This window comes from Furipterus horrens, unplaced genomic scaffold (assembly GCF_987537825.1).
Source record: "Furipterus horrens unplaced genomic scaffold, mFurHor1.1.pri manual_scaffold_1, whole genome shotgun sequence".
Lineage (NCBI taxonomy): Eukaryota > Metazoa > Chordata > Mammalia > Chiroptera > Furipteridae > Furipterus > Furipterus horrens.
In genome coordinates, this window is record NW_028327171.1 from 160,761,726 (window position 1) to 160,905,904 (window position 144,179).

At 37.2% G+C, this 144,179-nt stretch overlaps 1 protein-coding gene and 1 pseudogene across 3 annotated transcripts; one reads left to right on the forward strand and one right to left on the reverse strand.

Annotated features, from left to right (window-relative positions):
* Window positions 1-4,691: 4,691 nt before the first annotated feature.
* On the reverse strand, window positions 4,692-56,556 carry SLC38A11 (solute carrier family 38 member 11). Of its 3 annotated transcripts, none has more exons than XM_090280377.1 (12): window positions 56,090-56,552; window positions 55,444-55,561; window positions 53,467-53,541; window positions 47,598-47,732; window positions 46,366-46,431; window positions 42,117-42,223; window positions 39,022-39,101; window positions 21,072-21,142; window positions 20,231-20,392; window positions 16,917-17,029; window positions 13,551-13,682; window positions 4,692-6,947 (listed from the first exon to the last, which is right to left on the reverse strand). In XM_090280377.1, the coding sequence occupies exons 1-12, from the start codon at window positions 56,126-56,128 to the stop codon at window positions 6,699-6,701; spliced, it is 1,347 nt and encodes a 448-aa protein (XP_090136503.1). In that variant the 5' UTR covers window positions 56,129-56,552; the 3' UTR covers window positions 4,692-6,698. The 3 variants fall into 3 exon arrangements, with proteins under 3 accessions (XP_090136503.1, XP_090136508.1, XP_090136516.1); XM_090280382.1 differs by having other exon boundaries at window positions 6,881-6,947; window positions 13,551-13,603; window positions 56,090-56,556; XM_090280390.1 differs by lacking the exon at window positions 4,692-6,947 and adding an exon at window positions 9,553-9,596 and having other exon boundaries at window positions 13,551-13,603; window positions 56,090-56,556.
* Window positions 56,557-132,159: 75,603 nt separating this feature from the next.
* LOC150022143 (eukaryotic translation initiation factor 3 subunit L pseudogene) lies at window positions 132,160-134,023 on the forward strand (annotated as a pseudogene).
* Window positions 134,024-144,179: the final 10,156 nt, after the last annotated feature.

Sequence of the window (144,179 nt, forward strand, 5' to 3'; positions counted from 1 at the left end):
AAGAAACTGAAACCTTACTCAAAAAAATAATGAAAGAAAAATTCCCTAATTTGGTGAAGGGAATAGACATGCAAGTCCAGGAGGAACAGACAGTCCCAAACAAGATGGATACAAAGAGGCTCACTCCAAGACACATCATCATTAAAATCCCAAAGGCTAAAGACAAAGAGAAAACCTTAAAAACAGCAAGAGAAAAGAAGTTAGTTACCTAGAGGCAAGTAACCATAAGTTCCTACTTGTAGGTACCAGAATCCAGAGTTGTTATTGATTTCCAGCAGCTGTCTCTCTTCTGGGGCCAGACAGTCGTGCAGGGAAGCTCTATTCATGGGGCCCGGGTGCCCAAGGCTGCAGTTGTTCTGGGCCAGTGCGAATTTTCAGCCCATGCCTTTGTGTACTGTTGTCCAGGCAAGACAATGGAAGCAGTCCAGGACCCATGTGCAGAGGGTCATAGTGTCCCAGGACTGGTGCCTAGGGATGCTCACATTCCAGCGTGGCACTCTGTCTCTGTGAGCTTGCTTCTGCCCATGTGAGGCCTAAACCGCAAGCAGACCTGGGTGTGCAGGTCCCCTGTGTGCCCTACTCCAACTGGGATGTGGGAAAGCCAAAAGACCATGAGAGCGAGCTTCTGCATGTGTTCTATTTTGAAAGCCAGTGCCCCAAACTCCCTGCATGATGGAAGTGTCCGGGATTTCAACCAGTGTGGGCCAGTGCTGGCCTTATTTGTCTTTGCCCCTCTTCTGGCCGCCATGTTCCTCAAGGGGCAAGGTCTCCCGTCTTGCAAAGGAGCACCGAGTCTCTTCCCTGGGCACAGTGTTGTGTGCTCTCCTGTGGTGTACTGATCTCCACCATACACATTTTTGGCCCTGCGCAGCCTCAGTACAATCTCCCTCCAGCTGGGGCCATGCACGCTATTTACTGTTGCCTCAGGCAGCAGCCTCCTTCCTCAGCCCCTCCCCTCCCCAGGAAGGCACAGGCTCTGTCAGGCTGCTGCTGCTGCTTTAATCCATAGACCTGGGCACTTCCCAGCTCCCCGCCACCTTGGAGTTCCCTCCAGGGAAGTGCAGTTTCTTTTGTTAATTTGGGATTCCTTCCCCTGCTCCCCAGTGATCTGGCCTGACCACCCTGTTACAGAGTGACTATTAAAATGTCCTATAAAAGATAGCTACATGAATTCTTTATCTGCGTGATGTTACTATGAGTATAAGCCAGTTTATTTACATTCCCTGTGTAATTTTCCAATTAAGACATTTAGTCCTAGACCAATTAGTCCTAGGAAAACCCAGTATACTTTCTAGGAATGGGTGTATTTTCTTTCTGCTCATAATTAAGAGCTAAGAAGCACAGGCCATCTTCCATAAATGCATGTAGGTTCTCAACCAGGCTTTTGGTGTAACCACTGCAGCTGTGTTGACTTTAGACCATAATCTCTGTTTTCTTCTTTGTTAACCCTCTTACTCTTTCCAAATGATTTTTCAAAGATACAAAGAATAAGTACATTTAACATGTGCCTACAGCTCTCCCTCCTGTCTCCTGCCTATGCCTTCCCTGAGCCCCAGTGGCATTTTTACGTCTTGCTTGTATTTTGCTCAGCTTCTAAACAGATGGTCCCAGCTAGCACTTCTCTTTTGGCCAACCTCCTACCTTATGCAAATGTGATCTTTGAACCAACAGCAGCACCATCACATGGGAACTTTTCAGAAATGCTAATATTTGGGTCTCACCCCAAGGAACTGCACCAGAAATTCTAAAGATGGGGCCCACCGATGTGTGTTTAAACCAGCCCTCCAGGTGATCCAGACACACTGCTTTAGAGAATGAGTGTACTCTTGTCTTCTTTCCTAGTCTGTGGTCTCTAGCTCATGGTGTCTCTCATCCACTCAGCATGCTTGCTCTGTTATCCAGGCAAATCCTTTATATACTTTTTAGAATAATTATGAATTATATTTTAAAACTGATTTGAGAGAGAGAGAGAGAAACACTGATTTGCATTGATTATGCATTTATTGGGATAGAACCCACAACCGTGGTATATCAGAACAACAGTCTAACCAATTGAGTGACTTGGCCAGGGTGAAGATAATCATAAGTCCTTAAGGAAGCCTATCTGATTGGTGTAATTATCACCCCTCCATAGCCAGTGAAGCACTTATGAGTACCCTACCTCACGGTCACTAGCTGGTCCATGCTTGAGCCACTAGGAATACCAGGCAACCTGGGTCCCACCAGGGGCCAGCTCTACTGAAAAACAGACCAGCACTGCTTCCCTGAGAAGAATGCAGCAGACAGAGCGAAGGGAGGCCTGCTCCTGTCCAATACGGGGGTGCCCAAAACCCAACATTTATTTATAAAAATTTGTTTCTTTATTCTTACATGTTTAAACTTCAGTCATATTCAAAGTACTCTCCTATTGAGATGTTTTTTCCACTGCTCAAAACAATTTTTGAATTTGATTTTGATGCCTTTTAGTTCTCGTGCCATTTTTTGTTTCACCTCTTCCACATTGGCAAAAAAGTTTCCCTTTGAATACTTTTTTCATCCGGGGAAACAAACAAACAAACAGAAGTTGTTCAGGGTGAAATTAGGTGAATGGGGCAGGTGAGGCATGGGGGTCATGCCGTTTTGGTCAAAAACTGCTAAACACTCAGAGTAGTGTGGGCAGGTGCACTTGTAAATCACCCATCATGAAATGGGCAAACACATTGAAAGAGTCTTCAAAAAAATTTACTGAAGCTGATTGCAACCTCACACAACAACATCAGCTGGTGCACTGATACAGATGGGTTCCTAGAATGCTCACCTACCAGAACAAGACTGTACTACAAGGGGCCCGCCCTCCAGAAGATAATTCTAGGTTCTTTTTTAGGTCCTCTCTCATAAATTATTCTTTAATTGAGTAGCTGTGTGCAATAATGACTCCAGGAGAGGCGTAATCAAAATTTTCTTTGTTGGATAACTTGGATTTTAGAGACTTTTAAGGAGGACAAAAGGCAACAATTAATGCTTGACAGTGTTGGAAACAGTCAGGGCAAGGCAGTTTACCTGTTCTGATATTTAAAGATGGTTCAAGTTAGGATTAAGATTAAAAATCCTATTATAAGTGACATAAGGATCAAATATATGTTATACAGACACCATTCAACCTATATCATTAAAGGAACTGTATTATTAGGTGTTTGCATTAGTGTGTAAAGGTATTATTCCTTTCCCTCTTTTTAAAATTAAGAAGCACTATATAAATCCAAGTGTAGTGACAACTTCAAAATATGGTTTAAAAACTTCAAGTTGCTTTGTTAAGGACAAGAATTAGTAGGGAGGGAATGAATTTCAGTGGAAATCTCATAAAACTGAAGAAAATAAATTGAGGAGGTTTTCTTGAACTTCTGAGTGGTGGCAAAATAAAGAAACAGACAAGTATTCTTACAAAACAGATGTGAGTTTCTAAGATTTATTCCATTGTAATTTAAAAGATGTCAGTAATTCATGCAGCTAATAACTACATCCAAAGTAGTCTTGTCCTACAGTTGGTTTGGGGGGAAAAATCCAAAACAAAAACAAAGCATGAAAACAGAACAAATATTTATTAGACATTAATGTAGCACTCATTTTCTCCCAGGAGCTTTTGACTTACTTGAAGAGTCAAGGTTAATGTATCTGAAGCAATACTGAAAGTACCAGATAATAGATGGTTAAGTGCTAAATTATGTTATCCTTGACGGGCTTCTCTTTGTACATTCTTGGAAATCTCATCTCTCATGATTTTATCTAATAACTATGTAGGTCAGTGTTTCTCAATCTTGAGTAATGTAGAGATAGGCTGTTGAAAAATTTTTCTTACATTCCTTCAGTATGGAACAAAAGAATGTTTATTATTATTTTACCAAAATATGTATCAATTTAAAAACAGGCACAAATTACTTAACCTTTCTCACTATGTGAGATGCAGGATGACTCAGCTCTCACCACTTCTTTATTCAAACTATTGTGAAATTATCCTTTATACACTTCCTGTGGGATTATTATTATTTTTACTGTGATTTGTACAAACACATCATGTGTGTAGAAACTCTGCTTGTGATACTGTCTCAGTATTTGGTAATAATTAATATACTGTGGATTGTCAACTTGACTGAGATAGAAATGAAAAGGTGAGAAATAAAATTTTGGTGATACTTCATATAAAGTAGCTACCTAGATGGTCCTAAACTCTCTTGTTACTTTTAAAAGATTGTCATAAAAGGTGAGTATTGGAAATACTGAGGGATCTTTGTTAAGTATATGTTTGTCTAACCACTATGCTGTGTACCTGAAATGAATACAAAATGATACTAACTGTAAATTATAATTTAAAAAAATTAAAAATATTTAAAAAAATAAATGAGCCCTGGCTGGTATGGCTCAGTTGGTTGGAGCATCTTCCCATAAACCAAAAGGTCACAGGTTCAATTCCCCATCAGGGCACGTACCCAGGTTACAGATTCAATCCCAGTTGGGGCATGTATGAGAAAGCAACCAATCGATGTTTCTCTCTCACATTGATGTCTCCCCCTCCACCCCAAGCAATGAAAAATGTCCTTGGGTGAGGATAAAATAAACTTAAAAAAATTTTTTTTAAATAAAAGATTTTATAGTATGAAGACATGGAATCCTCATTAAGACATATGAGATCTGTCCAGAAGGTATCCAGCCATGTATTATGAAAAAGAGACATTTATTGAAGTAGATACAAGATACAAGAAACTTAGTACACAGGACAATGATGCCTCAGTCCCCTTCAAAGTAGGCACCTTGGGACCTCACACAATTCTATCAATCGCCATCAGTTGCCCTGTTGTATTTTCCTGAATTTCATCGATGGTCTGAAATCTCTTCCCTTTCAAAGATGATTTTAGTTTTGGGAAAAGCCAAAAGTCACAGCGCACCAAATCTGGGCTGTAGGGGGGCTGTGTCATCTGGGCGATTTGATGTTTCACAAAAAAAACTCTGCAGGAGATATTATGCATGAGCGGGTGCATTGTTGTGATGAAGCTGCCAATCACCAGGTGCCCATAGCTGCAGCCTTCTGAATCATCCAAATAGTTTCCATGGAGGAATGTTCAAGCTTAATGCAAAATTTGATGCAGATTCATTGCTTTTCTCACTCGGTCATTTTGAATGCAATGGCCACACAGTACACATGCTCACTTAAGGGTGTCTACCACCCCCACTGACTAGTACAGTGAAGTTGTCATTATTTACACATACACATTCCAGTCCACTCTCCTTGGCTGACAGGTTACACTGATGATGTGCAAACCGTTCTTATATTAACAATGACTGTTCTTCTTCTGTGGGAAATCTTAATTAAAAACTGAGGTCAGCTTTGGTGCGTACAGCTGTGCCTCCCAGATCCCTTAAAACAAAGCATGTGGTGCCTCAACAACCAGCAGACGGCCTCCAGCTCTCAGTTCTTTTACGGATTTCTCAGCAGCAAAGAGCTGCCTAACCCAAGGGCACCTCCTTTCACGGGAGTCCACCTCCAAAAACTGATACAGGCAGTGGTGTTAAAACCTGTCTATTTCTCCTGAACAGGGACAATTCTGATGAGCCGGATATGCTCCAGTTGCCCTGTGGACTTGGCTGAGGCTTTGCTGGCCTGCACTGCAGCTCCACTTTGCTGTCTCAATCCTGCTCTCCTCCTCTCTCCGATTAGCTATGATTCTTAATAAATACTTGCATGGCAAGCCCCATCTTAGTTTGCTTCTGGAAAATCCAGTCAACAAAAGCTCCCATGAATTTCTCTGAGGATCCCCCTGAAGGGGTGAGAAGGCCTCTTCCGCAGCCCTGATTGTTCTTGTAAGCTTCATGTCTGCAAGGTCAGCTTCCAGTTAGATGCTCCTGCCAGCATTTTAAATCCAACAGGTTCAAAGCTGATGCAAAATTATCTGTTGGGCTCCTACCCAGAACAACTTGTGGGCTTTTTTCCTCCTGTTTTATAATTTATTTAATGATACTACCATTGCATTCTCACAGGATCAAATGTTTGGAAGTGATTTTGATTCCTCACACATCTTGCTCTGTAAATCTACTCTATTATTCATGCTCTTAACATGGCAAAGACTTGACTCATTTCTCCAGGGATTCACTTCCCTCTAGACAAGGGATGCTGCTGAAATAATAATGGAGAGCTTCACTTCACTTGAGGAATATTTATACTCTTTAATAGTTTCCTTTCCCTTCCCTTCTACTCTGTAGACTTTAAAAGACAAAAACTGTGTGTGTGTGTGTGTATGTATGTGTTTTCATAAAGGACACATATACAAAACTCTAACCCCCAAACACCCACTTATTTGAAAGCAGATATGTTGGCTCACATATTAAATAAAAGATTAATGCTTTGAGAGGATGACAGCAAATGTCCAAAGCTTAACTTTCCTTCTGCAATTAAGATTAGTGCATTAGTTGGTAAAATGAAATATTTATTTTGTCCCAGCTGAAGATAAAATAAATTCAATTTTCTTTCTCTTTCTTTTATATTGAGCTACAAAACAAAGAAAGCCAAGTCTTAATAAATGCCAAAGTAATAATTTTATAACATAGACATTAAACCTGTGTGTAAATGTTAGTATGTGGTTTAGAAGTCTATGAAAATGTACATATTTTTAAAAGGAGTCAACTCATTAACAGAACCTAACGTTTGTAATTGAAAGTTGAGTTGTCAGTTACAAATGAGAAACTGAGGTGTTTGTGAGAGAGAAATTGTGAGGAAAGCAGTAGAACATTTCCTGCCCATGTGTGCAGTCTTGAGGATTTGTCACGGCCATGACGAACCCGGCGACCATCACCACAGCACCAATGGGAAGCATGACACAGGACATAATCTTATCGGAGTGTGTCCAAGGTTCTTCAGACAGTTTCAGATAACATGCTGACGGAATGATAAAAATTAGGGGAGCTGCACAGAGCACACCCTGCACATCGAAAATGAGAAACGAGATAATGTTATCAGATGAAACATTCCTTGGGCAGTTTTTAAAAACATTTACAAAATGTATTTGTCATTGCATATGTCAAAAGTTGTATAGGACTGATTAACTCAAAGGAAAGAAAAAAATTCCAAGAAATAGTTATTTTTTTCTTTTCTGATGGCATATTTATAAAGGAGAAGAGTAAAATAAGAGTAAAAATATACATAATAGAGTAAAATAGAATTCAGTAAAATAATAAATAGACTAGAAAAAAATAATCAGAATACAATTCAGAAAGTAAAAAAGATGGTAAGATTGACCTCTGGCAAACTCTTGAAATTTTCCGTATTTTCAGTTATATCATATTAGCTTATACTCTTCATTTCAAATTTCTGTTATCTCCTGTGCTGCTCAGATCTAAGAGGTCTGTTTGTCATTGTGCATGCGAGGGAAACATTGAGTGGTATATAGGGCATATTGTCTTTTATTTTTACCTGAGATTCCATAAAAGTAGATGCCTGTCTATATGAGAAAGGAAAACTATAGCCCAAGGGCACTCAGCATGAATTCTCATTTCTATATCATCTTTCAGATAAAACTAAGCACATTAATTATCCTAGAAAATTGACAGCAGAACTAAATGACTATGACTCATTCACCCTTTCCCACAGTAGTTTATGGATAAATCTAACCTGAGGGGAAATGTCAGACTGAAAATTATGAGTAGGGTTATCTATCATAAAAATACCAAGAGTCTTTTACTTCAAAGGAAAAGAAACTTTCCTCTCAATGAGGCCAAATTTGCACTAGAATGTTTGCAAAAACAATAATGTTAAAAGTTACGGCATTTTGGCTTATAGATTTTTCTAATTATATTAAGTGTTAATTATATAATATATTAAACAAAATATAACAGACATTAATAAAATATAATAGTATGACAAACTATTTTTTAAGCCATAAAACATAAGTTGTTTTTTTAATAACTACACTTAATAGCAAATGTGATATTGGTATAAAATTAAAAGCAAGGGTTCCATAAAATATGTTTTGCTATATTTGAAAAAGCTATGAAATTTAAAAATATATAAAGACATAGAAAGAAGACCTTATGCACCTATCACTTGTAGTTTGAAAGCCTTTTGGCATGTTATTTTGGTAATTTTAAATTTGATTTTTTTTTCCAAAAACATTTGGAAGCTTTTTGACACCTTTGGTAATTAGGTGAAATAACAAAAAACTGATTTTGAAGTTGGATGATGTAAAAAAACACTTTGTATCTTAAAAATAGTTTTAAAGAAAATATTTTCTCAATATCACCATTTACTAGAATTATTGGCTTTTATAATAAGTACCATCCTCATACCAGAACTATCATAAGTATGATTCCAAAAATATATCAAAATTTCTTTTTACAAAAGCAGCAAATGTATAGAAAAGTGCTTATTAAGGGGGACACATCATAAAATCAGACTAGCTAGGCAGCATCTAAAAATCTGGGGAAGAATAGGACTGACGACATTTCACTGAAAGTGTTTCTACAATCAGAGATATAAGAATGAGAAACTATTAAGAGATACCAAATTGTATTCTAATTTAAAATATATGAACAATATAATTTTGTTATTTGTAGCACCTGAATACAGATGCATATCTACAAAGGTATATATGTATAAAGAATTAGTTTTCATATGACTAGAATTAAATGAATTATGGATTCCTTGAGCTCTATCATGACCCTTGAAATTAACATTGTTTTTTAAATTATAAGAAATCCTGGTTGACTCTGTGTTTATAATAATTATTATTCTTTAATGTCTTGGAAGTAATTTTTTTAAACACTAAAAAGGTAATTAAAACACAAATATATATATATGTATGTATAATATGTGTGTATGGAGAAAGCCTTTTCTCTTTATAGAACAAACTATAATTCATCTGGAATTGTGGGGTGTAAAAGTGCTATCAGGATAAAAAATGCCACCAGCTGCTGCTAAGAAGCTGTCATCACTCAGCATTTTGTGACTGTTCCAAACCTAACTTGCTGGGCAGTGCAAAGCAATGAATGTTCTGTTTGTATTATAATTCTTAAGAGTTGAGAAAGTAGCAATTAGTGGAAAAATTATATAGCTGATAATTGTATTGGAAGAAGTCCAGTTGGGTATCTTGTCTGAATAGCAGTTACTTCTTAATATTAGAAAGCTTAGTCTTGCTAGAAGTTGTTTGTAGTACCCAAGGTCAAATGTAAAATGATAGAACAGTTCCATCTGCTGTATTTCATAAAAAGAAGACAGCTTATTTGATCTATTTAATATAGCTGTGCTTGAAAATATACCACTGGCCTTGGAATAATTTTTGAAATAAATTTCATAATTGTTTATTAAAGAGACAAAAATAGAGCCTTATTTATAAAGCCAGGACAGCACTCTTCTGTGATAATAACAATATTGATGCCACAGCGTTTTGCAGGGAAATAACAGAAGGTGTTAACAATTTTTACTGGCAATACAGATTGGAAAAGTATCTGAATTCTCCTACCTGAATAGAAACCTCTCAAATGATGGAAGAGGCTGAAAACTAAATAAAAGACTGCTATACCTTTTAAATTTCTACTTTGTAGTCAGTCTGGGCTCTTGAAATGTATTCCTGTACCTTAAAAAGAAATTCCAGTTCAGAAGGCTTTCGCTGCTTGGACCATGCCTTGCTCAGCCTGATCACTGTATGTTTACATATGGGCTCTCACTGGGTAACTGACTGCCTTTTTCCCTTCCACTGGAAACTGCACGCAGTGCTTGTTGGGCTGGTTACTCTGGCCACAACCACCAGCTGCTTCATCTTTTCTCTTTGTACTGCTGCAAGTCAAAACCCATAGGGCCCAATTTACGCAGATGCCTCTTCTCTGTGACAGCAACATCAGTGTGAGATGCTACCAAGAAGAGGAAATAATTATTTTATTTGCTTCTAAAATGAATCCTTTAAAATCGAGGGCGTGTTTGCTTTGGAAAACTGTCATTGTTGTCTGCTGCCATGAAAACAATGAAATAAAAGGGAAGATAAGTTCTAAATGGGGTTTTGCTTTTTATTAAATAATTAACAGGACCCCGAGTAATTTGCCCTATACTTTTTCTTACACTAAGTAACAGTATTTCCCTAACTTTGCAAACTTATCCGTGAAAATCATTATTCTACTTAGTGAAGATTCAGAAACTGCAATAGAAAAGAATCCCTAAAGCACTACTATTAACTAAAATAAAAGCCTTTAGTTAAAAATTATTTGTTTAGATGGAAAACTTTTAGTTTCATATTATTTCATCTCACAGTACTTATTTTAACCCATTATTACAGTCTATCCATATATATTACAGATTACTTTTACAGATAAACACAATGCTTAGATTTTTAACTTAAAAATAAATAGAGAAATGAATGTACTTATTTTACATAATGTAAAGTCTATACTTAGGAAATCTCAGGCTAACATAGTGCTTAAAAATGAGGGCTCTAGGATTTGAAAGCCCTTGTTCAAATCTTGATTCTGCCACTACAACTAGTGTGACCCTATTAATCACTTTGTGCCTGAGTTTCTTCATCTGTAAAATCAATGCAGATTAAGGAAGATAATACATGCAAAACACTTGGCACAGAGAAAATACTCAATACATGTTAGCTCACATTATTGTTCTGAACTGGAACAGAGCATGCTTTAGCTACTTTTAAAGTGTTGCATGATCCAGCCTACATCAGTTACTGACAGAAATGATGCTTGATGTGGCTCTATTGGACGTGACAAATCCCCACACAAAAGGAATTTAAATAAAGACCTGAATATATTATTGTGCATACCAAAAAACTTTTGATTGGGAAAACATGTGCTCAGGTGGTCTGAAAGAGACAGGAGATCGTACATTTTATTAACCTACAAAGTACTTTAAAACTAGTATAATTATCTTGGGTTATTAGATCATAACAGACAATTTAGCACTCTTCTCTAATTGTTTTTTATGAATGTCTATACAAAGTTTTTAAAAATCCAAGGAACTACAGTCATGTTTAAAATTTTTTTAAATAGTCCTCTACAACCAACTTAGATCTTGACTTTATAACAGATATTTGGCAAATATTCTTCTCTGATTACAATACCAGAATTCTGTCTTAACCACAGAAAATTTTTAACATAAGTACAATAGAGAATATTTAATAGATTATGTGCTTACAATTTTGTTGCTCAAGTGTCAGGGAAGTTAGCAATTAACAGAAAGTAATGGCCAATTTTTTAAAAAAATAAAGCATTTCTGAAGAATAAGCAATATGTGTATGGCTTGAAGAACTTAAAGGAAATAAAAAATTGTTAGGCTATCAAGATGTAGTGAGTGGTCAGGTAGTTGATAAACATATTTCTTTCATATCAAAATCCTACAATATTTAAAAAAATGTGAACTCAAATGAGACTTTTCAGAAAATAAGAAATAACAGCTGTCAATGTGTTGATAATCTCCTTGGCATACTTCAAGGACTACTATTACTGTCAACACCAACAAATTTTTGTAACACCCAATTTTCTGATGCTACACTAAAGAATATCTCTTATGTCCAGGAACATCTCTAGAAATAGCTCCTGAATGTGGCTTCAAGGGGCAATCACCCATGTGGTAATTTGAGCACTGTGTCCTTAGCACTCTGCCAGATACCGTGGAGGATGGAGATGGCACCTAAATTCAATCTTGTCTTCAAACAGTTTATAATTTGGTAAGGAAGAAAAGCTTGTGGACAGTCTAAACAGTACATGATACAAGATAATACATAAATCAAGTCAGTATGTTAAGGTAGCAGTCATCCATTTACATAGATCAAGGTTGGAACATGAAAAGATTTTGAGTGAAGCTACTAGGCTTTGGCTTATGCAAAACTGGGATGTAAGTACACATTACCTTTGATTTTTTTCCATCTCCCATGACCTTTCTTTTCATTGCTGGTGGAATAGATAGTTCCCCAGTCCCATGTTGTTTGGGAAGCTGCCTACTTCCTACTTCCCATATACTCTACTACAAGAAAATCCCTAAGAGTGTACTCTTAATTGAATCTTCCACTGCTTTTGTCTGGAACTTCAAATCCAGATGGCAATTAGAAAGAACAACATCTTGGGCACTGACAATACTTTCACCTATCCCTCAATTCTCAATGCAATGAGTAAATAATGACTTAAGATTTCACCTATAAAAGTCAGCTCTCTGTGGTTCATGGCTAATAAATGCTAAGTGCTATGATTCTGAGACATTATGCATGCCTCACCAAATGGCATCATTATCCTAGTTCTACAAAGTAGAACCACAGAGTTTTTCTGTCCTCCCAATTGTATCTGTCACCAAATCTTGTCAATCTTTTCTTGAAAGTGTTTTTTGGGAGTTCATCTACATCCCTTTGTCTTCTTTATTGCCTACAGAGCACCTGAACTTTCACGTTTATTTGTGAGAATATAAGCTTCATGGAAGCATGAATCCTTTCTGATTTCCTCCCATTATTGTATATCTATTGTGTGGCACATAGTGATTATTCAGTATATATCTGCTCCATGTATACATGAGTTAGAAGTTGCATTAGACCTTAAATCTTTGTAAGATTTGGACATAATTAAAGGAAAATAATAATTAAAGGAAAGAATAAACACAAGCCAAAGAATAAAAGAACTAATATGACTTTCTAGGCCAAAAATAAGATTGATTAGAAATGAGAGTATACTTTGAGGAAATGGTAAATAACTTTCCATAGAAGGCATGAGATCAGATTATAGAGGCAACAGAGCTTATGCTTGTTCTGGTGGGGAAAGTGGAGATTTTTAAGCAGGATGGTGATAAAATGTAAGAAAAACTTAAATATGCATTAGGGAAAGCAAAAAGCCAATATAAATTCAGATGTGATATAATGGGAACAAAGATTTGGAAGGTAGCAGGAGAGATTACAAGGGAAAGTTCTAGAGAGAGAAAAAAATATTTTAAAGAAAAAGAACATGGATAATTATAAATAAATGTGGGGTATGGATATCACTCTATTTTTTTTATATTACTCTATTTTAGTGAAACTCTCTAGACTTATTTTTACTTGGCAAAGGAAGTCCAGATGCATTAACTTTTAGTTATTTTTAGCAATATCTATGTATTATAGAAAATAAAACATGAAAAAGTGCTCAGAATCAGGGTGTCTCCACCTCAGCACTTTTGACACTTTGAATTGGATAACTCTTTGTTGTGGGAGCTGTCTTGTGCATTGTAGGATGTTTAGCAGCATCTCTTGCCTCTACCCACTAGATGCCAATAGCAACTGCCTACCCAGTTGTGACAAACAAAAATGTCTCTAGACATTGCTAAATGTCCCATGGAGGTGGAGGGAAAACATTTTCCCCATTGGAGAATCACAGCTCTAAAAGTATATAGTCCCATAAAATGCATAATATCATCCTTATAAATATTTACTATAATATAACAAACACATTTTAAATCCGCTTCAGAAAGCAACAACTTCTTTAAAGGAAAATACATCTTATGTTAAATGTAAAGATCATTTTTAAAGTGATGTTTAGAAAGGAAGGTGTAAACCTTTAAACATACTTACACTGAGTTCTAAAACTATTCCAAGGCAATCAATCAGCAATGGCACGAGTGTGGCTGTGGTAATGATAACCACTGTTATGATTATGTGGAAAACAAATGAAAGATTCCCACCAAAAAACACATTGGCAATTACCTGTCAAATAAAGAGATTAGTTAGTGGGGTCTATTATGCTAAGTGAAATAAGCCAGTCAATGAAAGACAAATAACATAGAATCTCACTTATAAGTGAAATTTAATGAATAAAACAAACTAATGACCAAAATAGAATCAGAGGCATAAAAACATGGAACAGACTCACAGTGACTGGAAGGGTGGGGGAAATTGGGAACTGGTTGGAAGAAGGGGAAGTTCCAGAATAGTCAAAGAGCATATATGCATGACCCATGGACATGGACAGCAGTGTGGGGATTAACTATGGGAATGGGGAGTGGGCTAGATGGAAGGGGGCAAAATTGGGACAACTGTAATAACATAAACAACAAAATATTTGAAAGAAAAAAATTACTATTATAGGGAATACCACTTAAAACTAAAAAAAATAGATTATTTAGAAAGAGATTCTTAGATACATGCAGGATTTATTAAGAGAGTAGTTCATATTATGGTATTTAGGACTTTATAAAATACTACCAATCAAATTTTAAGCCATATGAACGTTCTACCTTCTCCAAAGTACTTGCACAAAGGCATACACACATCAATAACAGGTATTCTTTGTTGAACTATTAGACAGGCAGTATATAGCATATTAATTGTGAACAAATGTATTTCTGCAGTGTAAGAGAGAACTTTGGAAGTTGCGTTTCCTTCTTCCTTGAGTCCAACAAAGTTACCATTAAGACAAACCACAAATGCTATTTAGATTATTTAAATGACCTCTAAGAAAAGAGGTCCCATAATTTCCTTTAATACCAATGGATGTGTAATATTCTTTACTAACAGGAAATCAGTGTTATGTAATCTAAGCCCTGTTTGATACAAGTTATGGTAAATCTATTTTATCTTGCCTTTCCTAAACAAAAATGGAGAAAAACTGATCACCATTTTCCATTGATATGCAATTAACAGTTACCTAATTAATATGTCCTACACTGTGATTTGATTTGCAAAAAACATGTCTAGATGATTCCAATTCTTAGAACTTAACATTCTAATTGGAGATATCCACCCAATCTAATGAAACAAAATAGTAATCAATTTGTGACAGGATAAAAAAAAAAAAAAAAAAGATCACAGAGAATCTAGAACTAGAAGAAGCTATATTTACTTAGATCTGTCTCTCTTAAAGTAATGGATTTTCAGCATTTCTGAAATGTGTTTGTCATACCTTGGCTTGAGATGAGACTTGAAACATGTATAAGATTTAGAGTAGAATTATAAAAAGGAACAACAGTGTGAAAAAGAGCAAATAGGTAAGAACAAGAATGATACTTATGAATGACATGGAGGAGAAAGTCTGAACAGGGTGGTGACTACATGAAAAATCCATGAGGCAAGAGTTGGAGGTGGTAGGAGATGTCCAGAGGCAGGGAGACCTTAAGAAAACCAACTCTCTAAGCTGTGGTAAGTAACATTCCCCATAGACCAATGCAACCATAACTCTCCTTAATAGTTTAATGGGGATACTTAATAACTTTTATTCATTTATGGTTTTAAAATTGGCAATGTCTTTCCAAATACTATCTTGTTTAAAATTCATTTTTTTAGAGGCCTCTATGATAGAATTTTAATAATGAAAGATCATTAGTGAGTCAGGCTAATGAGACAGGCTTTCGGTACCCTTGTATGTGGCTGACTATTTTACCTATAAATAGAAATGGTTTTGATTATGTTTATGTCAACTGTATATTTGTGTGTGTGTCTGTGCATGCATGTGTGTATATAGAAAGAAGGAAAAGAGAAAGAGAGTGAATGGGTGAGGTATATACAAGGTTCCCCTGCCTAGTAATTGCTTTGGTAGCAGAGATCTTGATTTAGTTTTGTCTTCCTGTCATGGTAGCTAGAAAGGAAATACAAGTTCCAAGTACTGAAGACATTAACTGTGCAGGTGGAGTGACTCAGACTGTCCACAAACAGTTCACCAGAAACCATATGAGAATGCACCATCTGTTATTGCTCATCTACAGGTCAGATTTGAACCTAAAGTACTAGGAAGAAGCTAAAATAAAACCATTTCATGCATCCAACATGAGCTAGCAAAATTTTTAAAGGCTCTTAGGTTTAAAAAAATCTACATAAAGTGAAGTTCAGTCCAGGTCCCTTTATGTTCAAGGAGGACTGACCCGTGAATTATACATTTGCAACTGAGGATAAGCACTAATTGTCAAGGATATACATAGTGCTGAACATTTCCTTATTCCATTTTCCCTGTGCAGGTCCTTATCCTCAGAACTGGCACACGGTAAGCACTGATCTGCCTTTAGAAGCCTGTCCATTAGTTAGTGTATTTAAAGCTCTGTAGGCATTTCACTTTACACATTAGAGCCATTCACCCATTAGAGTAAACAGGTTCTAGAAACAGACCCTAAAATTAATAATCCCTGTTCAGGATGATTCCTGAAAGAACCACTGTGAAGCAGGATCATTTTTTTTGCTAACTGGTACAGTGGATTTTTAGCTGACTTCCATAAGGGACTCCGGACAAGCCTTGTTATCTAATTTTACACAAAAAGAATTCACCTGTTTTACCTAATCTTCCTCCACAAATCCAGGTGGACTATATAACATAACTTGGAGTTGATATAAGAGTGAAATAAATAAATAAATAAAATATAAATATAAAACTACTTATATTGTTTTATATGGTATATAAATACAAATAAATAAACATTTATATAAACATATAAATGAAATACATCTGTAAAACAAATGGTTTAAATGGAGTTTTGATTTTCCATGAGAAATAAGATATTGTAGTTTTAAAAATATAACAACCATGATCAGAATCTGTTCTGTGGTGCCTTTAATGCTATACATATTGAATTATAAAATATCTTAGCAAAAAGGTAATTTTGTAAAACATGTTTTAAACCTTAGTACTTAATTTCTTCATAAGAATGTTTTTTTAATAAAAAAGAAACTTAGTTTGGCTGTGTTAAAGGCTGGCATTCATTTTGGAATGCAGTTGTATAAATATTTATACTTATGCTAATATAAACTAAACCAAACCTAACTTTAGAAAAAAATATCTTGTAAACATTGAATATAAATTTATCATTAAACTGGTTGAAAGAAAAAAATTTAAATTATATTATTTGTCATACACTTGAGAATTTGCAGGTTCAAATGATTTTCAAATCTTTCTGAATTAAATGTAATAGAGAGCTAGCACCCCTAGATAAAGTGTTGGAAGGGAAGGGTGCTTACCTCTCTAGTCACAAAGCATTCGATCGGGTACGTCAAAATGACAGTGACTCCATAACAAAACCTTCCAAATGTTACCAGGTCATCATTTCTGCAATAATTTTCAAATAAGTCTCCTAGAGAATGACATAAAATAGATTTAACAGATACTACATATTGATATAAATATCTAATAAAAGAGATAGTAAATATTTATTATATCAATAACATTACATAAACTTTAATTTAATTAATAGAATAGGTTGCAAATCTAAATATATTTTTGAATTCAATAACAATATAATTATTGATTGATATTAATACTAGTTAGTATATGCTCCACTTGAAAATAAATTAATCACTAATACTTTTTCTCTTATTCTCATTGTTTGTTTTGGTAGAGTCATTTAAATTTATATCAACTTCTGAAAAGTACTTTTATCCATTGTCTTCTTACAGAAGAATCAACTCCCTAAATTCTTTTGCATTGGTTTTATAAACTTGTTTCTGGTCTTTGTTTCTGGTAAGTAAGGGACTTCACTTTTTTTTTTTTAAAGAGTCTGTTAAAATAAACAAATTTCCTTTGAAATGCTATTCATAGATCAAGGACAATCTTGAAAGGAAGAAGGGACCATTGCATCTGGGGAGCTGAATTTCCTGTGTATCACACTACAGGGTTTAATCACAAATGCAGGGCCATAGCAAGGAATTTCAAACATACACTATCTTTCATGGTATCCCATGAACCCAAGTGTAAATGCACTGATTCAAAACTGAAAATATGGAAAAGCATTATATTTCATTAGTTCCAAACTAAATGATGGACTATATATACCTTGAACAAAATCTTAGTTAGAGACTGTCTTTTCTCAGACATCTATGAGGAAATACAGGATCTAATTAGGGCACAGAAGACATGTCAGCAAAAAAGGTTTCCCAACACTGAAACAAGAAATACTTCAGTCTGTTTATTTCCTAAATGTAACAAGTGTACATTTTTTGGTCACAGTTTTCATTACAACTGTAATTGAAAAACCAAAAAATAAAATTAAAAAAAAAAAGAAAATTAGATCAAAGCCACACACTACTTACTACATTGTTTAAAAAGAAAACAATACTTTTGTACTTTCATTCACTAAAAAGCTAAATGACCTGCCTCTTCCTAAGACTTAAATAACCCTTGTCCCCTCCTACCATCAACTAGAACAAATGTATATTACTTTCTGTGACTCTTTGGAGCAGAAGGGGACTAAACCACAAAGCAGTAGTGGCAGAAACTTGTTTCAAGGTCGATTGAAAAGGTTCCAGCACTCTAAGAAAAAAGGACAGAAGCTCCCCTTCACTAACCTTCACTAAAAAATGAGCCTGACACCTATTCAAAAGTCACTGGGAATGTCAGGAACAATCTAGAGTTCTTACTGCCTCCTCACAAACTGAAATTAACCTACTGCAAGGAAAAGAAAAGTAGCACACAGTTTGCACAAACAAGACCAGATATGCCTGAGGTGAAATGGCCTGAAGAAACAATGTCAGCTTATTCTAGCTTGAGTCTAAGTGTATTTTAGGGAATTATAGCTAAGGGAAAAAAAAATAAACCAACTTGTCAACTTTGTTATATAAAGATTTAATTATATCTGAGTAATTACCACTGATAAAAACACCAGGAAGGTATGACTGAAAAAAAGGGTTTATGTTTTACAGAGAAGGCATTTACAAACCAAGGTTTTGTACAGACTGGAGCCTGCAGGACATTCATCTTGGCAAAAATAGTGATACATGGCAATATTTTGAAACACAATTCTAATCAAGACTTTCAAGGTATTTCATTACTGTATTCTAATGGTGCACACATATATTGTATTATTTTTTACTGCATTGAAATTATGTTAATCGCTTGCTTTTGAAGCCATCTTTATTTCTTGAGGAATATCTGCCTATAATCATAGATACCTCTTACCTCTATTTGAAAATGCACCATCCGCCCTGTTTTCAGCATCATTAGAAAACTAACCTAAGAGGAGTGGAAGTCTAAGAGACAGCTTTCAATGGGTCATACTTGACTAAAATGGGGTCGGCAACCAGAAAAATAAAAATAAAATTGGACTGGAAGTCAGGAGACTTGTTTTCTACTTTGTCACCAGTCAGTTTGGGTAAGTTACTTCTCTTTGTGTTTAAAGTAGGGGGTAAAGCTAGTTATTCCACCTATCTTCATAGGGTTGTTTAAAGGTCAAATGAGATAATAGACCTGCAAAAGCTGTGAGATGCATGAATCATAGCAGTTAGCAGGCTGTCAGAATATGCTGAGTATTATACTACATCAATGAGTGAACGTGAGGGTCAAAGGAAGAGAAGAGATGCTCTCTCTATTGTTGGGCCTGGGTAAATAGAAGAACATTTGGTGTGGGGCAGTGGGGTGAAGTTGCAGGGAGGGAAAGGGCTAGTTTTGTGGAAATAATAACGTTTTCTATTTAATGCAAGAATGGGACGACTAAGTAGAAATGTAGGCAAGAGGCTGGAGATGAGAAAACAAAGTTTGGACTAGTTAAAATAATAAAAATCTCCAGAGAATTTGTTAAGAGGGAAAAAAAGCAACTTGCCTGAGCTAGTTAATGAGGGATGGGTGGTACACGGGAGAAAGTGGGTAGGAGAAAGCAAAGATGAATTACTCAGAGAGAGAAAAATTAACAGAGTGAATGATGGCGTGGTGGTACTCTTTTCTCCACAGGAGGGAAGAAAGCATGTTCAGTACTGTTAAGTGATCCAGAGAGGTCCATGAGAATCAGAACTGAGAAGATGATTAGCTTTGAAGAGTGGGAAGATAGTGTTGATTTTGAAAATAAAGCTGCAGTGAGTAGTAGAGAAGGAAGCAAAAATTCATGTGCTCTGAAGGGAAAGCATGGAAGGAGAGAAAATGGGGCTAGGAAGTTTAGCAGTTTAAAGATTTTTACTTATTATTTTTAGAGAGAGAGGAGGGGACAAAGAAAGAGAGGGAGAGAAACATCAGTGTGCAAGAGAAATAACCCAACATCTCCACCCCCTGATCTGGCCCACAACCCAGGCATGTGCCCCAACTCGGAATCAAACCTGTAACCTTTTGGCTTGTGGGATGACACCCAACCCACAGAGCCACACCAGTCAGGGCTGAAGTTTAGCAGTTTAAAATGAAGAAAATAAGGACAGAGAAAGAGCAGACAGGCAGGAAGGTAGAGGAGAAAATGGGTAGATGATTTGGTGATAGTCTAAGTACAATACTGGTTATAATTGTTTCCAAAATGAGAAGTGATAGCACCACTTCATGGGAACACCAAATTGCAGTGAGGCCGCGCCTCTCATTTTACCTTGGGTGAAGCCTGTAAATGTCAGGTATCCACATGTAGCAAAGGGAATACATATAAATACAGAAGCCAAGACGGACAAATGGATGATGCGGGACCACTTAGCGACTGTTCGTTCTTCCAAAGAACCGTAAACTAAGAAGCAGTTATGGTGGCAGATAAATGCTGCAAAAAAAATAAATAAATAAAAATTATTAAAGCAAGCAACAGTGTTTCTTTTTTTACTTCTGAAAATTCAGAGATATCTGCTACTTTGGAATACTAATGAACTGAAGTTCAAATATACTAATTTATGAGATATGTCAAAAATAATCCTTCTAACAGCTTTAGGAATGAGAAATTTCATTCACATTAGGTTTGTATAGTCTCTTCATGTCACTCTTGATATAAACCAGGCCTATTCAATTTTCTATTTAATTTTCCATTTTCTAGTGGCATTTCCCATCTTAAGGGGAATATATACAACACTATATTTTCAGGCTACGATTTGTTTTTCAATCTGGGACGTAACAGAGTAGCTTTAGACACCTGGCCAATTCCTAATAATTTGTGTGCAAGGTTTTCAAGAAGTCCATAACATTTGCTAGATTCTCAAGTTAAGAAATAAGATGACTTTAATGCGTGCTCTGCACGAGAAAGAGACTTGTCCAAATGGAAGCAAATTTTAGTGATGAGTGAGGAAAGTTTGAGCCTAATTTTATGGTGGCACAAACTAGGTCATATGCTGCTAATAGGATGTCTAAAACTTAGGACATCTGTTCTCCAGACACAGATATGAAACATAGCACTTTTTCACTGTACAGCAGACTCCATATTGGGAAAGGGCCTCTGAAATCATACTCACCGAAGGACATGACACCAACGGCCTGAATGGCATTGGGTTTTGCAAATACCCACACATCCTCTGTTTTTGGTCTAGAGGAGAGTTAATTTAACGAATAATTAAACAAATACAAGCACAAGCATATCAGAGTCAGAAATAATAGGAGGCCTCCATTAATCTTATTTATTTGTAAATAAAATTCCCAGAAATATTAATGCAATCTGCTAATCCCAGTCCTCTAAAAATGAATGTCAAATACTTGGAAAGACTCTATATCCACTGAATACTTAATTTTGTGACTTTATTTACTCAACAATTTAACAACAAACATTTGTTATCATTTGAGATACTCATTAAGGAAGATACTAAAGTTAATAATGCAGTATTCTTCCTTGATTAATCAATACTGCTCTTTACTCCCCTCCAACAAATTCTCCCAGATGTATCCTACCCAAGGGAAATTCATAGTTGGCACTGCTTTACTGAGGAAAGTGGACATGCACTAATATATTTTTTAAAGAACTGTCTTATTTATTTATTTATTTATTTATTTTAGAGAGAGAGGAAGAAAGAAGGGAGACAGGCAGGGAGGTGGAGAGAGAGAGCGAGAGAGTGAGAGAGAAAAAACACACAAACACTGATTTGTTGTTCCACTTTTTTATGCATTCATTGGTTGATTCTTGTATGTGCCCTGACTGGGTGAACTAATATTAATCAGTGATGTACTTAGCTATGTTCTGGAAACTATCCTATATTATCTCAAGCTTCACAATAACTTAAGTATTATTATTACCATTTAATATATTAGGAGAGTTAAGCTCTGGGTGGTCACATAACTTGTCAAGCTTCCACAAATAGTAAGTAAAGAAGTTGAGATTTCTCCTTGGTCTATCCTAATATCTCTTCTACACTGAACTCTCAGTGCCCTTAAATGCCCAGCTGTGGACATACTTCTCAAAAAGGTTTTAGAAACATATACACATTAAATAGCTCAAAGAAGCCTGTGTTTTAGTGGATTAAAATATTTGCTAGCCCATCTATTGGCAGGGATTGTTTTCCTTGATTACCGCATCCCTGAGTAATGGTGAAGAGCATAGGCTTCAGGTAGCACAGCCTGTGTTGGTCTTTTGGGACCCCTCACTTATTAGCTGTGTGATCTTAAGTTACTTAATCTTTCTGCGTTTCAGTTTTGTGTATATAAAATGGGAATAGTAATAATAGTACCTAATTCATGGAGTTATTGTGTAAATTAAATAATGCAAAACTCCTAATGGAAAGCCTAGCATATATTAAGTGTTCAATAAATGATCACTTGTATTATCAGATTATGTGTTGGTATTGTTATTATTATCTATTGTCATTTAATAAAAGGTAGCAAAAGTCTAAAAATATGGCCAGCTTCCCTAAAAAGAAAAGGCTTTAGCAAGACCCAAAGAATGCATGAAATAAGAGGGGACTGGGAAGCAAAGGTCCTGGAAAGCCTAAAACCACCTGTTTTATGTTTGTTATTAATCCTAGAGGTAAAGTAGACACAAAAAGTTCTGTTTGTTTTCTCAGAGTTAGTGGGATTTATGTATTACAACATTTCTTTCCACCTTTGAATGAATAAATGCAGACATAAAGGAACTAGCTAGCCTCTGAGGGAGGCCTCCAGCAGTAACAAGGCTGTTCCTCTTCCCTTAGTTTTTTGAGTGGGAGCTGCTGCCACCTGCTGCCTCCACTACTATTGCAGTAAACATTAACTTCTGGGAGCATACCTGTCAAATTCCAATGTTAACATGGTAAAATACATATTTTGTCCATGATCCTTAAAAAAAAAAAGTTTTTAAGGCAGTACGAACAACTGCAGAAGCTTAAAGATTTTTAACTTTTTAATATATTTTGATTTATCTACTTTGCCTGTTAAAGTATTTGCACAGAAATAAAACTCATTTTTCCTTTCAGTACATATTGTAGTGGTGTCTTGCTTTTTAATTCTCATATTAGTAAAGAAAAGATTAGAGTCTGATTTTCAATTTTTTCTTCATTTAAATTTCTAAAAATGTTCTTGGTCCATATGCTTCCTTCAGTATATTCCTAGCTAAGATGGAGTATGAAACAGTACGTAGAAATAATTTTGGATTTTCTGTGTTCAGTTTAATGATGCTGATTTTATAAGGCATAAAGTGCCAAAAAAGCTGTTATAAATCAGTAAAAAATGTGTGTTCAAACCTAGGTAAAGAGAAGATAAAAATTTGAATGTGGCTTTGAAATCTTTTATGCAATAGCATGTGATTAAGTCCCAGAGCAACCATTGCAAGAAGGAAAAAAAAACTTTTCTTGGTATATTTTATGAAGTTGCTGAAACTTTGATATCAATGTGGATGAGAGAATGAGCATAAGGATTGTTCTGACTTTAGGCTTAGATTTGGAAAAATAAAATATCCAATGCAATCAAGAAAATGTATAAGAAAAAAATCATGACTAAGAAGAGTTATTTTCTAATAAATGCAAGGGTAGTTCAATGACAGAATAATCAATTAATGTAATTCATCACACTAACAGATAATGGAGAAAAAACTAACAAGCATTGTTAAATATATTGACTAGCCTGCCATCCAGTATTTATTTTGATAAGCAATATATTAATAAAAAGAACCTCTTTAACCTGACAGAGATATAATATATTTAGAAGTGATAAGTTAGAAATATTATAATGTGGAAACCAGATAAGAATGTTCACCATCACTGCTTTCATAGTACATGACTGAAATTCCTAGATAATGCAATAAAATATGTAATAATTGGAAAGGAATAAATTAATTGTACACAACATAATTGTATACACAAAATATTCAGGGGACTCTACTGATAAGCTATTGGAGCATTCAGCAAGGTTACTGGATAAAAGCTCAATACACAAAAATTAATAGTGTTCATATATACAAGTAACAACCAATACAAATGTTCTTTAAATGGCAGTGACAAAAAATACTAAATATTTCAAAAGATATTTATAATCTCAATGACATGACATAATTTTTTGAAAAATACAAATAACTAGAGACATACACCATATCCATACACGTGAATGGGAAGACTCAATATCATGTAGGTGTCAATTCTCCCCAAATTCATAGTTAAATTCAAATAATAAAATATTATAACAAGTGTGGAAAGAACTTTTTAAAAATTCAAAAGCAAAATTATAAAGCTAAATATTGATAAACTTAATAAAACGGATGAAAGGTAAATAAAAATGTCTGCATAATAAAATAATAAAATACAAAGTTAAAAATAAATATAAACTAAAAACTGGGAGATGAAATTTGTCATAGTTATCAAGTATAGTTATCCACTATAGTAAACATCCCTGCAAATCAATAAGAAAAAGATATTCCAGTGAGCAGTGGACAGCAGTCAATTGATAGATACAGAAAAGAGAATAGCCAATAAATGTGCTACAAGTCCCTCACCCTCCTTAATAATTAAACAGATTAAAATGAACTCCATAAAAAAAGAGCATTTTACATCCAATTTAACAAGAGCAATGTTGATAAATTGCTGGGAAAGAAAAACTTGCAATTATTATAGAGGAAGCTCTAAACTGTAATACACTTTAGAGAAGAATTTGGCAAAGTCTAGTAAAGTTGAAGTTAATCAAAGGTTGTAAGAAATAACATTTTTTAAGTATGTTTATTGATTATGTTGTTACAGTAGTCCCAATTTTTTTCCCTTTGCTCCCCTCTACCTAGTACCCCCTTCTTTCCAGCAATCCCACCTCACTTAGTTCATGTCCATGGATCGTGCATATAAGTCCTTTGGCTTTACCCTTTCCTATATTATTCTTAACTTCCCCCTATTTTGTACCAACCAATTATGCTTCTTAACCCCCGCACCATTTCCCTATTTCTCCCCCTTCCCCCTCCCAACTGATAACCCTCCAAATGATCCCCATACCTATGATTCTGTTCCTATTCTGGTTAGCTTAGTTGGATTTTGTTTTTATTTTTTAGATTCAGTTGTTGATAGTTGTGAGTTTGTTGTTATTTTAGTGTTCATAGTTTTGATCTTCCTTTTCTTAAGTAAGTCCCTTTGACATTTCATATAATAATGGCTTGGTGATGACAAACTCTTTTAGCTTTACCTTGTCTGGGAAGCACTTTATCTGCCTTTCCATTCTAAATGATAGCTTTGATGGATTGAGTAATCTTGGTTGTAGGTTCTTGTTTTTCAATACATTGAATACTGCTTGCCAGTCTCTTCTTACCTGCAAAGTGTCTTTTGAGAAATCAGTCTTATACCCCTTTGTAGGCAACTCTCTGCTTCTCTCTTACTGCTTTTACAATTCTCTCTTTATCTTGAACTGTTGGCATCTTAATTATGATGTGTCTTGATGTGGTCCCCTCTGGGTCCAGCTCACCCAAGACTCTTTGTGCTTCCTGGACTTTTATGTCTATTTCCTTCACAAAATTTAGGAAATTTTTCCTCCATTATTTTCACATAAGTTTTCAATTTCTTGCTCTTCCTCTTCTCCTTCTAGCACCCCCATGATTTGGATGTTGGCATGTTTAAAGTTGTCCCAGAGGTTCCCGAGCCTCTCTTCATTTTTTTTCAATTCTTAATTCCTTATTCTGTACTGGTTGACTGTTTTTTTCTTCCTTATGTTCCAAATCATTGATTTGATCCCCGGTTTTCTTCCCTTCACCATTGGTTTTGTGTGGATTTTTCTTCATTTCACTTAGCATAGCCTTTACTTCTCTTAGGCGTTTGCTGTACTCAAGCATACCTGTCAAGCCTGTGAGCATCTTTATGACCAGTGTTTGGAATTCTGTGTCTGTTAGTGTGGCTATCTCCTTGTCACTTAGTTCTCCCACTGGAACCTTGATCTGTTCCCTCTTTTGGGCCATTCTTCTCTGTCTCCTCATCTTGACAGGCTTCAGTGTTTGTTTGCCTCTATGTCTTAAATAGAGCTGTTGCTCTTGTTATGTTGTAAGGGGTGGAGCCTTAGGGATTCATCAGTACAGGGCAACCTGTTTCACCACATTGTGGCGTTGTATGTGGGGGAGGGGGCTGAGAGGAAACAATGCCACTTGCCCAGCACTCACCTCTTTTCCAAGCACTTCCCCCACTTCTGTATGGGACTGGCGCCTCTCTAGCTGTTGCCCTGGCCATCATTCCCAGAATGGGTGGGTCTGCGGATGTTCTAGGACTGTGGGGGCCCTTTAAACAAGCAGACTCTGCTGAGAGACTGGCAGTTTCTTCCTGCACCCCAACCACCCACTGGTTTGCATAGTCGGAAGCAATGAGGCTTGATTTTCCCCAGCCCTGGAACTGTGAGCTGTGTGGCCTGGTCTGCTGCTAGGAGTGCTCCCCAGGTGACCCTCCCTACTTTTTAAAACATGTGACTGCGCTTTCTGCTGGCCTGCCACTGCCCCAGCTGTTGCCACCACCATACTGTTTCCTCACTGCCCTGGCTCCACCCATCCTAACTGTCTGGATGAGCACTTCTTTACATCTTTGTTTGTTGGACTTCCATGCAGCTTGATTTTCTGGAACTTCTGGTTGTTTCTAGTTTTGAGGTAGTTGTATTCCTTCTTAGTTGTGGAGGGAGATGCAGTGTCTCTCTAGGCCTCCATCTTGGCCAGAAGTGCAAAAAAATTACATTTTTATGTATATTTCCCAGGCTAGGGAAGTGCACATTTGTGCAAGCAGATATGGATAAGGATGTTCACTGCTGCATTGTTTATATTAACCAAACTTTGTAAACAACATCGATGTCCAGGAAAATAATTGACAAATAAATCCATGAAAATGTGACCTAATCATAAATTTGTGTGCTATAGAGCAATTAGAAAGAGTCACTCAGTACTAACTGCATCAAAATGGAAATATATGGAATACAATATTGAAGGAAGATAGTAATTATGTATATTTATAAACATACTAATCAATACTATATATTGTAGTCAATACATAAAAGCATAGTATAAGTATAAAACATGAACAGGAATGACTTAAAACAACTTAAACGTAATGGTTACCTCTGGGCAAAAAGAAATGAATCCAACTAAAGAATAATAGTTAGCTCTAGAAAAAAAGAAATGAATAAACTTTTAAATATGATAGTCTATTGCTGATAAAGATTGAAAGCAAGTACTGTATAAAAAATTTCTTCAAATTATTTACCCCCAAATCTGAAACTATGTCTACATAAAAACCTGCATTTGATGTTTGTAGCAGCTTTATTTATAACTGCCAGAACTTGGAAGCAACCAAGATGTCCTTCAGTAGAAAAATGAACAATAGACTCTGGTACATCCAGATAATGAAATATTATTATTCAGTACTAAAAAGAAATAAACTATCAAGTCATGGAAATACAAAATAAACTGAAATGGATATTACCAAGTGCAAAAAACCAGTTTGAAAGGCTATATACTGTGTAATCCAGCTATATTTCATTTCAGAAAATGGAAAGCTACGAATATAGTAAAAAGATCAGTGGTTGCCAGGCTTACTATAAGGATTCAATCATCTAAGGAACAATGTTTCAAGTGTTTTAACATATTTTAATACTAACAAAAATAGAGGCTGGTATATAGCAGTGTGCAGCCTTAGTATGGCAGATACTTTCAAAAGAATAATTGCTTCCCTTACTCTAAAAAATTCAGCCATATGCTTAGTTACATTTTTTAGAAACCTTTTTGTGGAGGTGAGGTGGGAGTGGGGAGGTTTTGGAGAGTTATTCATTTTGCAATATCATCTCAGCTTGGATTCTTGGATTCAGGCATTTCATCCTATTTTGAAAGACAAATTCCATTTATCTTTATGACAGCCGAGTAGTAGTAATAAGGCAAAGCAGTAGGAAGCAAATCCTAGCAAATATATCTCCAGTCTTCACAGACTTATGAAAGCAGGCTTCAGGGAGATTGCTTCTGATCCCCAGAACATAAGACTTCTGATCAGGAAGATCAAACATCACACCTCTCTGTGGTACCTGCCCAAATTCTTTCCCGCTAAATACAAGCACTTTTCCAAATCAGATGGTCTCGGCAGAGCCTGCGTTTTTGTTGAGAGCCTTCCATATTAACCTCTTCAACCAGACACATCAGAGAGTCAAGGGCTCTGGCTGGCAGGCAAACAAAGGCCCCATGTTTCCTGTCACACCGCAAGCTGTTAATGACATAGGCAGATCTGCCCACTTCCCCAGCTCGGCCTGGCAGCTCTCTGCCACTTCCTGGCTCCCAGCTCACTTCTCTTTTGATTCTCTTCTCTAGACAATTGTGATTTACATGAACATGTAAAGCTGCTCAGGAAAATTCTTGGGAATCACTCTAAAGATTAAGATTGGTCCTTTTTTAAAGCATAAATTTTACATAAAGCTAATCTCCAGTTAAAATTCACATAAAGCATTGTGCTGATTTTTTTGCCAAAATATAAATTTTTATATGAGTCATATAAAAAGCTTGCACAGCTTGGAACTGCAAATATCACAAATGCCTCCTTTGTCTCATTTGGGACTCCAACCACTTTTGATTTTTATTCTGTTACCTATGTTTTCCTTTTTCTTTTTACCACTATTAAGTCTAATTCCTCTGTCAACTCTTAAAAAAGTAGTGTTAACTGTTTTGTCAGTTAGGACTGAAAGAACAGAGTGAGTGGGGGTGGGGGCCAGGATCCCACTTTTTATTTATTTATTTTTAAAATAATTTATTTGTTTCTTTCTTGTTTATTTTATTTTTAGAGAGAGGGGAAAGGAGAAAGAGAGGGAGAGAAACATCACTGTGTGGTTGCCTCTCACTCGCGCCCCCAACTGGGGACCTGACGTGCAACCTAGTCATGTGCCCTGACTGGAAATCGAACCAGCGACACTTGGCTTGCAGGTCGATGCTCAATCCACTGAGCCACAGCAGCCAGGGCAGGATCTCACTTTTTAGTATAATAAAATTATATGTTAGAATTATGTGTTGTTTTTGTTCTCGACTATGTTTTTCAGGAAACAATTACATTAAAATATGTGAATTTACATTAAAATAAATGTAATTTCAGATATGAGCTTCAGATAATTACTTTCCATTAGAGTTCTACTTGGGTTTCTACCTCTGTTCACTTTATATGCTGTCCTCGTACCATCTTGTCCATAGCAGATGCTCCCTAAACTCCACAATTGCATTTCTAAAATTCCGTGTGACTTCTTCTTCCTCTCTCTACACCCTAAATGTAAAATCAAGATATTACAATATTAAAAACATTTTTCCTCAGACCTGCTTCCTTTCATATGTTTCCATAGCACCTGTTCATAATTCTATAAAATAGTCTCAGGAGGCTCTCTTCGATGTGTTTGGCCACCCCACTTCACGCTCATAAGTTTTAAGAGACCTGCAGAAAGGAACTGTGCTTTACTGACCTGCCCAGCCCCAGTACCTAGAGAAGTGACTAAATCATTAAGCATTTAGGAAATGCTGATGGACGGAACAGACTCTTCCATTTTCTCATTTTTGTGGTGAGTTCTGGACCATCTACCATCCTGGTTATTCAAACTGGAAACCTTGACATCACCCCCTCTTTATTTTCCTCTTCACTTGCACGAGCCTTGTTCCTCTACTGTTCCAGATGCCTGTCTTCTTCCTATAGATAGCCTCCTTCCAGGCCTTTCTACCCCCAATCTGTGCTCACCTCTGCTACAAGAGGAGTCCCATTGAAATGGAGACTAGCTCTGGTCACTCTCCTGCTTAAGAACTTTCAGTGCACTACACATAAAGCTTTTCTTTCATGTCAGTCACTTCCAACCTCTCTATGATCATTTCTTTGCACACTCTAGCCAAACTTGCAGCTCAGAATCACCAAAATTCTAGTTACTTCCTAAATACTGAAGCTGTATGATCAGTGGATTGGTAAAGCACTGTCTTCAGCAGTTTTCTTTATTTATTGACTTTTTTATTTTTATTTTTTAGAGAGAGGGAGAAAGGGGGGGAGAAAGAGAGAAAGAATATTAATTTATTGTTCCACTTATGTACTCATTGGTTGATTTTTGTATATATCCTGACTGGGATCAAACCCACAATCTTGGTGTATCAGGTTGACACTAACCAACTAAGCTACCCAGTCAGGGCCAGCAGTTTTTCAAGAGATAATATGAAGACATGACTGTTGTTAAAACTGTGATAAAAATATATTTGAGGAGCAATATAAAAGCACCTGTATTTTTATCTAATGGTTCCCCTAATCAATGGCAAAGTGTCCCTCCTTTCCAAGTCCCTCCTAATGTTAGATACATCAAGCTTGTAGGCCTCACACACTTTTGTCAACAATAACTTCCAATCTTTCCCCCCTTTCCTTTCTCACTCAACTAATGCCAGTACATTTTTTCAAGAAGCAGATCACATATTGTCTTACCTTGAAATATTGCTACTGCCCAGTTTGTGCTAAGAGCCCTTCCTCTGTTTCCTCTGCACTTTCCCATATTCTATTAAGTATTATATTGAGATTATCTCTCCAATTTCTATTCTCCTCATCCACACACTATAGGAACCTGAGGTCAGGGATTCATTCTTCATCTTCATGGCCCCATTACCTAGAAGAATGACTGCCATCAGCTGGACATTTAACAGATGTTTGTTGGCTAAAAGAACAGGCTACTCTATTTTTGCTCTTTGGTTATGAATCTATACCAGAGATCACTCTGTCTTCTAACTAGAGATAACAAACAGGTGGGAAATGTCACTAAGGCAGCCATTTGGAAAAATACTGATGATGGGAACAACGAGTTCCTAACACTGAACAGCCTAGGCTGTTCCTCCAGCTTCACTAACACTACAGTGACTGAGTTAATTTCTCAGAATATGTTGTCCTGCAGCTGTCTTTCCTATTTTCATGTAGACTCCAGTCAAACAATGGTTCTCTTTGTTGCTTCATGTAGGCAATCTGCCTGGGAAAGCTTACCAGAAGCTCTAACAATGCTGCAGAACTTGGAGTCAAATAGTGTTTTAGCTATGAGTTAGCAAATTTTTTCTAGCATGGGAGTAGCCTAAGGAAAATTTTCTTTGATAAGAAATATTTTTGTGTGAAATTTTTATTGTCCTAAGATAGTTTTTACTGTATCCTTACAAAATTTTAGTCAGTTAATCCTCAAGTTAAATCAACTAAAATCAGAAAACACATGGATTCATTCATTTATTCAACTGATCATTTGACAGTACTTTGCTGAATTCTAATTCTGTATTAGGTACTGTGCCGAGTAATGGGGATTCAGTGTGAAAAAAAAAAAAAAGCCAAATATAATCCTGTTCTCATGGAGCTTACAATATGGTGAGAAAGACATAAAATATACAATAAAATATATAAAAATGAGTAAAGAAATTTGACAAAAAACATAATAATTTTATTCCCATGTGTAAGTCCCTTCTCACTTCATATGGTGGAAGTTCCAAATTTAGCCAATGAAAGTATTCAGGTTCTGAACCTACTCCTGTCTACCATACTCTCAGATAATAATCTCATTTCTGAAAAAATAGAGGGTATTGGGTATGAACGTTCAAATTCTTTTCACTGATCTTTAGAACGAATCCATATTCTTATTGTTTTAAGAGGAAGAAGTAATCCAACTCCTCTCCAAGGATTACTCTATATCATAAATTCCAACTTTTTAGGAACTCCTGGGAGACTTTTGGCTCCATCTTATGCCCTGATCTATAAAATGTTCAATATCTTACATGGTAAAAACGTATTATTTATAGTTCTTACTCCCTCAAGCCATTGTTCTGTCATGACATTTGCATTTATTGATGATTTTCACACACAAATAAGAAGGGAGAGGGAGGGGAAGGATTTGCAAAATTCACTTTCCTATCATTTGTTTTCTTCTTAATTCTCTATAACCTCAATTCTATCCATATTAGTGGATCTCTATAGTTTGCATCATATAGTATCTGCTCCAGGCATCATTGCCTTGATTTCCTTTGGGATCATCCTTTCCCCTGATCTCAGTCCATGTGATTTAGTTTGGTTGACCTTATCCTTAGCATGGACAGTAGGCATGTAATCTAAAAACAAGCAACTCAACACAAGCCATAATGATAGGGTTTGGGATGGTCATGGGTCCTCATTAGAGCCAATCAGAACTAATACTGGAAGTAAAGTTGGAGGTAATTTATAAGACAAATCCCTTTCTTTTCTTATGAACTTGGACTTGAATAGATGTAGGCTGAGACTGTTGCTGCTTCTTGTCACAATAAAGGGAAAACCCTTCAGGAACTAGAAGCTGAGAGATAGAAAAAGAAAAATTATGTCTGATTTTATTGACTGAATTCCTAAATCCAACCAAATCTAAAAACAGAACTACCCTTGAACTTTATGGTAATGTGAGTCAATAAATTCCCTTTGCTTCATTTAGTCAGGGTCCTGGGGTTGCTGTCATTGGCAACAAAAACAACAATCAGTTATACATTATCAAAAAGTTCAGTGACTGGTATTTGACAAAACTATTCTTTTCTTTTCCAAATATGTACTATTCCTCTGTCTTTACCCACTTTTTCCTGGTCCTTTCTTTAATCCCCTCTAGTTCCTCTTTATGTATAGCATTACATTGTAGAATTTCAGGAGTAGAATTATAAGGGGTAAGAAAGAATGAGTATGTGTTGAGATCCTTGGGAAAGGCACATTTTATATACATAATTACCTGTGAAAAGTGTAGCTACACTTTTGGAATTACATTTGATACACCAACCACACATACCATTGTTTTAAATGTTATAAAATAGACACTATACGAAGAGAAAATAGTTGTAAATTTGGACTGCATGATATCATTTCTATTCTGAATGTAAAGAATTGAATTCCAATGGGTCACAAAATGAAGGTTTTTATAGCAATGTCTCTGATTCTAGTTTTAGAAAGAAGGGAGAACTATGCTATTGCATTTTTGTACTAGCACACTTTCTGGAAAACAATTAAATTGCTTTGCCACCTCAGTTTTTAGAAAGCAAAAGGTTAGAAAATAAAATAAAACTGAGCATTATTTTCAAAGAGAACTGAAAGTCATTGGACTGTAAGATATTTGAAATCATATCAAAAAGCAGAATTTATGGCCCTATGAGTTATGAAAAAGGAAATTGAATTGTGTGTTTTATTTCTAAAACACAACCACTAAAAAGGTGTTTCCATAGTAACAAGGTCAATACCAGTAGCCGTTATAGACCTTCCTTCTTTCTGATAGTGGGTTTGAAGATCTTTTTCAAATTCCACTTTAAAAGCTCTATGAAGAAGTATATCTTTTCTGATCATTCATCTGAACCAAGAATGAGGAAAAACACACATGGAGTATCAACTTCTCATGTTTTATGTATTATGAGCATTCGTGGCTGTCACATTTTCAGAAAGAAGCCTGCCTGACAATCTACTGTGCCAAGCCCTGAACATGGTATTTGATTAGCCTGATTGTAAATCTGGACAAACAGAAGTTGTTTGCAGTAGTATTCAAACAGAAATAAAAGGGAGCACAGTATTAAAAAAGCACACTTCTTTAATACCTAAATATTGAAGGAGTTAAGTAAATAATCTCTATCAGAAAAAATCAAAAGCTTAGATAAAATAAGATATCACTACTAGAAGGTTAGAAAGATACAGGCCTTGTTTTGTTTACATCAGAAATAAATAGTTCTTTGGCCATAAAAGCAATTCATTTGGCTCTACCAGAAAGTGGTCTATCTTTTCTCTTCCATTGGATGGAAATACACTGTCTATATGATGATCATTTGTGAGATATTTTATTTTTCTTTGTATTCACAATAGTATCTCACATAGCATTTTGTATATAAATGATACTTTTAAAAATAAATGGAGAATGAATCATAAAAAATAATGACAAAAAAGTAACTAAAATAACACAAAATCTTGGTCTATTTTTAGAAATGACCCATCAGTTAAAAGTGTACTCAATGTTAATCTCTTTAAACCAAGGGCTATAAATTCTTGTTCATAGACTCATAACTGTTAAATAATGAATCCAATTGCCTGGTCCCTACAGAATCCCTCAGAATCTCTATAGGTGGGAACCTGGCATCAGTATTTTTTAAAGCTTCTCAGGAAATTTCAATGTGAACCCAGAGCTGAAAAATCATGGCTTTAAACTGTTTTCCTGGATTTCAATTAATACATAATTTATTTACTTCCAACTTTTAAGTACTTGTTTTTTTCTCAATATTGCCTCATATACCAAATCTATATGACTTTATTATAACCTAATGATTTATTCTCTAGAATCACTTTTCATAATAGAAGCTTCAGTTAAAATAGTTGTCATATACAATTAAAAATTTTAGCCAAAATTATTATTTATTAAATTCTATTAAATATACCTACTAGCTTTTTGTAGCTGTGAATTCAATTTTTGGAAAGCAGAACTCAATACAGTATCAACATAATAGATGTTAAATAGATGTCAGTAGAATTAATATATGCTTTTGGGGTTTTATGTTTACCTTTCCTGGACCTGTAATGCCTTTTACACTCTTTATCTATCTGAAAAAGTTCAGATTCACCCTTCAGAACACACAGATCATGTTTCTCTTCTTTCAGGAAGCCCTCTATGATTCAGACAGACTACTAGGCACTCTCTTCTTTGGCCCTGCCACTGCCTCTGGTTTATGCTTCAATTTTGCACTCCCCTTATTTTTCTTTCTTTTTTGGTTTGTTTTTAAAAATAAGTGCCCTCTCCAAACATGATTTTGAATAGCTTGCAGCAGGTGCTGACTTATGCCTTTCTGCTCTTTTCCTCCCAGGGAACACCAAAACAGCTAGAAACAGGCAGTCTGAGTTTACTAAATGAAAAAAAAGCAAGTGGTCACACTGAAGTGAACCATATGTATTTCAAAAACACTATTGTAATGGGCTGAAATGTGTCCCCAACAAAATCAATACATTGAAGTGCTATGCCACAATGAGATGGTATGTGGAGAGAGAAATTTTGGAAGATAATTAGGTTTAGATGAGGTCATGTGAATGGGGCACCCTTGGTGGGATTAGTATCCTTGTGAGAGGAGACACCAGAGAGCTTGCTCTCTCTCTCACTCTGCCATGGGAAGACATAGCAGGAAGAGGTTTCTCACCAGAATCTGACCATGCCAGCAGTTTCCAGAACTATGAGAAAATAAATTTCTCTTGTTTAAGCCACCTACCTATAGTATAGAGTTCCAGCAATCCAAGGTGACTATTGGAACTAAGAACTAGGATTAAGTTGTTTGAAGAGAACATTAACATAAACATCATAGATACTTATGCCCTTCCCTTTTATTTACATTTTTAAAAAAAATTAAGCATTTGGAAACCTTTGATTAAGATCTGGTGGCATAAGCAGACATGGCTTGCCTCTTTGCACAACCACTTCAAAATTACAGCTAAAATATAGAACCATCAGCCAGAATCATTAGAAATCAAGTCGACTGGAAGCCTGACAACTACAGAATTAAAGAAACCACATCCATCGAGATGGATAGGAGAGGTGAAGATGTGCAATGGGCTGGTCTCTCACCCACGTGTGGTGGATTAAGATTTGGAAGGGATATCTTGAGAGCAAGGAGTACCAGGCCACCCAGCACAGGGTTCCAGTGCCAGAAAGATAAGTCCCCACAACTCCTGGCTGCAAAAACCAGCAGGGATTGAGTCAGTGGAAGAAACTGTTGGAGCTCCAAACAGTTTCTCTTAAATAACCCCCACACAGACTCACCTACTCAGTCTTACTCCCTCTGAGCTCCAGCACCAGGGTAGCAGCTTAAAAGGCACCAGTAGCATACTGGGAGAGGCTGAATTGTCTGGCATCAAGGTGAACAGGGGTTATTGTCTCTACAGAAGAACCCTCCCTTCACAGAACCAAAGAGCCAGTAATCTGAGACTCCATCTACTGGTTAACACTATTGTTTGACCAGCCTTGGACATCCCCAGAGACTCTGCCCCAACTAACTTATGGACCACTCAACTTGCTTTGCCATATGACTGGTTGCTCTTAGCTCATGCTTCACAACTACCTAAATCCTATCAAACAAGCAACAGCTGGCCTCAGTACTACCAGCAGCCAGCTTAATTCACAGTTTGGTTTCACCTGGGATTATCCAATCCCAGCACAAGTAGCAGCCATCTCAGATTGCTTATAGCTCAGGCAGGGTGGCCCTGGACAAAACACAAGTGGGGCCTGACTTTTGCCTGCACCACCTGGGAAACCCCAGGGCCAGCACACCAAATCGACAGCTACAGTCCACATAGGAGCACTACCACCCTGCACAGCTGATCTTCCAGGGAGGGCAGAGGTTGGTGGTCAGTCAGTGGTCACACCAATCCTTGCAGCTGACTGGCCTAGGTAAATCCCTTCCATTGGTCTGCCAACAGCAACCAAGGCTCAACTACAAGAGGATGGTGTACACAGCCCACATGAAGCTCACACCTTGAGTACCCAGCTTGAGTGATAGGGGAGGCTGTGCCCGTGGACCCTACAGAACACCTACTACATTAGGCCACACCACCAAGACACAGAGTCAAAGAAGCTCTACCCAATACACAGAAACAAACACAGGGAGTCTGACAAGTTGAAGAGGCAAAGAATATGGTCCAGATGAATGAACAGAACAAAACTCCAGAAAAGAAACTAAATGAAACAGAGATAGCCAATGGATCAGATGTAGAGTTTAAAACACTGGTCATCAGGATGCTCAGAGAAGCAACTGAGTATGGCAACAAAATAAAGGAAGAAGCAAAGGTTATACAAAGTGAAATAAAGAAAAATATACAGGGAACCAACAGTGATGGGAAGGGAGCGGGATCCATATCAATGATTTGGAGCAAAAGTAAGAAATAAACATTCACCTGGAGCAGAAAGAAGAAATAAGAATTGAAAAAAATGAGGAGAGGATCAGGACTCTCTGGGACAACTTTAAGCATACCAAAATCTGAATCATAGGGCTACCAGAAGGAGAAGAGAAAGAGCAAGAAATTGAAAACTTATTTGAAAAAAATAATGAAGGAAAACTTCCCTAATTTGGTAAAGGAAACAGACATATATGTTCAGAGAGCATAGAGAGTCCCAAATTAAGTTGGATGCAAAAAGGATCACACCAAGACACATCATAATTAAAATGCCAAAGGTTAAAGATAAAAAGAGAATCTTGAAAGCATCAAGAGAAAAGAAGAGAGTTACCAACAAAAGAGTTCTCACAAGACTATCAGAAGATTTATCAAAATAAACTTTGCAGGCAAGAAGGGACTGGCAAGAAATATTCAAAGTGATGAAAAGCAAGGACCTACAACTTAGATTACTCTATCCAGCAAAGCTATCATTCAGAATGGAAGGGCAGGTAAAGTGCTTCCCAGACAAGGTTAATCTAAAGGAGCCCATCATCACCAAGCCCTTATTGTATGAAATGTTAAAGGGATTTATTTAAGAAAAAGAAGATCAAAACTATGAACACTAAAATGACAACAAACTCAGAGTGATCAACAACTGAATCTAAATAAGAAAAGCAAACTACGCAAACAACAAGAACAGGAAGAGAATCATAAGTATGGGGATCATTTGGAGGGTTATCAGCTGGGAGGGGGAAGGGGAGAAATGGGGAAATGGTGCAGAGATCAAGAACCACAATTGGTAGAAACAAAATAGACAGGGGGATGTTAAGGATAGTATAGGAAAGGGTGAAGCCAAAGAACTTACATGCAGGACTCATGGACATGAACTAAGGGGCAGGGATTGCTGGTGGGAAGCAGGGTTCTGGGTAGAGGGGAGCAAAGGGAAAAAAATTGAGACAACTATAATAGCATAATCAATAAAATATACTTTAAAAAGTCAAAAAATTTAAGTGTGTGGTTTTACAAAGAAAAGACCATATCAAATGCAGTTAGACTAGATATTTCATATTTTCTTTCAAATAAGCTTGAGGCATAGTTTTTGGTATTTTCCTAGGAAACCAAGAAGACTGACATAGCATATAGTTAAAAATGAAGTAATTTTGCAAAACAGCAGTAAATCAATAGGCAGAAGTGAGCTATTTTAGGGACCACTGTAGTAATTATAGCTATTCACCAGGCTTCCTTTTTATTTTATTTTTTTCACAGATAACATTCAGTAAACACCCAAGCAGTCCTTTGCACTGTCCCTGACCTTATGTCTTTAAATTCTTTTATTTGGGATAGAGAAAATATATAAAGTCTCATGGAAACTCCATAATGTATTATTTATTTATTTATTCAACAAATATTTATTGTGCATTATGGGAATCTAATTTTGCATTTAAAGCCAATTGAGTTAGTGTCATTTCAGCACTTTCTTGGGACTATGGATATAAACTATCTAGTCTTTACTGGGTGAACCTTTTCTATAATTAAATAATAAAAACTGTGTAGTGTTTAGATCAGCAGTACTCACACTTCGAATTTCATGGATGAGTAAATAAAATCTGAGAAACTAATACCTAATTACCAACATTTTATTTGGCCAAATAATAACAGTAAAAACAAATAAATACCACTGTCATCTATCACTACCACTTTACAAACAATAGAGCATTTTAACACAAAACAATGAAAGAATATAATATTAGTAGAGAATAAAGGGTACCTTACAATGTGACTACATTTTGTTTAATAGCAAAAAGCACCCCAAATGTTCTTATTCATCGCACTTCATCCTAGATTGGTGAAATTTTATTAAGAACAAATCTCTTTCTGAGGTAGATATAGAAATTTCTGCCATCTACTTTTCCTCCTCAGTGTTCTACTTAAATCTTATTTCTCATGATTTCCATGGGCCATGCAGGGTCCAAGGTAAACATGCGTTTTTACTGAAATGTAAGTTTTTTTTTTTTTTTTTTTTTTTTTATGTTGCCAAGTGCTGAAGAAAAATGATGCTTCTGGTACCATGATTATTTACATTTCAGAATTTATGTCAAATAAATATTTATGTGAAGGTTATAAATCAAAGACCAACCAATATAGCAACAAAACTTACATGTGTGGACCCAGTGAAATTGCTCTTGCTGTTACAATTCCAAGAATCAGAGCTGTTAAAACTGTAGAAATAAGAGAGATCTGCAAAAGAAAATGTAAAGGTATTGTCAGTTTAGTATAGAGCAGTGATTTTCAACCAGTGTTCCATGGTAGGCATGCTGCTGTGCCGCAAGAATTTTTAAAACATGCAATACTTGACTGTTTAGTCAGGAACATTGACCTCTTTTCCTTTAGATTGTCAAATAAAAATAAGACAACAGCCAACCAGTGTGAAGGAATCAAAATTACACCTGTTTTTCTGTCAGATCAGCAAAAAACACATTTTCTGTTGTGCCACAGAATTTCAGTAATTAGTTAATGTCTGCCATGAAATGAAAAGGGTTCAAAATTGCTTGTATAGAGATTATTTCATTTAAAATACTAGATGTTTCTCTTTTTTACTTGAGTAAACACATGCACAGTTTCAAATACAATTGTTTAGTAGTTTATTCTTACAGATTAGTTGATAATCTCAAGTATGTAACTTTTAAAAATCACATTGTAGTCTTAGTATCTTTCTCCTTAAATAGGAGAGCAAGTATCATATATGACTATTATAATCCTGCATCATAGTTTTATATGTCTTTAGTGGCTTCCTATGGAGAATACAAAACTGGTGATTTTTTAATGGAAGTATGTTTGTTTTTCTTCAGGCCCTATTTTAGTGCTGACTTGTGCTTTTATCCTATCTACAGTTGCTCCTTCTGCTTCTGTCTTTATTTTACCCTCATCCTTCCAATGCAACAATCCCTCCACACTTTCGGGGTGCCTCTGCTATTTTCTTTTTGTTCTCTAGTTCTGTTAGTCTATTTTCCTTTGTGATCTTGCTTTTTGGTCAGTGTTTCTAAGTCTGTTTCTTCCTCTCTCTCCCATCATTATTTCAACTGGTTAAAATATAAACCGGTCTGGGTGTGTGTATGTGTTCTATGCACTCATTATATTAGATCTATGTTTTGTTTCAATTTTTAATGGTTAAACACATTTTATACTTCTTTCTCTGGTAAGAATAATATAATACAAAATTAATTTTATTTCATTTAATGGTTGTTAACCTTGTTTTATGTTGTTAGTTTTTAACTAGAGAGAAAGTTCTATTTATGAGTCCTCTGCTCTACTAAGGAACAGAAATATTAAGTAATTTGTCAATATCACATAGCAAGGAAGTGGCAAAGGAGGAACTCAAATGGAAGTATCCTGACTCCAGATCAGGGCTCCTAACTACCCTGTTTTGCTAATTAGGAAATTTATTTATATATTTCAATATGACACTTTAAAGGAAAATTTAGGGAAATATGTTTAGATAATATGATAGAATATTAACAGTTTTCTTTTCATGAGTTCCTTGCCTTCTGCTCTGTGAAGATAACATTTAAGGCTACATTGAGCATGTGAATGAAAAATAGTTCAGCTGTTCCAGATATTTCACCATAAAATACCCCTTTTGGTATACTCTTTTATTTTTTTGGATGACTGTTAAAGAAGGAAGAGAAAATAGTCAGAATACTCTGAAATATCATCTTCATTCTCAGCTCTACCTTCAAAGAGGGACTTCTTAACTATGGGCATACAACAAACATCACAGTGAAAAGTAAAATTCAATCAATTGTTGGAGTTTTCAACACAATATAAAAATATTATATGTGTTATTCTTTAAAATTTTTTTTCTCATCAGAATGCGTAGCATCATGTAGATATAGCACCAAAATTATTTTGGGTAAAATACAAATATTCCTTGATAGTAAGGAAATAAAATATAACCAGATAAAGGCCATTCTACATTGATGGGCACATGTAGTGAGTTAAATAATTATTTGGTTAGTTTCATTAGAATGAAATCAGTGTTTGTCTTTAGCAATACAAATCATAAACATTGGCCAAATTTTCAACAATCAATCAAAACACTGACATTTGAATGTGATGGATGAAAAATAGGCACAACAGATATTATAATTTACAAAGAAAATCTTAAGCCAATAAAGTGATTTATCCTCATTTCTAAAGTTAGTTTGCTTTTAAATTGTTTAACCTACTCTCTAGAGAAACAATAGAACTATTTTAGTGAATTAAACTTGGCTTAAGTATAATTCTTTATATATTCTAAATGTAAAGTAGCTGCCTGACATCAGTTAGAGTATCTACCTTAAAAAGGAAAAAGGTATCATTGGCAAATATGTTTTCCCATATGGTTGGGTCCCTTTTCATCTTGCTGATATTTTATTTTTCTGAGCAGAAACTCTTTACTTAGATGTAGTCCCATTTGTTTATTCTTTCCTTTATTTCCCCTGCCTTAGGAGATTATTGGTGAAAATAGTGCTACATGGAATATCTGAAATTTTCCTGCCTATGTTTTCCTCTAGCAGTGCTATTTACAATGGCCAAGTGCTGGAAACAGCCTAAGTGCCCATCTGTAGATGAGTGGATCAAAAAACTGTGGTACATTTATACAATGGAATACTATGCAGCAGAAAGAAGAAAGGAACTCCTGCCATTTGCGATAACATGGATGGAACTAGAGAGAATTATGCTTAGCAAAATAAGCAGGGCTACAAAAGAAAAATACCATATGATATCACCTAATACAGGAGACTGATGAACAACACTAACAAATGAGCAAAATTGAATCACAGGCATGTAAACAAGGAACAGAGTAACAGTTACCAGGGGGGCAGGGGAGAGGGAGAGAAGGGGGGTAAGTAGGGGAAGGGTTTCGTAAAGGAACTAGTATAAATAACCCATGGATATGTACGAGATGGGGATTGACTGTGGGAGAAGGGGCAGGCTGGGTAGGGGTGGGGGGGAGCAATGGGGGAAAATGTGGGACAACTGTAATAGAAAAATAATAAAAAATAAATGTAAAAAAAAGGGAAAAGGACATATTTAGTTCACACTCATTATTTAAGATTTAACCACAGTTTACTCTTGCATAACTATAATTAAACTAAAAGAAACTAAAGATAAATACTGTAATTAATAACTTGGTCATAGAGACAGTAGTTGGACAAAATTAATGCAGGTAAGAAAGTACATTTCTGCACCTACTTAAAATGTAAAAATTACCTTTCCAAGCTTTGCTATGTCTCGGTACAGGGATAATGGCAGAGTAAAGACAACCGTGGAAAGCACAATAATGAAGTGGCGACCAATAAAGAAGTTTTCAGGGTCAACTAAAACACAAGAAATATTATGAAGTGTTTATAGGTATGAGTAGCACACCAGTGACACAGTAAATATTGAATTATGTAAATGACTTAAATAATATCAAATAGTATCTAGACAAAGTTTTAAGAGTCAACATACTCCATAAAACCATGTAAAACTAGAAATAGTCCACAAAAATATAAATACAAAATAACTTATGGGTAAACCTATAGTTCGAATAATGTTCAATTATTTTACATTTAAATGATTTTAATGGCCTCCTAATCAGTCTCCTTGTTCCTACCTTCTTTTTTTCCACTTAGAGTACAGTATACTCTTAACCTAAAAACTACAGAGATCCTTCCCAAAGGCAAAACAACAACAAACAAACAAACATGTCACTCCTTGTCCAAAACTCTCTAATAGCAAAACTGTTCATTCAGAAAGTAAGCTACATAAGAACCGGGAGTATTCTGAGGCTTTAAAGTTTTTTTCTATATTTCAGAGAAACTTATACAGTAAAACTTTATCGAAATTTCAAAAATATTCACTATATTTCTATCTTTTCACTGAGAAAGAAGTACATATTTTCTTAGAAGGAAAGTAGAGAGAAACAACTTGTTGGATAGAGAAGCCATAGGGAAGCTGCTGAAACGTGGTATGCAATGTCTTAGACACTTGGCTGTCATAACCAGTAAATGGGGGTGAGGGGGGGTGGTCATCAAATTTTTAAAAAGTTAACATAAATTAAAACATAAAAGGATTTAAATATATTTTAAAGCTGTGCTAATCACAGTATTTGCTTTAGGAAATCTATATCTATTCCAATGGAGACACTACTGTTTAAATTTCTTAGCCCATATTGAATTCCTTCAGAGATCATGTAGTTACATTTTTGAAATATCCTTAATGATACCCAGTCTTTGTGCATTTAGTTCTGTGAAGTTTAGTCTGTAGAAACCAAGTTTATCAAATAACTGAGTGTAATTTTTTTAAAAAAGGAAAAGACCCTGAAAAGTGAAACTAATTTTTTTATATGGTTAATAAACTAACTGAAAAGAAAGTTCCAAGATAGGATTTTCAAAATGGTATAAATTTTACACATACACAGACACACACACACACATACACACATACACAGAAGAATGGAATAAGTAATCATGAGTATTTAACTCGGCCATAACTAAACAATCATCATAAAATTTTGAATTAAAACAATAAAACAGGAAATTTAAGTTCCCCAAAGTCTGAATGCAACTACTTATATATTCCTGGTAAACACAATTTGAATTACATTATATGTATATCTGTTTCTATTTACCCTTTCAAACTGCTACCCCTATGATATATTTGGTAGAAAATATATTTTCTTCACTGGGAAAATCCAAAGGCATGGAAAAACACTAAAATAGACTGCAATGACTAGCGTGCAGGAGCCTAATAACTGAGGATCTCTATTTGTGTAAAGGACATTTTTCACTAATGATCCAATCATAAGAACTATTACCTCTACCGATCATCTAAAAAAAATGCACCCAAATAAGCAAGCTAAATGTTTAAACAATAGTATGAAAAATTGAACATAGACATATTTCAAAAACATCAAAATCATCCAAACTATTTCTTACACCAATGTTTCTCATTTCTTTGACTTGTATCATAAACTAAGACTTTGGATATCTGGGAAAAGTATAAGCAATTGCCCACTTGTCAGTCTAAAATATTGGTGATATATTTCAGGAGAAAAATATTTAGGTTTACTAAGGATTTTATCTACTTCTAAAAATACTTTGGCATCATATTAATCTTTACAAGACTTACAAACAATCACACATTCCAAAATATGGCATTTGACAATGTAAAGAAACTGTGGTAAGAATAAAACTGTGTTCTTGGCTATGTGACCTATATTTTAAAAGTCATTTTTGATTATTATAAAATTAATAACCAGGAAGGAAGTTTCAAAAGGAACTTTAGTCTTATCTATGGTAAGTTATTCTTATGAAGAGCATATATTTATATAATATTTGTAAAATTAAAAATCAATAAAAACTTATAATAAAAATGTTTCTACCAAGGAAAGCTGAAGTAATTAAATTAAAATTAAAGTAACTGTACAATAGATTCTGTACAGGAGAATACTAAACTGCCAATTAAGCAAATAGAATAGATCTCTATATTTTGATATGACTGTGTGTCCTAATATACTGCTAAGAGAAAGAAGCATATTATAGAACAAGATATAAAATGTTATGGTATTCAAATGACCATTTGAAGTTACATGCATTCTTAAAACTCTGATAGTATACATTCAAAAGGAAGGGAGGAAGGAAGGGAAAAAGGAAGGGAATGTTGGAAGGAATGCTTCTACTTGGTTTTCTCGAGTGGAAAAGATTATGAATATGTTCTGCCTTCTCCATTTTGCTATCTATGTTTTCTAACATTTTCTGAATAAATATGTAAAACTTCTTAAATAAGAAAATGAAGTGATAAAAATTTAAAATTAATACATGTTCCTTTGAAAAACTTTGGAAAATAACGAAGGAAACAAAATCCCATGGGTATCACAATTAAAAAATACCACAGTTTATATTGAATGTATTTTAAAGTGTTTTCCTTATTTATTTATGCAAAGGGAAAATTTATATAATTTGGATCACATTGAATATATGGTAATATATTTTTCCCATTTTTATGTAGCATCCTATCCACTCACATGATCTAAGTTTATAAATCAAGATTCAGAGGTTGAGGACAAGGACAGAAGCTGGAAGTAGTTCAGGGTAACAATAATAATCTCTAATATGTTATGTAAACCTACTATATGCTAGGCACTGTCTATATTCTCTCTTTTGTTTTGCATAAAAATTATATAAAGCAGTTGATATTCTAATTCATAAGTTAGAGATGAATAGACTAGAATTCAGAGAGGGCCTTAACCTTCTCAATGTCATATAGCAAGCAAACATTGGTTTTGTGATTTGATGGTCAAGTAGACCTGATTTCAGCTAACCCTGTGAGAGAAAGAGGTTCAATTTCTAGTTCTGGGTTTTGCTTTACTTTGTTTTGTATGACTTTTAGAATAAGTGCTTCAAGCATTAAGAGGAAAGGTATTTTTGTATCAATTTCAACTGCAGTAACAACTACAGAGTTAGGTCACATTAAAATGGGGATTATGTAGGTGGGATGAGAAGCTCTTCAAAGCACAAGACTGAATTATTCAATAGTCATAATATGATAAAAGGCTGAAAAGGGATGGAGGCTGTCACACATGTTAAAAAAAGGTCTGCTTCAGAATACTCATAGCTGCTTTTTCTTAATCACCCCAAATTGGAAACAACCCAAATGTTCCTCAAGTGTGTGACAGATAAACTGTTATCCAGTCCATCCATGCAACAGAATATTCCCCAACAACTGTTTTTCTGAAAAAAGCAAACTACTATATATCCAAAGTCATAGCCGAAATCCAAATGCACTATGAAAAGTGAAAGGAGCCAGACTAGAAAGCCTAGATACTATATAATTCCATTGATTGGGCTTTCTGGAAAAAGCAAAGCTAGGCAGAGAAATTAGATTTGTGGTTACCAGGGACTGGAGATGAGGGTTTGAGTATAAGCGAGAATAGGAAAAATATGGATGTTATTGAATTATTCTGTATTTTTATTATGGCAATGATTATATGACTATATTTGTCAAAACTCGCAAGACTATCCAATACAAGAGTTAATTTTACTATACTAAGTTGCATATTAAAAGAATAGTGGAGGAAAAGGTCAGCTTGCTTATCTAAGAAATGGTGTAGTAAAAATAGTATATGAGAAAATGTTACTAACAGAGTTGGTGATACATAGCATAAGATATTTCAAATATAGTCTAAGTAAAGTAATGATATTTATTATTAATATTACTAATAATAATTATTATCATACTATAGTATAATGGTAATAATATAACTAAGTACAGCAATAATAGTAATCATATTTTTAAACAGCTAAATAAGATTTAAACTATATAAAAGGTAGATTAATACTTTAGAATCAGAATGAATCATTGATATTGTAAGATATTTGAAGTTATCCAACTCTTGAACTTGCAAATATTTTCCATATAAATTATTATAAACTACATTAACTATGAAAAACTGTATAAAATAAATATATTCACTTACCTCCTGGGATTCTTTGGAAAACTTTGCTCAAAGTGTCTCCAGTTATTATGTTGTAACTTATCATAGCTAAATACATAATTAAAATAATACAGTCACCAAAAATTTTTATCTTGAATATTTTGAAAATAATCAGTTATTACTTCCCAAATATTGGCATAATATTACTACTTTTAAATATGTATTTTGATTACCAATTGGTACAATTTTAAAAATAGACAACAGTTTTATGGGATAATATCAATTCGTATTAAAATTTTTTTTTCATTTTACATATTGATTCTAAGCTTCTTCAAATAATAGGGAGGTTTGGTAGTCATTTAAAATATGAATTATTTGTCATTAAAGTTCAGTTTCCAAATACTTTTTCAGGAACATATGTATTGCTCAGCATGAGGAATAACAACAGAATATTGTGAAGGCTCTAAAATATCTCATCATTTAAAAAATAAGATTTGGGGAAGCCCTGGCTGCTGTGGCTCAGTGGATTGAGCGTCAGCCTGTGAGCCAAGTGTCGCTGGTTCGATTCCCAGTCAGGGCACATGACTAGGTTGCACGTCAGGTCCCCAGTTGGGGCTGCAAGTGAGAGGCAACCACACAGTGATGTTTCTCTCCCTCTCTTTCTCCTTTCCCCCCTCTCTAAAAAATAAACAAACAAATAAATTACTTTTTTTTAAATAAGATTTTGGGGAAATATAGTCTTAACCTTTGGTGGAGACATAAGAAACTAGTGGTTTAAGCAATAGCTTCTGTATTACTGGTTTAAAAACTTAAGTCAAGTTGTCAACTGTTGAATCTAAACATGTTATTAACTAAGAAGTGCCAGATGACATTTTCACCATTATAGTACGAACTTTAAATACCATGTTGGCTTTGTATATGGCTTCTGCAAATGTATTGCAAAATGTTTTCAAAAACTTTATTTCAGCCTTGAAGAGATCTATTGTTTCTCTCACTCACTTTTATTCCCAGATCATTCTATTTTTCACCAAACTAGGGAAGAACAAACATTAGATTAATGAAAATCACTCTCATTTCATTTCAGTGAAATATTCAGAAAACCAACCAAAAGAATCAGGGAATAAAAAATGACAAAAGAAGCAAACACTTAATTTGGAATATATTTCAACTACTAGGACTCTTTAACAACTATGTAATGCTTATTAAAGTTATGTTCAGAAATGGCAGTATGTTTTTGCAAATAAGTATAATTTGCATCTTCACATTCATCTTACCTATGAAAGGATACAAAAACTGTAGAATAGAGAGGAGAAGATACCCTGGAAAGCCAAAGGTTTTATTGACCAAAGACTGGTAAGTGTCTGTTCCAGAGAGAGCCCCTCCTTTTATCAATAAAACAAGGGAGAAGTCTGTGGCAAAAATAACAATTAAGCAGATGTTAGATTAAGTTTAATACAAAGGTTTTTCATGTTTTGGCTTACAAAAAAAGGAAAATATATTTTTTAAAAGTTTAATTTAAAGCTACAGTAAATTAGCATGGCAAGGCTTCCTTCCTTCCCATAAAACATTACTTTTCGTGAAATGGTACTATATCCAATTTTATATTTTTCAGTCAAGATGGAAGTTTACTTAACATGTTCATGCAATGAACTGCACAGAAGAAGATATGCAGACTATAGTTGAGAATCAGTATTTCATTTTACTTCCTAACCTAACCAATGCAATGAATATTAATAGAATGTGACTCAATGGCCAAGCAACAGAATGTAGGTAATCAAATATTTCTTAGGCATTCAACATGTGAAGACTGAGAATGAAAACTGCTCTAAGCATGCATAAAAAATAGACTTAGTAGACTCAGATCATTTGATTTATAACAAAATACAACTAGTAACTCTATTTTATAATGATGGTTAAGAGTGCACACCAAGAATTTTTTTGAAATTTACATTTTATAGATTTAAGTTTTAACTTTAAGTTGAAATTGAAGATATAAATGCATAGATATTATATATTAAAAATTAATATATTTTTTCCTCACTTAATTCAATGAACCTAGTGAATGACATTTAACCTAGTGAATGACAATGCAGTTGTTAGTTACACAGCTAAGCACAGGGTGTGTGATTCTTGCACTCTTCTCTTGCTCATGTTTCCATCACAGGTGATTTCATTTTTCTTTTTTTTTTTTTGTCCTTAAGTAATTTGGAAATGCATTAAAAGACAAAGATGAAAACACAAATAATTTAGTATGCTTTCCACCCTGATTCCCTCCCACATCACTGAAATTTCTTTAAAGTTCTTCAATAAACTCCAAGTTGATAAATCCAGTTGACACACCCTAAATCTTAATCTTATTTGCTCTTCCAGTGACAATTTCTTCCTGTTCGCCATTCCCCTCTTCTCAACCACCCACCCTTGGCCTTTGTTGTATCACTTTCTTTTGGATTTCCTCCTACCTTTTGGCCATTTATACTCAGTTTTACACCAGTTTTCTTTTATTGTGGATTCTTAAACTTTTTCTCACTCTTCAGGATGGCCTACTGTGAACTCATTTGTGTCCATGGTTTCAGTTTTCCTACAGATGTTAGTAATCCCCATATTTGTATCTCTAGCTCAGATTCCAAAAGTCCAGAATTCTACATCTAGCTGCCTAATAAACATTTCACATTGGAAATCTCATAGGCACCTCGGAATCACCATATTCTAATTTATATTTTTGTTCTGTAACTTGCTTCTTCATTCATATTTCTCCAATCAGTAAATTGTATCAACAGAAATTTGAGAATCACCTAGACTCCTCATCATTCATCATCTTCTATATTCCTTTGGTCACCAAGTTCATTATTACTTCATAAGTTATTCAACTGCACGATCATTTCTAATCCCTAGCCTGCTTTATTTTAGGACTTAGGTCTTTATCATATATCATCTGGATTGCTGCAATAACCTCCAGGTAGTTTTGTCATCCACCAATCTCACCCTCTGCCAAAACGTTTTGTTAAAATTTATTTTAATTGTTGTTCTACTACAGTTGTCCCATTTTTCCTCTGTTGCTCTCATCCCAAAAAGTTTTTGACATCTGCAAAGACTTTCTCAACATTTCCTCTCAGACGGGTTTAACCATATCATCAATCTGATCATGTCTTCTGTTTAAAACACTCTAGGAGATCCTCTAATGCCTTCTAATAAAAATCACCTCTTTTCCATGAGGCAGGAAACATTATTTATTAGCTGTGTGACCTTGGGTGAAGGACTTGACTTGTCTGAATTATTATTATATTAACACCACAAAAATATTAGCAAATACTTACACAATACTTCCTATGTGCCAGGCCTTTCAAAAAATGCTTTACATACATTAACTCTTTTAGTCTTTACAACAATCCTAGGTAGCCCTCATTTAATGAGAAAAGCGAGGCACAGAAGGTTAAGTAAATTCCCAAACTTCATAGAGCAAGTGATGGAGTGGTCAGGATTTGGACTCTGGTAGTCTAGCCCCATCCATGCACTTAATCAAAACTACAACTCTGCAGCAAGTAACTGTAGACCTTGGACAAGTCATTTTAATCCATTAAGGTTTCAGTTTCCTCCTCCATAAAAGTAGAACATGCATACCTACTTTATGGCATCAGAAAGATTAAGTATAGTGGTGGCTTTATGCTCAGCATCTAGGCAGTCCTCAGGAAATTACAATAATGATGATAGCCATTCATGAGAACCTTCAAATGCCTCTGCAAACCTCTCTACCAGCATCTTCCTCTACTTATAAACAAGCATCAACCCTATACTTTAACCAGACTGAATAATTACACAGTTCCCTTTTGTATTTCTACATTTCCATCTGGTAAGAGTAACCTTCCATTTTCTTTACTCACATATTTTCATAAACACTTAGTGGAGGTATCTCCTCTTCTTCAAAACATGCCTGTTTCTTTGAGGCTGTGTTAAATACCAGTGTCCCTATCATCATGCACATATTTTTACTATGGGATTTTAAATAAAGTATTGTAACTATGTATTTTTGTCTACCTGACACTACATAGTGAACTCCGTACAGGCACGAATAATGTTCTTCATTGCTACAATGGCAGCCTTGTCAGTAAATATTTTTGAAATCAATCAGTGATCAATATATAGCAAGATTCAAATTTAATTTGAAAAATGGCTCAATAAATATATTTTAAAATATTCTACAAGCACAGAGGGCACTGCAATTAATTCTACCTTATCTGTTTAAAACTAGAAAAAGTTCACAGAAAAGTTGAGTAGCGCCTTGAAGGATGAACAGGATTTCACCAGGTAGAGAGAAAAAAAGTATGTCAAGCAGAGAGACTATCCATGGGAAGGCAGCGTGAAAGCATATTCTGTATATGAGGGACGAAATAGTCCAGAATAGCTGAGACGTAAGGTGCACACATAGCAGTGTTGCTGACAGGGAGAAAGAGAGTTTTGAGTAGGCGGAGATGAGACTGGAACTTCAGACTGTGACTGCACTGTGAAGGAATTTCAATGCAATAATTTTTTTTTCCTGTTGTCGTTATGGGGTCTTGGAATGCTTTGATTGCAGGAGTAACAGTGATCAGGCTGAGGTTTTATAAAGATAACTCTTGCAGCGATATGGAGGACTGATCAGAAAGTGGACAGATGCGAAATGTAGTAAAACAGCAACTTATTCGCTGAAGAAAGAATGAATGAAAACCTGAGTAACAGAAAGAAGGTAACCAATTTTACAACTGCTGTAAATTTTTGGTGAAGAAATGTATGCTTGGAATGGGAATACTGAGTTTCATAAAAATTCAGAATGTATTGCTTGAAGTTAACAATTTGCTAAAAATTTAGTCAATGATAAATGTAAATGATTCTATCTGCTTGTAAAATAAAGGCTATAAATATATTATCTTAAAAGTTTTAGAAATCTCAAATATCAATCACTATAACATTTTGATCTCACTTTAAACATGTTATATGCAAATCTTAGGTAACCCATTAATGAGTTTATGTTACTCAACATGAAAAATTTTTAAATCATTTTGTATGTTTGGACAATAAAATTATTTTACTTTAATCAACAAATAAAAAATTTTTAAAGAAATTTAAAATAAAACTATTTGTTATAAATATTTATAATTCTTTTTTTTATTGTTTCTCAACACTTCACAAACACAGAGAAAGAACTTGAAAAAATGACTCATTGAACTGCTTATACCTCATTAAAGGCCTTAAAAGACAAAAGAATAATACTAGCAACAAATCCTTGTGTAATTACAGCGTCAATTTAAAGTAAAATTTAATATTATACCCTACTTGTAAATTTTGCTCTTAAGAACTTATTTAAAAAACAAAATGATTCATAGTCTATACAATTTTTTAATTTTGTGTGGTTTCCTTTATCAAAATTATTTAAAGCTTTTGATCATATAACTAAATTAATAAGACTAATTTCCACTGATTAATAGTTTAGGAATTTATGACTTTGCAAATGACTGCTCACAACGATTACTGTAGGTTAATATATAGTATCAGTTGAGAAAGTTATTTATGGTTTGATTTATTTTTGCATAATATGATCTGGCTTTAGTAAACTGTTCATTCTCTTCAAGTATTGAATTCTTAGGTGATACACATATTTTAATTTTTTAAATGTGTGTACATATTTACAATGTACTTAAATAAGCCATGGTTATTATGCCTGGGTGGAAATTAATTATTTCTCAGTGCTGATTGACTGGGAAGCAGGAAATTAGAAAGGACAAGGGTAAATGCTTGAATAGGATCTTTTAGTGTGATAAATGCTCTTATGAACAGAATGCAATTTTCAAACACCAGCAACTCTAAATAAGCACAAAGTTATAGATCCTATATTACTAAGTTACACATTAAGCTATAAATTAAGAGCTGCAGAAACTAAAAGCAACTTAGGTCTTCGGTGGAGAGAAGGAACAAGGAGTAGGGAGCCCAGTGCCTTTGCAGCTTTGACTTTTCTATCTTCTACATGCATTACTCTCTTCTTCAGCCTGAGAAAAATAACAGTTACCGGCTGGGCATGGAAGCCTGAGAGTTTATGAGAAATAGCATCTTGGTAGGGTATTCAGAAGCAGAGCTTAGACAGAGATTCTTAGGCATGGGACTTGAAGGAGTGCTCCTAGGAGAAGGGGAGTGAGAGGATAGGGCAGGGGAAACGCCTCAGCAAAGACAGGTCCCAGGTGGAGACTAGCTGCAGCTTAGCCCTGCAGTGGTGGCACTCTGGAGCTCCAGCTGCACCACGGGTTGATCACTCCTGGAGGCAAGGTTTCTATATCAGTCAGTCATTGGCTGAAGGCTGTGCAAAAATGGTGGCTGGGGGTCATAACTGCACAGGAAGGTGGCGCCATTGAGGCCCAAGTCAACACTCTGGAGAAGGGGACAGCAAAGGGGTTTTGCATTACCTGGTAAAAAGGCATCTAGGTGACTACACATAGAGGCCACCACAGCATCAATTGCAGCAGGTGGTGTCTATCTGTGATTGCTGCCCCTTTCACAGTCATCCTAAGGTAGAGGAAAGACAGTGTTTCTTTGTCATGAGATGAATGGGGAGAATGACAAGGCAGAGATGAGGACAACTGGAAGAGGACCTGGGTATGAGTTGTATAATTTGCACTTAGATTGGGGAATGGCAAAATGTGGGTGTGAATGAACACATTACATAAAAAGGGGGAAGCAGAACAGAAGTAGTATGGAAGCATCTTATTGCTGCGCTTCAAGACAGTGGCAGGCAGGGAACCTGAGCAAGCATGGGCAAGGTGGGAAGACCAGCACAAACAGCTGGAAAAGGTTTGTCATTCACGTGCACCTGCCCATGGTCTTGGGAAAGGAAGTTCTGACAGCTACACTTTCAGAGCATAGCTGTCTTAGCTTTAATCAGCCTTTAAAAAAGGATTTAGGCTTGATCATACAACATATAATGCTTTTCTAATCTGTTCAGAGGATTAGCAAGAGAAGTAAATTTTCTCAGACATAAAAGTCTAAATTCTTTAGGATTCTTTGATCCAGTATAATTAGTAAATTCAATAACTGTATGTGTGTGTGAGAGAGAGTGTATGTGTGTAAAATAGTCTTGGTGCAATTTAAGTTGCAAGAACTAGCAATTATATAATATTTTACCTGTAACAAATGAAACCCAGAATAAAAGCAATATTCCCAGAGGAAAGCCAGCTTGCTTCATTGAATAAGGCAATCCTGGAAAAAAATAAAATGCCCCACCCATAGCATTAATAAAACATATAAAAAATACAGCAGTTTTCCCCCCAGTTCCTATATATAATAGGCTAAGTAAATTGAAATATTTATATGACATAATTGTAAACAGGGCATATACTTACCAAAATTAAATGTTACCATATTAATACTTATTTCAGAATAAAATGTTATGTTAAGCACATACAAAGAGAGCAAGTTTAAGAAGTGATGGAATATGAATAAGAAAGCAGAAAGTAAGAAACAGATGCCAGTTTATACAAATAATATTCATCTCAGGTAGGGGATCATATAACCTAAAATATGGAGAGAAATGACCTAAAGCTTTCTTCATGTGCTATCTGAAAAAGCAGAGAGGATAAAAAGAGCACAGAAAGGTAATGGGTGTAAGGAGTCAAAATGGGCAACCATGTAGGAAAAGGAGAGAAAAATGAGACGGAAAAAGTATTTTTATAAAGCTGAAGGGGGTAATATAAAATGTTTTCTTATGATTCTTTTGGAACATGAATAATTTTAGATTATGGACCATAAAATATTTTAACCCAGAATTTTTACTCTCTGAAAAATCGGCCTTGGCCAGGGACCTCAGTTGGTTAGAGCATTGTACTGATACATCAAGGTTGCAGGCTCAATCCCCAGTCAGGGCACATACCAGAAGCAACCAATGAGTGCATAAATAAGTAGAAAAACAAACTGATATTTCTCTCTCTCTCTTTCTCTCTCTCCCTTCTTTTCTCTCTCTAAAAATCAAGAAAAAAAATCTGCTGAGCATAATTAAGAGGTACTTTAAGTGTTGCTGACATGGATCAGCTTAAAGTGTTTGCATCAGGAATTGTGCCTGGAATTCTGCCAGGTAGAGTTGCCCACACTTCTGGAGGCAAAATTTCAAACAAGTCTTTGACCCTATTTTTTACTACTTTGCTTCAGATACCTCCATTTGATGTACCATTTGAAAAAAAATTATCTATATATGGAAACAAGTAAAAAAAGTCACATAAGCTTATGAAAGTTATGAAAAGTAACTCAGTTCGGATAAACATTCAATGATGACTGTGACTAAAACGGCAACATTTTACAGGAAAAAATAATATTCTCAATGACTATTGCACAATTCTGTTTTGTTCTTAGTTTTTCTTAAATTGAATGTTTTCAAATAACAAAAAAGAACACTAAATATGGAAAAAATAACTACCTTTATGTCTATAATGCAATGCACTTAATTTTGTCCTAATTTTTCCCTTGTTTGAAATTGGGAAGATACGAGCTGCTGATTTCTTTCAATTATAACTTGGTTCCTTTATTAAAAATATCATATGCACTTTTATTTAACCAATTTCTATTTATTTATTAAATAATATTTAAAATTAATATAAATTAATATGTTTGTACTTTGAATTTAACACTATATACAGGTAAGGTAATTTTTCACAAGATTGTTATATTTTCAATTAAAGTTTTGTACCTCCAATATTTCCAAATATATGGAGGTTTACACCTCTAGAAAGTCATGGGAAGGTGATTCAGGTAATGATGGACACTTCAGGAGGAGGGAAAAGTAGGTTAGGTAAGATTATCAATTGTCCATGTAGCCTATGAAAAAAATTTTTCAGCATCTCCCCTATGAAGCTCCACCTAACCTAACACATGTGGAAGATACTTTCAAATGTGAAGAGCATGGATTCAACCCTATTTTTAGCAACAAAGAAACTGATGTAGTGTCAGTTGTTACAGATGGAAAAATGGAAGGCTGTTATGAAAAACAATGACCAATTTTATCATTTAAGATCTTTACTTAAAAAAAAAAATCAATGAACACTAACAATAGAAGCTTAAATTTGGCTTTTTCACTTAAAATTTAAAAAATAACAACAAAACAACACTTACCTATTATACCAGATCCTATAATAGAGTTGACAATATTAAAAAGAGCAGCAGACTGACGACAAGTTTTTCCTTTGTCTTTCTGTTCAGAAACGAGGATTTCTTTGTCATCTAGATCACTCTATTTAAATATATAAAATGGCCAATAATAAATAAAAGTAAACAACTGTTTACTAGTTCAAAAACAGAGAAGTATTAAATATGCAATATGTGGACTAACACAATATCAGTAATAATATTAATGTCAATCATGATAATAAAATAATAATGAGGATAATAATAAAGAATAACAATAATAGCTAGTAGCTCAACAGAGCTTTGGACACAAACTCCATTCTAAAATGTCCTAATTAAAGCTGCACCAATTTCACAGATTCCACGTCACGGATGCTACGTGGAATCTGAGTACCGGATCTGTAAGGAAGCCAATGATTTGATTTTGTGAAATTAAGAGGGTTACACTGAAAAGTGCTTGGCAAAGAAAAAAAAAAAAAAAAAAAAAGTCGGATCAAGGCAAAACTTCTCTTCCCAGAGAACTTTCAGTGGTGCTAACCAGGATCCCAGGTAAGGGTAAGCCGACCTCTGTTGCAGCGAGAATGGAGCTTTGAGGGAACTTGGCTCCAGAACCTGCCCCAGTCTCCAGTTTTACCTGTGGCAGGATGATGGGCTGCTGCCCCTGGTAGCCCATGGCTGTACCGGCTCCTCCGCAGGTGGAAGGTTCACAGTATTGGATACGTCCCTCTAGCCAGACCTGCCTCCTCCGAGACCTCGCACATCCAGGTCGGTGCCCGGCGGGAAAGCCGGACCGAGCGGTTCCTCCGGCGCCGCTGGCCCCACCCCCGCACCTTTGCTGGCCGCGCGCGCTGCAGCCCGGAGCCCACTTGGCGGCCAAAGTCTTGGGCCGTTTTCCCCAAGGATTTGCCCAACCAAATGCACCTTCCTCCTCCTGCGGAGGTGCTACAGGATGTTTCGGATCTGGGCAGCCCTCACTCCGCTCTCCCCGCCCCAGGTCTAGCAGCAGAGCATAGTTTGTTCTGCCCACGGTGGCTGCCCAGATTGTAGAGTTACGATGGCCTCATTTTAGCCCATCCCCAAGTTAGCTGCTCCTTGGCTGGAGACAGATGCTCAGGTAAGGATGCAGTAGTAGCACCTCCCGCCCCAATACAGTATCTTTTCTATTAACTCCTCCGTACACCTCTTCTATTGTAAAGAGGGCGGACAAAAACGCAGGGGTTTTATTTTAAATGGAAAACAAACAGCTTTTCTAGAGTTTTAGCAAACTCTATTACTCAGCATGATTTGGTCAGATGTTACCTGTGACTTTTCAGAAAAGGAGACTTACAAGGGGAAAGGAAGATGGATTGAAAACAGATTCAATGAGTGACCTTAAAGGGGGTGGGGGTGTAAGGTGATGGGAAAGGGAAGGCACCTAGAATATCTGAGCTAGAAAGAACGGTAAATGACCTTTTATTCGCCCTTTTATATTATGGATGAGAAAAAAGACCCAGAGAATATTCAACCACAGAAAGACAGAATACGTGGAGAACAGTTTCAGGGATAGTAAAAGTGGTAATGTATCATTGGCACTTACCAAATATTTAATTAAAGAGGTTCTGGTTCATAGACATTGATTTAAAATTGTGAAACATTTTAAGAACATGAAAAAACTAAAGAGAATTATAAAACCCTATATATTTTCCACCATCAAATTAACAAATGTTAACATTTTATTACATTTCTTCAAATTATAAAAATAAACATTTAATGTCACAACAGCAACCCTTTGCTCATCCCCATATTTCCCCCTTCATCCATAGTCATCCAATTCATGAAACTTGTGTGTATCTTTTCCATCCATGCTTTATATTTTAATCATCATTTGTCACCACAAATATTCAGCTCTTTACTTGTTTTTAGGTTGGAGGGCAGTATTCCAACTTCTGGTCCTAGCTTCTTGTATCCTGGACCAGAAACTAGAAGTTCTTTATACCTATTTTAATGATCTATCTTAAAGATCTGTTTTTATAATTTCAAAAGTATTATTTGTTTAATTTAATTTCAAAAGCACTCTAAGTGTCTATGAGAAAACATGAAGAAGAAAAAATAGGACACACAGACTCACTGGCAGTTCACCCATGCAGAGGCAAACGCAGTAGACATTTTAGGACCATATAGTTTACTCAAATTATACAGTGTTTGAGGTAGAGGATAAGTGCATATTATGTACACATAAGCAGTTTTATTGAGTCTGTCTTAGCTCCAGATAAAGGTCATGGGAGCCAGACTTTCAGGAATGTAGAGAGTCTTAATTTGAATTTTTTACAGATTATATATTATGTAGATAGTATATTATGCTCGTGTAGGATTATTACTTTTCTTCATTATTTGGTTAGAGTCTAGGCTACCTGACTTCTAATAGCATCAAGCTTGCTTAGAAATAATCCAAGAAGGCTCTCTCTTGGCGGAAGTCAGAATTTATAAAGTTCTTCCTGATGGCTAACCTGACTCCTTTTGGACATTTTTAAGGTTCAAGTTTGGATAAGAATAGATATAGACACTTCCAGTCCACATCCCTGAGAAAGTTACTTTTTCCTCAACCTTGAAAAGGAGTCTGGAGAGGGGTATACTTTTGTTTTTGTAAAAATGGATGCTTGATACTCTCTATAGCATTAAGTTATTGGTTTAGCTGCTGTGACAAGTAGGGCCATAATAGCTTGTCTCAAATAGGATAGACATTTCTCTCTCTCTCTTTCAACTTTCCAGATGTAGGCATCCTCAGTTTTTAGAGGTCTGGAAGGACTGCTCAGATAATTTTGACTAAATATTCAAAATGTATTCTTTGTTTTTTGCATTAATCATCTTACAAAATCATTCTTATAAGTATCTTCATTGATCAATGTTACTCATTATTAAAAATATCTTATTCTTGTGGTACTATGTTATTATTATTTCATAATTTAGCTATTTTTGTTATTTTCCAATTGTAACTATTAGAATTCTGTAAAGCCATTATAATGCCATTTCTGGATGGAAGTCAGGGAGAGTGCAGCACTGAGAAGTGAGTTTAAATGAGTGTGACGGTGAGCCCTGGTTTGTCCGAGACAATTCGGGCTTACACTTCTTGTCCCAGTGTAAATATGAATAGCATCCTTTTCATTCTCAAAAGTGTCCCAGTTTGAAGGATAGATGACAATATTAGGCACAAAGGTTCCTGGAGGATAATAGTACCCTGTAATATCTGCATAGCATTTCACAGTTCCTTAATTGTGTTCAAGTTGAGAAGGGATGGAGATCTAAAAATGTGGATTTGGTGTGTGTTTTTTTTTTTTTTTTTTTTAGTCTTTAATTCATTTGCTTTTTTTCTCTATTTTTATTAATGACACTATTACAGATGTCCCCATTTCCCCCCACCCTTTTCCCACCTCCACCCAGTCCCCACTCCCCATTCCTTCTGGCCATCACCACACTGTTGTCTGTGTCTATGGGTTCTACATATATATTTTTTGTCTAATACCCTCTCCTTCTTTCATCTGGTCCCCCTTCCCCCTCTTCTCTAACAGCTATCAATTTTTTTCATGTATCCATGCTTCTGTGTCTATTTTGTTTGTCAGTTTATTTTAATTAGATTCCACATATAAGTGAGGTCACATAGTATTTGTCTATCTCTAACTGGTTTATTTCACTTAGCATAATAATCTCCAGGTCCATTCTGCTATTGCAAAAGATAAGATTTCTTTAAAAAAAATATTTTATTGGTTATGCTATTACCGTTGTCCCATTTTCCCCCTTTTGCTTCCCTCTGCCTGGTACCCCCACTCCCTCAGGCAAACCCCACACCATTGTTCATGTTTATGGGTCATGCTTATGCATATAAGTTCTTTGGCTACTCCATTTGCTATACTGCACTTTACATCCTCATGGCTATTCTGTAACTACCTTTTTGTAGTTATTAATCCCCTCACCTCTTCATCTATTCCCCCACACCCTCTTCTCCTCTGGTAACCATACAAATGCTCTCCATATCCATGATTCTGTCTCTGTTCTTCTTGTTTGCTTAGTTTGCTTTTTAGATTCAGTTGTTGATAAGTATGTATTAATTGCCATTTTATTGTTCGTAGTTTTGATTTTTTTTCTTAAATAAATCCCTTTAACATTTTATATAATAATGGTTTGGTGATGAAGAACTGCTTTAGCCTCACCTTGCTTGGGAAGCTCTTTATATGCCCTTCAATTCTAAATGATAGCTTTGCTGGGTAGAGCATTCTTGGCTGTAGGTCCCTGCTTTTCATGACTTTGAATACTTCTTGACAATCCCTCTAGCCTGCAAAGTTTCTTTCGAGAAATCAGCTGACAGTTTTATGGGAACTTGCCTGTAGATAACAAACTTTTTTTTCTGTTGCTGCTTTTAAATTTTTCTCTTTGTCTTTAGCTTTTGGGATTTTAATGATGATGTATCTTGAAGTGGGCTTCTTTGTATCCACCTTGTTTTGGACTCTCTGTTCTTCCTGGACTTGGATGTCTATTTTCTTCATCAAATTAGGGAAGTTTTCTTTCATTATTTTTTCAAATAGATTTCCAATTTCTTGCTCTTTCTCTTCTGGCACCCCTATGATGTGAATGTTGGACCTTTTGAAGCAGTCCCAGAGGTTGCTTATTTATTTAGATTCTTTTTTCTTCTGGTTGGTTGTTTTTTGTTTCCTTATGTTCCATATCTTTGGTTGGAATCTCAGCTTCATCCACTCAACTGTTGTTTCCCTGCAAATTATTCTTTATTTCCATTAGTGGGTCCTTCATTTCTGACTGGATCTTTTTTATGCTGTGGAAGTTCTCACTAACTTTCTTGAGCATCCTTATAACCAGTGTTTTGAGCTCTGAATCTGATAGATTGCTTATCTTCATTTTGTTTAGTTCTTTTTCTAGAGTTTTGATCTGTTCTTTCATTTGGGCCATGTTTCTTTGTCTCCTCATTTTGGCAGCCTCCCTGTGTTTGTTTCTATGTGTTGGGTAGAGCTGCTATGACTCCCTGTCATGTAGCAGGTGTCCTGTAGGATCCAGTGGCACAGCCTCCCCTATCACCCAAGCTGAGTATTCGAAGTGCACCCTTCATGGGGGCTGAGTACACCCTTCCTCTTGTAGTGGAGCCTTGATTGCTGTTGGCAGGTCAATGAGAGGGATTTACCCAGGCCAGTCAGCTGCAAGGGCTGGCTTTGTCCACTGACCACCAACCTCCACCCTTTGTGGAGGATCAGCTGTGCAGGGTAGAGTGGTAGTGTTCCAACAGGGTCTGTAGCTGTCCATTGGGTACACAGGATCTGGGGTTTCCTGGGTGATGCAGGCCAAGGTCAGCCTTATGGGAACTCATGAGCTATAAAACAATCTGTAGATGGCTGCTATTTGTGTTGGGCTTGCAGGATCTCATGGGAAGTCAAACTTCCCAAGCTGGCTGCTGATAGTGCCAGGCCTGGGGCCAGTTAGGAAGAAGTATAGGGGCTGGGGGCTCACTGAGGCCAGCTGTTGCTTGTTTGAGAGAATTTAGGAAGTTTTGAAGCATGAGCCAAGACCAACCATTCATATGGAAAAGCCACTGTTAACAGCTTAGATGGGCTCATAAATTGGATGAAATCTCAGGAAATCTCCAGGACAGGGCCAATTGTGTTAGCCAAGTTGATGGAGTCTCAGATATGGCACCTGCCTGCTGGCTCTGTGGCTCTGTTGGGGGAAGGAACAATGGTCTCTGCCCGCCTTTCTGTCTGGGAGAAAGTTGTCCCTCATCTCTTGTCTTGATGCCAGACACTTCTTTTCCTTATGTATGCTACTGGTGCCTTTTAAGCTGCTACCTTGTGCTAGAGCTCAGAGGGAGTAAATCTGAGTAAGTCTTTGTATGGGTTCTTTAAAAGAAATTGCTTGGGACTCCAGAAATTTCTTCTACTGATGCAATCCCCACTATTGTGCAGCCAGAAGTTATGGAAGCTTATCGTGCTGGCACTGAAACTTTCGGCTGGGAGGCCTGGTGTGGGGCTGAGATTCCTTGCCCCCAAGTTATCCCTCCAAAACTTTTATTCACCACACATGGATATGGGACAAACCCATTCCACATCTTCCCCTCTCCTACCAGTCTTGATAGGTGTGGTTTCTTTAATTCCATAGTTGTCAGACATCCATTCAACTCAATTTCTGATGGTTCTGAGTGATAGTTGTTCTCTATTTTAGTTGTAATTTTGATGTGGTTGTGCAAGAAGCTAAGCCATGTTTACCTATGCCTCCGTCTTGACCAGAAATCCAGATTTCCTTCTTTTTTAGGAACATGTAGTATTCCATTGTGTAAATGTACCACAGCCTTTTTATCCACTCTTCTACTGATGGGCATTTGGGCTGTTTCCAGACCTGAGCTATGTAAATAACACTACTGGGAACATAGAGTTGTGTATATTCTTTTGAGTAGGTGTTTTAGGATTCTTAGAAATGGGAATGCTGGGTCAAAAGGAAGTTCCATTCTTAATTTTTTGAGGAAACTCCATACTGTTTTTAACAGTGGCTGCACCAGTCTGCATTCCCACCAACTGTGCATGAGATTCCCTTTTCTCCACATCCTCACCAACACTTCTTGTTTGTTGATTTATTATGGTAGCCATTCTGGCATTTGTAAGATGATAATTCATTGTGGTTTTAATTTGCATCTCTCTGATGATCAGTCATGGTAAGCTTTTTTTTTTCATATGTCTAAGGGACATCTGTATGTCCTCTTTGAAGAAGTATCTATTCAGATCCTTTGCCAATTTTTAAATTTGATTGTCTTCCTGGTGTTGAGTTGTATGAATTCTTTATATTTGAGAAATTAGCCCCTTATTGGATGTATCATCGGCAAATATGTTCTCCCATACAGTGGATTTTGTTTTCATTTTGTTGATGGTTTCTTTTGCTGTGCAGAAGCTTCTTAGTGTAATGTTTCATTTGTTTAGTTTTTCCTTTATTTCCCTTGCCCTAAGAAATATATATACAAAAATATTTCTATGAGAGGTGTCTGAGACTTTACTGCCTATGTTTTCTTCTTAGGATGTTTATGGTTTTGTGACTTACATTTAAGTCTTTTATTCATTATGAGTTAATTCTTGGATATGGTATATATTGGTGACCTAGTTTAATTTTTTTGCATGTACCTATTCAATTTTCCCAATACTATTTATTGAAGAGACTGTCTTTACTGAATTGTATGCTCTGCCTGCTTTGTCAAATATTGACCATAAAATGTGGGTTTATTTCTAACTCTGTTCTGTTCCATTGACTAGGTAGCGTAATTCCTTCAATTCTCTTCTTCTTTCTGAAGATTGCTGAGGCTATTTGGGGTCTTTTTGGTTCCATATAAATTTTTGGAATATTTGTTCCATATCTATGAAATATGTCACTGGTATTTTAATAAAAACTGCCTTGAGTTCATACAGTGTTTGGTAAAAAGCACATTTTAATGAAGTTAATTTTTCTAATCTATGAACACGGTATATAATTCCACTTGTTTGTATCTTTCTCCATTTCTTTCTTCAGGTCTTTTACCTCCTTGGTTAAATTTATTCCTAGGTACCTTATTTGTTTTTGGTCATTGCTGTAATAGTAATAGGAATTGTTTTCTTGGTTTTCCTCTCTGATAGTTAATTATTGGTGTACTGAAACTTCACTGATTTCTGAATATTAACTTTGTATCCTGCTACTTTGCTGAATTCATTTATTAGATATAGTAGTTTTTGTGGGGGAGTCTATAGGGTTTTCTGTGCACATTATCATGTCACCATCTGTGAATAATGACAGTTTTACTTCCTCCTTTCCAATTTGGATACCTTTTATTTCTGCTTCTTGCCTGATAGTTATGGCTAGGACTTCCATTACTATGTTGAATAAGAGTGGTGAAAACAGACATCCCTCTTTTGATTTTAAGGGAAATGCTTTTAGTTTTTGCCCATTGAGTATGATGTGAGCTGTAGGTTTTTCATATATGGCCTTTATTATGTTGAGGTATAATACCTTTATTCCCACTTTGCTGAGATTTTTTTTATCATAAATGGTGCTGGGTTTTATCAAATGCTTTTTTTGGTAAATATTGATATGATAATATGATTTTTATCTTTTTATTTTGTTTATGTGATGTGTCACATTTGTTGATTTGTGAATATTGTACCAACCTCACATCCTGGAATAAATCCAACTTGATTGGTGTATGATCTCTTTAGTGTATTGCTGGACTCAATTTGATAATATTTTATTGAGGACTTTAGCATCTATATTCATCCAAGATATTGACCTATAATTTTTTTTTTATTTAGAATCTTTATCTGGTTTTAGAATTAAGATAATGCTGGCCTTGTAAAAAGAGCCTAGAAATCTTCCCTCCTCTTGAATTTTTTGAATTAGTTTGAGGAGGATAGGTGTTAGTTCTTTGAATGATTGGTAAAATTTGCCTGTGAAGCCATCTGGTCCAGAAATTTTGTTTGCTTGGAGCTTTTGATTAGTACTTCAATTTCATTAGCTGTTGTCAGTCTATTTAGGTTTTCTGAATCTCTCTGATTGAGTTTTGGAAGATTATATGTTTCTAGGAATTTGACCATTTCACCCAGGTTGTCCAATTTGTTGGCATAGTCAGTCATAGTATTTTATTTTGATCCTTTGTATTCTTGTGTTATCAGTTGTTACTTCTCCTCTTTTATTTCTGGTTTTATTTGTTTGTTTCCTCTTTCTTTTTTTCTTGATGAGTTTGGTTAATGGTTCATCATTCTTTTCAAAGAATGAGCTCTTGGTTTCATTGACCTTTTTATTTTATTTTTTAGTCTCTATGTCATTTATTTCCACTCTGACCTTATTATTTCCTTCTTTCTACTTACTCATGCTTTGTTTGTTGTTTTTTCTAGTTTGTTTAAGTGTAGGATTAGATTGCTTATTTGAGATTTCTTTTGCTTCATGAAGTATGCCTGTAATGTTATGAACTACCTTTGTGGGGTTGCTTTATGTAGCAGGTGTCCTGTGGGACCCAATGGTGTGGTCTCCTTGATCTCTTGAGCTGGGTACTCTAGGAATATCCTTTGTCTGGGTTTTGTAGACCCTTTTATTTAATTGAGTCTTGATTGTTGTTGTCCCAGTAGTGTGTGGGATTCACCCTCAAGCTGGCCGACTGTGAGGTCATGCATACAAGCTGCTGTGCAGGAGCAGTCTCAATGTGGCTCTTTTGCAGCTCTGTGGTTATAGCTCTGCCCTTCAGCAAGCCTTCAATTGGTTGTTCAGTGTGGTTTTATTTGTTTTTTTTTTTTTTTTTTTCCAATTTAGTTGAATTTTCAGTTTGATTCTGGGAGGAAGTGAGCACAAGATTCACCGACTCTGCCACCATCTTGAAAGCTCTGGAATTTAAAAATAAAACAAACAAACAAACAAAAGCTAGGTTTGATTCAAGCTGAAGGGATCTTGGCAAATGCCTTAACTTATTGGGCCTTAATTTCTTTATTTGTAGAAAGGGAAAAATAATAGGACCTTTTTCATAGCAGTAGGTATTAAAATTAAATGAGATAACCTATCTGTATTAGTTTCCTATAGCTGCTGTAACAAACTGCCATAAACTGGTTGACTTAAAGAGAAGAAATTTATTTTTACAGTTCTGGAGGCCAGAAGTCTGAAATCAAGATATCATCAAGGCTATGCTCTTCCTGAAATTGATAGGAGAAAATATTTCCTTGCCTCTTTCTAACTTCTGATTGTTTGCCAACAATCTTGGATGTCTCCCAGCTTGTGGATACATCACTCCAGTATTCCAACTTCACATGCCATTTTCTCTGTCTTTTCACATACTCTTCCTCTGATGCATGTCTGTGTCTGTGTCCAACTTCCCCTTTTTATAAAGACATTAATCATATTGGAATCCAGCCCACTATTATGACTTCATCTTAACTTGACATCACCTGCAAAGATCCAATTTCTAAATAAAGTCACATTCTAAGATGCTGAAATTAGAGCTTCAATATATCTTATGAGACCTACAATTCAATTCATAACACTATTTTAAAAGAATTTGGTTAATTACTTGGAACAATAAGTTCCCAATAAACGTTTGCTGCTGTTATATCCAAATAGAAAAAATATTTTGCTAGTCAAAAATTGTATAGTGCAGAGGAAGTTCTGGCTACTGTGTGCTATTTGGCTCTAAATAGCTGTTCCCTTTTCTTCCACCACGATAGAGCCTCTGATTTTGTCTGGACCTTGGCCACCTAAAATGATGAAAAAAATTCACATCTTCACACATTGCTGGGTATGATTAAGTTCTGACCAAGAGGATGTAGGTGGAATGTATATCCTTAAAGAGAAGGTTAATACCTTTACCTCTCTTTGGCTCCTTCCTACCAGTGGAGTGCGGAAACATGATGAATGAAGCTGGAGCTTTATTCTGGATCAACCACCTACAGGGAACTTCATATTGAAGATGGCTGAGTAACATGATAGAAGGTACCTGAGGTTCTGGTGGATATCTGAATCATTCACGTAATATGAGCAGAAAATAAACTGTTATCTTGTTTAAACTACTGTTATTTGGGTTTTTTGTCATTCATAGATAAATCTAACCCTTATTAACATGTCTTTTGGGTACCAAGATTGTTAATCTAATAGTCAAAAAGATTCATTCAATCCAGACATTTTTAAATAACAGCACCTACAAAAGTTCTTTGAGTTCCTTGTTGAAATAATAATAAGGGTCATTGTATGTAATTGAAATTTGTATTAATAAACTATACATGGTTTGCTATTAAATACCTATGCAATAAACTATAAGTCATTAGATGCTGATATTATTAGTTTTTCCTCATTAGTAAACTGATTTTTTGAAAAAAAGAAAAAAAAACCTTGCCTAATACAGCCAGAGGAATATTCTCTCTGTTGACATGATGTGGGTCACCTTCTCTGTGTCCCATGCTGGTCTTCTTCTTAGCACTGCTTGTCCGTGTCTTGCTTCAGAGTCTGCACCATTTATCCCAGAGAATTATTGTTAGTCTTTTATCGTTAACCTGAGTACTGACTCAGCAGAACTGTAGCTATGACCCTGCCCTGAGTGCATGCTCAGCCTCTTCTGCTGTACTGACTGTATTTTCTGCACATGTGCTAGAGAATGCAATTTTAAGTCTTTATGCAAAGAAGTGTTTCTGCTACAAAGCAAAACCCTAATTTGATCTACATTGTTGCAGCTCACTTTGTAAGATCAAAACCATTTTCCCAGCTCCAGTAGTTGGAGGTGAGTGACTCGTATACTATCATTAGCCACTTCATGCCCACTAGATGTGAACAAGATAATGCAAGATATTAGATGAGCAAGATGAGATTTGTCCTCAAATGGTACCAGTTTTTATCACTCAGTAAATAAACCCAAGTCATGTAAAATGACAGTGTTTAGGGAATGAAATTGGATGCTATATGCCCTTTCTACATTTTAGTCAAGGGAATCTATGAAGATTACACTAGAATAAATAAGAGCTGATATACCTATTTTGATTTTTCTCTTTTTGTTGTTTTAAGAAAGTTTAATTTGCAATATTTCAATCCTGTATCAGTTAAACTAAACTGGGAGAAAAGAAATGGTGTGCATCTCAGTAGGGCTGTCTAAGAAGATCAGAGGCTCTGCCTGATAGTACTGTAGACTACGTCACTTCAAGAACTTGCAGCAAGTGACAGTTATGAGTATGTGTCCTCTCCTAGCCAGAACTTTGCCTTCTCATGCATAATGTGTAACAGAAATACTCTTTGTCACAAAAAAATGGCAAGTGGGGTTAAAATCAGGAAGTGGCAGTAGAAAAACCAAAGGAGACTTTGTGACTAGAGCCTGGATTGCTGTGTAGAAATATGGGGCTGGCACACTTCTTTGAAATCTCCTAATCTGACTCTGTCTCTTTGTTTCTGGTCTCAGGTAGTTTTGTTTATTCCTAAAATATAATGCCCAGTCCTCCCCTTTGTGCTATATGTAATCATGTACTGTCTGTGGGAATGAAAGGGATCACATTTATATCGTCGATGATGATGAATTTTTTCTTTACTGAACCTAACATAGTGACTCATATAATTACTACTGCTCATTAAAAATGTACCACATAGAAAACACAATCTCAAGAGCAATTAGTTTTAAAAAATCTTGTTTTTAAGAGAGAATGAATTTAATATGGCCAGAAATAAGGAGCATCAGGAGAACATTTCAGTAATGAGATCGTGATGCTCATTTGCCACTAGGGTATCTGAGAAACTGAAAAAAGCCTGGCCCATCTTCATTTATTAAGGCAACCAGAATATTGAAAAAAATTAAAAAATTATAGAAAATAATGACATACAGTTGTGACACAGTTTTAAATGTTTTTAGTTAACAAATGAATGCTCTGCTTTTAAATCCAAAATGCAGCATATTATTGTTATTCATGTGATAATTATAGGATATATTAAAATGTATTTATTCATAATGTATAACAGTGAGATAGTGTTTTAATATTTAAAATTGATTATGAGAGACAAAATTTAATCTCTTTAAAGTATATATGTGGCTCTAGGTATATCTTCATTTAGAGTTGAGGTCTAAATCTGAGACTCATCAGGCATTGAAGAGTCAAGCCAAATGACCCTTTGAACCATCTGTGACAGGCACTGTCTGTCTTACAGATGTTTCGTAGATGCCCAAAATGACCAAAATACAAGCAGTTGAACATAAGAATTATCCACTTGGGTTTCAGAGGATTATCCACTCATCCTCAGTAAGATGGAGAAAATATACTGGGCTCCCTTGCACAGCCCCACACCAGTCACATATCTGGAAGCTCATAGGTACTGACCAGAAAAACAGTGTATGATCCACTGGGTATGCTCACATTAAAAAAAAAAAATTAAAACATTACTAGTTACAAGTAAAGTTTTGTGTATAGCGCTCTATAGTTTCTGAAAATAAGATATATTAGGTCTGTACTTTGGAGCCAACCTTCACTAAAAGATGAATAACTTGGTTAGGTAGTATAAATGATGTACCAAATGAGTGAAATAGATATATGCTAGAGCAATTCAGAGGACCAAGTGATCATAAAAGGTTGGGGTGAGTGGTCAGGGACATTTAATGGAAGACTGGCAACTAATAAAATTTAGCCCATTAAAGATGAAATTTAATTTGTAACCTTGACATCCAAACCTAGGATCTAAAAAACAAATTTATAGGTACAAGGCAGGAACATGTGGTTTACCTAAAACTCATTTAAAAACAAGTTAATGCTTTCAATGAGCAATATGTTTAAAATGATTCAACAATGTCATTGAGAAATGCCTTCTGCAGTCTCAGGCAACAGTACATGCAAGATATTGCACAGAACAAGGAAAGTGGTAGTCCAGGCCATCTGTGCTGGTCATGACACACATGCATAGATTATTATTTTCAGCTTTGGAAGCCACAATTTGGAAAATTTACAGATAAACTAGAACATTTTCAGAAGAGAGGAATCAGAATGATGAAAGGTCTCATGAATCTTTAAGCAGCTGAAAAATATAAGAATCAGGGGATTAAAGGTTTACTTGATATAAGAAATGGCTTTATAACCTAATTACCTAGAGATATACTGGTATATTTTGAGTGGTAAATTCCTAGTGGAGATATTTAAACTTAGGTGAGACCACTGGGAAGAGATGTTGTTTGTAGTGTTCTTGGGGATGATGAAGGACAGGAAGGGGGCTGAGTGTTCTTTGCTTGCAAGTAAAGAAACTTCCCTGAGCTCCTTAGAAATGAGGAGGAATGGTTGTTAGAAGTATTTATATACTGGATCTAGGACTAGAAAACTTGGCATGGTTCCAGATAGCCCTGGCCATTTGCTCTCTCTGTCTATCATGGCCAGTTTATCTTTGTCTCATGGAATTTTGCCTTCTCTCTGTAGATCAATCTGTTCTTTCAACTGACCAGTTAGTCATTCAATTCTCCTAGGCAAATTCTGCAGGCAGTGAGTTTGACTTGCTCAGCCAAATACCATCACCACTATTGAGCACAGCCTTTTGAACCACACCTCCTCTTGGGTGGCTGTGAGCCTAGGAGTGAGCTCTCCTTGGGTTAGGTTCCAACCCCTTGACAGTCAATGGCTAGGCCATTGGACCAGCTACTATGGTTTACCTGCCAAGCACTAGGTAATAGGATGGAAGAAAACAGTCTGAAGTAAAAGTGGGCTTGGGCAGTGACCTGAACCAGTATAAATGGAACCACCAAGTAGTTTTAAGTTTCCTCTGGAATTTGTAATTCCCCAATTCCATGATGCTAGGTAGGATTGATGTTAGACCTTGGTCAATAAAAGTAAGATAAGGAGAGCTTATAGCAATTTCTAATATTGGGAATAAGGCACACATGTGTATTGTTGGGGTAAATAAAATAATACAGAGAAAGAGATATTGGAAATTGATAAAGGTAGATACCAGTTAGTTTTATTACTTCTCATTATTTTCCAGTTTGTAATATTGCCTTTTACTACATACTTTCCTCCTGTTAACTGGAGAGGTATCATGGGTATATTAGACAAAAAATAGAAAAAGTACTCGATATACAAATATATAAAATGTCTTCTAAAAATATGAAGCACACTTTTTGATTGGAACCACCCTCTTCCAGTAATTCACCAAAATGACTAACACAAAGGGAAAGAAGAGAGAGGCACCCGCTCTATGTTCTTTAGGCCTTTCAGAAAACATAGAGTTGTTCCTTTGGCCACATATATGCAAATCTACAAGGAAGGTGATACTGTAGACTTCAAGAGAATGGCACTGTTCAAAAAGAAGTGCTCCACAAATGTTCCCATGGCAAAACAGGAAGAGTCCACAGTGCCACCCAGCATGCAGTGGGCGTTGTTGTGAACAAACAAGTTAAAGGCAAGATTCATGCCAAGAGAATTAATGTACATATTCAGCATATTAAGCACTTTAAGAGCCAAGAGAGTTTCCTGGAACATGTGAAGGAAAATGATCAGAAAAAGAAGGAAGCCAAAGAGAAGGGTACCTGGGCTCAACTGAAGCATCAGCCTGTGCTATCCAGAGAAGCACACTTTGTGAGAATCGATGTAAAGGAGCCTGAGCTGCTGGAGCCCATTCCCTGTGAATTCGTGGCATGATGAGTATATAAAAATAAAAATAAAACAAAAAAAAAAAACAACAAAAACCCACCTCTGTGTTGAATATATTTATTTGAAGCACTATTAGTATTTCATGAAGTTAAAAATAATAAGTTGTAATCAGTGGCTTTATTCTTATTAGTGGCTGATTTCTCCACATAGAAAGCCATGTGGGAAAATGAAATAAAAGCAAGAATCAGGCAAGGCATCTTTTCTTACTTGTTCTTTTTCTTTTTCTTCTAAGCATTTGTTTTTAGTTACAGTTCATTTTGCTTTAATTTTCTCTTTCTCAGCTGTGTTGCTTTCTTACAGCTCTTGCAACCTATTTGCTCAATGTGAGATTCTATGTCTGAGATGTTTTCTAGAAAAATATCAGTATAAACAAAGTGGCTTCTTGCCACATTGGCAGTCAAGAACTCATTCTGATTATGAAAAGAAGTTTTAAAATAGTATGGGCAAGAATAATAGAATTCATGTATATTAGTTCTAAATATTACTACCTCCTCAATAATGTCCAAAAGGACCTCCCTAAGGAGCAAGGCAGACACACAGCTGCATTCCCATGACCTTGCTTCACAGGGACCTGACCTGCTGTGGTGGGAAGCACAGGCAGCAAAGCCCTTAGGTTGGCCTGGCCTTAAATGTCCTCAGTACGAAGGCAGAAAAAAATGGTAATAAATAATGTAAAACATACGACAAGTAAAATGTAAATTATCTAAAGTGAAGGAACCATGGAATGTGGAATAGTAGCAACAACCAGAGTAAGTAAATCATAAGAAGACTGTGTGTGCTTTCAAGTTTAATTGTAAAAACCAGAGAACATTGTGGTATGTCCTATTAAAAAGCCTGTAAAATTTCCCTCTGGGGAAAAAATAAGAGTCATCTGGTAAGTTTAATGCATATCTTATCCCAAACACAGACACACACTAAACTGAATGGAGTGGGCAGTGAAAATAGATCGTGTACATAGTCTTCCTCTTTAACTTAAATAGCCAGTTGCTATCAAGGCACTATAACTCTTCACTCATTCAGGTAGAGGGAAAACAGCTACATTTTTAAACACATTTTTATTTCTCCTAGATAGAAGAAATATCTCCCTTTTAGAAATTTCTTCCAAAATAATTTCCTAAGTATCATATGACTCCACAAACCATATTTTTTGCTCCATAAGATGCACTTTTTTCCCCACAAAAAGCAGGGGAAAATGTCTGTGCATATTATGGAGCAAATATTGCATCACAGACCATGATGTGTATTACCTGACCTGTCAGCAGCGGTGACAGTTGTTAGAAGAGGAAGCAGTGGGCCCACGCAAAACCCCTGGGGATGCTTAAATATCCCACTTTACTGCTGAGTCACAGGGCATCTGGTCAGTTGCCATCAGCCTCTGCCCATCACCTAGGACATGGGAGAATACAGAGAGCCGCCTGACACTCCCAGCTCCAACCGCTGACCTGTCGAGTCAGCTGAGGCTAATAATGGGTACAAGGCACAGTGCCAATTGCCAATTGTCTTTGACACTGGGTGGGATCTGTGTCAGTAGAACCACCTCCAATCACCAATTACTGTGTCTTAAGCTCTGCCAGTGATGAGAGGCAGATGGGTGGAGCTGAAGTAACATGTTCTCAGCTGGCTACTGGCTCCGTTAGATACTACAGCTGTGTCGTCTACCTCCATACTGTTTCTAGTGCATGCCAGGTTTCTGTGTGAGGAGGCCAGCAGTAACTGGGTGAGCAGCCATAAATGCTGAAGTTTGTAGTATAGAAAGGAAGTTATGGTGGGATCACTATTCTAGTAGTAGCACAGGCACTGAGGGGATTAAGGGGTATCACTAGCCGCAACAGGCACTGGGGGTAGTCCGCCAGAACCTGTAACTCGGATAGTGATATTCTCAGTGACTGTTACAACTAGCAATATTTCTTAACTCCCTCAATGCCTGTTATTAAAGACCCCCATAAATTCTGACACTACCAATGATGAGTTCTTGGAGTTCCAGAAAACTAGAAGAGCACTTGAACCTTAAAGTCTCTCCTCATTTTTTAAAAATATGCTTTATTGTTTATGCTATTACAGTTGTCCCAATTTCTTTTCACTTTGTCCCCTCCACCCATTGACCCCCCCTCCCTCTAGTAGTCACCCCCTTAGTCCATGCCCATTGGTAGTGCATATAGTTCTTCTCAACATCTTCCTATCTACTCCATTCCCGCCTACTATGCTTCTTAATTCCTGTACCATCTCTCTCCCTTTCCCCCCTTACCCCTCCCCACTGACCTCCCCCCCAAAATGTTCCCCTTATCTATAATTCTTTTCTTAATCTTGTTGCCTACTTAGTCTGCCTTTGTTTCAATTCCCTAGCTTCTGTTATTGGTTGTTGTGATACAGTTTTCAGTTTAATGTTCATAGTTTTGATTCTCCTTCTAAACAAGTCCCTTTCACATTTCATACAACAGTGGTTTGGATCTGATGAACTCTTTCAGTTTTACTTTGTCCTGGAGACACTTTCTCTGTCCTTCTATTCTGAATGACAGCTTCACTGGATAGAGTAATTGTGGTTGTAGGTTTTTGCTTTTCATTACTTTGAATATTTCTTGTCAGTCCCTTCTTGCCTGCAGAATTTCTTTTGAGAAATCAGCTGATAGTCTTATTGAGACCCATTTGTATGTAGTTCTCTTCTTCTCTCTTGCTGCTTTTAAGAGTCTGTCTTTAGCCTTAATTTTTGACATTTTGATGATAATGTGTCTTGGTGTGGTTCTCCCTGGGTCCAATTTGTTTTGAACTCTCTGTGCTTCCTGGACCTGTAAGTCTATTCCCTTCCCCAAGTTAGGGAAGTTCTGCTTCACTATTTTTTCACATAGTTTTTCAATTTGTAGTTCTTCTTCTTCACCTTCTGGCAACCCTATGATTCAGATGTTGGCTTGCTTATAGCTGTCTGATAAGCTTCTGAGCCTCTCTTCATTTTCCTCACTTCTCGTTTCCTCTTTCTGCACTGGTTGACTGTTTGTTCCTTCCCTATGTTCTGATTTGTTGATTTGATCCTTGGTTTTCTTTTCCTCACCACTAGTTTTATATGTGTTTTTGTTCATTTCAGCAGGACTAGCCTTCATTCCTTCCCCGTCTTGTTTAAGATCTGCTGTTAGGCCTGTAAGCATTTTTATAACCAAAGCTCTGAACTGAGCCTCAGAAAGGTTTTCTATCTGCTGAGCCACTAGATTAGATATTTGCTGTCTGGTCACCTGCATCACTGAAATCTCTATCATGATCTGTGCCATCCTGACCATTTTGTGTTTACCTTTGCTTCCTGGGCAGGGCTGTCACACCTTCTGCCCTATAGGGAGCAGAGCTCCATGCACTTGTCACAACCAGGTGGCCCATCTTACCATACTGGGATGTTTTCTGCGTGGGTGGGGTCCAAGATAGATTCCTGCCATTCACTCTCCTCTGTGAGATTGGGAGCCTCCTTCTCCATCCTCACCCCATCCAGGCCTCACAGTCCAAGGCAATGGATGTCTTTCTTCCCCAGCTTTGGAATCGCAAGCTGACAGTTTGGTCTGAAGCCAGGGGTGCTCCCCAGGCACTTCTCGCCTCCTCCTAATTACAGGTGTCTGTGTTTACTGCTGTGTTCATCGCTGCTGCTGCCGCAGACAACACAGCTTGAACTCTCCTCCTAGGCTTTATCTCTCCTACCTATCCGGACGAGCATCACTTCTTTATAACTTCATACGTCGGACTTCCATTTGGTTGTGGAGGAAGATGGAGCATGTCAGTCTAGGCCTCCATCTTGGCCAGAAGTCCCCTGTGTTTGTTTGCTTCCATGTCCCAGGAAGAGCTGTCACATGTCACTCCTATTACACTGTAAGGTGTGGTGCCTTATGTATTCGTCAGTAATAGGTGATCTGTTTCACCACGTTGGTCGGTCTGCGGATGTTCTAGGTCCATGGGGACCCTTTAAACACATGGATTCTGCTGAGAGACCAGCAGTTTCTGCCTCTGTACAACCCCCACTGGTTTGCACAGTCAAAAGTAATGAGGCTTGACTATCCCCAGTGCTGGGACTGTGAGCTGTGCAGTCTGGTGAGGAACTAGGAACGCTCCCCAGGTGTCCCTCCTGACTTTTTAAAATGTGTAACTGTGCTTTCTGTTGGCCTGCTGCTGTTGCCACTGCTGCCACCACCACACCGTGTCCTCTCTGCCCCGGCTCTGCCCCTCCTACCTGTCTGGATGAGTATTTATTCTTTATATCTTTGTTTGCTGGACTTTCACGTCCTTTTATTTTCTGGAACTTCTGGTTGTTTCTAGTTTTGAGGTAGTTGTATTCCTTCTTAGTTGTGGAGGGAGACTCAGCATGTCTGTCTATGCCTCCATCTTTGCTGGAAGTCTGAGTAGTCAATTTTGCTGCATGGTTATCCATGGAAAGTTGCATTTGGGGTCCAGACAATGGTGGAACATTTAAAAACATTCCTCATTATGTCAACAAATAGAGTTTATCTCAGATATGGTAACCCCTATTTAAAAAAAAAATAATTTATTTCTTAGTTTGTTTATTTGTTTATTTTTAGAGAGGGGGGAAAGGAGAAAGAGAGGGAGAGAAAAATCACTGTGTAGTTGCCTCTCACTCACACCCCCAACTGGGGACCTGATGTGCAACCTAGTCATGTGCCCTGACTGGGAATCAAACCAGCGACACTTGGTTCGCAGGCCATGGTAATGCCTATTTTTTAATTTCTTCTCTTCCCCCATCACTGCTTTTTAAATTTTATTTATTTATTTTTTTACCTCCACCATTTTCCTCAATCTATTTTTTCGTTCTCTTTCCAGAGACTACATTCCATTCTGGATATAGTGATTTTAAGTGTTTATTGTTACCCTGGCTGGTTTGGCTCAGTGGATTGAGCGTCGGCCTGCGAGCTAAGTGTCGCTGGTTCGATCTTCCAGTCAGGGCACATCAGAGAAGGAAAACTCTGATTCCAAAAAACCTCCGCTGCCTTGCGGCATACCTCTTCAGGGGAAAGGCTAAAGGAGTAAACCCCGACAGAAAATCCGGAGCCGGAGTCCCTAAGGTGGTTTGATGTTGTAGTCAACACCGGCAACTCCTGCGGCGCACCTGAAGCCAAGCTGTATTGACTCCGTCTTTCCCTTGGATCCTTCAGCTGCGAAGAGAGGGGGGGTCTGCTGCATGGGCAACAGCAGACCCTCCATATCACCCTGCCCAGGCTCTGTAGCTTCAGCTCCGAAAAAAAAATTGTTTCCAGGCAGAACTTAGACCCTTTTCATTGTGCACAGTGGAACAAGAAAGGGCTAACTCTTCTTCACACAATAGATTAACTGCTACCTACAGTCTGAGTTGTGCAGTTTTTATTTGCTGTTTTTATGACCCTCTTCACTGTGCTAATTTAAAAAATCTATTCCTGTCCCTGCACACGGTTCAAATAAAGGAGCACCAGCATCCACATTTTAACAAAATGACTGAGTTGGTGGAACCTTCAAGGCTTTCTAGGAAACCTGCCTGGAGCCAGCGATGAGGAGGCTAGGGGGACTAGTGATGGTTGGTGATGTTACCTTGCTTGTCTACAAGTTGCATTAGCAAAGCAAGCACACTATAATTAAAACCTAACTTCATTTTTGTTTCTCACTTCTCTTCTTAAAATATATTCAGTGGGAAAACGTTCCCTTGTTACTGAATGGTATTTCCAAAGCTCCCATACAACAGGTTAGAGACTCTGAGGGTCTCAATTTAGTCATTAGAGTTTTTCAGGGAAGCACCTGTGGTCTGGGAGGCAGTGGGAGCATTGGCTGGCTGATTCTCTCATCCTTGACCCATTTTCCTCCTCATGTTGCCAAACTCAGAAATTGGTAGTTCTCACATTTGAGAGTATGAGAAAGGCTTCTATGAAGGCTTATTTTTCACCATACATGACTGGTGTCATTGTAAACAAGCTTCTGCTCTCTGGAATTTAAAAATGAAGCTTTTTTTTTCTCTTGTGAGTTGATTTCATGGGTTCTGAATACTCTGACATCACTGGCAGCCTATCAATTCAAGTTTCTGTCATTTTACCCCAAAAGTTGTTTACTTCCTCAAAAACTCCTAAGAATCTGGCAGTCCACATTTAAAGTGTATGCTCTATAACTTTTGAAAAAATATATATCCCTGTAATCATCTTGCCAAGCAGGATATAGAACATTCCCACCACCCCAACAAGTTCCCTTCACAGTCAGCCCTCCTCCATCCCTGAGCCCAGGCAATCACTAATCTGCTTTCTGTCATTAGAGATGAGATATTCTTGCTATAAAATGTCATGTAAATGGAATAGTATGTTTTCATTTTTGTCTGGCTTCATTAACTTAGGATAATAATTTTGAGATTTATCTATGTCATTTTATTCAGTTTTTCTGTTGAATAATATTCCATTAAAATTGACACAGCCCTGGCCATATAGCTCAGTTTGTTAGAGTGTCATCCCATATACCAAATCTTTGAGAGTTCCATTTCTGGTCAGGTCGCATACCTCGGTTGTGGGTTCGATTTCTGGTCGTGGCACATATGAGAAGCAAGTGATCAATGTTTCTCTCACATCGATGATGATTCTCTTCCCTCTCTCTCTTTGTAAAACAATCAATAAAGGTATCCTCGGGTGATTTAAAGACAATTGATACCGCACAATTTGTTTATCACTTTACTTGTACATTTGAGTTGTTTCCAGTTTCAGCTATTATTAATAAAGTTACTGTGAGTATTCATGTACAAGTCTTTGCATGCACAATTGTTTTCTCTTAGTGAACACTCAGTGGTATTTTGGGGGAATATGGTATGTATGCTTAGTTTCTTAAACTGCTGCAACATTTTACTCTTCCATTATTAACATATGAGTGTTCCAGTTGTTCCACGTTCTTCCTCATATGTGACATCGACAACTTAAAAATATTGGACAATCTAGTGGATAGTGACATTTTTATTTTAATTTGCATTTTATAGATGACTTGTGATTTGAGCTTCATCTATCTTCCTTTATGAAGTACCTTTTAAAATATTTTGTCTAAACACAGCACCCAGAATACAAAAGACCCCCAATAAATATTTGTTGAACTTATACAAATTGAATACAGAAAATGCAACTCATCAAAGGATTTAAGTTTAAACCATTTTGTGGTGTTTATAATTATTGAGCAAGTTACCAAAGCAGAGAGCTAAAGCTAATTTTCAAGGATTTAAAAAATACATATTGTATATTCTCTTCTAGATTCCAAATATGGTCTCTAGACAATTTGTACAAGGTCAAATAGGTAGGTAGTGGCAGAACAGAGACAATAAACCACATTTTCTATTTTTTATTTCAATTTTCAATTACAGTTGACATTCCATATTATTTTATATTAGTTTCAGATGTACAGCATAGTAGTTAGACAATCACTTTTCAAAGTGATCCCCTTGAGATTTCCAGTACCCATCTAGCACCATACATAGCTATTACAATATTATTGACTATATTCACAATGCTGTATTTTGTATCCCTATGACTATTCTGCAACTATCAATTTGTGCTTCCTAATCCCTTCACCCTTTTCACTCAGCCTCCTGCCTCCCTTCCCTATAGCAATCATCAGTTTGTTCTCTGTATCTATGAGTCTGTTTGTTTTGTTTGTTCATTTATTTTGAGAAACCTCATTTTTTATTCTTAATTTAATTCTCTTTATATTTATATCAGGACAAATTTAAAATATTGATTTTTCTGTACCATTCTATTGAATTTGTTTTTATTCAATTACTGTTTTTTCAGTTATTTCTTTCTGTTCATCATTGCAAACTTTAGCTCTATAATAGAAACCTAATCATCGCCCAGAATGTATTTCCCTTCATGAAAATGTAGTCCAAATTTCAGATAACTTACTTAAAAGACAAACCTTTAAACCAGTGTTAATTTTGGGAGACTTACTTATATGGTATTATCTTTGTTTTTCTAACTTATTATTTTTAAGCAACTATTTTACAAGCAATTTAGAGGTGAATCAACTGAAAAAGAAGTGGTCTCACTTAGCTGAGTTGTACGGGTCCTGTGTGCAGTTAACTGAGCATCTGGGACACTCCATTGCACAAGCCAGGCATCAGGACTATTTCAGTGCTTTGTTAAGATCAACTTACCAGTGAGAAACAATTCAGTAAGAGTCCCTGGTTTCTACACACAGAAGTTCAGATAAAAAGTTGCCTGAAGTAAGAGTCTATTTAGGCAAAGAAATACAAGAAATAGAACATTATAATAAGGCTCATATGTCAAGAACAGGAAACTTTTGTAAGCATCATTGATTTGGCCATTTTGATTCAAGTGTTTACCAAAAAACGCCATCTCCTTTGTAGTATTCTTGAACAAAAAAGCAGAAAAAAAAAGGGGTGGTGCAAAAGGCCTTATTTAGACTTTGAGGCACATTTTAATTATTATTCATCACTACCCAGCACATTATCGACAGCTTTTTTAAGTCCAGATTTTTCTTATTCTCAAGTACTTATTTTGTGTATGCTATTTTTCATTGAATTATAGTGTACAAGGAGACGTGGCCTCTCAAAACACCAGGTAGAATATGTGGTAATCAGTTTAATTTGTAGTCAATGTTCATCATTCACTCAAGATTCTTTGGTTGTTTAATCACAGCTCTTAACAACTGACTTGAAATTTAGAGATAAAAATAATGTCTAATTTTGGTATTCTTAGTAACAAAAATAGTTGTGATACAAAGTATAGACTAAGATAAGTGGGTGAGTCCTCAACTAACCCATTTTAGATTAGTTAAAGAAAATTTCTTGAAATGTTCCTGTTTCTCCTTACCTTTATTATGAATTTTGGTTGAGGAAAAGGGGAAACACAATTAATAGATATTGATTTCTGGTAGGCGCTTTAGTTATATAACTTTACTATTTCATTATGGATAGGGTGGGTTGTTAAGTTAATGAATGTAGTTAAATAGTCTCACTCATGATTACAATATTTACAAAAGGTAGTTACTAATATCTCTAACTTAGAAAAGTTGATGATGAAGCTCTTCAGTTTAAGTAGATAAACTATCCAAGATTATACAACATGTGCTTAGTTAAGGCGGTGTAGGGGAGGAAAAAGTTTTCCTTGACAATCTTGGGGTTTCTTTCTGGGTCTGAAAATAAAACTGACAAAGACAGATTTACAGGAGGAATGCGTACAGATTTTAATGAATTTTTGCATGTACATGGGAGCCTTCATGGAGAATGAAGACCTGAAGAAGTGACCACAGCAGGAAGACTGTATTCCTTTATGACAAAGGAACAATAAATTTGTAAAGTATTGACAAGACACAGGGTTTGAGTTAAGGGTAATAAATAGTAAAGAAGCAACTAGGAAGATAATGGTTAATTTAACAACGTTCATGTGTTTGTTTGTAGAGATGTCTCTGCCCTGAATTACCCATCTCTGTTGCTAAGAATGTCTTCCTTCTGCTGGGTACAGATAGGGTATTTTTTCACATGGGATTTTTATGGGAAGAAGGACAAGGGGGTAGGAGAGGTCTGAGTGAACTTCCTCATTCTGCAGTTTTCACAAACTCGTTCAGTTTAAGATATTTAGTATGCCGAGGTGCTATATTTGGGGGTAGCATGTCCTAAATGCCATCACTGGTAAACTCAGGCCTGGCTAATTACAATGCTCGTGCTCTGTCTGATACATAATTACAAATATTTACAAAATATCTTAGGAAGGGAGACATTTAACAATTGGGAAATCCACCAGACTTTATAATTTTATATTTTTGAAGGCCTCTGAAAGTCCATATATTATAGATGATTTTTAGTTAGTCGTCGGCAGCCGTCCGTCTCGAGAGACGATGGTGTAGCTTCTTAAGAGTCTATCTGCACTGCCGAGAATGGCTGTGCAGTTCGACTCGGGAGTGACATGGTATCTGTCTCCTCCCGTGTTGAATCGACATCTTGCGATGACGCTGGAGTGTCCTCTCCAGTGAAGCTGAAGCTACAGAGCCTGGGCAGGGTGATATGGAGGGTCTGCTGTTGCCCATGCAGCAGACCCACCCTCTCTTCGCAGCTGAAGGGTCCAAGGGAAAGACGGAGTCAATACAGCTTGGCTTCAGGTGCGCCGCAGGAGTTGCCGGTGTTGACTACAACGTCAAACCGCCTTAGGGACTCCGGCTCCGGATTTTCTGTTGGGGTTTACTCCCTTAGCCTTTCCCCTGAAGAGGTATGCCGCAAGGCAGCGGAGGTTTTTTGGAGTCAGAGTTTTCCTTCTCTGTTTTTAGTTAGTAGTACTCTATAAAATTGTGTTTTACAAAAGGAATGATTTTCAAATATTAACTAGTTTTTTTAATATGCTTTATTATTTACAATATTACAGTTGTTCCAAGTCTTTTACTTTGTCCCAGCCCACCCAGTGACCCCAATCCCTTCAATTGTCGCCCCTCTTAGTCCATGTCCATTGGTTGTGCATGTAGTTCTTCTCAACATCTTCCTATCTACTCCATTCCCTCCTACTATGCTTCTTAATTTCTGTACCATCTCCCTCCCTTTCCTCCCTTCCCCCTCCCCACTGACATCCCTGCAAAATATTCCCCACACCTATAATTCTTTTTTTTTTATTTTTTTATTTTTTTATTTTTTAAGTATATTTTATTGATTATATTTACAATAGTTCCAATTTTTTCCCCTTTGCTCCCCTCCACCCAACACCCCCCCTTCCTTGACAATCCCCTCCCCAAGTCCATGCCCATGGCTCACCCTTTCATATATTCTTCTTCTTTTTTTAAATAATTAATTAGTTAAAAATTTTAACAATAAAAAATAACAATCCCTTCCTCTCAGACTTAAGACCCTTTACAATCTTATAAAGGACAATGGACGAAGGTCTCGAGCTCCTCTAGCTGCTTCAAGCTGGACATGGTCGTCGTCCTACCTACCCTTGGGTCAAGAAATCCCTAATAAGAGTGGGGGTGTGGAGGGGAGGGTGGCCTTCCCACAAGGGGAAGGATAGTGCAGACTCCAGGTTGGTTGGCTGTCTCTGGACAACGGCATGCTTGATTTAACCGGCTGGCATCCATGTTGTATTCTGGAGGCAACAGGGTTAAAGAACATCATTCAATCTGTAACCACTAGATGACAAAAGACAGGTATTAATTTTTCAATGTCCCACATTAGGGAAAAGAAGGGTTTCTTTGGAGGAAGGTATGCCAGGTACATCTCACCTGTCCAAAACCCTTTTGCCCATTATACTTAGTTTGGACTGAGGGAAATATTTTAGGTTTCCCCCCTCTCAGGCCTCTGGGCTCTTTCTGTCCAAGCCATTAGGATAGAAAAGAGAAACCAGTTTTAAAGTGAAGCCCACAGATCACCCCGTTCTTCACCAACCCAGCCACTTAGTTCAGCCAAACCATTGAGTCTCAGGAGGCAGCAATGCAGACAGGATTAAGTGAGGCCTATACATACAGACAGTCACTCAGGTAATGAGATCGTAGGCTTATGCCCTTTGAAAACAGAAAACACATGTTAATTTATCTAACATAACACACACACAAGTTTATAGATCTGTAGGACTGTCTTATCGGAAAGACATCCAGTTGCAAGGCATTTGACATTCTTCTTGCCTGTAAATTAAACATCTTTGATAATGCCACAGACATAGTTTAACTTTCAAATGAAAACAAATTTTAAATGAAAAGAAACTTTAAAGACGGTTAGCTGCACTACTTTATAGTCTACCACTGGGCATTGTGATCTTCCTTGAATCTTGATTTTTCTCCCTAAGATTACCCTCCTTGTCATTAAAGGGACTGCATTAAGTTCATTTTTAATTTATCTTGTTCATTTGCATAAACACAACAAGAGCAGCAAATGACCACTTATGATCTTTAGTTCTGCTTTGCTGGAACTTAGGCAAGGAACATTTAGGGTGACCTTCAGTCTGCCCTTCAGGGCACAGAAGCTGGGCCACATACCTGGCATTCAGCCTTGCCTGTAAACACCTGTCTTTTCCAGGTCCTCCTGGTTTTCCATTGTGCCTTAAGGTCTCTTCTAGCCATCTTTCAGGAAAACAACCTTCGTTCCTTCCTGGAAAGATTGCTATGGACCGCTCATCCATCCAAGGTACCAGGCCTTTTATCTCGTGGACTTTTATTACCTTTGAAAGTCAGTCCCAGTTGCTCAGGGCTTTTTGGTAACAACCAAAGCCCAAGCATGTCTCCTTTAGGCATGACATTCCAGTCAAAGTCTTAGTCAAAAAATCGTTATTAACAACTGGTCTTATTAGTTTTATGCAAAGAAACTTAGGTCATTACTTACTTCTTTAGAATGCCAAATTCTGGAGGAATCAGATAGGGAGAAAATATATACAGTGTGAAGGAAAATCCTTGTCCTTCTAATATTCACTGAACTTGCATTTCTATTCTTTATATTTTTATTTTTCCCCCCACTAAAAATTTTTCTGTTTGTTTTCCATTACAGTTGTCTCACTTTTTTCTCCCTCTTGCTTCTCTGCACCCTGTCCCTCCCTTCTCCCACATTCAGTCCCCACCCAGTTGTCCATGCCCATGGGTCATTTATACATGTTCTTTGACTAGACCCTTCCCCTTCTTACCACTTCTCTCCCTCCCATCTCCCCCTTTGTTACTGTTAGTTTATTCCTCGTTTACATACCTCTGGTTCAATTTTTCTCATTTATTTGTGTTGTTCATTAGTTTCCTGTAACACGTGATAGCATAAGGTAATTTTCTTTTGTTGCCTGGCTTATTTCGCTAAGCATAATTCTCTCTAGTTCCAATCATGTTGTTGCAAATGGTAGAAGTTCCTTCTTTCTTTCAGTACTTATTCATTGTCATTTTCCCCCTTTGTACTCGTGTTCCTCTCTGTCTCTCTCTGTTTCTTCATCTTCTTAAAGCAGACCCTTTAGCATCTCTTGCAATACTGGTTTGGTGGAGATGTATTCTTTTAACCTTCTTTTGTCTTGGAAACTCCTTATTTCACCTTCCATTTTGAATGAGAGCCTTGCTGGGTAGAGTATTCTTGGTTGTAGGCCTTTGTTTTTCATTACTTGGAATATATTTTGCCATTCCCTTCTGGCTTGTAGTGTTTCTGCTGAGAAATCTGATGATAGCCTTATTGGAGCTCCCTTGTATGTTATTAGTTGTTTCTCTCTTGCTGCTTTTAGGATTCTCTCTTTGTCTTTGAATGTTGGCATTTTAATTATGATGTGTCTTGAAGTGGGCCTGTTGGGGTTCATCTTCATTGGGACCCTCTGTGCTTCCTGGACTTGCATGATTCTTTCTCTCTTCATGTTAGGGAAGTTTTCTGTCATTAGTTTTTCAAAGAGGTTTTCTATCCCTTGCTCTTCTTCTTCTCCTTCTGGAATTCCTATGATACGGATATTATTATGTTTCATGTTGTCCTGCAGCTGTCTTAGAGCCTCTTCAATCTTGTTCAGCCTTTTTTCATTTTGTTGCACTGTCTGTGAGTTTTTGTCTACATTGTCCTCCAGCTCGCTGATCCGATTTTCTGCTTCCTCTAGCCTGTTTTTAATTCCTTCTACTGTGTTCTTCAATTCAGAGATCGTATTCTTCATTTCCTCCTGGCTCTTATTGATAGCTTCCATGTCCTTTTTGATGCTGGTATAATTCTCAGTAAGTTCCTTATAGTTCTTCTGGAGTTCACTGTAGTTTTTCTGGAGTTCTTTGTAGTTTCCGCTGAGCTCATTGAGCTTCTCCATAATACATGCTTTCAATTCCATATCTGATAGTTGGCTCCCCTCTATTTCATTTAGCACTCTTTCTGGGGACTCTACCTTTCCTTTCGATGGGGAGTTGTTTCTCTGTCTCCCCATTTTTGTGGCTCCTATTGTTTGTTGGTGCTTCTTAGAATGATCTGCACTTCCTGGGTCTGCCCCTGGTGGCGTCAGATCCTGTACCAGTCTGGGCCTAGGCAGCCTGTTGGAGACTTCCAGGGATCTACTGCCTTTGTCTGTCTCCTTTAGTTGATAATCTATTCAATCTGTGATTAGTTGTCAGGCTTAAGGACCGTGGGTGTGGCCGCTTAATTCCTGTAGGCAGGGCCTTTGCTTCCCCTCAGGCTGACGCCACTTGGCCGGGAATGGTCTCCCTGCAGTGTGGGGATGAGTCAGCCCTGGGACCTGGCTGGCCGCTTCCCCAGCTCTCCCCTCAAAGCCACCACACCAAACTCTCCCCAAGCGTCTCCAGTCCTCTCTGTCTTCCCTCTGCTTGTGCCCAGGGTAAGTGGTGGCCAAAATATTTTTGTATGTGATCCGCTTAAGAGCTCTTTTTCTCCAGCTGTTTCTCTCCGGCTAGCAAGAAACCCTGTGGCTTTTCGCTTTTCTCAGCTGGATACTATTTTACTTTCCACTCTGTTGCTGTAGGCTGGGGAGCCCGGCTGGGGGTTTGGACCCTGCCCTTCTCAGGGGGAATCCCCAGCTGCTGAGCTGTTTCTCAGTCCCTTCAGTTGCCACCCGTGTGATCCCAGCCAGCCCTTCCGCGTCTCCGCACTCCCTACCGGTCACGTTGTGATGTAGCGGCCTTTTCTGTCTTTCTGTGGTTATAAGACTTCTCTCCAGCTGGTGTTCGGTTGGTTATTCCAGATGATTTCTCCAAAATTACGTTGTTATTCCAGACTAGTTCTGGGAGGAAGTTAGTGTAGCTTCCACTTACTCCTCCGCCATCTTGTTTCCTATAATTCTTTTCCCACTCTCGTTGCCTACTTAGTTTGTCTTTGTTTCAGTTCCCTAGCTTCTGTTGTTGGTTGTTGTGATACAGTTTTCAGTTTAATGTCCGTAGTTTTGATCCTTCTTCTCCTAAACAAGTTCCTTTAACATCTCATATAACAGTGGTTTGGATCTGATGAACTCCTAGTTTTACTTTGTCCTGGAGGCACTGTCTCTGCCCTTCTATTCTGAATGACAGCTTCGCTGAATAGAGTAATTGTGGTTGTAGGTTTTTGCTTTTCATTTCTTGAATATTTCTTGCCAGTCCCTTCTTGCCTGCAGAATTTCTTTTGAGAAATCAGCTGATAGTCTTATTGGGACCCATTTGTATGTAATTTTCTTCTGTTTTGCTGCTTTTAAGATTCTCTTTTTAGCCTTAATTTTTGACATTTTGATGATAATGTGTCTTGGTGTGGTTCTCCCTGGGTCCAATTTATTTGGAACTCTCTGTGCTTCTTGGACCTGTAAGTCTATTCCCTTCCCCAAGTTAGGGAAGTTCTGCTTTATTATTTTTTCACATAGTTTTTCAATTTCTAGTTCTTCTTCTTCACCTTCTGGCAGCCCTGTGATTCGGATGTTGGCTTGCTTATAGCTGTCTGATAAGTTTCTGAGCCTCTCCTCATTTTCCTCACTTCTTGTTTCCTTCTCCTGCACTTGTTGATTATTTGTTCCTTCCTTATGTTCCAATTATTTGATTTGATCCCTGGTTTTCCTTCCATCTACACTTGTTTCATATGTGTTTTTATTCACTTCAGCAGGACTAGCCTTCATTCCTTCCCCGTCTTGATTAAGATCTGCTGTTAGGTCTGTAAGCGTTTTTATAACCAAAGCTCTGAACTGAGCCTCAGAAAGATTTCCTATCTGCTGAGCCATTAGATTAGATATTTGCTGCAGCTGCATCACTGAAATCTCTATCATGATCTGTGCCATCCTGACCATTTTGTGTTTACCTTTGCTTCTTGGGCAGAGCTGTCACACTTCCTACATTATAGGGGGCGGAGCCCCGTGCACTCGTCACAACCGGGTGATCTGTCTCACCACGCTGTGACATTTTCTGTGAGGGTGGGGGTCCAAGATGGATTCCTGCTGTTCATTCTCTGTTGAGAGACCAAGAGCCTCCTCCTCTGTTCCCACCCCCTCTGGACCTTACAGTCCAAGTCAATGGAGGTCTGCCTTCCCCGGCTTTGGAATCACAAGCTGACAGGTCTGGTCTGCAGCCAGGGGTGCTCCCCAGGCTCTTCTTACCTCTCCCTTAATATGGGTGTCTGGGCTTACTACTGTCCTGCCTTCATCGCTCTGCTGCCGCGGACAGCGCAGCTTGAACTCTCCTCCCCAGCTTTGCCCCTCCTACCTGTCCAGATGAGCACCACTTCTTTATAACTTCATATGTTGGACTTCCATTTATTTTCTGGAACTTCTGGTTATTTCTGGTTTTGTGGTAGTTGTATTTCTTCTTAGTTGTGGAGGAAGATGGAGCATGTCAGTCTAGGCCTCCATCTTGGCCGGAAGTCTCCTGTGTTTGTTTGCTTCCATGTTGCCAGGAGAGCTGTAGCTCCTACTACTTTGTAAAGGGCGGAGCCTTAGGTATTCATCAGTAACAGGTGACCTGTTTCACCACATTGTGGTGCTATATGCGGGGGAGGGGTCTGAGAAGAAACAATGCTGCTTGTCTAGCACTCATCCTTTTTCCAGGCACCTCCCCCACTTCTGCATGGGACTGGTGCACCTATAGCTGCTGCTCTGGCCGTCATTCCCAGAGTGAGTGGGTCTGTGGATGTTCTAGGTCCATGGGGACCCTTTAAATAAGTGGACTCTGCTGAAAGACCAGCAGTTTCTGCCTCCAACCCAACCCCCACTGGTTTGCACAGTCAAAAGTAACGAGGCTTGATTTTCCCTGGCACTGGGACCTCGAGCTGTGTGGTTTGGTAAGGAGCTGGGAATGCTCCCCAGGTGTCCCTCTGACTTCTTAAAACGTGTAAGTGAACTTTCTGCTGTCCTGCTGCTGTTGCCGCTGCTGCCACTACCACACTGTGTCCTCTCTGCCTGGCTCCGCCCCTCCTACTGGTCTGGATGAATATTTTTTCATTCTATCTTTATTTGCTGGACTTCCATGCACCTTGGTTTTCTGGAACTTCTGGTTGTTTCTCATTTTGAGGTAGTTGTATTCCTTCTTAGTTGTGGAGGGAGAAGCAGCATGTCTGTCTACGCCTCCATCTTGGCCAGAAGTCCTCAAGTTATCAAATATTTACCTAGTTTTTGAATAGTTAAAGTTAGTGTGTTAAAATATATTTGGCTTAGTTTAATCACCCTTCATATTTAATTGTACTGTAAGGTCAGTGATGTTTTGATATTTTAGATTATATACATATACATTGGAAGGCAAACAACATTATATTGAATGGTTTCTACTAGTTGGTGAAAGAGGTGACATTAATTTATACATACTCTATAAATCTAAATATGTATAATCAAGTCATCATCCTTAATTTATAGAGATTGAATATTTATATTTGAGTAAATGCAATAATTTTGGTGTTAGGAGCAGAGCATTGGGGCACTTTAAATATGATCTTCCTCTTTCTTTTTTTTTTCTACACTAAGTATTATGAGATTCTAGGGAAGAAATTTTCACAAAATTCATGGTAAATAAATTCTACAATAGGCTTAAAATACTGTGAGACATATGAAAGGGAAAAAGTCTATAATCTTCATGGGTTTCCTGTAGGATTTTTAATGTGTTAATAAAATAATATGGAATCTACTTTAAATCCATGATGAAACAAGGTAGGAGTATAAATAATCCAAGTAACATGGCATTCTGCAATTTAAGCTAAAGAATTGACAAGGGTTTGATCCAATTTTTAGGCCTGGTTATCCACACATGAAAAAAAATTCAAAGTATTTGAATGACCTGGTTAAAATTACACAAGTCATGGTGACAACTGTTGGAATACAGCTAAACTAATTTATTCTTTAGTCACATGATGTCCATTAGCTTCTAGTTCTTGGACTCCCTAAGATTAAGTTCTAATTAATAGTTAATCTTCATTTGATTGACAAATGGACTAATGCCTTTAAGTAGAACTTTTTCTTTTTCTTTCAAGATACTCAGGAGTTGATTTAAACCAGGAATTTTGTGTTCAATCTTTAAGCAATGAAAGTACTACTCTACTGCAGCCATTCCCACCTGTATGATGAGCCAAACTACTGAACCACATACCTTTCAGAAGTGTACTCCTAAATTTGATTAATTTATTCATCAAGATAGGCTGGGTTATTCTCTGGTAGCAAACCATGCCTAAATCTCAGTGCTTAAGCAACAAATGCCTTTTTCTTTCTCGTATTAAATGGCTCACACTTGCTCATACTACCCCTCATGGGTAGGTAGGAGACTTCTACTCTTGGTGGTCTTTAGGAACTTATCTGATAGGGCAACCCCCCTACAAAATTGTTGTTCTCTTGTACTGGAGACAAAAGGGAGAACTGTGGCGGATTTTTCAATTAAGAGTCTTGTCATTTCTACTCATCGCTTATTGGCTACGGCTAGTGACCTCACCCCACCTACCATGACGGGAAGTACCATTTGGATGCAACAGTGTCTCTGCCTTTTTATTTGATATTTTTTTTATATTAATAAAGAGTCCAGGTTTTTCCTTTTACAGATTGTCTTAGTTGTTTTTTTTTTTATAATTTATTCCTGTTATATTTACAATTGTCTTAATTTGTTTCTGTTTTGGTTTTTCTTTTTTTTTTGATAATTTATTCCTGTTATATTTAGGCAAAATATTTTTGCCAAGAATACTGCATAGGTGGTGTATCTTTAAATACAGATTTTAAATTTTTAAAATTTTGATATTACTTTTCTTCTAAGAAATGGAATTCTTTCTTAGCTGGCATGCAAAAGAAATATGAAATGCCTTTTTCAATTGAATTTATCCTATTTAATGCAAGTTTTAAATTTTCTTTCCTGATTTTTCCCCTAGTTTATTTACCTGTATACAGGGTAATAAAATTATATTCTTCATCAGAGAAAGAAGGGAAAACCTGATGTAGCCGAAATTGCCTAAGTTGCCCATCTCCTATACTATACTTACTTTCAGGTCTAATATTAATTCTATTATATATGTATATATTCCCTTGACATAATCCACTAACATAAATTATTAAAAACAAATATATTTAGCATATAAACTACTTAAAATTTTACTCCAGTCACCTAGAAGAGTAATTCTAAGTTTTGAAAAAATTTGGTTCTTTTTTTTAGATTCTTCATAGAAGGTTCAAATCTACCATTACATCTACATCTGTCCCCAATGTGACATATCTCAGAAAGTTCTAATGGAGTTTTACCTTACATAGTTCTGTTAACACAGAATGGTTCCTACCCCTCCATTCCTTCTTCCCATCACCTTCCTTCTCTTTCTCCTTCCTGTTTCTTATCCATTTGATACTTTTTCCACTCACCCCTGAATCAGTAGTGGCAGCCAGTGGCTGGGTGACTAATGACTGATCTGAGGGTCAAAGCTTCTCTCCTGATCCCTAGGAAGCTCCCTGAAAAAAAAAAAAAAAATCCTCAATAACTAACTTCAAAGGAAACCCTTTTCATTTATTTAGCCATTTTCTGTTTATCTTTTTTAATTCACTTTCTTGATCAATATGGATAAAGCAAGTGAACTAATGTTCAAATGTTAAGTGATGCGGGAATATCATTGATTCCACCTAAGTGAGGTTGTCAAGAAGGAAGTTTTTAAACATTTATATTACTGTTTGGTCAGGGGCAGGAAATGGGTTGTCAGCTTGCATTCTCTCTAGTGTCTACCCCTCCTTGGTTTTTCCCCTCCCTCCACTTCTCCCTCCATTCCTCCTTCACTCCATTCCTTCCTTTCTTCCTCCCTCTCTTCCCTCCTCTCTCCCTCTTTAGAGGGACAGGAGGGGAGGGAGAAAGAGAGATAAATATTGATCAGTTGCCTCTGGTACACTCCCCGAATTGGGACCGAACCCACAACCCAGGTATTTGCCCTGACCAGGAACTGAACCAGAAACCTTTCATTTTGAAGAATGACACCCAACCAACTGAACTGCACCATTCAGGGCTCCAGCATTTGCCTTAAAGAGGAACGGTAGCAGAAGAAAACAGAAGATCTCTAGCAGATCTCTTTTGTTTCTAAACCACTACCAGCAGTGGTATTAGTCATCACTCCCCCAGCTGCCCACCATGCTATTTAAATATCCCTTTTTGGGTGTATTTTTTCCCAAGTTTCCTCTTCTGCTCTGTAGTCATGACTGGAGGAAACACTCTAGGCAATGCCTCCCACACATGGTGACATAAATATTTATGAGTTTTTAATTTGAATGTCTCTGTTCTATACAAACTATACAGTTTTTTTGTGCTGACATCCTTGTTTATTATTTCAACTAAAAGGTCAGTATGATAGTTAAGAGGATTATATATTTGCCCATGTTTTGAGTGATAGAGAGCTTAAACTATCACAGGCCAATGAAAAAGTGTGTTTCCTTTTAAAACATTTAAGAGACTTAGTTTGGTCAGTCTTCTTTGTTTAACCTGCTCAATAACTCATATTTGACTGAAAATTATTTAAAGCTACCTTAAATCAGTTGATGGGCTATGTTTTCTCTTTCAATTAGGTCAATAAATATTTTCCTTAGTGTTTTCTGGGCGCCAGGTGCTGAATCAGACACTGGGGATGAACATGAGGTGGGCCCAGTACCAAGCACTTCAGAATGTGGCTTTAAATTAAACAGAGGCAGTTTCACAATGAATAGGAGATCTTAATGAAAGCACACTGTGTGTTGGAGCCTAAAGCTGAATTTAGGTAGATGGTTTTAATCTCTCTGGACCTCATTTCCTCTCTGTAAAGTGGAATGGTTGAATTAAGTGATATTTTACATGATCTAACACTATAACATCATTTCATCAGAAGGCGTGCTAGTCCTGGGCCCGATCACCCCCCAGCTTTGTCCTTCGCTGCTGTCTTGCTCTGCTCTGCTCTGCGAAGGTGCAGATGGTCCCCTGCAGGCTACTTTTCCAGGCTCCAGTGTTAGTTGACTTCTGGCAGGATTCACCCACGGGGAGGCAGGGCCAAATCAATGGTGGGACATTGAAGGGCAGGGTGAGGAGTTGGTTTGGAGGAGGGTCAAGTCATGACACCCTGTTTCCCTCTCAGCGTAGGATGGCTTCTCTAGTGGTTTGATCTCCTCTGTGCCTCCAGCCTCCAGCCTCCACTGCATCTACTCCCACCACTGTTTCCAGTTTCCATAGGGTCATCCTGGTCTCTTGGTTCCAGTCCTTGTATGTTTTCCCATTGTCCCTCCAACTTAAGGATAAGAAAGAGTCCTAGCTATTGCCAATGTCCAGGGTTATTTTACAGCCCCCTGTTTAACTCTCAGTATTTACATTCTCCATGACCCAGTCATGCTTTCCGTTCCTGCTCCTATGCACGCTGAGGATGGGTCCTGTTTGCCTGGTTAGCCATGAGTGATCCACAGTGTTTACTTTCTCTTTACTCTGGAGCCATAAAAGTGCTTTGAACAATTAAGGAAGAGAAACGTAAACATGGATACATTCATTGAGCTCAGCCAAACTAATTTTTACAATGGATATCGACATCAGAAGAGATGCTTGTTTTGTGTCCTTTTCAAATATTGAAAGAAATACAGGATCCACTTTTATTGAATGTGCCAAGGTGAATTTTTTGAAAGTTAAGGCCCATGTAAATCAAGGTGGGAGAAATCTTTAATGAAGAATTGCATTAATCTGTGAACTTCTTGGTTCTTAGAACAAATGGCTTTACCACAGCCTTCTTCATCTGCAAGATTTTTTCACTTTTCCACCAACAGTATTAATCAAAAATAAAATTGCAGTGAAACCTAAAGTTTTGGTAAAAGAGATGTAAGAAACTTTAAAAATAAAAAAAATGACTTTGTTTAGCAGTGTGCTTTTCTTACATTTCTTTTTATCTCCATTGCCTTTAGGTTGCTAAGATACTTAATTCATTTCTAGCAGTTTCACCAGGAGAGGATGAGAATATGATGAACTCAGGTGATTTTACTTTAAAATGATACTTAGTATACTTCTGCTGTGATTATATTCTTTTATTGAATTTGTTCACTGGGAAAGGAGGTGGAATAAAAATGCAGTATGTCTCCCCCACCTTCCCCACTTTGGATACAGATGTAAGAAAGGGAGAAATTCTTGGTGACTGGTGATTAGGGAAATACTGATCTTATTGCTGATACACTGAGAGTCCCTGAGAATGATAAGTAGATACCCACTGAGAATGTCAATGTATTCATTTCCTGTGGCAGGTGGCTTAAAACACACTCTTGGTGACCTAAAACAACACAAGTTTATTCCCTCACAATTCTGGAGGCTGGAAGTCCGAAATCAATTTCATTGGGCTGACTCAATGTGTGAGCGGTGTCCCTCACCTCCAGAGTCTCAAGGAGGGACTCTCTTCCTTGTTTTTGTAGCTTCCGGTGGCTGTTTGCTTTCTTTGGTTTATGGTCACATCACTTCAATCTCTGCCTCTATGGCCACCATGTCTTCTCTTCTGCAGTGAAATTTCTTTCTGGCTTCCTTATAAGAACACTTGTGATGGCATTTAGGGCCCACCTGGATAATCCAGGACAATCTCCTCATCTCAGAATACTATACCACATCTGTGTAGTCCCTTTTGCTACATAAGGTAACATTCACAGATTCCCGGAATTAGAATAGGGACATATTTGGAGGTACTTATTAGCCTCAGACAGTTAAGTAAAGTGCATAGAGAGGCTGGTGTGGGTTTTATTTACATGTGCTAAGAGTTTTATTAAACAATGACTAAATCAGGGCTAACTGCTGTCTTCAGGGCTGAGGATAGGAAAATATCGATTATTTTTAACATCGGTGGTCACACACTGGGTATGGAAAAATATACGTTTGGGGTAGATTAGTAAAAATGCTACTTTATTAAAACTGCTAGAGCCAATTTTAGTATTTGTTCTGTGGATATTGTAGAAAAGTGTGTTTTTTTCTGTATAAAGTTTAATCATGCTTATTAATATATGATAATTTTTCTTATAGTTCTTCCAGAAATTCTGTCTCATCGCTTTGACCTATCTGTTAAAGAACTATGTTAAATTTTAAGTGAATTTTTCTCTTTCCAAATAGTTTATATTTTATTGCTGTATGAATTGTCTACAATTGTCATATTTTGATCATGCATTATAAAGTTACATAAGCTTTGTAACTTTGTAAAGTTATTATTGTAGATATATAATGATCATTTTATATTGTATTACTTTTTGCCATAAAACATGATACTTTAATTCTAATATTTCTACCTCTCTGCTCCTCTTTTTAAAATTCCTTTGGTCTGGAGAAATTATCTGAACCCCTTTATTTTCAACATATATGTCAATTTGTTTATATGTATGCTTCTTGTAATTATACCTTTTGATCCAATCTGATGGTTCATTTACATTTATTATAACAAGTAATGTATGGTTTTATTTTGCCATTTTATTTTATAATTTGTGTTTTATACTTTTTGTTTTCTTCTCCCTTGTACATTATATGTCATTGAAGATTATCTTTTTCTTATTAGTTTTTTTGCATACAAGTATTTGTAGAACGTACATTTGTCCCATTTTTGTTCCATAGTGTTTAATATATACATAGTTATATATACATACATTACATACATTTATTTTATAGATATTATATACATGTATAATTTTATATATATACAGATTAATATACATATATTTAATTTTAATCCAATGGCAAGAATATAACTATCATTTATGCATTATATGTTTTACATGAGACTTATAACACTTCTAGTCTTCCCCTTTCTCCTCCTTCCTAACATGTATTAATTAATTTATTTGAATCAAGTTCTTTGATATTAATAATTGTTATATTTTGTATTTTATTTTCCAATAAATATTTTTGATAGATTAATTATGAAACAACTGTTAAAAACTGATTAGATATTAATGCTAATTTTAATGAGTATATTACACATTACCAATGTTTAAATACCCTATCATGCCTGAGATTTTATAATTTTTATTTATTCTTTTAGTCAGCTGTAGTATTTTTTTCAAGTATCAAATACTTTTTTTTTCCAATAAGAATTAATGGATTCTGGAATTTTCTAATTTCTTCTCACTTAAAAATTTGACTAGCTTCAAATTTTATTTATTATAAATCATTTATTCTGCAAAATCCAGTAGAACTATCTCAAATAATGATTCTTGGGCCACCTTCCTGAGAGTCTATGGAGATAAGGCCCAGAAATGTACAGTTTAAATAAAGTTTTGAAGTAATTTCAAATTTTAAAAGCTATTGGCATAGAAATTGCTCTAGTTACTATTAAAACTTAGTATTGTAAAAAGAAACTGTACCCGGCTGCTGTGGCTCAGTGGATTGAGCATCAGCCTGTGAACCAACTGTTGCTGGTTCAATTCCCAGTCAGGGCAAATGACTAGGTTGCATGTTAGGTCCTCAGTTGGGGACATGAGTGAGAAGCAACCACATAGTGATGTTTCTCTCCCTCTCTCTCTCCTTTCCCCTCTCTCTAAAAATAAATAAACAAACAAATAAATAATTTTAAAAAACTGTAATATCAACTTGAATTTTTTCTTTGTATATTGTTTGCAGTTTCTGCCTGTTAGACTTTTTCCTCTTTGAAAGCCATAAATTTCAAAAATATTTGTAACTGTGGATTACATTACATTGATCTTGCCTGACTGGCCCTTTTAAAATAAAGAAACTCAAGTATTCCTTTGATTTCTATTCCTTCTTGATTACTACTTTCTTCAGCTTCTTCCTTCTCTGTATGTGTATGGGATTTCTTCAATTTCATGAGCACATCTTTAAAACAAAACAAAACTTTTCACTTTAAAATAATATAGATTCATAGCATATTGCTAAATTAGTACAGAGGAATCTTCTGTATGCTTCATCCATATTCTCCCAGTGGTTATACCTTACCTAATTGTATTACAATATTAAACCAGGAATTAGACTGTGTGTGTAGTTCTATGCCAGTTTATCACATGCACAGATTTGTGTAATCACCACCACTCTCAGGATCTACAACTATTTCATCTACGCTAAGATCTTCCTCCCTTATTGTCGTACATTTTGTCCCTTTCCATCCCTAGCCCCTGGCAACGATTATCTGCTCTCAACTGCTATAATTTTGTCATTTGAGATTGGCTTATTTTAACTTCTCATAATGCCCTTGAGATCCATGTAAGTTGTTGCAGGTATCAATAGTTCATTCCTTTGTATTGCTAAGTAGTATTCCAAAGTTTGGATGCATCACAGTTTGTTTATTAGCAAGTCTCTAACTTCTTTGTTATGTTCAACTACAGTTTCTTGTCCTTTTAGTTTTGTAAGAATTTCTCAAGCTTATTTTATGTTACGCCACCCCCCTCACATTTTAAAGGATTCATTTTAGTGTTCATTGTTTCTATTGGCTTTCTAAATTTGATGCACACATTTTTGCCCTTATGAAGCTAATCTTAATGATTTCAGATTTTTACCCTTACATAAATTTGGTGACTCTCAAATCTTTGTAAAATAATCATTGCAATTTATATTGATATATTGATGATAATATAAATTATATTTTTAAAAGTATTTTTATGTTTCATTAAATCAATACAGTGTAGTGGCATAAAAAAAACACAGGGACTCAGACTGCTCCACACAATTTCAAACTGCCTTGTTAAAGTTGGAACACCTTTTGATCGCAGTTGGCTGTGGTCATATTTGCTGCTAGGTGGCTTAATGAAACTGAGGTTCACGAGACAAAAGACAGATGGCTAGTCAATGAGGTGAGTAAACATAAACACCAGGTGGGCAAGTGATTACCAGTTATTTTATTTAGGCCTCTGTTGCTTGTCTTTTGTTATCTGAAGGTTTAGTGAATCAGACTTCAATCTGTGCCACTTGGAAGTAACTTAAAAATTGCCTACCACTGGAATTATTGTATTTAAAATAAGAACCAGGGTGTATGCAGTGTAGATAGTGGTGCTTGAGAGGATGACTAATTAGTATTATCATGAGAATACACTACATTGGGAAGGAAGGTCGCACATTTGTTCTAGGATGACTGATATGGTACCAGAGTAATTTTTCACCCTGTTTTTGTTGTGGTAAAATAAACGTAACATAAAGGTTACCATCTTAACCATTTTTAAGTGTACAGTTAAGTGATATCAGGTACATTTATATTGTTCTGCAAACATCATCACCATTCATCTCCAGAGTTCTTTCCATCTTGCAAAACTGATGCTCTATACCCTTTAAAAATGAACTGCCAGTCATCCCACCCTTCCGCCCCTAGCAACAATGCTATTTCCTGTCTCTAGAAGGACTAGTCTAGGCAATTCATATAAAAGAAATCATAAAATATTTGTATTTTTAGAACTGGTGTATTTCACTTATAAATATCCTCAAGGTTCATTATGCTATAACATGTCAAAATTTCCTTCATTGTTTTAAGGCTGCATAATATTCTATTGTATGTACATACCACGTTCTGTTTACCCATTCATTCATTGCTGGATATTTAGGTTGCTTCCACCTTTTAGGGGTTATAAATAATGCTACTATGACAGAGTCATTTTAAAGTGTGGGTTTAGGGCATATTTTTTTCTGACTGAGATATGCTAAAGATAAATTAATCATCATAAGAGAGCATAAACTATGATTATCTACAAGTAAGCTAGAACCTAAAGATCTAGTCTGAAATGGTGAGTTGAAGGTGGAATTAAATAAAAATGCATATTGGTTGGAGTGCCACCTACCAAGAAGGTGATCTTATGGTGTAGGAACACCCATTTTTTAGCTATAAAATGCATGATCATCATACGTACAAGACTATGACTCTGGAAAGATCTTCTACAGATTCTCAGGATTCCTGAGACCATTTTTTGTCCAGAGTTACCTTTAACTATACATATCCTGAACATGAAGGTACTCTACCAAGTCTCAGCAAACAGGTGTGGATCTGGAAAAAACTATTGAGAGTGAGGAAAGAGATTCAGGAATTAAGCAGGAACTTCTTAAATGGAACGCCTAATGGGGGAATGCAGTGACTTTAAGGGGAAATGACAATGATATATAGGTTGTACGTGGTGGACAGTTGCTGCCAATCTTGGATGTACTTGAGGTTATATCAAGACTGGACTACACTGAAGCAGGTAGGGCCAGTCATGTAACTTTTGCTTTTGAGTTTCAGAACTGTTAGTGACACAGCTGAAATCAGAATAGATTCATGGTTGATTTTATTAGATTTTCTTTTTGTCACCCTTAAATGATGTTCAATGGTTGGGTTTCCCTTCAAGTTACACTGTTGAGATTAAGCAGGGGTCTTAGTTATTAGATGTACAATCTCTTGTATTTCTGCTTAAACATAGCATTAGTTCAGTATTATATAGATGCATGTGGGGAAGAAGTGAGCAGAGTCTACATCTGTTCTAGGCAATGAAAGAATAATCTTTAAAAAAATTTTTTAAAGATTTTATTTTTTTATTTTTATAGAGGAATGGAGGGAGAACAAGAGGGAGAGAAACATCGATGTGTGAGAGAAACATCAATCAGTTGCCTCTCACATACCCTCAATCAGGACCTGATCCACAACCTAAGCACGTGCCCTGACTGGGAATCAAACCTGTGACCTTTTGGTTTGTGGGATGACACCCAACCTGCTGAGCCACACCAGTCAGGGCTGAAAAGATTATCTTGCTACAATGTTTTAGGCATCTACTCTCACCCCAATTAAAAGTTGCTGTTGATATACTAAAGGAGCAAAGAGATGTACCGACACTTGTTTTATTAAACATCCCTTAGATCTTAGGGAACTCTGTAGGCAGAGTTTCTTCAGCAATTCTGTTTTTGTAGGGAATTGTGGGTTTAATCTACATTACCTTTGTAAGGTACAGACCTTACAAAGGGTTTCAGTTTCCTCTTATCTCCTACAAAACACAGTGTCACATCATACTCAGATATTTCATGCACTGCTTCTGCCCTCTGTGTGAAGATAGGCTTCATCAGTTACCTGAATAGTCCGGATTTCTAGAATCAGGTCAGTGACTTAGTACAATTCATCTTCTGGGGCAGGTGACAGAATGTGTCCCCTCCCTCTAGCAGAGTTTCTGATGGTAAGACCAGTGACTCTTCTAAAAGAAAGAGGAAGTTCTGACCTTTCTTATTACTTTTCTCGGGACATAAATTGTGGTCCAACGGTGATATCCATTGCTCTTAAGTCATGTGGGCTAGGACAAAGGTGATACTCATTAGGGCTCTAAGGAGCACATTTTTCTGTTTATTACAAACCTCAGCAAGCAGCCATAATGTGTAAACTAAGAATGGCTGTCTGAAGGGAAGGTGCCAAGTTACCACGATTCCCTTCTTTTGGTGATATGCATGGTATGTCTTCTGTGGGGACTCTCAGATGGCTAATATAATTTGCTTAAGAAAAGATGCCCATTTGTACCACTGGTTGATTCCATGTGCATCTCTGAGAAGGAGACATGTACATGGTGCTGTTGAATGATCTCAGACCACAAAGAAATTCCTGAGAGATCATTACAGTACGGATACTACAAATTGCCTACAAAAAACCATAACTTGAATAATTTATGGAGGACTAAACAAAGGTAAATGTAATTTTAAAAGTATATTAGCAGCTTACTACAATAACATGCATGCAACTAATGAATAGGACTTGGATCTATGGCATGAAGCCAATAGCTTCCTAGATTGATGAGAGAGGCCCTAACTGATCAAACAACCTTATAAACTTCCTCTGTACTCATAACCTGTGCTCCAGTTCCTATATAAAGCTCAGAATTCTGCCTTGTACTTTGAGGATTTTCTTGTTCGTGAATGGTATAGCAACTTACTGCCCATCACATTATAACTGGCTTTGTTTATCTGCCAAGTTCCTTCAGATTGACTTCTCTGTCTTCAGACCATCATATGTAGTTCTGAAAACTCAGATAGAATTGGTATCTTTTTCTCTACATCTTCTGCTGAAATGGGATTGGAGACAGGAGAAATAGGAAAGCTAGCTTGCCACACAGAGGAAGGGTGATGTGTTCAGGTGGCAGATGGAAAGGTTAGGCTTGGGAATCGGCTGGGTAGTCATCAGTATGACATGGCGATTGGCACCGAAAGGCAGGATCAGTAGGCCAAGGGAAAGTAAGTAGAGAGAGATTGCAACTGAGGACTGAGTCGTGCAGCAAGAAGAGGGAGAGGAGTTAATGAAGGAGATGTAGAAACCAGGCAGAGAGGCCAGAGAAGCCCGTCACTGTCCTACCACAGTGGGCTTCCACAGGCACACGTGGGTTCACATTAGGAGTTTTGGCATGATCTCCACGTGGCATCATGCCACTATATTTTATGAGCATGTAGTAAACTTTTTTTTAAGTATGTTTTATTGATTATATTGTTACAATAGTTCCAATTTTTCCCCTTTGCTAAATTAAAACTTTTAATTTAATAATGGTACACATTTCAAAAATAGCAAAATGTTTGGATTTTTTAAAAATGAAAGTGGCTTGTATTCCTACCAACCAATAATTGTCTTGGGAGGAAAATCAGAAACAGACTGCTTTATGGATGGATAATCAAGAATGTCAGAAATATCAGTTGTTGAAGAGAAGCCAAAGAGAATAAGAACAGAAAAAAACATGGTGTTCACCGAGGAGACCACTGGAATTGCTTAAGAGCAAGATCTGAGTTTTGCGGCAAAGGGAGGTCAAGGAATTGGTACATGGTAAGAAAATGTCACTGGTCTCAAACATCCTTTACAGGAGAATTTGACAATTAGAACTGCACATGTGTCTGTGCGTCTGTGTGCTGCTTGTTTGATATATGTTGTGTGTGTGTGTGTGTGTGTGTGTGTGTGTGTGTGTGTGTGTAGGCCATTTTTCCTCAGTTTGTTTATTTTTGCCTCTTATGTCTACTTCTCCCAATATGTCCTATTTTCTAAGGAAATAGAATTCTGGCCTAAATGGAGACCTGTCATCTAGTTGTCACAGTGCCCTAGCAGAACCCCTGTTCTTTCAAGGGTGAGCTGGGGCCATTTAAGAAGTTTGAATTGGGTTATAATCTCCTATTGTTACATGTCATTACACGTCAACCTCCGCATCACTAACCATTCGCAGCCAGCATTCACAGAGCACCTGCACCAGAAACTCAGGGGTTAATCTGATTCTGCGGTGCCTCCAGGAGCCATTGTTTGTGACATTTGTACCAAGCTTCAAGAAAGCATTTGGCTTGTACATTTAGTTCTGTGGCCCACTGCAGAGCATTTCCTGAGGGTAGTGGGAGAGGAACCTGCTTCAAAATTCTCAAGTTTTCTCTTCCCCTCCTCAAGGGGCAGGCAGAGCCAGTGTGTTCATTTCTAGGGTCAAGAGAGTACACTGATGCTCCCAGGCTTGCTTTGGGGCCATTCTTGCCTTCCTCACAGTGGATTCTGAGCCAGTGCAGTGAGGCCTGGGGATACAGTTGACCCTTGAACAATATAGCTTTGAATTGTGGGGTCCACTTATGTGTGGATTTTCTTCCGTAAATATGTGTAGGACTGTAAATGTATTTTTTCCTTATGATTTTCTTAATAACATTTTCTTTTCTCTAGCTAATTTTATTGTAAGAATAGCATACAGGGTGGGGCAAAAGCAGGGTTTACAATTTTGAGTTCAGTTTATTCTTGCATTACTATTTATTAGTTATTATTTTCCATATGGACAACTGTAATCCTCCTTTTGTCCCACCCTGTATAATACATATAGCAGACAAAATAGGTGTCAATTGACTATTTATGTTATCAGTAAGGCTTCCGGTCAACAAGAGGCTATTTGTAGTTAAGTTTTGGGTAAGTCGAATGTTATATGCAAATTTTCAACTGTATGCTGGGGGTGAGTGCCCCTAACCCCTGTATTGTTCAGGGTCGACTGTATTTTTATTTGCACAATGAGTAGTATTTTTTTTTTCTCTGCTTAAATAAGAGTGATTGTTTTGCCACCTATCACATATAATCTGTCTATTCATCACTCAATGCCCATTCATTCAGACATTTATTATGCACACCCCATGTACCATGCCCATCTTAGGGGCAACAAAGGAAACAAAACCTGTATAAATTTAGAATCAAGTGTTATTGGACCTCAGAGCAAGAAAAGAATGTGTCTGGCGAGCAGCAATTTTCAACTGGTGTGCCACAAGAAATTTTAAAACATGCAATACCTGACTATTGAGTCAGGGACACTGACGGACCTCTTTTCCATTAGATTGTCAAATGAAAAATTGACAATAGCGGTCTGATGTGAATGAATAAAAATTATACCTATTTTGTTTTTGTGTCAGATAGGCAAAAAATGTACTTTGTGTGTGTGTGTGTGTGTGTGTGTGTGTGTGCACTACAGAATTTTAGTAATTAGGTTATGTATGCCATGAGATGAAAAAGGTTGAAAATCACTGGGCTAGGGGTAAGAAGAGGTAGGGTCTGATAAATTTTCAAATGAAAATTTAGTCTAAGTGATTCTGCTTTCTTCTCTAGATGTTAAGGATTGGACCAGGAATCAAGATTACTGGATTTTAAATCAAATTGTAAATTTCTTTGAGGAAAAGTCTGCATTTATGCAGTCATAGAGCACTAGGTCCCATTTTGAAACACTTTAATCTGGCTGAGTAACAATTTTATTTCTTGAAGGATTCACTTGCATTATATAAAGGCGCTCTTGTCCTTTAAATTGCAAACCCATTTAAATGAAACCTGAATACTGCTCTCCCCTGAGGCCTTGAACTGTGTTGACTAACATCCAGGAACAATGCTAAACTTTCATCAATTTTGTGCATGGGCCACGAGAGGGCAGCATTTTACTTCTTTTTAAGATTTAATGTCTGACTCCTACAAAATGCTGAGTTGTACCTGGAGGGCTTTGTTGTGCGGAAATTTTCAGCTATTTGCAGTGAATCCCGCCATGTTCTCACTGATCTTCCAAGAGAAGAAGCAATGGTTCTATTTGAATCTTACTAGTAATCCTCAGACAGAGAAACAAATAATTTGACCAAGCTGTTAACATATCATGGCTGAGAAGTTACCAGGATATTTACATTTTAAATTCTTAACTACAGAGTCCCTAGTGAAGATTTGCTTTTTATTTCTGTTTTGGGTGCACCAGACTTCTGGTTTATCTTCACCCTTTTTTTTTCAGGCTTATATTTCCACTCGCCTTCAAACGTGCTCCATACAGAAATACAGAAATGTGTGCACGTCACAGAACCTCTACGCAGCGCCACCGAAGCTGCTCCATGTCCCTTTCACCACGATGTGCCTGTGGCCCCCACCTATCCCAGCTTCTTCCTGTCATTCTTACTACATTTGTCTACTTTTTGTTACCATTGATCGTTTTTTATATTTTCATGTGTATTTGCCTTGTATGTGGTATTTCTTCAATTGAATTGTGGGCTCCCTGAGGACAGACTATATTTTTCTCTTTCCCATCATACTTTTCAAGATGGGGCACAGAAGAAATGCTCTACAAAAGCTTCCCAAATCAAGTGAAGTGGGAGGTAATACCAGCAAGACGACTCCAAAGTTAGATGGTAAGTTACCTGAATGGTGACTTTGGGACCCTTGATTGTGTATGTAGACCCTTGATTTCCATTCCTATGTATCAGTGTTCCAATTCATTTCATCAGGACCCAAAGCAGGGCACAAATGCAGAGAACAGTCCATAAAACATAGCTGCATAATTTCCTGTAAGTTACTGTTCTCTTCCTACGTCCTTTGCCCTTGCAAATAGCCAATCCTAATGATGAGAACTTCTTGGTCAATATTTCTGTACAGTTCACAAGAGATATTTTGGTGACATTATTTCTTAGAAACCTAATCCTTTCTGAGGGTGCCCAGTGTGAGGAAAATGGATATATTTTTCTTTTTCCTGAATTTTTGTATCTCTTAATATTGTCATTAAACACTAGATTTAATTTGACACTATAATTTTATATTCTAAAAAAGTCCATTTGGTGGAATTATAGATGATATATTGGATTGCTTGTGGTTAGAGAGAGTAAAAAGGGAGGCAGAGACTAGTTTAAAAGATAATGCTGTAGCTTTTTTTTTTTTTTTTTGCTGTAGCATTTTTTGTTGCAAGACTTAAGAACCTAACCAAGGAAAGGAAGAGAAGCATGGAGGAATATTAGGAAAGCAAAACTGTCAGGATCAAGTGATCAGTTGTGTATTGGAAGTGAGAAGGAGAATGTCTCCCAGTTTCTTGAATGGTTTGAGGAAGCATTATGACTATAGAAAATAGAGGAAGAAGAATAGATCCAAGGCAAGGTGAAAGAGTCTGGGTTTATCATGAACTACCTGTGAGACATTCACCTGAAGATGTCAGGAGGGAGTAGAAGACCAGAATGTGGAGTGTGGAGAGACATCTGAGCCAGAGACAGAGTTGGGACCCATCTGTGCTTGATGGGAGGAGCTCCAGGTGGGTATGAGATGGCCCACATTAAGTGACCCAGTTACAAAACTTCAAAGAAAGCGCTTTATGGAGTGAGGAAAAGATGGTGAGCCATGGAAGCAAAATTTCCAGAACTGTTGTCGTGGAAGCCAAGGAAGAAGGTAATATTTAAGAAGAGAGTTTGGTCAAAAGAGCTCAGTTACTAGTAGGTCTGAGAAGATAGGTAAGACTTTAATTATGCAACTAGAATGCCAGGGTCAGAAGACCCAAAGGGGAAGAACGTGGCTTGTAGTGAGCTAGGAATGAATGTGCTTTGGGATCTCACATGGCCAAGCACAGTGCTAAGCATGTAATAGGTTCACAATAAATTTTCTAGTTGTTGAACTGAGTTGATCATAAAACACCATAGTTATTCTTAAATGCAGAAGGGAAGAAGGATATGTGCCCTTGGAGGAGAGCATACAGAATAGATAAGAAATTCTTTTCAAACGGTACAGGATCCTCATTCATTCTGCTTCAGACATCTCTGGCCCCTCACAACTCTTCCCAGATGGGGATCATTCCATATAATTAGAGATGATATTGCAGAGGAGGTTTTGAAGTGAATATTGAGAACATGAAGGAAAATATGAGAAGCACAACGATGCAGCTATATAAAGGTTTAATTGTATACATGTTTCATTATGTTAATTTTATATACATGCTTTAAGTCTTTTATAATTGGTGTGTTAGTGGCCAATAAATATGTGGATCTTACTTTCAAAATATTTTGTTTATTAAAGTGCCCCATTTTACCATAATCCAACACATAGTCCTTTGCTATGACAAATGGAATAACATGTGAGATCCACTAGTTAGAATCAATAAATAAATACTATTGAGCACTAATAAAGTACAATTTAGGCATTATAATTTATTTTTTAAAAAGCAATCTAGTCTTATAAGTAAAATCCAAACTACATACCTTGACTAGAGAACTTGTCCCCTACTTTTATAAGGCTGACTTCTAAACCTTAATAGATAAAATACCATTTTCTGGGAGAGGCCATTCCTGACTACCCAGTCTGCAGAATGAAACCCACCCCTCATTATTCTATTTCATAGCATCCTGTTCAGGACATGCAACTGTATCCTTACCTATTTGTTTATTTGATTGATGTCTGTCTTGCTCACAGATAATGAACTCCATTGAAGCAGAATCAAATCTGTTTTTTAGCATGCCCAGCATCGAGGGGAGTACCTGGGAAGTAGGAGCCATTCACTAAATATCTGTGGAGTAAACATACATATTTCTTGTTCCATATGTGAAAACAGTTAATTATGTAAGTTGGTTAAATTTTACTGTTAATATTATGTCAAATAAATATTATAAAGTCTTTTCCATTAGCATCTGGGTTCTTAGTGACAACCAAAATGTTATCTAAAATAATACAGGAGTAGGAAATTGGATTTATTTAGTCAAGTATAAACTTTTCATGTAAAATAGTCAAATCCTTCCAAAGATTATAATGTGTCATCACAATTAAGCCCTAGAATGGACTTATATTTCTCTGTTTCCAATAGTGTTTACACCTGGATGGCTGGCATCGGTTTTGCCCTGTGGTGTGTGAAGCCTGATTGTTCAAGGCTCTATGATATCTATTGTCAAATATTTTGAGTATCATCTTTGTCTTTTATCTTTTGATGATAGACAGATTTATTTGTTAAAGGGGTGTTTATTTTAAAATGAACTTAGTAGAATTTAAACACATTACGTGCTAGCCAGAACTTCTTGGGAAAGTGTGTCTGTGCGTAAATCACACAGATCAAAAGAAAAGCAATCATTAGTATCAATTAGTGGGCTCATAAAAGAGTTTGCTATAGATTTAGCTGCAACATAGTTTCAGAATTTGATTTTATGTTTTGAATTGGAAGAGTGCTGACCTGACATCAGAAACACTAATTTTGAGCCGTGGTTGCATCACCTTGAGTATCTTGACATTGGGTTTAACTTAACATGTTTGTAAATTAAGATAAATGAACAAGAAATCTTTAAAGTCTATTCTGGTCATATATGTTCACAAGTTTGTACTGTACTTTCCTTTTAACAAGTAAAAGATAAATTACCAGGATAAATGCAGGAAAAACTAATACTATCCCCCTACTCCATTGCCTCCAGTCTCACCCCCTTGAGGTAAATCAACCTAATACGTGCTGCATATCCTTCCATCATCTTTCTCGGCACACACAAATATACATACAAATATAAATGTATGTAAGTTTCTTTGCCTGATAAGAAGGTAAAAAGCACACAGTATTCACATGTGTTTCCTTGCTTATAGTCAGCCAGATAACTTCAGTTTTTATTTTTATCACTACAAATAATAGTTCAGTAGACATCATTATAGAAAAATTATTGTATACTGATGCTTTTGGTTTTATCTGTCAGAAAACTTATTTTAAGGGTATGTGAAACTTTAGTTTCAATAGATAATTCTTGATTTCTTCCTAAAATGTTTGCAGTAATTTAGACTCCCAGCATGGATGTAAAAGTGTCTGTTTCCACACATTCTTGCCAGCTTTGGGGTTACTGTTTTTGTTTGTTTGCTTGCTTGCTTGATTATTGTTTTTTTACTAATCTGCAGGCCGAAAAAATATGCTATTTTTATTAAGTTTAGATTTTTTAGGTTTGTTAACATTAAATAACAAAAACATAGTCCTATTGAGGGGGAATTGGAAGTTGGTGTTCAATAGGTATAGTCTCAGTCATGCAAGATGAAAAATTTCTAGAGATCTGCATAGTGTCGCTGGTTCGATTCCCAGTCAGGGCACATGACGAGGTTGCATGTCAGGTCCCCAGTTGTGAACGCGAGTGAGAGGCAGCCACACAGTGATGTTTCGCTCCCTCTCTTTCTCCTTTTCTCTCTCTCTAAAAATAAATAAATAAATAAACAAATAAATAATTAATTTTTAAAAAAAGCTTTAAAAAATTTGCATAATGCCCTCGTTGGTGTGGCTCAGTGAATTGAGTGCCAGCTTGTGAACCAAAAAGTTGCTGGTTCAATTCCCAGTCAGAAACATGTCTGGGTTACAGGCCAGGTCCCAGTTGGGGACATGCAAGAGGCAACCAATTGTTTCTCTTGTACATCGATGTTTCTCTCCCTTTCTTTCTCCCTCCCTTCCCCTCTTTCTAAAAATAAATAAATTCTTCATTTAAAAAATTTATGTAAAATTAACAATATTGTATTACTGTACACTTAAAATTCTGTTAATGAAGTAGGTTTCACTTTATATGTTTTTTACCACAATACAAATATTCCCATTGACATCTTCTCAAATGGTTGGTATCCTCTGCTATGAATTTATAACTTTTCCCTTTGTCCATTGTTTAACTCTTATCAACTTTTGAACACTTTTGGCTATTACATATACTACAAATGACTTTTTCCAGCCTTTAGTTTATGTATATATTCTATCGATGGCATATAAAGCCATATATATGAATATATATGAATTTATATATACAAATATATGTAAGTAGATGTTTAGTTTTCAGTCTTGCTTATGCAGATATTTACCAAGGGTTTTCTTCTTGCATTTTTATTGCATTATATTGAAATATTTGATTCAGCTGCAATTTAAAATTTATATGAGACAAAAGTCCAAATTTGTGTCACATGCGCTTCTAATTGCGTAGTGCTGAATTGAAAGCCTGTTTTTTAATATACAAAGTTCTCATATATATTTGGATATAATTCTAGGTTCTCTGTACTGTTCTTCAAATTTGTTTATTCTAGTGGCAATATTATACTATTCTAATTCTAGTAGCTTCATAGTAAGTTTTAATATCTGTGTATTATGTTAAATGTATTTATTAATTAGGAATGATTATAATATGGCTATAATAAGATATTTTCCCATTCAGTATCAGTGTTTTCTTTATATATCCCTGTACCTTCCTAGGAATTTCAAGTTTGTGTGTTATGAGAATGTTTTGATTTGATTTTCATTTCTTCCTGTACTAATTATAAAAAACACAGTATTGTCTTCAGCATATTTATCTATATGCCTCTTAACAAATTTTTTTTAATCCTAATTGTGTTTCAATATATTTTTTTTTATTTTCTTGTTACAAAGTAACCTCACTGCAAATATACCATATTTTTCACACTATAAGATGCACCTAACCATAAGACACACCTAGGTTTAGAGGAGGAAAACAAGAAAAAAAATATTCTGAACCAAATGGTGTACTAAAATATTTAATAAAATATAACAGGATAATATTTAAACCATGTAAAGTGAACAGCAGTCAACAGCGATATTAAGAACCATCATCACTGTCATTAAAAATGAGAAGAGACTTTAAGGTTCAAGTGCTCTTCTAATTTTCTGGGAACTCCAAGAACTCATCATTGCTAGTGTTAGAATTCATGGGGGACTTTAATAACAAGCATTGAGGGAGTTAAGAGGTATCACTAGTTGTAACAGTCACTGAGAGTATCACTATCCGAGTTACAGGTTCTGGCGGACTACCCCAGTGCCTGTTATGGCAAATGATACCCCATAGCCCCCTCAGTGCCTGTGTAACTACTAGAATAGTGACCCCACCATAACTCCCTTTCCATACTACAAACTTCAGCATTTATGGCTGCTCACCCAGTTACTGCTGGCCTCCTCACACAGAAATCTGGTGTGCACTGGAAACAGTATGAAGGTAGATGACACAGCTGTAGCATCTAATGGAGCCAGTAGCCAGCTGAGAACATGTTACTTCAGCTCCACCCATCTGCCTCTCATGACTGGCAGAGCTTAAGACACAGTAATTGGTGATTGGAGGTGGTTCTACTGATACAGATTCCACCCAGTGTCAAAGACAATTGGCAATTGGCACTGTGCCTTGTACCCATTATTAGACTCAGCTGATTCGATAGGTCAGTGGTTGTAGCTGGGAGTGTCAGGTGGCTCACTGCACTCTCTAAGGTCCCAGGTGATGGGCAGAGGCTGCTAGCAACTGACCAGATGTCCTGAGATTCAGCAGTAAAGTGGGACATTTAAGCATCCCAAAGGGTTTTGCGTGGGCCTACTGCTTCCTCTTTTAACAGCTGTCACCACCACTGACAGGTAATACACATTATTGTCTGTGATGCAACATTTGCTCTATAGGACTCACAGACATTTTACCCAACTTTTGGGGGGGGGGAGTATGTCTTGTGGAGTGAAAAGTATGGTATATGATTTTGTTTCTTCTTTTTCAACAATAATAGCAAGTATTTTACTTTTTTATACTATTACAATTGCTAGAATTTAAAAAAAAGAAAAGTTAAATAATCACCATCCTAGTGTGTTTTCCTGTGTTGTTTTGGACTTTAATAAAAATGGTTTCAGCATTTTGCCTTTTCTATTTGTTTGTTTTTATAAGATGATATTTAAAGTAGTTTCCTCCTAATCATATTTTATTTAGAGTTCTTTTTTTTGCATATTTTTAAGTATATTTTATTGATTATATTGTTACAATAGTTCCAATTTTTTCCCCTTTGCTCCCCTCCGCCCAGCACCCCTCTTCCCCAACAATCCCCTCCCCAAGTCCATGCCCATGGCTCACCCTTTCATATATTCTTCTTCTTTTTTTAAAAAATAATTAATTAATTAGTTAAATATTTTAACAATAAAAAATAGCAATCCCTCCCTCTCAGACTTAAGACCCTTTACAATCTTATAAAGGACAATGGACGAAGGTCTCGAGCTCCTCTAGCTGCTTCAAGCTGGACATGGTCGTCGTCCTACCTACCCTTGGGTCAAGAAATCCCTAATAAGAGTGGGGGTGTGGAGGGGAGGGTGGCCTTCCCACAAGGGGAAGGATCGTGCAGACTCCAGGTTGGTTGGCTGTCTCTGGACAATGGCATGCTTGGTTTAACAGGCTGGCATCCTTGTTGTATTCTGGGGGCAACAGGGTTAAAGGACATCATTCAATCCATAACCACTAGATGACAAAAGACAGGTATTAATTTTTCAATGTCCCACATTAGGGAAAAGAAGGGTTTCTTTAGAGGAAGGTATGCCAGGTACATCTCACCTGTCCAAAACCTTTTTGCCCATTATACTTAGTTTGGACTGAGGGAAATATTTTAGGTTTCCCCCCTCTCAGGCCTCTGGGCTCTTTCTGTCCAAGCCATTAGGACAGAAAAGAGAAACCAGTTTTAAAGTGAAGCCCACAGACCACCCCGTTCTTCACCAACCCAGCCACTTAGTTCAGCCAAACCATTGAGTCTCAGGAGGCATCAATGCAGACAGGATTAAGTGAGGCCTATACGTACAGACAATCACTCAGGTAATGAGATTGTAGGCTTATGCCCTTTGAAAACAGAAAACACATGTTAATTTATGTAACATAACCCACACACAAGTTTATAGATCTGTAGGACTGTCTTATCAGAAAGACATCCAGTTGCAAGGCATTTGACATTCTTCTTGCCTGTAAATTAAACATCTTTGATAATGCCACAGACATAGTTTAACTTTCAAGTGAAAACAAATTTTAAATGAAAAGAAACTTTAAAGATGGTTAACTGCACTACTTTATAGTCTACCACTGGGCATTGTGATCTTCCTTGAATCTTGATTTTTCTCCCTAAGATTACCCTCCTTGTCATTAAAGGGACTGCATTAAGTCCATTTTTAATTTATCCTGTTCATTTGCATAAACACAACAAGAGCAGCAAATGATCACTTATGATCTTTAGTTCTGCTTTGCTGGAACTTAGGCAAGGAACATTTAGGGTGACCTTCAGTCTGCCCTTCAGGGCACAGAAGCTGAGCCACATACCTGGCATTCAGCCTTGCCTGTAAACACCTGTCTTTTCCAGGTCCTCCTGGTTTTCCATTGTGCCTTAAGGTCCCTTCTAGCCATCTTTCAGGAAAACAACCTTCATTCCTTCCTGGAAAGATTGCTATGGACCGCTCATCCATCCAAGGTACCAGGCCTTTTATCTCGTGGACTTTTATTACCTTTGAAAGTCAGTCCCAGTTGCTCAGGGCTTTTTGGTAACAACCAAAGCCCAAGCATGTCTCCTTTAGGCATGATATTCCAGTCAAAGTCTTAGTCAAAAAATCGTTATTAACAACTGGTCTTATTAGTTTTATGCAAAGAAACTTAGGTCATTACTTACTTCTTTAGAATGCCAAATTCTGGAGGGATCAGATAGGGAGAAAATATATACAGTGTGAAGGAAAATCCTTGTCCTTCTAATATTCACTGAACTTGCATTTCTATTCTTTATATTTTTATTTTTCCCCCTACTAAAAGTTTTTCTGTTTGTTTGTTTTTCCATTACAGTTGTCTCACTTTTTTCCCCCTCTTGCTTCTCTGCAGCCTGTCCCTCCCTTCTCCCACATTCAGTCCCCACCCAGCTGTCCATGTCCATGGGTCATTTATACATGTTCTTTGACTAGACCCTTTCCCTTCTTACCACTTCTCTCCCTCCCATCTCCCCCTTTGTTACTGTTAGTTTATTCCTCGTTTACATACCTCTGGTTCAATTTTGCTCATTTGTTTGTGTTGTTCATTAGTTTCCTGTAACACGTGATAGCATAAGGTAATTTTCTTTTGTTGCCTGGCTTATTTTGCTAAGCATAATTCTCTCTAGTTCCAATCATGTTGTTGCAAATGGTAGAAGTTCCTTCTTTCTTTCAGTACTTATTCATTGTCATTTTCCCCCTTTGTACTCATGTTCCTCTCTGTCTCTCTCTGTCTCTTCATCTTCTTAAAGCAGACCCTTTAGCATCTCTTGCAATACTGGTTTGGTGGAGATGTATTCTTTTAACCTTCTTTTGTCTTGGAAACTCCTTATTTCACCTTCCATTTTGAATGAGAGCCTTGCTGGGTAGAGTATTCTTGGTTGTAGGCCTTTGTTTTTCATTACTTGGAATATATTTTGCCATTCCCTTCTGGCTTGTAGTGTTTCTGCTGAGAAATCTGATGATAGCCTTATTGGAGCTCCCTTGTATGTTATTAGTTGTTTCTCTCTTGCTGCTTTTAGGATTCTCTCTTTGTCTTTGAATGTTGACATTTTAATTATGATGTGTCCTGAAGTGGGCCTGTTGGGGTTCATCTTCATTGGGACCCTCTGTGTTTCCTGGACTTGTATGATTCTTTCTCTCCCCATGTTAGGGAAGTTTTCTGTCATTAGTCTTTCAAAGAGGTTTTCTATCCCTTCCTCTTCTTCTCCTTCTGAAATTCCTATGATACAGATATTATTACGTTTCACATTGTCCTGCAGCTGTCTTAGAGCCTCTTCCGTCTTGTTCAGCCTTTTTTCATTTTGTTGCACTGTCTGTGAGTTTTTGTCTACATTGTCCTCCAGCTCGCTGATCCGATTTTCTGCTTCCTCTAGCCTGTTTTTAATTCCTTCTACTGTGTTCTTCAATTCAGAGATCGTATTCTTCATTTCCTCCTGGCTCTTATTGATAGCTTCCATGTCCTTTTTGATGCTGGTATAATTCTCAGTAAGTTCCTTATAGTTCTTCTGGAGTTCACTGTAGTTTTTCTGGAGTTCTTTGTAGTTTCCGCTGAGCTCATTGAGCTTCTCCATAATACATGCTTTCAATTCCATATCTGATAGTTGGCTCCCCTCTATTTCATTTAGCACTCTTTCTGGGGACTCTGCCTTTCCTTTTGATGGGGGGTTGTTTCTCTGTCTCCCCATTTTTGTGACTCCTATTGTTTGTTGGTGCTTCTTAGAATGATCTGCACTTCCTGGATCTGCCCCTGGTGGCGTCAGATCCTGTACCAGTCTGGGCCTAGGCAGCCTGTTGGAGACTTCCAGGGATCTACTGCCTTTGTCTGTCTCCTTTAGTTGATAATCTATTCAATCTGTGATTAGCCATCAGGCTTAAGGACTGTGGGTGTGGCAGCTTAATTCCTGTAGGCAGGGCCTTTGCTTCCCCTCAGGCTGACACCACTTGGAGGGGAATGGTCTGCCTGCAGTGTGCGGATGAGTCAGCCCTGGGACCCGGCCGGCCGCTTCCCCAGCTCTTCCCTCAAAGCCACCACACAAAACTCTCCCCAAGCATCTCCAGTCCTCTCTGCCTTTCCTCCGCTTGAGCCCAGGGTAAGTGGTGGCCAAAATATTTTTGTATGTGATCCGCTTAAGAGCTCTTTTTCTCCAGCTGTTTCTCTCCGGCTAGGAAGAACCCCTGTGGCTTTTGCTTTTGTCAGCTGGATACTATTTCACTTTCCACTCTGTTGCTGTAGGCTGGGAAGCTCAGCTGGGGGTTTAGACCCTGCCCTTCTCAGGGGGAATCCCCGGCTGCTGAGCTGTTTCTCAGTCCCTTCAGCTGCCACCCGTGTGAGCCCAGCCAGCCCTTCCGCGTCTCCGCACTCCCTACCGGTCACGTTGTGATGTAGCGGCCTTTTCTGTCTCTCCGTGGTTATAAGACTTCTCTCCAGCTGGTGTTCGGTTGGTTATTCCAGATGATTTCTCCAAAATTACGTTGTAAATCCAGACTAGTTCTGGGAGGAAGTTAGTGTAGCTTCCACTTACTCCTCCGCCATCTTGTTTCTCCTCCTTATTTAGAGTTCTTTATACAGAACTAACTGCTGGAATTTTCAGTTGACTTTTTATAGGTCTTTTTAAATTTGTATTTGCATATGTAAAGTTATATTTTCTGATTATGAATAATACTTTTATTTGTAATAGAAATTCTACTTTATCATCATATTAGTCTTTTAACATGCTGCTGAATTAAGTTGCTATTACTTTATTTATAATTTTTTATCCATATTCATAAGACATTAATATATTCACTTAAAACTATTTTTTAAGAATTTTAAAATAGGGGTTATTATATCATCATAAAACTAATTGGTGAACCTTCCCTCTTCTGTTGTATAGAATAGTTTAAATAATAGACTATCTGATCATTAAGATTTCAAAATTTGATTTATTTGAATATAATCATTTTAGTGTACGTAAAAAATGGGTAGAAATATTTCATTTACTAGAATAAATTTTTTCAACTTTTATTTCTGCCCTAAAAAATCATGTGGAGCAGAATTGAAGAGGGGCATATTCATTTTCCCTGAGGAAGCTCTAAGCACCAGACAATTTTCACAAAGCAATTTAGTAGGAAAATATGAATAACAACAACCCAAATAAAGACAATTCATACCACTATAGTTTTTCTCACTGAAATAAAATATTTAAAATGAATAACCAAGAAAATTAAACCTATGAGGAAAGTTTTAGGTTGAAAATGTGGTAAATCCATGTATATATCATTATATGCACAGAGTTATAGAAATTAATACTTCATCTGTGATAATGGTAGGGTCAAAATGAATTTCTGTACTTCTGGCCAAGATAGAAGTGTAGACAGATGCTGCATCACCCTCCACAACTAAGAAGGAATACAACTACCTCAAAATAGAAACAACCATAAGTTCCAGAAAATCAAACTGCATGGAAGTCCAGCAAACAAAGATATAAAGAAGAAATACTCATCCAGGCAGGAAGGAGGTTCAGAACTGGGGCAGAGAGGACGCATTTTTGGTGGTGGAAAGCAGCAGTGGTGGCGTCAGGCCAGCAGAAAGCGCAGTCACATGTTTTAGAAAGTTAGCAGGGACACCTGGGGAGTGTTCCCAGCTCCTCACCGGACCTTGCAGCTCATGGTCCCAGTGCTGAGGAAAATCAAGTCTCATTGCTTCTGACTGTGCAGACCAGTGGGGGTTGAAGTGGAGGCAGAAACTGCCAGCCCCAGCAGAGTCTGCTTGTTTAAAGGTCCCCCATGGTCCTACAATGTCTACACACACACACTCTAGGTGTGATGGCCAGGGAAGCAGCTAGTGGGGCGCCAGTCTGGTGCAGAAGTGGGAGAGGTGCCTGGAAAAGGGGCCAGTGCTGGGCAGGCAACATTGTTCCCTCTTAGACCTCTCCGCCACATACAGTGCCACAATGTGGTGAAACAGGTCACCCTGTACTGATGAATAGCTAAGGCTCCACCCCTTACAACATAACAGGAGTGACAGCTCTACCTGGGACATGGAGGCAAATAAACACCAGAGCCTTTCAGAATGAGGAGACAGAGAAATATGGCCCAAAAGGGGGAATGGATCAAGGTTCCAGTGGGAGAACTAAGTAATGAGGAGATAGCCACCCTAACAGATGCAGAATTCAAAACACTGGTGATAAAGGTGCTTACAGGCTTGACAGATATGCTTGAGTATGGCAAACGCATAAGAGAAGAAGTGAAGGCTATGCTAAGTAAAACGAAGGAAAATCCACACAAAACCAATGGTGAAGGGAAGGAAACTGGGGTTCAAGTCTATGATTTGAAACATAAGGACGAAAAAAACAGTCAACCAGTGCAGAATGAGGAAGCAAAAATTGAAAAAAATGAGGAAAACTTCTCAAATTTTGTGAAGGAGATGCACATACAGGTCCAGGAAGCCGGAGGGTCCTGGGCAAGCTGTACCCAGAGGGGACCACACCAGGATGCATCATGATTAAGATGCCAAAGGTGAAAGATAAAGACAGAGTCCTGGGGGCAGCAAGAGAGAGGCAGAGGGTTGCCTACAGGGGAGTGCCTATAGGACTATCAGCTGATTTCTCAGAGGACACTTTGCAGGCAGGAAGGGACTGGCAAGCAGTATTCAATGTGATGGAAAGCAACCTACAACCAAGATTACTCTGTCCAGTAAAGCTATCATTTGGAATGGAAGGGCAGATGAAGTGCTTCCCAGACAAGGTGAAGATAAAGGAGTTCATCATCACCAAGCCATTATTATATGAAAATCAAAGGGACTTACTTAAGAAAAAGAAGATAAAAACTATGAACACTAAAATGACAACAAACTCACAACTATTAACAACTGAATCTAAACAATAGAAACAAAATCCAACCAAGCAAACCAGAATAGGAACAGAATCATAGGTATGGGAATCATTCGAAGGGTTATCAGCTGGGAGGGGGGAGGGGGAGAAGTGGAGAAATGGTGAAGGGACTAAGAAGCATAATTCACTGGTACAAAATAGACAGGAGGATGTTAAGAATAACATAGGAAAGGGTGAAGACAAAGAACTTATATTCATGACTCATGGACATGACCTAAGGGGGGGTGGGATTGCTGGAGTGAAGGGCGGTACTGGCCAGAGGTGAGCAAAAGAGAAAAGTATTGAAACTACTATAACAACATAATCAATAAAATATATTTTAAAAAGACTAATGCAATTCTAATAACATTGAATATATACTGTCATCTCCTTAATATCATAAAGCAAATAATTTTTGAGGTAAAGACATTACTGTAGTAAGAAAAGCAATTAAAAGTCTGAAAAATCAGTATGAATAAAAGTGAGATTATTCCATATGGAGCTTTCTCATTCTCTGTAGCAATATAATTCTGAAGGGATGTGCACACATACAGTTTTGAGAACAATTTATGAGCAAGGGATGAAGTATTTGTGCATATCAGCTCCTCAGGAGGCCAAAATTGTGTATCTTGTGTTGTTTAGCTATAAAACAAAATTAATTATGTAGAAGAATCACAGAGATCAGGAGAGTTTCTGAATGCACCTATTTCTGAGTTTTTAAATCTGGAAATATTGGAATAAAGTTTTTAATCAGAGAGATATGTGAAAGTATATTTGTTGTTGGTCATTAACACAGAATGAGAAAAAACAGATGCAAACATGGGAGGCTTAAGATGAGTGTGGAAATAATAGGGCAATTTCAGCAAGAAAGAATAAAATAATTTAAGGTGAGATTTAGAGACCAAAAGAAGAAATATGTAAATACTGAAATATTAATTTAATAATTATTAGGTTGTAAGAAATATCTTTTTCTGTCTTCTGAAGGGAATTTTTAAAAAATTCTGGGATACTTCTAGAAACTGTTTTTTCCTATTACCATGCAGTTTATAATCACATTCTTAATAATTCAACATGTCTGTAGATAATTTTTTTGTTATTGTGAGTGAGCCAAGATGTTACCAACATGAACTGAATTTCCTTCATTTTAACTTTAGCATCAGTGTAAAACCTGAGAGTAGTGTTGGTACATTTATGTTACGCTGAGGGGCTGACCTTTCATTGTGATTATACTTTCTGTTTCTGTATTATTATTTATATTCATATCATGTTAATCAAATTAACAATATATTAATAGATTTTCAACACATGAGTGTTTAAGATATTTTCGCATTTCTATAATTCTGTCATTATATTTATTAAAGTTCAAGTATCTTCAGTAAGAAATTACATAAACTATATAAATCAACACCCTTAATTGCACACTGAGTTTCACCTCTTTTGAAGTCTTTCTGTTTTGATCAGGACCAACGCAGTGCTTGTGTTGAAAATAAAACCTTGGCAAATAAGGAAAGATTGAGACTTGCTAATATGGAGCACAGATCTAGCTGCTTAAAAAAGGAAAGTATGTGGGAAGAGCCTATAATTTTCACTACTATCTTTGGGCTTGGAGAAATGCCCAGGTTAGTGACAATGGGAACTTTGGGGGAAGACTCTAAATTTACCACATTGTAAGAAAGAAAATGGAAAATCGGATGGATAGCTTCATTTAAAACACAAGCTGTGTAAATCTTTGAGAGTTAAAGTAATAATAGCAGGATTTTAATGGATTATTTTTCTAAGTTGAAATATTACTATGATTTTACTATTTAAATTCTTTTGAAAATAAGCAGTAATCCAGCTGTAAGCAATAACTATAGTCAAACTCGTTATGAATTTGCTTTGGGGCCAGTAACCCAATCTTGAAACCTCATTGACTTCTCTCATCCTTACCATTTCTTTGAAGTACTATTTGTCCTGCATCCATTCTTCCCCCCCACCCATGTGCTATTTTATGATGCCTGAGGCATTGCTTCTCATACTTTTATGTTCAATAAATCCCCTTTAAGATTTTATTAAAATGCAAATTCTGACTCCATACGTCTAGGGCGAGACCTGGGAGTTTGCATTCGCACATGTTCCCAGATGATGTTGGCCTGTGGCCCATATGAGTAGAAGTGATCTCTAGGATATGGCAATAGGCCCCTAAATGATTGCTAGATTGATTTTTCTATAGCATTCTTTTCATAAAAATATTCCTTTGCTAGAAAAAGATTCCAAGAACTATCAAATCTGAATTGGGTAGATCTCAGTCATTTTGGCCAAAGTTAAGTCATTGTCACCCTTCATAATTCTGAAATAACTTTCTAACTTTATCCTTCACCACTCCCTTTAAGAATGTTGAGTTTTAGTCAAACCATTCAAATTTCCTTTTTCTTCAGAGCTTCTATTTCCACCTAAGAGGTAGATCTAGCAAAACTGCTGACTTCTTCCCTAGCCCCTACCTCCCAAATCCACTCAAAAAGAACACACAGAGAAAGAGAGAAACAAAGAAACTGAGAGAACTCCTGAGTTAAGGAATGGGGGAAAGGAGACATTTTGAACTCTCATAAGAAGGTAGCTTCGGCCAGGGGCAGGAAGCCGCTCAGCCTGGCAGTAGGAGACTAAAATAAAAGCTTCTCCCTCCATTCCCCATGGATGATGCAGTGCCAGGCTCCATGCCTGCAACAATGGGAACCTGGGCTCAGGCATCTCAGGAAAAGCAAGCTGGACAGAGTCGCTGCCTAATGCTTACAGGACGCTGACCTTAGGGTCTTCCATATTCATCCCTCTCCAGGCCTTGGGGCTGGGGTGCACAATCACTTAACATTTGTGGGGTGAGGACTAATTACCTGTGGTTTTCTAGTATCAGCTTTATTAAGTTTCATTAATAATGTCCTACTGGCTTTATTTTAAAAAGTTTGGAAGTGTTCTTTCTTTTTCCACGTTCTAGAATAATTTAAGCATAATTAGAATTTTCTGGTCTTTGAGGGTTTGATAGAATTATCTTGTGAAGCTCTCATATGAGCCAGTTGCCTTTTTAACAGGGTAGTTTTTGGATAATTTTTCTAGTTTTTTTCCTATGGAAATTATTATTTTATATCAGTGAGCTCCATACATAGGATCTCACTTGATGAGTTAAATGTTTTGAATACTAAGCTAAGGAACACTAAACACTCAAACCAAAGAACGCATCAAACCCATCCCCACATTTGTCCTGTTACGCTTAACAATTATATAGATATCTGTTAACGTGATGTGTGGTTTACTGGTTTGTTGGATTGCCTAAGGCTTAAGCTCTCAGGTTCAGCACCCAGGCTGCCTGGGTTTCAATCCTGGATCCTCCATTTATTAGGTGAGTGACCCTTGGAGGCAATATTTAACTTTGGCATTGCTTTTCCCATGGGGTTCTTACAAAGATTATATTTGTAAAGTATACAGAATAATGCCTTGTACTGCTTATTGAACAAATTAAATTTGAAAAGATTAGATGCTACAAGCATCTTCTTTTTTATCAGAGCTCATTCAAATACCTGTCATGTGGTGGACATCAGAAACTCCCATCAGGTAGCTGGCCAGGTGGGTGCTGATTGGGTTGACTTCATATCTGATGGTCTCCATGTTCAGGGGCTCAAAATGGTAACACAAGCTCTGTTCTTCTCTACCCCCAGGCAAACAGGGAGCAGAATACACATTGAGTCTTTTAGTGAGATGAGTTTGAAATTGTCAGTAGGAAAAACATGTTGTCTGACTTTGCCATGAAATGCCTTCCAATTTAACAATCCCGAGACAGATCTGTTTGCAGAATGCAAATAGGCACTCAGGTTAGGCTGATAGAGTATTCAATATTCTGTTGCTAGGGATCTAATCCTATTCATGTATCCTATTTTTAGAATGTACAGAATGAATCAGAGACCTATGATTAATTTTTAATGATTGTGAAACAACACTGTTGGATGACAGAAAGTAGAAAGTTTTAAAAAAAGCTGCTTTGAGGATTACTTTTTATAAACACATGAAAGGATTTTTGAAGGCATAATTTACCTCTTTGGAATATTGCTTGTTTTGAAATATTTTTTCCCCTAAATGTCTGTAGGTTAGCCCTATCTTAAAAAAAAAAAATCCATTGGCAATGAAAAACTCTAAAAAGATTAATTATAGCTCTTTATTAATATGCAAACTAAATTTTTAAGATTTGTGAATGTGTAATGGCCTGTCAGATTAAAAGAAAACTTTTTTCTTTTCAGTTTGGCTTTTAGCATCTATAGTAATTAATGATATTGATCATTTACTACATCCAGGCCCAGTTCACGATGGGTCAGGTGAGAACACTCAGGGTAAAAAAGTTAAATATCTGGTCAAGGTCACATAGGTAGTAAGGATGGATTTGACCCTCAGCACCCTGACTGAAGAGCATATGTGCTTAGCACTGATTTCTTTCCTGGTTCAAATGAAGGGCACAGCAAGATGACACCTTGTGCAGATTCCATTCCTCCATATCTTACGATAGCCATTTGTTTGTTTAACAAATACTGAGCACTCACTAGGCTAATAATAGGTACACTTTACTGAATATTTCTTGGCTAATGGGTTAAATGTTTCATCTCGTTTGACCCTTGCAGCAATTCCATGATGTAGCTTAGAGACCTTAAATGTCAGTGTTTCAGAGTCAAGAGTTGAGCATAGGTCCCTTGACCTCGTGGCTGATGCTCTTCAGCACCACATTACAGGTGCTTTGTACACATTGCATAACTCATAAAACCTTCATCAGAGAACCTGGGGTGCAGTGTTGCTGATAAGACATGCACACAAATAACTGATACCTATGGGAGGACTGTACTGCTACTAGGGATACAGATGCTGTCTATGAAAATCATCAGAGAGCAGTTCCTATGACAAAACAGGAAAGACAAAAGAGAAAAGGATATTTGAGCTGACTGAAGAAAGTGAAATCTGGAAGAGGAGAGATTTAGGAAATAAAATGCAGATAATGAAAACTACCAATGGGAATATGTAGAGAAAAAAACCACTAGTTTTGTTAATGGACCGGCTTTTATTTTTAAACTACAGTGTAGGAATTTTCTTTCCAAAGTTTATTTACACATTCTTCAAAGTATATATTGAGCACCTATTGGGTGTCAGATATTGCTGATGAAATTTTGAGAATATGGCCATGTTTCAGGAGACAAGATATTTACTTTCTCCATCTGTCTCCAAGTGCAGCCTGGAATAATATGGGGGATAAGGGAACCATCATTAGCCTGGTTTTAGGAAGTAAAAATGTGAAGCATTAGAACATGCAGTGATTTGTTCACATTGTAACTGGGATGGTTTCACTGGAATAAAAATGGAAACTCACTTTATCTAAGTGCCTGATGTTTTGCCTACTGAAATTAGCCTAAGGAGAGGTAGTATATATCTTTACAGATTCATTTAAACACTGATGACATTTATTGACCCTGTAGCTGAAAGAATACACACACACACACACACACACACACACACACACACACACATTTATTGCAATTTCAAGGGGTCAAAAATTCTTTGAAGCTCTGGCTGCTGATTTCATGGGTTCCAGAATAAGATACTTGGCTCTGTGGACATGAGAGAGGCCTCCTAGCTTCAGGTGGTTTTGTCATATGGAATCTTTCAGTGGTTAACATTTAACAAGGCTTCATTTTGTGATTTCAGTGAAAAAGAAAATAAATATTCTCTGCTGTATTTGGAGACTAAATGAGGTTTCAACATGATTTCTTTTTCTAGTCACTCTTAACTGACCCCTATCTATGGCATCTCATTTTATTAACTCCTGGCTCATGATCTTTTCATGAAAAATCTCTTCCCCCCAGGGACTCAGTAATCTAAAGTCATCATATTCCAAACCTGGGTAATCACAGATTTTTTTTTGACGCATTTCTCCTCTACTGCCTGCATCTAAGCAATCTGAGTCAAGCTGATTCTGTTTCCTGAATATCTTAAATGTGCCCCCTTACCTCCATTTCTGTTGCTGCCATTTAAGTTAAGAAACCATCATCTCTCATTTCTGCTATTGCAAATGCCTACTAATAATCTGTTAACTAAGCAACCTCTCTTTCACCCACAATTCATTTTCTACATAACAGCGGGACTGTCACTGTAAAAGCTCATGACAACCACCAGTAATTAAAAGAACTTGAATATAATGTGATTTGTGATTGGTAGCTATCCTGCTCCCATTCTCAAAAAGAAGTGTGGTAAATTTTTCATCTTTTGTTGGAGGGACCTAAAGAGGAGAAGGCAAGACCCATGCAGAAATTAAGGAACCCCTGTTTTAGGCAGTGGATAAGGAAATTCCACTGCCCCAGTTTTTCCTAGTCCAATTTCCATAGAATGCATCAGCAAAACAAGAAATTTCTGATTTTGCTGCTATTGTCAAGGCAATAACACTCCAAATCATCTCATCAATATTTAACCTGGAATGGACAACCACCATGAGATGGTGCCACATTGAGCTGGGACCGAGACTCTGGCTCACAGGAAATTGGGCAGTTCTTTGGTCTCCCAGACTGACAGCCTACAGTCCTAGAAGGCTCATTCAAGTCACTACACTAACCTAACCATAAAAAACAGCACATTTAATAACAATGAAAATTTCTAGGCTACACTTACTGGGTTATGGAAGGATTTGAGTGTATTTTATAAACTCAAATCAGAATATGTTACTTCCCTCATTGACTTTAGGTCATGGTCACACTAAGCAATATACAGATCATGTAACATAGAAATGTATACTGGAAGTCTATGTAATCTTATTAACCAATGTCACCCCAATAAGTTTGATTTTAAAAATTAGAAAACAATTTTCTATGTTTTTTTTTCTTTTTGATCAAAGAATAAAATCTCTAGTCACATGGGATCTAAGACCCAATTTCAATTCTTTTTTTTTTCAAGTATATTTTATTGATTATGCTATTACAGTTGTCCAAATTTTCCCACCTTTGCCCACATCCACCTGGTACCCTCATTTCCTCCAGTAATACTTCACCTTACTTCATGTCCATGAGTCATGCATATAAGTTCTTTAGCTTCTCGATTTCCTATTCTATTCTTAACATCCCCTTGGTCTATTTTGTACCTACTGATTATGCTTCTTAATTCTTGTACATTTCCCCCATTCTTCCCCTTCCCCCTCCCCACTGATAACCCTCCAAATGAACTCCATATCTATGATTCTGTTCCTGTTCTAGTTGTTTGCTTAGTTTGTTTTTGTTGATAGTTGTTGACAGTTGTGAATTTGTTGTTTTAATGTTCATAGTTTATTTGTTTTTTCCTTTTCTTAAAAAAGTCCCTTTAACATTTCATCTAATAAGGGCTTGGTGATGATGAGCTCCTTTAGCTTTACCTTGTCTGGAAGCACTTCATCTGCCCTTCAATTCTAAATGATACCTTTGCTGGATAGCGTAATCTAGATTGGAGGTCCTTGCTTTTCATCACTTTGAATACTTCTTCATAGATCCTTCTTACCTGCAAAGTTTCTTTTGAGAAATCAGTAGATAGTCTTATGGGAACTCCTTTGTAGATAACTAACTGGTTCTCTCTTGCTGCTTTTAAGATTCTCTCTTTATCTTTAAACTTTGGCATTTTAATTATGATGTATCTTGGTGTGGTCCTGTTTGGGTCCAACTTGTTTGGAACTCCCGGTGCTTCCTGGACTTGTTATGTGTATTTCCTTCACCAAATTAGGGAAGTTTTCTTTCATTATTTTTTCAAATAAGTTTTCAATGTCTTGCTCTCCGTCTTCTCTTTCTGGCATCTCTGTGATTCAGATATTGGCACTTTCGGCGATGTCCCATAGTCTTCTTATTCTCTCCTCATTTTTTTGAATTCTTGTTTCTTCTTTCTGTTCTAGTCGAATGTTTATATTTTCCTTATGTTCCAAGTCGTTGATTTGAATCCCAGCTTCCTTCCCTTCACTGTTGGTTTCCTGTAGATTTTTCTTTATTTACTTTAGTGTAACCTTCATTTTTTCCTTTATGTTGTTGCCATACTCAGTGAGTTCTTTGAACATCCTTATCGACAGTGTTTTGAACTCTGCATCTGATAGGTTGGCTACCTCTTTTGTTTTCATTTGGGCCATATTTTTTTGCCTCCTCAATTTGGCAGCCTACTGTATTTGTTTCTATGCATTAGGTAGAGTTTTTTTGACTCTTGTCTTAGCATGCCTGTTAAGTTGTATGGGGCGGAGCCTTAGTTATCAACCAAGGTGGGGCAACCTGCTTCACCACATTGTGGCTCTGTATGTGAGGAGGAGTTGGGGAGGGGACAATGCTGCTGCCTGACCTCTGGAGGCTTTCTCAGTGCTTATCCAATTTCCAGTCACTTCACCCTCTTCCTGTATGTGGTTGGTGCCCTTCTGGCTGTTGTCCTGGTGGTGATTCCCAGAGTGAATGGGATGCGTATGTTCTAGGACTGTGCAGGCCCCTTAAATTTTATCTCCTGAAAAACCTTCAGTTTCTTCCACCACCCCAACCCCCACTGGTTTTTACTGCTAGAACTTATGAGGCTGGAACTCTGTGCTGCGAATCTCGCCTGGGCCTGGGATCAGTTGCTCCCAAGGTATTCCTCCCAATTTTTATCAATGACAAATGAATGTGGTACTGCCCATTCTGCTGACCATCACCTCTGCTGCCTCACCACAGCCACACCGTGTCCTCTCTGCCCCAGCTCCCTGCCTCCACCTCTCTTATCCATCTGGATGAATATGGCTTCTTTAAATCCTTGGTTGTCAGGTTTTTATACATTTTGATTTTCTGGCAGTTCTGGCCTTTTTTCTTTTTTCTTTTGAGATTCGTTGTGATCCTTCTTATGGTTGCACAAAAAGGCAAAATGGTCTACCTACACCTCCATCTTTTTAAAAAATATATGTTTTATTGATTATGCTGCTACAGTTGTGCCAATTTCTTTTCCCTCTTCTACCCTCCACCCAGTGACCACCCCTTCCTCCAGTTGCCCTCCCCTTAGTCCATGCCTATTGGTTGTGCATATAGTTCTTCTCAACCTCTTCCTGTCTACTCCATTCCCTCCTGCTATGCTTCTTAATTCCTGCACCATCTCCCTCCCTTTTCCCCCTTCCCCCTCTCCACTGACCTCCCCCCAATATGTTCCCCATACCTATAATTCTTTTTCCACTTTTGTTGCTACTTATTTTGCCTTTGTTTTCATTCCCTAGCTTCTGTTGTTGGTTGTTGTGATACAGTTTTCATTTTAATGTTCATAGTTTTGATCCTCCTTCTTCTAAACAAGTCCCTTTAACATCCCATATAAGAGTCGTTCGAATATGATAAACTCCTTCAGTTTTACTTTGTCCTGGAAGCACTTTCTCTGCCCTTTTATTCTGAATGACAACTTCGCTGGATAGAGTAATCGTGGCTGTAGGTTTTTGATTTTCATTACTTTGAATATTTCTTGCCAGTCCCTCCTTGCCTGCAGAATCTCCTTTGAGAAATCAGCTGATAGTCTAATTGGGACCCCTTTGTACATAATTCTTTTCTTCGCTCTTGCTGCCTTTAAGATTCTCTCTTTATCTTTAATTTTTGACATTTTGTTTATAATGTATCTTGGTGTGGTTCTCCCTGGGTCCAGTTTTTCTGGAACTCTCTGTGCTTCCTGGATCTATAAGTCTATTTCCTTCCCCAAGTTCGGGAAATTGTGCTTCGTTATTTTTTCACATAATTTTTCAATTTCTAGTTCTTCTTCTTCATCTTCTGGCAACCCTATAATTCAGATGTTCATTCGCTTATAGCTGTTCCAGAGGTTTCTGAGCCTCTCCTCATATTCCTCACTTTTTGTTTCCTCTTTCTGCACTGGTTGACTGTTTGTTCCTTCCCTATGTTCAGATTTGTTGATTTGACCCCTGGTTTTCCTTTCCTCACCACTTGTCTCATTTTTCATTCATTTCAGCATGACTAGCCTTTATTCCTTCCCCATCTTGTTCAATATCTTTTGTTAATTCTGTAAGCTGCCTTATGATTATAGCTCTAAACTGAGCCTCAGAAAGATTTTCCATTTGTTCATCAGTTAATTCATGCATTTGCTTTTTGGTCAGCTGCGTGATTGGTATTTCAATCATGATTCCTGCCATTCTGACCGTTTTCATTTATTTTTCCTTCTTGGGTGGGGCTGTCACACCTCCTATGCCAGTGGTTCTCAGCCTTCCTAATGATGCGACCCTTTAATACAGTGCCTCATGTTGTGGTGACCCCCAACAATAACTTAAGCATAGTCATTAATCACAAAAACATGTAATTATATATGTGTTTTCTAATGGTCTTAGGCGACCCCTGTGAAAGGGTCATTTGACCCCCAAAGGGGTCACGACCCAAAGGTTGAGAACCACTGTATGCTATCAGGAGCAGAGCCCCGTGCACTCATAACTACTTGGCAACCCTTCTCACCACACTGTGACACTTTGTGTGGGAGCAGGGATCCAAGATGGATTCCTGCCATTCACTCTCTGCTGAGAGACCAGGAGCCTCCTCATCCATCCACACCCCCTCCGGCCCTCACAGTCTGAGGCAATGGGGGTCTGCCTTCCCTGACATTGGAATCGCGAGTTGACGGGATCAGTCTGCAGCCAGGGGTGGTCCCTAGGCGCTTTTCTGCTCCCCTTAAATACAGGTGTCTGTGCTTACCGCAGTCCATCTCTGCTGCCACCAGCACAGCTTGACCTCTCCACCCTGGCTTTGCCCCTCCTACCCATCTGGATGAGCACCACTTGTTTATAACTTCATACGTTGGACTTCCATGTAGCTTTATTTTCTGGAACTTCTGGTTATTTCTGGTTTTGCAGTAGTTGTAGTCCTTCTTAGTTGTGGAGGTAGACTGAATGTGTCAGTCTAAGCCTCCATCTTGGCTGGAAGTCTATACCTCCATCTTAATCAGAAATCCTGACCCAATTTCAATCTTAAATACCAATGGGGAACAGGCACTGTGTATGAATGCACGATTCACCTACCTATAAAGCTATAGAGCTTGCCCTGACCTGTTTGGCTCGGTGGGTTGGGCACACCACAAAATGATAGGTTATCAGATTGATTTTCTATCAGGGAACATGCCTGGGTTGTGGGTTTGATCCCTAGCTGGGGTGCATTTGGGAGGCAGCTGATTGATGTTTTTCTCTTACATCAATGTTTCTCTCCCTCTCTTTCTCCTCCCTTTCCCTCTCTCTAAAAATAAATAAATAAATAAATTTAAAAAATGACACGCACCTATTCCTGTATTTCCTATCTAAAGGCATTCAAATTCAATTTAAAAAAAAAAAAAAAAAAACAGAAAATGTAAGAGACTCTGGGTCCCTTGGAGTACGGGACTCACTCAGACACTCACCATCTGAGGAACGAAGGGAAGGGGTTTTCTCTGAGAAAAATTACCCTCGTTTCTTTGTTAGCCAGGGATTTTATCTACTTTCCACAGGCAGAAATGCATAAAGAAGACATGCAGCCTTTCCCCAAATGGTAGGGAGTGAAAGGGAAATGCAGATCAATACAGGGTTGAAACACCCAGGTATTTTACACAAGGTCAAAAACATTTCCTCTTACTTAATCATTCTGTTTTTCAAATTCTATAGACAAGGATTTGAGGCTATTCAGAGAAAAATAGAGCAGGTTCCCTTTTCCTTAAAAGCCACTTTGTATTTCTATTCTGTCTCTAAAATCCCCAGGAGGGTGGGATTCAGAACAAGCATGAAAGATAAGAAACCTGCTGGTTAAGTCCCAAGTTCCCATTTTTGGGCGGGTCTCCACACAGCAGTGGTTGTCTAAGTCTTTCAAACCACACCTGCCTGTCTCCCACAAGAAAAAAATTATACATATGCCAAAGGGGAGGGAAAAAAAGTTTGAGTAGCACTTAACTCTTCACTTTTTCATCATCTGGCCCTCCTCTCTCCCCTGCCTCTGTTGCAGTTTCATGAAGGTGTCAGACTCCTTCCTGCCTCAGAGTTTTCTCTGCCCAAAATGCTTTTCTCCTTCTTTTTACTTGATTTCTTCTCTTATAAACATTAGCTGAAAAATTATTTCATTATGGAAGCTTATCCTTTTTGTATTCCTGTCTTGAACTAGATTCAGTATCCTTCTTATAATATACTTATTCTTTTGGCTTTTTCTTTCAAAATTATGATCTAATATTTATTTTTTTTCCATCCATCTATCCATTGAATTATTCATTCTGTTAAGCAACTACTTTTCACTAGGTATTTCCAACTTATTATAAGCAAGCCATGGCAAGGGTCCTATCATTAACTTCTTGGAAAATGAATTCAAAGGAAAAGAGAAAGAGTATTAAAAATATAATTTAATGTGAAACTCGGAAAAGTGATGAGACTCCCCAAGATATAGAAAAAGCAAAATGGAAGCACATTTGGGGAAAGTAAAAACTATTCTTTTATTTTGAGACTGCAGAAGACAGTCAAAGATTAATGTCTAGTGTACAAGGGAAGCTGGAGAACCATTTTAGAATCATCTGCAGACATATGATATATGAAGCTATGAGAATACAACCTCTAAGGCACAGAATAGAGACAAAGAAGAAAAGATTGGCACATTTGAAGAGCACATAGGAACAGTTGGCTCAAAATAGAAAATTTCTTTCACATTTTGTATGTAATAAAACATCAAAATAGCTTAATTGTAAAGAAAGAAGTATATTTAATTTTAGTAAAGTAAGGTTAGATGAAGTCCCTGATGAATACCATTCCACTAGCAAAAAAAATGTAAGGTGGGGAAAAAACTCAGTAAGGCTTACTTCTTGGCATTATTTATTCTGTAATTGTACAAGTTGGAGCTTATAATTAGCCAATTATATCTTGTTTCTTCATCTTTCTATTATCTAAATGTATATTTTGAGCTCTCTTTGGATGTTGGAAAAATTCTCCTCTCTTTGAAATAAGGCCTGAAAATATTATTCAATAGAAACCTATCAGCACAGTGATTGAGTCACAACAAATCCAGATTCCTGGAATCTGTGAGAAAGGCTTGTGCTTGTCACGTCATCTCTCCTTTCTCACAGTTCTATGCCAAGGATGGGGCAGGTTTATTCTTAGACAGAATTTTCTGTGCTGCTTTGCTCCATCAACTCACATGAGGGCAGCAGAGAGGCAGACTAGACCACCTGGCCCTGAAAAGCAGAGAAGCCTGAAGCTCTGATTTTGGGCGTAGTGTTTTCAGAAACACCCCTTCAAAAATTAGATCACACGTTTTTATCTTTTTAAACAGCCGTAGTCAACTAATGTACTTACTCTGCTCCTTTGTAAAAAAAATATGATCTGCCTTAAGAATAAGTAAATACTATTCATGTGAATGCAGACATTCTTAAGGGTTGTATCTGGTTTGCTCAGAATACATTTCCTAATTTGGGGGCGGGGAGGGTGTTACAATTTGACAAAATATTTTCCTATATCCTTAAGAATAATTATTTTGAGCACAGTCCAAGGCCTGTCACTTTTTGGATATAAATGGAAACACCTTTTACTAAATGTTGTTTGAATGAGATTTTGTGAACTGTCTTTGGCTGTATTCTAGGCTGCAATAAAAAGTTTTTGAGTCAGTTTGACTCATAACTGAAAAGTAATGATGAATACTGTACTACAGGGATGGAGGGTGATATATCCCCCAGATAGCTTCCTGTCCCTTGAGGATGCCTTTTGTTCTCTCTGCCAGATAGACATCTTTTTCCCATCTCCATTCCACCTCACTTTATAGTGACTCCTGTCATTTTGGCACACTAATTTCTGCTGGCTCTTAGGGTCTCATGGTGGAGGAGCCATCTCTAGGCAGCCTGTCCCATTGCTTCTTGATTTTCTTGGCTATTAAGGGCCTCCCTATTTACTGCCATGGAGTCCTGTAAGCTTCTAGGAGAACTACCTCTTGTCCCAAATTTTATCTCCAGGATCTAACACTGTGTACTTAGTAGGGGCCCAATTATAAATAAATACATACATACATACATACATACATACATACAATTTTTATCAAGGACATGAGCATGAAGGGTAAGTAAGAAAGGAGCAGAGAACTATTCGAACTGTTAAGAGATTAAAAGAGGGTTTGCTACCTTGCGTATTGTAGGATGGGGTAGAGGTGGGGGGTGTAACACTTGAGGACATAGTAAATATGACTGTGATCAATCTTTTTCAACAAATATTTAACATTCAGGTAAGACCGGATATACCTGAGGCCTGTAGCTAGTCAGGTAATTATACGACTCAACACTAATGAAAGCCAGGGGCTTAAAAGAACTAAAAGCACATTGGTAAAAAGGCTTTGTAGTAGTGTTGAGCACAGAGGAGTGTGCGCTGTATTGTCTTATTTTAAAAAAAGAAAAAGAAAAAGCTTAGACCTTGTAGTGATCTTAGCAAAACTCTTCTCCTGCAGCTTTCTGGTTGTTAAGGGCATCAGTCTGTGCTAGAGGTCATTGCAGTGTGGTGGGGAGAGAGAGGGAGCTCTTTCTGGAATGGACTCAGTTCTCCTTCTTAGCTTCTTGTTGCTAGGCAATAGCTCCTCTGGTGAAAGCTCATCTCCCTCTTTAAGATGGAGTAGGTCTTGTTGCGAAAAATGCCGTTTGTATAAATTGAACCATATGCAAACAATATTTTGTTCTAATCCTAAAATTGCCTTATGCTATTAAGGAAGACAATTTCTATTTAAGATCCTGGTACTTAGCAACTAAATACTGTAGCTTCTCTTTTTTGTTGTTGTTGTTGCAAAGCGATACACTTTCTTTTTAATCTTATTGATTTATTTTTGCCTTTCCACCCATATGCCTTTCCAAATTGATTTAATGAGATTCAGCAGGGCATTGTTTTGTGATAGTATTTCCCTAGACTGCTGAATTAATTTCCATTTGAAAAATTACTTTGGATCTGCAGCTTCTAGCCAGCACCTAGCACATTGCTCTTAGTGCATATTACATAATTGCAAGTGTAATGAGTTGTCAATTAAAGGGCCAATATTTACAGAATATAATTTTTTAAAGGAAATGTAGACAGGTCAGTGCTAGTTGTATATATCTGAAAAACCTACACATGGTTTGCTAGACTCTAAAATTTTAAAAATCAATATAAAATAATTATCTTCCTCAGAACTGCAAAATATCATTAGACTCTAAGAACCTTTATATTAACCTTTCAATATTTTTAATTGTTGGTCAATTTAGAGAGCAAAATTTGCAATTTGCTTTTATTCTCTTCTCATAATAATTATACAGACTTTTGGAAGCCAGTGGCCAAATTAGCATAGCCACACAACCTCAATGTTTTAAAAAAAACATTCCGGAAGACTTCTGAGTTCACAAATAGAGAAGTTTTAACATAAAACCAAGGAGTTTTCAACTGTTTTCTTTTTTTTTAATGCTTTTTATTGATTATATTGTTACAACAGTTCCAATTTTCTCCCCCTTGCTCCCCTCCACCCAGCACCCCCCTCCCCTCAACTGTTTTCTAATTGTTATATATGATTTACATACTAGATCTTTGTGTTTATTCCAGAGATTTTTTAAATTTTCATTTATTTCTTTTTAGTTTCCATCCTGGGGGTTTGACACATGATTGCCACCCACCACTAATAATTATAATTAGAAGTTCAAAAATTTTGAATCCTTGAGATTAGTGAACTTGAAAAGATTTTCTGATCTCCATTTAACTTTTAAATTTTCTTCCCTTCCTCCCCCAACCTCCCTCCTTCCTTGGTCTGTCATTCAATTTACAATTGTTGATTTTCTTCACATAGATTAACAATTTTTTTGGTCATGATAGAACTCCAAGTTGAACCAGCTTAAGCAAAAAAGGTCTTGTTCATGGTAGAGCTGAACAACCCCAGAACACGGTGTGTGATGACACCAGGCTGTTTTCTCTTCCTCTCGCAGTTCTGCTTCTCTCATGATGCTACATCACCTGGAAGTGGACCCCCCAGTCCAAACACCTTACTAGTTATTAAAGTAGTGCTTCCAGTCTTTTCAGTGGTTTCCAGTAGCTTCCTGGACCTTATCTTTCTATTTTAAACAGAAAAGGAAGACCTTTAATTCACCAATATTTTTATCTTAGAAAAGGCCTTGAGAAGGTAATCTTGAGTCACACATCCTCAAAAGCCAAACCCTGTAACCATGAACAAGAGAAATGAAAGAAAATAGTAGCTTCAAATATTAAAAAAGAGGCGTTGGTGGGGGGGGGGGGATGGTGGTGCTCTTGATTGCAAGGAGAAAAGTACTAAACAAATCCAACTAAAAGTAACCATTACTCCATCACTTGCCATGTACTTCAAAAAGAAAAGATGAGTTAGACATACTCCAAGCCAATGAAGAGCTCACCATCTAGTGGAACAGCAGAGTTATAAACTGATATCTTTAATACAGTGTTATCCATGGAACAGTAGAAGTCTTCGCATGATTCTCTGGATCTTAGAGAAGGTGAACCAACTTCCCCAGGAAAATGAAAATAAGAAGTAAAAGGACTCTCCGGCACCATTCACGAGCCTTGTAGCCATGTCTTACCCTGCTGATGATTACGAGTCTGAGGCCGCATATAATCCCTATGCTTACCCAGGCGACTATGATATGCACATCGGAGATCCAAAGCAGGATCTGGCTTACGAATGGCAGTATGAACAGCAGACCTATCAGGTGATCCCCAAAGTGATCAAAAACTTCATCCAGTATTTCCACAAAACCGTCTCAGATTTGATTGACCAGAAGGTGTATGAGTTACAGGCAAGTCGTGTCTCCAGCGATGTCATTGACCAGAAAGTGTATGAAATCCAGGACATCTATGAGAATAGCTGGACAAAGCTGACAGAAAGACTCTTCAAGAATACGCCTTGGCCTGAGGCCGAAGCCATTGCTCCCCAGGTTGGCAACGATGCCGTCTTCCTGATTTTGTACAAAGAATTATACTACAGGCACATATATGCCAAAGTCAGTGGGGGGCCTTCATTGGAGCAGAGGTTTGAATCCTATTACAGCTACTGCAATCTCTTCAACTACATTCTTAATGCTGATGGTCCTGCTCACCTTGAACTACCCTACCAGTGGCTCTGGGATATCATCGATGAGTTCATCTATCAGTTTCAGTCATTTAGTCAGTATCGATGTAAGATAGCCAAGAAGTCAGAGGAGGAGATTGACTTCCTTCGCTCCAATCCCAAGATCGAGAATGTTCACAGTGTCCTCAATGTCCTACACTCCTTCGCTCCAATCCCAAGATCGAGAATGTTCACAGTGTCCTCAATGTCCTACACTCCTTCGCTCCAATCCCAAGATCGAGAATGTTCACAGTGTCCTCAATGTCCTACACTCCTTCGCTCCAATCCCAAGATCGAGAATGTTCACAGTGTCCTCAATGTCCTACACTCCCTGGTGGACAAGTCCAACATCAACCGGCAGCTGGAGGTGTACACAAGTGGAGGTGACCCCGAGAGTGTGGCTGGGGAGTATGGACGGAACTCTCTCTACAAAATGCTCGGCTACTTCAGTCTGGTGGGCCTTCTACGTCTGCACTTTCTGCTGGGGGATTACTACCAGGCCATCAAGGTGCTGGAGAATATCAAACCTGAACAAGAAGAGCATGTACTCCCGTGTGCCCAAGTGCCAGGTCACCACATACTATTATGTTGGTTTTGCATATCTGATGATGCGTTGCTACCAGGATGCCATCCGCATCTTTGCCAACATCCTCCTCTACATCCAGAGGACCAAGAGCATGTTCCAGAGGACCACATACAAGTATGAGATGATTAACAAGCAGAACGACCAGATGCACGCGCTGCTGGCCATCGCCCTCACCATGTACCCCATGCGCATCGACGAGAGCATTCACCTCCAGCTGCGGGAGAAGTATGGGGATAAGATGCTGCGCATGCAGAAGGGTGACCCATAGGTCTATGAGGAACTCTTCAGATATTCCTGCCCCAAATTCCTGTCTCCTGTAGTTCCCAACTATGACAACGTGCACTCCAACTAGCACAAGGAGCCCTTCTTGCAGCAGCTGAAAGTGTTTTCAGATGAAGTGCAGCAGCAGGCCCAGCTCTCAACCATTCGCAGCTTCCTTAAGCTCTACACCACGATGCCTGTGGCCAAACTGGCCGGCTTCCTGGACCTCACCGAGCAGGAGTTCCGGATCCAGCTGCTTGTCTTCAAGCAAAAGATGAAGAACTTCGTGTGGACCAGTGGCATCTCCGCTCTAGATGGCGAATTTCAATCAGCCTCTGAGGTGCACTTCTGCATCGATAAGGATATGATCCACATCGCAGACACCAAAGTCACCAGGCGCTAGGGGGATTTTTTCATTCGTCATATTTATAAATTTGAGGAGCTCAATCTGACCCTGAAGAAGATGGGACAGAGACTGTGAGCACATTCCCACTTGCATCGGTCAGGAACCGATTTTGATGTCATCGCCAGTGGGGGGTGTTTTGGGCCACTGTGAAGCCTTGACCTAGCTCAGCCATCAGCCTGCCAACTGAAGTGAAGTTTATTTGCATCAAGGACTGAAATATTTTAAATAAGTAAAGGATCTTCTTTGGAAAAAATAAAAAAAAAGAAGTAAAAGGAACTATACACGGTGGGCTTCCTGGATGGTTGTTGCCAAGAAAGCCTTTGCATCAAATCTTTAATAATATATGGGAATATGCCAGATCAGCAAAGGAAGCAGGAAATTTAAGCAAATGGAACAGCAAAGACAGAAGAAATAAAAACATGGTATGTTTAGAAAATATTAGAGGTTCAGTAGAGTCAAGCAATGAGTAAATGCTGGGACTTGCTGGGAGCTGCCTGCAAAGAGATGTAGGGAGACTATCATAAAGTTGCCTTTTGGGCCATGATGGGTAGTTTCAATTTACCTCAAATATAAAAAGAAATCCTGAGATATTTTGAGTTGAATATTAAAAAATCTGGTTGGGTATTTGTGTTGGCAGGTACATTACTGTGTATCAATATTTAAAATGAAAATGGAAAATATCCTGGAGTGTGCATTTTAAACTTGCTTGGGGATCACCACAGTCCAAACACTTTAATAATTATTAGTTTAAAATAGTGCTTCCAATCTTTTCAAGGTGCTGTACACATAGAGAATAAGATTTGTATGGCAAGCTTAGCCTGAAGAGGGTGTTTACAGCCAGAGGTCACCAGTGCGGAATCCTGGCTGCTGGGCCCCATCTGTAGGACACAGGGGTACCAAGCTAGATCCTATCACCTGAGAACATCACCCACTTGATGCACCATAACTGAGAAACCCCAGTGCAGAGATCTGAATTAGCGTGGGGGCATGGCATATCCACAGAGTAGTGATCACTTGTTTCGACAGGAAGTGCAAATAATATTAGAGTTGTTGATGGCAGTAGATTAAGATGGGAAATGTTGACCCCTTAAAATCTTTGAAGATTTCACATTAGGAGCTTTCAAGAAACGGTATTTTTATAAAGAAAAACTGATGTTCTCTCTCCCCATCCAGTGCTAATGGGTGTTCACTGGTGTTTCCTTATCATGCAAAAGGTCGATGCCCTCCTCAGTCACCAGGGCAGGAACTAGACTGAGGAAAGGTAAGGCTGAAAGGAAGGGCTGGGCCATGCTCTGACTGGGAAGTAATGAGACAGCACAAGCCACTCTCCTTCCCACTCCTGCCCCACTTGCCCACCAAGGTGGCTGCCCCCACAGAGGGGAACCTAGCTTGGTGCTGAGTGGTTGGTGACCCTCAGGTACACCATGGTCCACACTGTTCATAGTTACCCCTGACCAGTGGTAGACATTGAATTGGGGGGCCCAGCTTTGTATTGGGGTGTTAGGGGAAGCCAAGGACCTATAGGTGGAAAAAAAGTGAAGTAACATAGATGACTGATACAAACCCATTGTTGCAATGGGAACTTTTTGTATAGTTTTACTCTTCATCATGTCTGGTTTAAATATGTTAATGACTCCCTGCAATGATTTTAATTTTGCCATCATTTTTCAGATTTCATAGACAGTACACACAATCTTACACATCAAACAGAGAAATGCTCATAACAGGTCTTTGAATTAACCTCAGATATTTGCATTGAATATACTTCTAAAAGATTCATTTATTCTGTTTTGTAGGCTGTTCAATGTAGTGGTAAGCATGTGAGATTTTTCAGTTTTCTGAAGTGTCACTACAAAATTTCTGAATTGATGATGTTGATAATACTTTTATTGGCAATAGGTATTACTAGTAATTATATTGCAAATTTTTCCTTCTGTGTATTTATTACAAAGATTATAACTCTACTGACTACAATTAACTTATGAACCTTTCTCTGTCCTCTTCTTTAATTAAAAAAAATTACTTACAACCCTGGCCTGGTGGCTCAATTGGTTGGAGCACTGTCCCATATACTAAAAGGTTGTGTGTTCAATCCCCAGCTGGGATGTGTACAAGAGACAGCAAATGGATGTTTCTCTCACATCAGTGTTTCTCTCTCTCTCTCTCTCTCTCTCTGCCACTCTAAAATCAATAAACATACCCCCAGGTGAAAATATTTTTAAAATATTGACTTATATACCAGTCAATGTAATGAAGACTAAAGAGAATTAAAGCTTTTATTATGAACTAATTTTCATGATTACTGTCATATTTCTGGTTCAGGTACCTGGAACTGAGTTAATGAAAACTTCATGTTAGTGAAATGAAAAGTAGGAGAATGCTGTCCAGTTTCAGTAGGGATTTGCACATTACATGGTATTAGGAAGTAAAAATCTTTAAATAATGCACTTTGACACTGACAGGTATTGGAACGTAATTCCCAAGAAGAGGTGATTTCCATCAGAGGATCGTTAGGATGGCAGCGCTATGGGTGCAGTTGAATTAGAAAAAAATTACAGTATTTTATAAATAGCATTTAGGCTGAATTGTAGACAAGGTAAAGGAAATTGCAGTAGTTGATAGCACAGTACCTGCAATTATGATAAAATTTTAAATTGAATTTGTTTTAGAATCTGCCGGCATAATGTTACGAATGCAAATCTTTTATTTGTAATGGCAGAAATGGAAATGTCCTATTTGATCACCTCCTGCCCATGCAAAATAGATCCTGAAGTCTACTTATGATGGCCTTGTTCATAGTGCTTTAACATTGTTAGATCAAACTTAACAGTTTGGGGAAAAATATATTTAATATAGAAGATAGTTATTTTGATGTGACTGTCCTATTAAAAACAGCAATAGAGTCAAATACCACCATTATGATTTTCAGATGGCCCAATCATGTATTAGGTGACTCAGCAAAGGTCTCAAAACCCAAAGCAGCCCTCCTATGTCTGATAACCTGCCTGTACAACACTCAAAGTGCTTCATGAATCTTTGATGCTGTTGAGGTTGATATGTAAATTATCTAACCCAGCATGTTCAAAGACCCACTATGCAGCAACACCAAAGATCAAAAGCCATGTGCATTGTTATCCTATTGAACTTCAAAGACTAATACAAAATCATGAAGAAAGTTAAATAAAAAATATTTTTCCTGCAATGCATTTATTTTTTACTTTTTATTCTTATCGTTGTTCAATTACAGTTGTCCCAGTTCTTCCTCCATTGGTCTCCCCTGCCCCACCCAACCCCACCTCCCACAGTCAATCCCTACCATGTTGTCCATGGCCTTGGGTCCTTTATACTTGTTCCTTGATTAGACCCTTCCACTTCTTTCCCCCCTTCTCCGCCTCCCACAAACCCTCTAGTCACTATCAGTTCTTTAAGAAATTCTTGAAAAATATAAGGCATAATGTCTTGACTGAACTAAAGATGTCCTAACGGGTTCTTGTTTAAAGCTTCTGTAGCTACTTTTCACCGCTACCTCTCACATTTTCTCAGAACCCAGGAAGACACAGAGAAATAGGAATTCTAACAATTCAGTCACAATATGAAACTGAAACATAACCTATTGCCAAAATCTAAAAGGAATTTTTATAACCTCAAGAACCACAAAAAATAGATTTTAAAGTTCAGGAACTAGATTCCCAATCTTATGCTGTTTTATTTTATTGTTGGCACTATTACATATGCCCCCCCCACCTTTGCCTATCTCCACTGAACATCTGCCCCCCACCCCCAACCTTCACCACACTATGGTCTGTGTCCATGAGCTATGCATATACAGTGATACCTTGGCTAATGAAGATAATTCGTTCCAGAATCACATTCATTAGCTGAAACATGATTTCCCATAGGTTTCTATAGAAAATAATTTAATTCATTCTGGATGCTGCCCACTATTTAAAGGTAAGTTTTATGAATAGTAAAAGCACACTATAGAAGGGCAAAAACTCACCAAAGGTTGAGATGAAAGCTACCCAAAGGATGAAGGAGAATGGAAAATAGAATGAAAAACTGATGACCTTTACATGATTACAGTACATCAACATCAAATCCGAAGCAGCTTATGTTATCAGGCATCTCACTTCTCACTGTCTTGAACATAAACAACCCAGTCGAGTTGGTGGGTCTCCCTGTGATGTGCTCAGTTCATTTCTTTGCCACACACCTACAGACAGAAAAGATAAGCCCCTGGAATGGCACAACTGTTCATGTTTGCTGCTTTATGTTAGCGTGCACATCCACTAAAACATTCGTTAGCCCTAAGTCCGAAAACAGCAAAAATATATTCGTTAGCTGGAAAATTTGTTAACAGGGTCACTTGTTAGCCGAGGTATCACTGTATGTTCTTTGGCTAATCTCTTCATCTTCTTTTATCCAGTCCTTCCCACCCCATCTCGCCTTGAGATCTGTCCACCTGTTTCATGTATTCATGTCTCTTTATGCTTTTTAAATGATTTTCTCTAATTAAAAAATGATCATTATTTTTCTCCTTCGGGTAACCTGTCATCCTTTCTCTCTAGGCATACACACTTCAGAGGGTTTGAACCAACAAAAACCTGGGGCAAAATTAAACTCGTATTTGACCCCCAGCCCCACCGCATACACACAGAGTAAAGGCAGTTGAAGGGATATTAGGCAGAAGGAGGGTGTGGGGTGTATTTACTGCAAGTAGCGTGTTACATTCTGGAAACCATGCTCCAGACCATTCAAGTACTATAAAGTGGATGCCCAGAACCACGGCATCAGCCCTGCAGTGCTCCTGACTTGACTGTGAAGAGGATCGGAAAGCCAGTGAATGGGAAGCAATTGAAGGTCTCACTTCAGTTCAGTGAAACTTCACTGGATTAAAAGCTGCTTATACATTGAGAATGGGGCTAAGACTGTTTACTATTTGCTATAACATTGTAGATCATAGAGAGAGATTGTGTCAGGATAAGGTTAAGGTAGGAAAGGTTAATTTGCTCATTTGCTATCACTAACTTTTTAAAATCAATAAATGTTAAGTGTTTAGGCACGATTTTTTCAGTATTGAGTAACTGAAAAGAAAAAGTGGGCCTTGGAGACTATTAAGAATTACCTAGGAAAGAAAGATGAGGTGAGCAGAATAGTCCTATGAATTAAATTTTAGAAAAATAATTGGCATTCCTGATATGATGCTAAAAAATATATACATATATGACTATTATATATAGTTATATATACAGTTACATATATAATTTTTGATAGAAGATGAGATGATAATTTAATACCTGAATTAAGATTCAAATCTGAGACAGTAAAAGACAGTTTGACACTGCATAAAATGGAATCAGTACTGTGAAAAACAATGAGTACCTTTTTCAGATTGTATGGAAAAAGGGAAAATAATGGAAAAGACAGAGACAATCATAGATACGAAAAGCCAAAAATGTAAAGTCAATCTTAAAATTACACATGATCTGAGAAAGATACTAGAATAATTGGATCAGAGTCACCAGTCAAAGATAATTGGTGGAACATGTCCTGGATTGATAATGCTGGTTGAAAGAAGCCTCTATGTTCCAGGTGAAAATCAATACCAAGAAATCTATAGGTAGGCCCATCTTGGTAATTTTTAAAGTTTTTGATAGTGTTACAAAAATATTTCAAAAGAATTGAGGTCATAAAAAGCACCTTTTTTGTAACAAAATAAAAATCATGCTTACATCAGATGGCTCCTCTGCAATATGCAAGTACATGCAGGAAGAGAATAGAACAATCAATCTGTGCTAATTTTCTATAAAATTTAGTGGGAAAAAAAGTTGTAACTGAAGGATTTTATATAAAACCAATTCTTTCATGAATAAAGACAGCAAGGGTAATTTATACATAAGCAAAATTTTCTGAAAATGTATCACTCATATACTTTATAAAGTAACATGAAAATAAGCATCAGTGAAACCAATTAAGAATTAAGAATTCAAAAATGACAGTGTCATGTGAAAAACTATTTATGGTCCTGTGCTTACTTTTCGTGGACCCCAAATTTAGTAATTGCATGGAAGTAAGTGTTTGCATGTGGATTTAGAATCTAGGTTTTCATCTTAGCTTTTCCATACTTCCCTCAGCTCTTTCCAATCCTTTCACAGTACCAGGAAATCAGAAGTGCATACAATGTTTATTGACAAGTGGTTCTGAATGGCTATCTTAACAACACAGCTTAACAACACTGAAGCCAGACTGTCTTGGTTAAGTTCAGTTGCCAAAATTTAGTTTCTATGGGAAAGTTACTTAATTTATCTGTGCCTTAGTCTCCTTATCTATAAAATTAGAATATTAATATCACCTATCTCACAGAATTATAAGAATTAAATAAAGCAACATAATTGATGTTAGCTATTTTTATTTCAAATTTTGAAATAATACTTAATAGTACATATTTTACAGATGTAAATTGGGGAAATAAATAAAAAATAACATAACGTTCTTCTCTGATGGGAAGAGAGTATATTATACTGTTTATACTGCATGATATAGACCAAACACAACTGAATCCCTTCTTGATACCTTTTACTAGTGGGAATTTACACATTACTGAATCACTCTGAGCCTCAATTTTTTTGTACATTTGTAAAATGAAGCAAATATTTAATGCATAGGTATGGTGACCAGTTCATTAGGGTTTTCTCTAGATGTTTTCAGATTTTGCACCGGAAGTCCCATATTATAAAAGCCCTTCAGTCCAGGAAAACTGAGACCAGTGTCACTATGTTAACAGGGTTGTTAAAAAGATCAATTGTTTGACATATGATCTTAAAATATAAGTGTTCAATAAATGTTTTCTATTATTTATATTCTTTTAATAATGTCTTCAAAATCTAGTGTGTGTCTTAAACTTACAGCACATAACATATACTCACCACATTTCAAGAGCTCAGTAGTCACAAATAGCTAGTGACTACCATATTGGATTGCACAACTTTCGATTGATGCTGAAATAATTTGAATAAGAGGTAAGTATCCCACCCCAAACTGGTTTTTTTCTCTCTAGCAAGAAGATGACATTTTAAAAAAATCTTACTTGACATATTCACTCAAAATTTCCAAATCAATGAGTTGTTTTGTGAAGTCAGATATTGTAGTCAAATGATGAAGTAAAAGGATGTTCATCTCATACTTGGGATTATCCACAACATTGATCAGCATCTTGATATGTGTGCAAGGTTTTATTCTACCAGAGCAACCAGGACCAAAATGCATAGGTTACGAAAGTCTGCAGCATATTCCATTTTATTGCTCACTTATTTTTTTAAATTAATTAACTTATTTTGGGCGGGGAGACCCCCACTCTGTAACAAATCCCCCATCTCATACTTAAGACCCTTTACAATCTTATAAAGGACAATGGGGGAAGGTCTTGTGCTCCTCTAGCTACTTCAAGCTTCACATGGCAGTTGTTCTACCTACCCTTGGGCCCAGAAATTCCTACTAAGAGTATGGGTTTGGAGGGGAGGGTGGCCTTCCCACATGGGGAAGGATCGTGCAGACTGCAGGTCAGTTGGCTGTCCCCAGACAACGGCGTGCTTGGTTTAACCGGCTGGCATCCTTTTTGGATTCTGGGGTCAACATATTTGGCAACGGGGTTAAAAGGCATCATTCAATTCATAACCACTAGAAGACAAAAGGCAGGGATTAATTTTTCAATGTCCCACATTAGGGGAAAAAAAAAAGGCTTATTTGGAGTAATGTGTGCAAGGCATGTTACACCTGTCCAAAACCCTTTTGCCCACTATACTTAGTTTGGGCTGAGGGAAATATTTTAGGTTTCCCCCATGTCAGATCTCCATGCCATTAGGATAGAAAATAGAAACCAGTTTCAAAGTGAAGCCCACAGACCACCTCATACTTCACCAAACCAGCCACTTAGTTCAGTCAAACTGTTGAGTCTCAGGAGGCAGCAATGCAGACAGGATTAAGTGAGGCCTATATGTACAGACAATCACTCAGGTAATGAGATCATAGGCTTATGCCCTATAAAAACAACACACATGTTAATTTATGCAACATAACCCGCAAACCAATCTCTATATCTGCAAGACTGTCTTATTGGAAAGACATCCAGTTGCAAGGCATTTGACATTCTTCTTGCCTGCAAATTAAGAGTCTTTGATGATGTCACAGACCTAGTTTAACTTTCAAATGAAAACAAACTTTAAATGAAGATAAACTTTAAAGACGGTTAGCTGCACTACTTTATAGTCTACCACTGAGCATTGTGATTTTTCTTGATTCACAGTTTTTCTCCTTAAAATTACCCTCCTTGTCATTAAAAGGACTGCATTAAGGCCAGTTTTAATTTATCCTGTTCATTTGCATAAACACAACAAGAGCCGCAAATGATCACATATGATCTTTATGTCTGCTTTGCTGTAACCTACGCAAGGAACCTTTAGGGTGACCTTCAGTCTGCCTTTCAGGGCACAGATGCTGAGCCACATACCTGGCATTCAGCCTTGCCTGTAAACACATGTCTTTTCCAAGTCCTTTGGGTTTTACATTGTGCCTTAAGGTCCTTTCTAGCCATCTTTCAGGAAAGAAACCTTCATTCCTTCCCTGGAAAGATTTTCATGAACTGCACAACCAACCAAGGTACCAGGCCTTTTTTCTCATGGGCTGTTATTACCTGTGAAAGTCAATCCAAATTCCTCGGGGCTTTTTGATAACAACTAGAGCTCAGGCATGCCTCCTTTAGGCATAACATTTCAGTCAAAGTCATGGTCAACAAAACCTCTATTAACAACTGGTATTATTAGTTCTATGCAAAGAACCTTATGTCATTGCTTACTTCTTCATAATGCCAAATTCTGGAGGGATCGGATAGGGAGAAAAATATACAGTGTGAAGGAAAATCCTTGTCTTTTTTATATTCACTAAAATTGCATTTCCATACTTCATTTTCTTTTGTTCACTTTCCTACACGTGAGGGTTTTTCTTGGGGAGCAGGGGGCATTTGCTGGCTCATTTATTAATTTATTTTGCTTTCATTTTTTTTTCCCCACTAACAATTTTTGTTTGTTTCTTTTTCTATTACAGTTGTCCCACTTTTTCCCCTATTGGTTCCCCACACCCTGCCCACCCCTTCTCCCACAGTCAGTCCCTACCCAGTTGTCCATGTCCATGGGTCATTTATATATGTTCTTTGACTAGACCCTTCCCCTTCTTACCTCCCTTCTCTCCCTACTCCCTCCCCACTTGTCACTGTTAGTCTACTCCTTGTTTACATGCCTCTAGTTTAATTTTGCTCATTTGTTTGTGTTGTTCATTAGTCTCCTTTATTAGGTGATATCATATGGTATTTTTCTTTCATTGCCTGGCCTATTTTGCTAAGCATAATTCTCTCTAGTTCCATCCATGTTGTTGCAAATGGTAGAAGTTCCTTCTTTCTTTCTGCTACATAGTACTCCATTGTGTAAATGTACCACAACTTTTTGATCCACTCATCTACAGATGGACACTTAGGCTGTTTCCAGCACTTGGCTATTGTAAATAGTGCTGCTATGAACATAGGGGTGCATAGGTTCTTTTGAATTGGTGTTTCAAGATTTTTCGGATATAATCCTAGCAATGGAATTGCTGGTTCAAAAGGCAGTTTCATTTTTAGTTTTTTGAGGAGATTCCATACTGTTTTCCATAGTGACTGCAGCAGTCTGCATTCCCACCAGCAGTGCACTAGGGTTCCCTTTTCTCCGCATCCTTCTCAGCACTTTTTTGTTTGTTTGTTGATGATGGCCATTCTGACTGGTGTGAGGTGGTATCTCTTTGTGGTTTTTATTTGCATCTCTCTGATGGCTAGTGATATTGAGCATTCTATCATATACCTATGGACTCTCTTTATGTCCTCTTTGGAGGAGTGTTTGTTCAGGTCCTTTGCCCGTTTTTGAATTGGGTTGTCTGTCTTCTTGGTGTTGAGTCATATAAGTTCTTTATATATTTTGTAGCTCAATCCCTTGTCTGAGGTATCATTGGCAAATATATTATCCCATGTGGTTGGTTCCTTTTTCATCTTGCCAATGTTTTCTTTTTCTGAGCAAAAACTCTTTAGTTTGATATAGTCCCATTTGTTTATTCTTCCCTTTATTTCCCTTGCCTTAGGAGATATATCGGTGAAAATATTGCTACTTGGGATATCTGAAATTTTCTTGCCTATGTTTTCCTCTAGGACCTC

Coding starts and splice junctions, on each gene's coding strand:
- SLC38A11 (XM_090280377.1), bottom strand. CDS start 56,128: ATGGGCTACCAGGGGCAGCAGCCCATCATCCTGCCACAG. Junction 47,733..53,466: donor CTGGGTTTCATTTGTTACAG/GTAAAATATTAT, acceptor TTTTTGCCACAG/ACTTCTCCCTTGTTTTATTG. Junction 39,102..42,116: donor ACATAGCAAAGCTTGGAAAG/GTAATTTTTACA, acceptor TTTCTTTTGCAG/ATCTCTCTTATTTCTACAGT.